At 52.5% G+C, this 138,635-nt stretch overlaps 4 protein-coding genes and 3 long non-coding RNA genes across 14 annotated transcripts; 4 read left to right on the forward strand and 3 right to left on the reverse strand.

Moving 5' to 3' along the window:
• Positions 1 to 3,865: 3,865 nt before the first annotated feature.
• Positions 3,866 to 17,389, reverse strand: FADS3 (fatty acid desaturase 3). Of its 2 annotated transcripts, XM_059144273.1 has the most exons (12): positions 17,002 to 17,388; positions 9,331 to 9,441; positions 8,617 to 8,814; positions 8,166 to 8,267; positions 7,908 to 8,030; positions 7,583 to 7,643; positions 6,986 to 7,062; positions 6,504 to 6,601; positions 6,004 to 6,100; positions 5,816 to 5,895; positions 5,484 to 5,609; positions 3,866 to 4,191 (listed from the first exon to the last, which is right to left on the reverse strand). In XM_059144273.1, the coding sequence occupies exons 1-12, from the start codon at positions 17,206 to 17,208 to the stop codon at positions 4,140 to 4,142; spliced, it is 1,332 nt and encodes a 443-aa protein (XP_059000256.1). In that variant the 5' UTR covers positions 17,209 to 17,388; the 3' UTR covers positions 3,866 to 4,139. The 2 variants fall into 2 exon arrangements, with proteins under 2 accessions (XP_059000256.1, XP_059000262.1); XM_059144279.1 differs by lacking the exon at positions 8,617 to 8,814 and having other exon boundaries at positions 17,002 to 17,389.
• Positions 17,390 to 22,409: 5,020 nt separating this feature from the next.
• Positions 22,410 to 46,457, reverse strand: RAB3IL1 (RAB3A interacting protein like 1). 6 transcript variants are annotated; one of them, XM_059144321.1, is made up of 11 exons: positions 46,437 to 46,457; positions 31,766 to 32,018; positions 31,291 to 31,386; positions 31,117 to 31,194; positions 30,650 to 30,868; positions 29,578 to 29,724; positions 28,943 to 29,071; positions 28,735 to 28,847; positions 27,090 to 27,189; positions 24,297 to 24,363; positions 22,410 to 23,476 (listed from the first exon to the last, which is right to left on the reverse strand). In XM_059144321.1, the coding sequence occupies exons 2-11, from the start codon at positions 31,823 to 31,825 to the stop codon at positions 23,394 to 23,396; spliced, it is 1,092 nt and encodes a 363-aa protein (XP_059000304.1). In that variant the 5' UTR covers positions 31,826 to 32,018; positions 46,437 to 46,457; the 3' UTR covers positions 22,410 to 23,393. The 6 variants fall into 6 exon arrangements, with proteins under 6 accessions (XP_059000304.1, XP_059000268.1, XP_059000276.1 ...); XM_059144285.1 differs by lacking the exon at positions 46,437 to 46,457 and adding an exon at positions 43,052 to 43,258; XM_059144293.1 differs by lacking the exon at positions 46,437 to 46,457 and adding an exon at positions 40,487 to 40,565.
• Positions 46,458 to 63,550: 17,093 nt separating this feature from the next.
• Positions 63,551 to 64,865, forward strand: LOC131822723 (uncharacterized). Its single transcript, XR_009350297.1, has 2 exons — positions 63,551 to 63,691; positions 64,594 to 64,865. It is a non-coding gene; the product is annotated as an uncharacterized LOC131822723 (long non-coding RNA).
• Positions 64,866 to 67,775: 2,910 nt separating this feature from the next.
• BEST1 (bestrophin 1) lies at positions 67,776 to 77,457 on the forward strand. Its single transcript, XM_059144346.1, has 10 exons — positions 67,776 to 68,170; positions 69,440 to 69,534; positions 70,018 to 70,251; positions 70,839 to 70,993; positions 71,408 to 71,485; positions 71,835 to 71,987; positions 73,313 to 73,393; positions 73,664 to 73,815; positions 75,521 to 76,171; positions 77,168 to 77,457. The coding sequence occupies exons 1-10, from the start codon at positions 68,019 to 68,021 to the stop codon at positions 77,184 to 77,186; spliced, it is 1,770 nt and encodes a 589-aa protein (XP_059000329.1). The 5' UTR covers positions 67,776 to 68,018; the 3' UTR covers positions 77,187 to 77,457.
• Positions 77,458 to 77,595: 138 nt separating this feature from the next.
• FTH1 (ferritin heavy chain 1) lies at positions 77,596 to 80,354 on the reverse strand. The gene is made up of 4 exons (XM_059144331.1): positions 80,013 to 80,354; positions 78,434 to 78,580; positions 78,015 to 78,140; positions 77,596 to 77,915 (listed from the first exon to the last, which is right to left on the reverse strand). Exons 1-4 carry the CDS (start codon positions 80,124 to 80,126, stop codon positions 77,751 to 77,753), a joined length of 552 nt encoding a protein of 183 aa, XP_059000314.1. The 5' UTR covers positions 80,127 to 80,354; the 3' UTR covers positions 77,596 to 77,750.
• Positions 80,355 to 96,747: 16,393 nt separating this feature from the next.
• On the forward strand, positions 96,748 to 102,339 carry LOC131813845 (uncharacterized). 2 transcript variants are annotated; one of them, XR_009346998.1, is made up of 2 exons: positions 96,748 to 96,894; positions 101,276 to 102,339. It is a non-coding gene; the product is annotated as an uncharacterized LOC131813845 (long non-coding RNA). The 2 variants fall into 2 exon arrangements; XR_009347001.1 differs by lacking the exon at positions 96,748 to 96,894 and adding an exon at positions 98,668 to 98,865.
• Positions 102,340 to 103,390: 1,051 nt separating this feature from the next.
• LOC131822724 (uncharacterized) lies at positions 103,391 to 105,135 on the forward strand. Its single transcript, XR_009350298.1, has 3 exons — positions 103,391 to 103,543; positions 104,030 to 104,453; positions 104,615 to 105,135. It is a non-coding gene; the product is annotated as an uncharacterized LOC131822724 (long non-coding RNA).
• Positions 105,136 to 138,635: the final 33,500 nt, after the last annotated feature.

Here is a 138,635-nt window from a genome sequence, read left to right on the forward strand (position 1 = left end):
TCCGGAGGGCTGTGCCAGGAGCCCAAATGCTGCTCTGCTCCTCTGCCTCCGGGTTGGCTCAGGCGGCAGGTCAAGCTAGGTGTGTCCGGGAAGGGTTCAGCATAGCCAGCGCCCGGCCTTGCCTCTCCTCCCAGCAGGGCTGCAGAGGGTCCCAGAGTAGACCCTTGTGGCCTTCGTGTTTTCCCTGGGACCCCAGTATCGTGCGCAGGGACAGCCAGCTGTCCCGGGTAGGGTGGAGGTGGTTCCCCAGTGGGTCCAGGGATTCGGCAGTGGGATCCAAGGTTGCAGAAGGAGCCCTGAGCCAGAAGACAGAGACCCACTGAGTGGCCTTGGGTGAGTCCTCTGGCCTGGCTCTCTGGGTGGGTCCCGCCGTTGATTCACCAAAGGCACCAGGCTAGAGTGAGGCTGTCACTCTCCCCGCCTGTGAGCCCTTGGCCCGGACCTTGCAGTAGAGAGGACTTTGAGTCTGAGAGACCATGAGATACACACCTTCCATCCTTCTTACCTGTGCCTGTGTTCCGCCTCCTGCCTGGGCTGGGCGTGGTACCCTGTCCCCCAGGATGGGACAGTACAGGCTCCCAGGGATGGGGAGGGTCGCAGGGAGGACTGATGGTCTAGGTGGACACTGTGTCTCTGAAGGCACCAGCTAAATGTGGGCTCGGGTCAGGGGGCACTGGGATCTTTCCTGTGTCTTTTTCCCACCGTGCCGTCTGTGTGCTCAAATATTATTACGCCGGTGGCATGAAGCTGGGAACACCTGTACCTGCTCTCTGCTGAATCCCTTCTGTCCACATACTCCATGGAGGGTCTTGCCCAACACGGAATCATGGGTTTCCCCACCCCCGCACCTTCCCCGCAAAGTCATGAGTCTCTGACTTGTAAGGTCCTTAGTGATCACAAGACCCGAAGCTTCCATTCTCGGGGGAGGCTGGGACCAGCAGGGAAGGGGCTGGCTGGAGGCCACGCGGTGGTGGCAGCCAGATCCCTGCTCCTCACCCAACACTCCGCCAGCCCATCTCCTTCACTCCTTCAAGGGAAGGGCTGTTTCCCAGAACCAGATGTCCCCTGACACCATCATGTCAAATGTCAGACCACTCCCAAGAGGCTCAGCAGCTGGCCAGAGGGGCGGAGGCGGTGGAGGGAGGCCTTGGGGAGCTGAGAGTCCGCTCAGCATGGTGGATGGCCCAAACATGTGCAGGGCCCTGAGGCCCAGAGGAAGGGTTGACAGAGTGGCCTGGGCTGTGTGTGGACCTGGAGCCCCCCAGCGGACCTGGCAAGTTGCTGAGGCATCCGGTGGGACACTCAGGAACTCTCTTGGTCCTTTGGGAGGAGCGAGGAGGACTTTGGTGACGAAGGGCAGGGTGGAGGTGGCTGGCAGCCCTGGACTCCCGCTGCCCTTGGGAGTCGCCAACCACTGCTCCAGAGACAGTGCCTTGCGCCAATCAGGACTCCTTCCCTGTCCCAGCTGCTCCGTCCCTGGAGAGATGTGCCCCTTTGGATGGGATGCAGCTTCTCAAAGAGACCCTGGTCTGATGCCTGGCCTGGAAACGATAAGCTGTGGGTCTCAGGGAGTGCCTACAACCTCTAAGGAAGAAACTGAGGCCCGAGGGGAAGGCATGGCCCAGGTCTAGAACTCCAGGTTTCTTTTCGCTGCATTTGGCGTTTCTTTTCATACTAGCCCAAGCCAAATCACCCTGTTCAAGAGCAAATGTCCAGGAGAATTAAGGTCAGGTCCTGAGAGCTTGGAAAGGGCCAAGCGGAAGAGGCAGCCAGGCACTCTCAGACCTGCCGGGGCAGTGTGTGTGTGTGTGTGTGTGTGTGTGAGCCCCGTGAAAGGTCTGTGATCTGGCCTATCACATACGAGTTCCTTCATAACCCAGACGAGCCATTCACCATTACAGGCAGGGCTGGCTCTTGTGAATCTGCTTTCCCACCACCTGCTGGGGATGCCCACGGGAGACTCTGTCCGTGCTGGTTGACGGAAGGAATAAATCAGCAAGTCCCAGCTGCCCGCAGCCTTTCTGCTTTTCCTCTGCACTCAAGACTGAGTGTACACCATCAGGAAGGGATCCCGGGTTTCTTGGAGGCTCCCCCAAGGCCCTTCCTTCCCTCCTTTCACAAAGTTGGCCCACACTGCCTAGAGTTTTTTGTTTCGGGACTCTGGAAGAGAACTCTTGATGGAGAAGGGGAGCTCAGCTCAGGAGAGGGGTGATGACCTGCGCACATGCAGGACAAAGTGGGGTAAGGGCCAAGACATCCCGCCAGTGGATTTTAGGCAGTAAGAGGAGATCCAGATCGGTTGGCTACTTGAGGCCAGGCGGCTTCCACAACGGTCCTCTGAGCAAGTCACTAGGCCACCCCTGATTTGAAGAGGGAGCGCGCGCTCCCCGAGGCCACCACTAGGGGCAGCGCGGAGCGGGGCCTGCCCCACAACGGTGCAGGTATTCCGGACGCCCCTAGGTGGCGCCCCAGGCTCAGCATCCCCTAAGGCAGGGAGGTGCTGCCCCCCCAACCAAGTACGGGGTGTTGACATTTCCCCTAAGTGCACAATCAGGGCAACTGCAGGAACCGCCCTGGCTGCTCAGGAGGTGGAAGGAATGCCAACCCAGGGCTCACAGGGCACCCGGAGTCAGCAGCGTTTCCGTAGGTGGCCACAGGAAGGGGATCTCCCAGCAGAGGGGACAGCCCGGGCAGGGACCCTGAATGTGAGGTCTGCTCTAGACATACAGAGTTTGCTTTCAAGGCAGGAAGTACCTCTCAAGAAACAAACTGGGTCAGAGACAGCCGCCGGCTTGTCCCAGGTGAGAGCAGGTGGGGCCCAGGGTGCTGGACTGCACGCATGCATTTTTTAAAATTTCTGAACCCTGTTGCCAAGTCCTATGCAAAGAACCTTCCACAGAGCATCCCCTTTTACCTTCCATCACCCTAGGTCATACTACCGCTCAGAGAGGTTGAATAACTTCCCACAAAGTCATATAGCCATGACTCCCAGCAAAGGCAGGATCCCTCCACCCCACCAGGGTTTTCCTGACCAGAGAAGTGGGGGCAGGAGTCACATGGCGGGGGGCAGGTGTCCCTGGGAAAGGACTGAATAAGACCTCCAGGACGTGTGTCCCTTGACCTCCTCAAGAGAACCCAGCCCAGGACAATGGCGGCTCTGACAATGGCGGCTCTGAACCCAGCCCAGGAGGGATGATCCTGCGGCAGATGGGGGTGGGGTCAGGGGACTCCAGCTCCCTCTCCAGAAAGGCCCTCAGAGAAATTCTAGCTTCGCATTTCATTTTCTTTAAGCTGCTGATGCCAAGCAGGCACCTGGTCCCAGGCAGGCATGCGAGAAAGCCTGTGTTCCCCCTTGGGGGCCACTGAGCGCAGTCAGGCTGCACCCCACCAGCCGGATGCCAAGTGCGGAACCAGTGGGTGGTCCTAGGAGACCCCTCAACAAGGAGGCTACGGGAGGAGGCCAGGGCATGTCTGGGCCATGCTGGCTCCCCCTTTCTGTGCTCAAGGGGCGCCTTGGACATGGCCTTCCGCCCTGAGCCCTGGTCTGCTGGACAGGCCCCGGTCCCACTGTGCAGACCCACTGTGCAGAGGAGTCAAGCGAGGGGAGCCCATCGTGACTGCCGGAGGTTGCTGGTGAGTGGGCCAAGAACACGAAGGGAGGGCCCAGGCCCACAGAGAGAGCTGAGCCTGGGGCAGCTGCCAGCTCCCCAACCCCTGGCAGAGGGGACCTCTAAAAGCCATCATTCACTGGCACCCCCCGATTGCCATCTCCCAGCACCCCAATGGCCCAAGGGCCCGATGCCTCTTAGGAAGTCTGGGGCAAACTCCAGCCCCAAGAGCCTTATAGAGTCAATACTCCATCATGTATCTGGGTTTGTTTTTATATAAAAATAACAGTTTTCCCTAAATTTTTGCTCTAGGAAAACATGCCATGCTGTGTGGCTTTATGTATCATCCCCCTAGCCCTGGTCCTGTTTGGCCAAGAGCCATGGCCTTAGGGCTGCCAAGCACACAGGTGAGGGGGCTGAGGTGAGCAGATCCAGAAGGGTGGGCAGGGCCCCCTAGGCCAGGTGGGGAGGGGGGCGGACAAGTCTGCCTAGGCCAGCTTGGTGGCAGCCGGGCCCGGGGTCCGGCTGTCCTCACTGGTGGAGGTAGGCTTCCAGCCAGACATCGCCAGACTTCTTCAGTGACCTAGGAGACAGAGATGGGGGGTGGGGGGGCTGTTGACTGCAAGATACTACCCCCAGCCCCCAGGACAGTGAGGGTGAGTGAATGGACTTGTCCCCATTCCTCTGGGACAGGCCGCTGGGGTGGGGGTGGGGCAGCCAGGTAACCGGGAGTGGAAGCTCCACTTTCATTCACTGGAGTAGAATCTAGACGTTGCCTGGGAGCAGACAGGGCACCAAGGCCAAGTCCAGACCGCAGTCAGCACGGGCCCGTCCCTCGTTCTTCCCCACTCTCTCTTTTGTCACCTTCTGCTGGGCCCTGCGATCCCAGGACCCATTTCTAAGTCAAGGAGCCTGCCGCCTGCCCACCCTCCCTACCCTGAGCCTGACGGCAGACAGAGCAGCCAGAACCAGCCACAACTCGCAGGGAAACTCTGTGCCCAGGGCAGGCGCTCAGAGCCAGGGGCCAGGAAGGGTCGTGCAGGAGAAGCCGCAGGAGGTCCAACCCCAGCATGGAAGGAAGGGCCTCGGAGTCCAGGGAACAGCGTGCGGCGGAGCACAGAGGGGGCCGAGCTCTGGCTGTGGAATCTGACCACGGTTCCCCATGGCCAAGGGTACCTGCAGGGCCAACTACCCCATCCCTCACGTGGACAGCTACAGGAACCTCTGCTCTGCTTCTTTCTGCTTCGAATCGAGCCCCCATCAGGGCATCTCTCCAGAACCCCAGTCCTGCGTGTCCCTCCTCCACTCCCGTTGGCACACTCTTGCCTCACAGCCTTGGCACGGCTGTTCCCTTGCCCCAGATAGTCACCCCGTCACACTTGACCCCATGGCCAGCCCTCCCCCCTCCTCCCCGTCCCTGCTCATGTGGCCGCTTCTCAATACCACCTTCCCTGTCACCCTATCAGAAACCCGCAAGTCCTACCTGGCACTCACGTCCCCTCACCCATCCCCATTCTTAGGTTTTATGGTTTTCTTTTGCCAAAGCGTATCTTCTCTTCCCACGTCCTCTGTACTTGACTTATTTTAACCTTCCTATGGCCCCTACTAGGACGTCACCTCCAGAAAGGTTGGGATCTCAGTCTGTTCTGCTCAGAGACAGGGATGCAGGACAGGGCCTGGGCCCACGACAGGTGCCCCCGAAACCCGGTGGTGTGAGAGAGCCCCGGGAAGGGAGGGAGGGCACAGGCTGAGGACAGAGAGGTTGATCGGAAAAGCCTCAAGTGCCAGCTCTTGAAGAGGGACCCGTGTGGGCTCTGAGAGCCAGGTGTCCGGGAAGGTGCCCGAGAGGAGCTGCCGTGCATGGGGGGTCCTTACCCAACGATGTCCACCAGGGCGGTCAGGAAGGGCTTCACCTCGTAGTTGAGGCCGTGCTTGGCACACAGTGCCTTGACCAGCGGGGCCACCCTGCGGTAGTTGTGCCTCGGCATCGTGGGGAAGAGGCTGGTGGGGAGAGCGTGGGTTGGCACCTGAAGTGGGGGGTGCCAGAGGGAGCCCCCTTCCCCACCCAACCCCTCCCAGGCCCCCAGGGAGTCCAGGGCTTATGTCTTGGTCTCCCCAGGGAAAGACTGGACACAGGGGCCCCTGGCCAGCCCCCCCAGGCTCAGGACTCACTCCCACCCCCGTGGGGCCTCCAGGGCCGCACTCACTGGTGCTCGATCTGGAAGTTGAGGTGGCCGCTGAACCAGTCAATGAAGAGCGAGGGCTCCACGTTGCAGGTGGCCGCCAGCTGCCAGAAACAGGTGGGGCACCGCTGAGAGGTGGGCACAGGGCCCTGCCCTGGGAGCCCCACCAGGGGCTAGCGGGGCCCCGGCCAGGTCACACCCCTGCAGCCCACCTGAGAGCTGGCCCAGTCCCGGTGCTTCTCGTGGCCAATCTCCTTGGGGATGTGGTTCATCTGCGTGATCCACACGAACCAGTGGCTCTCCAGGACCCTGAGAGGAGAGGCTCAGGCACTGCCCGTGTCTAGCTCACCGCTTAGATCAGGCCTGGGCCTCAGCATCCTCATCTGTGCCCCGGGACTGCTGTAACCCCTCCCCCACTGGTGTCTGAGGAAGCTGAGCGAAGCAGGGGACATGGCTCGGCGGAGCCCGGAGCAGCCCAGCGCACAAGGATGGCCGTCCATGGGGCCGCTTGTAAGCCGGGCCACGGCCTCCAGACCCGCTGCCCCTGGGACCCCGCCCCTCGTGCTTCTTAGCCACCCCAGGCAGGAAGCCCCGCTGTCCCCATACTGCAGATGGGGATGTGGAGGCTCTGAGCATGGAGGGCTGTGGCCAAGGTCCCCTGCCGCCTGCGTGTGGTCTCTCCAACTCCCGGCCCTTCCGAGTCTGGCCATACCTGACAGCAACGAAGAGGAGCAGAGCCCCAGGGAGGCCGTAGAAGGGGGCGTAGCACAGGAAGAAGCGGGAGTAGAAGCTGGCGGCCCACAGCAGGTCCTGCAGAAGAGGGGAGAGGAGCACAGAGGCCCTGAAGCAGTCGGGAGTGGGAGCTGGGGTCACCCACCCCTTCTTGCTGGCTGTGCCTCAGCAAGGTTTTCCTAGCAAGGTAGAGGGCCAGGGTCCTGGCCCTGCCAGCCTTGTGGGGCTAACTCTGGAGGAGAAGGTGTCATGGAGGGACCCCTCCCTGGGAGACACAGAACTGGCAGAGTCGGCCCAGGGGGTCCCCGCTTCCAGGTAGGGCACCCTGACCCGGACAGACCCCCAGCACGTCCTGTGCACACTTGCACGTGCACACCTCGTGCCCCCCCTCCTCCCACCACCACCAGCTTCCCTGGGAGACCCGCGCCGAGTCCCCCCCACGCCCCTACCACCCCCGCTTACCGTCCACTGCATGCACACCAGCATGTAGGCCAGATTTTCCACCTCGAAGTTCACCAGGGTGAGCAGCGGTGGGCCGACTGCAAGAGGGAACAGCGGGGTCAGGAGGAACAAGGCTGGGCTGCCAAGCAGGAGAGGCCGAGGGAGTGGGGGAGCGAGGCGCTGTTACCCCGGGAACGCCCGTGCTACCGGGTGCCGGTCCCCTCCAGGTACCCAACCCCATGTCACCCACGAGTCTTCTGCAGGCCAGGGCCAGGTTCCCAGCCTCAAGCAGGCCTCCCCACCGACTGCCCCGTGCTCTAGGGCTCCGGAGCCCCGTGCTGCGAGTGCAGGAAGGAACTCTGAATGCCCAGGCCGAGGCTGCAGCTGGCGAGGGGAGAGTCAGCCCTGGCTGCAGGTGGTGGTGGTGGGGGGGAATGGTTGAGGGGATGGGGGGGTTGGGGGGAGAGAGAGAACTGGGCAGGAGAGGCCAGCAGGGGCCGTAGGAGGGAGGCTTTAACAAGTGGGCCCCCGCCCTGGGAGGCAGCGGAAGCTGTCGAGAGGGTCGGCAGGCCTGGCCCCGCTGTGCCCCCATCTCAGGGCCAATGCACGCCCACTCACTCAGGAAGAAGTACAGGTGCTGGCGATGGTAGGGCAGGTACCGGCGCTTCTTTTTGCCGTACTGCGGAGACAGCACAGGCTGGAGGCTGGCTGGGGCCAAGGCAGCCCTAGGTTCCAGCCATTGGGCCCATCCCCCCTCCCCGGAGGGCTGGCAAGTGGGGAAGGGGGGCCCCTTGAGCAGTGGCTCAGCCTGGATTTGTTGGGGAGCTTGGTCAGGGGCCAGGCCTGGGCCACAACAAGGGACTCAGTGGCCACAGTCCCTCCTCCCAACTCCCACCACCAAGCCGCAGGGCCAGCGGGGTGAGTCCATGTTCTCCCCACGCACCTCAACGGACGACTCCCCCAGGAGGAAGACGGGTGCCACGGTGACATCTGGGTCTTTGTGGAAGATGTTGGGCTTGGCATGGTGCTGGAAGTGGCGGAAGTTCCACCAGTGGGCCGAGAAGCCCTGTAGGGGATGAGGGAGCGCTCAGGGCCGGGGCGAGGCCGGGTGCACCCCCGCCCCCGCCTGCACACTCGGGCTGCCAGGGAGACACCCCCAGCTCTGCGCGTGGCTCCCCGCCGCCTGCCCCCCCACCCTCACCTTCAGCTGCCCCATCACAAACTGCTGGGCCACGTGGTTCCACTGGGACTTCCTGAAGACCGACGTGTGGCCCAGGTCATGCTGCAGACACCAGCACTGAGCCTGGGGACCGAGGCGGGGTCAGGAGCCGGTGACCTAGGACCGGACAGCCCAGGGTTCCCTCCCAGCTCCCAGGGCACCCCCACAGTTATTGCTGCATTTTAAGACCCAGTGGGCCATCTTCCTCTGTTTGACAGATGAGGACAGCTGAGCGTCAGGAGGCCTGGGGACTTGGAAGTCTCTCACCGAGCTTGTTTAACACGCAGCTTGACCTACAGATACACGCCTCTTGGGGACTCTGCAGCTCATTCATTCATGTATTCACTCAGCAAATACATCCAGAGTGCCCTCGGGTGCCAGGCCCTGTATCTACTAGATAGCTTGGGCGGCGGCAAGACAGCGCTGGAGTCACCTGGGAGGTGGCCAGGACAAGGGCGGCAAGGGTGCTGGGCACCCAGCCCGGGCCGAAGAGGTAGACGAGAAGCCAAGCGAGCACCTCCATGGCCAGGATGTGGCCCAGCAGGAGAGCGAAGAAGGCAGGCTTGGCCTCAAACAGCTCCATGTCCTCGGCCGCCTGGCGTAGGGCGCGGAAGTCCTCCACCAGCTGGGCCTGCCACGGTGGGAGGGCTAGTGGGCTACAGCAGCGAGGCCCCAGTGATCTCTGGGAGTCCCCCCACAGCGACCCATGCCCCAGCCAGTCCCGGGGCCAGGCCCATGGGGTGCAGCCGAAGGAACGGAGGGGAGAGCTCCAGCCCGGGGTCTGAGCTGGGGAGGCAGCTGGTGGCAAGGGCTGGCCCCACAAAAGGTGTGGGGCACATGAGAAGCAGAGAAAGCCAGAGCAGGGAAGACCCTTAAAGCCCAGTGCATCCAAACCCTCGGTGTAGATGGGGATACTGGGCCCAGAGCAGGAAACACAGCAGATGCTGCAGCCCGGCCAGCCCCCCAACCCTGGGCTCCTGCAGGCGTCCTTCTGCCTCCACCGCCAGCTACCTGCCCAGGAAGGGATGGCCCACCCAGGCTTGGCCCCCGGGGGCCCCTGGGAGGAATGTGGACGGAGCTGCTACTGGCGATGCCCCCACCCCCACCCCTCCGTTGGCAGCTTGGCCTCCACCAGGGCCCCGCTCACGTCCTGGGGTCCATCCTGGCTGGGCTCCTCTGGGGCCAGCTCTCCAATCAACAGGGGCTGCAGGAACTTGCGCACAAAATTGAGGTCCTGGTGGAAGGCGCGGAAGGCATCCTGAAGGAGAGCCAACAGTCAGGGGGACAGCCAGCCCGCTGCAGCGGTCCCCAGAGGCAGCATGGGTGGGAGAACCTGGGATGGAGAGGCAGCTGGTGGATCTGCGGTCACATAAACAGGGCCACATGGGTCAGCCTTGCCCACTGGCCTGGCCGAGTCCTCCCCAGGACCTGGGTGTCCCGCTGGAAGCCAGGCTGCAGCTACTTTCCCCGGCACTGGGGGGGGGGGGGGGGGGGGCTCACCAAAAATCAGGCAAGGGCCACACAGACTGAGTTCTTAGGTTGGCAAGGAAGAGACTCAAATGGTTAAGCTCATTTGATTTTAAAAGCAGGAGGAGAAAATATCTTTTTTTTTTAAAAAAAGCAAATTAAATAAACATCACATAACTCCCATGGCTCTCTGAAACCGCTGGGGATGGGAATGGGGCGGGGCACACTATAACAGGGGTTAGAGGCCAGAACAGCAAAGCGCTAGGGACTGGGACCAGTGGGGAAGCCGGCCCAGGGGCTTCTGAAACGTTGAGCAAACCGGCCTGTACAACTGGGCTCCCTTAGTCTTGCCAATCGAGTCCTGGTGCAACGGGCTTGTCCTCGCTCTCAGCTCTTCACTGGATTTTCACCCTTGAACTCGCAGAGGCTATCTCTGAAGGAACTAGCCCTCACCGGCTTGCCCTGACCAGCTAGAACAAGCAGGGATGGGGGTGAGGGGCTGTTCCCGCGGGGCCTGGGACAGGGCCCTGCTGGCTGCCGAAGGAAACAGCTCTCAAGAACACTGAGAACGGGGCCTCCCATTGTTCTCCTGCTAACAAGCCTTCCAGCTTCTGGGGGACGTTCAGACGGAAGGCTGGGCCCCTCTACTTGCTACTGGACATCCCACACGGTCCTGCGGGGAGGAAACACTTCAGGCCCCTCCAGCTCCCACTTAGAAGCCACACCTGCAGGATCCACCCCAGGGTCCCTTTTCCTGTCCAATGCTTGCTTGCTGGCCCGGGGCAACCTAGAGACCTCTGGGGGCTGGGGGTGGGGCCCAGGAGGGTCCAGCTTCTGGAATAACCTAGGTCCTGGGGAATATGACTTGGAGCCCTTCCCTGAGCTCCTAAGCAGGGAGAGAGCTGTATCGTGTAGACCTCTCCGCTCTCCGAGATGATCTTGACTTTGGCGGGAGGAGGTGGAGAGGAGACTGGCCCCACCGGAAGCTGCCTGGCCCTGGGGCCTCCTGGGGAGCTGCGAGGGTAGACAGCTCTGGGGCTCAGCTGACCCCACCCACTGTGACCTTGAGCAAGTCTACCCTCCTGCGGGGACCAGGCCAAAGAGGGCAAGACTCCAGACTCCGGTGCCTTTCAGGCATGAAGCGCCCTCACCCGGCCGAGCCACCATGGCCAGCGTCCACCTCCACCACCTTCTCATCTCTGCCCCCATGAAACGCGGACTCCCCCTGCCCCCCAGACCCTGGCAGCCACCACTCTGCAGTCTATGAATTTGACTACTCGCGGGACCTCTGATAAGAGGGATCAAACATATTTATCTGTCCTCTCGTGGCTGACCTGCCACTCAGCATCAGGCCCTCAAGCTTCATCCCTGTTGGAGCAGGTGGCAGAATTCCCTTCCTTTCCGACGCTGATGAGCACCGACTCTGAGCCCCTCTTGCTTCCTCTGAAACTCCGCCGGCTGCACGTGGCTGCAGCCCCAGGATTTCTTCATTCCTCTTTCAGCCCCTTCTTCTCTCCCATCCTGTGTTCTGGGGTCACCCTGGTGCCCACCAGACCCCCAGATCTCCTGAGGAGCCATAGGAGCTCCCTCCTGACGCTGTCCCTGGGTCCCGATTCACCCAGGCCAGGCTTGGGGATGCACTGGGGGCAAGGGCCACCAGAGGGACTTCCAGCCTGATCTATCCCCTGGCATGACAGGGGCTGGTTAGGCCCCAAAGGGCCGGTGAGAAAATCCAGCAGCCCACAGACAAGGGTCCGTCTGATGGGGGACAGAAGGGGCAGGGTGGTAGCTGGTCCGTGGGAAGCAGGTCGGCACCACTGAGCCTGTCTTTTTTTTTTTTTTTTTTTAAGATTTTATTTATTTATTTGAGATGGGGTGAGGAGAAAGAATCTGAAGCCGACGCCACACAGTGTGGAGCGTGATGCAGGGCTCGATCCCACAAATACCAGATCACAACCTGAGCTGAAACCAAGAGTCGGACACCCAACAGACTGAGCTGCCCAGGTGCCCCGAACTGTTCTTGTGCTCAGTCCCTACAAGGTGGGTCGCTGGCCTTGGGCCAAAGCCTGATGCACCAGCAGACAGCTTTTGCTGGAATCCATGCGGGGGGCCATGTGAGCAGACCCTCCCTGGGCCACTGCTTAAGGACCCAGGAGCTGGGCAGAAGACTCAGAGAGGTCAAGCCACTCACACAGCTCCATCTGATGGAGATTGGATTCTGATTGGATCAGAATGCAAAACTATGCTTGGGGCCACTCAACAGTAGCCCCAGGGTGGCCACTCCTGGGTGGGGCTGGGGGGAGGCAGTGGATCTTGGGGGGGGGGGGCAGTGAGGTAGAAAGTGGCTCTCACCACTAAGCTGGCCACCATCCCACAGAGCCAAGGACCTGGCTGCTTGGAGGCTGGACTGTGAGGCACAGGAGGGGGGGTCCTGGCGCTTCTTGGGCTGTATTGCCTGAGTTTCAGGGCACTGTGGGGGGCCCCACCCTCCTCCACCCCTGTGCCCTGGGAAACATCCTACGATCCTCCCCCACTGGCAGAGCAGGCGCTGGATAGCAGGTGTAAGTGGACAAGAGTCCGCAAGGCAGGGATAAGAACCATTTTACTGGAACAGAGGCTTGGAGTGGTAGGGACCCCCGCCCAGGCCAGAGTCCATCACAGCCCAGTGGGGATTCCAACCCAAATAGATCTGTGATATCCATGCTCTCTGAGCTCCTGCCCTGCCCCCACAGCTCCTCGTGAGCCCCCAGTAGCAGTCGGCCAACGGGTGGGAGTGGGGGGTTCCGTGCCAGGCTGCTGGGGACCAGCCATCATGAACTGAGCTGTGAAGCCACAAACAAGATCGCACACACACACACACCCCATTTTGCATTTCCTCAACAGTACAGCAGAAACCACCAGTGCCCATCTCATGGGCCTGCCGGGAGGACGGATCTGGGCAGGTAGAAGTGCACTGAGAAGGGCCTGGCATCCAGCTCCGGCCGAGTCCTGCACTGGCCCGATGTGCCCTTCTCCTGAGCCCACTGGAATTTAGTGCCTCCCAGGGCGGGCCTGTGGGAGTGAGGCAGGGGAGTGGTGTGCACCCCAACATTCAAATCCTAGCCAGCCTGAAGCTGGACACATAGTGGGGACAGGCAAGCATTTCTGGTCACTCCCCAAAGATTTGGGAATGTTCCAGATCAGGAAGGGAATGGAGCGGGGCTGCTGGGGGCTCAAGTGGTCTGAGTCTGTCCATGCAGCCTCCTTAAGCCTCTGTTGAATTGTGACAATGGTGGGTAGGGGGGTAAGCCTGACGGGATACCCGAGGAATCCTTCCGTCCCTCCTCTCCCTGTGGGAAGATAAAGGAAGCCCTCAGGCCCAGCCTGCGTGCTCCTTCCCATGCCCCCCCACCTGCCTCATCGGGGTCAGTGGGGAAGTAGTACCAGGGTCCCCGTTTTATAGACGAGGACACATAGAGACAGAGGCCAAAGGGCACACAGCTCGTGCAACCCCCACCCATGCAGGCCAGCCTGACACAAGGACCAACCCTCCCAGAGAGCCACTCCTGGTGCCCCCAGTGACTAGCCGGCACCCAGGTTAGGGCTCCGCCCAGCACCCCAAAGGGGCCAGGCCCTCTGACATGTGGTGCTTTCTCAGCCACACACACCCCACCCCCATCCCCCCCCCCTCCACCCCCCCACCCAGCTCCCTCTGGGAGCTCTGGCTCTCCCTAGCCGCTTCATGGGAAAGCACTACGCTTGCATGCCCTCAGGAAGAAATGCACGGAGGGCCACCAGGTGGGTGGGGCCACCAGCGTCCCTCCATAGGCACTGTGTTCCTGCCCAGCATGCCCCCAGGGCAGGAGCCAGGCACTGCAACTAGCGTGGGAAGGAGCCTGAGTGGGTGGGGACCCTGCAGAAACCAAGGCAGTGCCCAGGGAGGTCACCCTTCATGCGGAGTCCCCGCAGGCGGCCAGCGTGCTGGGTGGAAGCAGTGTGGGCTCTGGAGCCAGGTCCTCTGCGTTCCTGCCCGGCCCCCTCTAAACCCACCCCTCAGAGCCTCCCCTCTGCCCACCTCCTCCCAGCTCCAACCCAGACACAAGCCCCACTCTCCAAGCCCAAGGACTCAGGCCCTGCTCTTTGAGGGTTGCAAAAAGGTCCCTGCACGTCACCCACATCCAGCCTGTCTCCTCATCTGTGAAATGGGTCAACACGCATACGTGCCTTGGATGGGTTGTTGTCCGAACACCCCTAAAGCTAACTCCTATACCAGCCACCCACCCCATTCTGGTGCTCCTGGGCCCCCAGCAGCTCCTGCCTTCTGCCCTGGCCATGCCTGCCCTTCTGAGCCCAGGTGACTGGGACCTCAGCTGGGAGAAGGTAGGTCCCCACTATCTCTTCCCTTAGCCTGCTGCCCTTCTCCTGGAGGGCTCTGCCTTCCCATCCCCATTAGGGATCCTTCTAAATGTACCTTATATTGCCCTGGCTTCCCCACTCTGGCCTCCAAGATCCCCTTAGAATAAAGCAAAGTTCTGCTTTCAGGGACCCAGACGCCCAGTGGGAGCCCACTCCCACCACCTCTGGACCTCACTGCCTGCCCTCTCCCCTCTGCTCCACTCCAGCCCCGCTGGCTTCCTTGCTTATTTCCTTGAGCACCTTCCCACTTCTGAGCCTCTGCTCTAGCTCGACCCTCTGCCAAGGAACTTTATCCTTGCGATGTTTCATTCGTGGCTGTATTTTTAGAGGTTGGAGCACAGTTTGGTGGCTGCGATATGCTCACTGAGGATCTGCGGGTGGGTTTAATGAGTCAGTAAGTGAAGAATGAATGAATGGAAAAAAACCAGTTAAGTCACAGGGCAGCATGTGGTTAAGAGGATGGGCTACGGATTCACATCTCAGACCCTGCCACTGAATATCACGTCACTTTCTCTTTTTGAACCTCAGCTTTCCCATCTGTAAAGTGGGAAAAATCACAAAGAGTACCTGCCTCACATGGGAATCCTGAGGGTTAGAAGAGTCAAATGCTGAACTTGGAGCCCAGCACACAGTAGGTACTCGGTGCCCAGCCCTGGTATGCTTCTGACCAGCAGCAGCCGGGTCTTGCCCCTCCGTGGCTGGCTCCACTAGTCTCAAGCTGCCTCTGACTCTTAGGCAAACCTGGCTCGGGGCCCAGATCACTCTCCCCAGGGTACCCAGCTTTGTATCCCAGGATGGCCACAGGCTGACTTCATGGCACAGGAACTCTGGGAATTTCCTGGCAGGAAGGCTTCTGCTGCCTGGACATGAGAACAGCTGATGGGACGGCTGGGGCTACGGAGAGGTGGCCGGGGGAGCACAGCCCTAGCAGGACAGCTATGCCACCCCTACCTGTGCTCCAGGGCCTGGAATGGGGTGCCCAGGGCCTGGACTTGACCACACACAGCACTGGGCTGCTCACATCTGTTATCTGTGCTGTAGGCCCCGCAGAGACCAAGGTTGGGGTCCCCCCCAGGCACCTCAGAACCTCTTTGGTCCAAACAGCCCAGGTTATTTCTGGCAACTCCGGCCTGGTGTTTGGAGCCCTGAGAAAGCTAAGATGGGCCTCAATGCAACTCCTGCCTGGTGCAGGCGTGGACAGAGCCAGACAAGGCCGAGTGGCCCAGGGGCGGCTATGCCACGGCTAGTCCCCTGCCCTGTGTGGTCTGCAGGGCGCACTCGCACTTACTGGCCACACGTACCGACCAGGAGCGACTACATGGCAGCCCTAGGGCCACAAAGTTGAGAAGGCACAGTCCTGCCCGCAGCCGGCTCACTGGCTGGCCCAGCTCTCCCCACTTTACAGATGAAGAAACTGAGGCTCAGAGGAGTAACACCTGGTTCAAGGTCAATCTGAGTCTCCGATGGGAGATCGCTTTTTGGAAATGGGAAATGGAAATTACTGGCGATTGAGCCAACGCGAAAACTGTCTGATGGAGGTCTTGGGTGGAGGGCTAACTGTCTGATGGGGTTCCCATGAGGGAGGCCCCCAGCACGGGCCCGGGCACCAAGCAGGAACAAGTAATTCAGAAATGCTCTGTGTCACCCTTCCTCTCAGCTGCCTCCATCCTGCTCCAAGGTTGGGGTGGCCTTGAGGGGGGGCCAGCACCCTGGCATTTCATCCCCACCCTCTCCCCTGGCAGAAACACACACGCATAAGACCACGCACACAAACGCGTACAGTGCTCACACGCATACAGGCCCGTGCGTGGTCACACGCTTGTCGGCCCCCAGTCAGTTTCAATGCCGTGGCCACCACCTGGCCCACGGACAAGGCTTTCTGTCACGTTCTCAACTTCCAGGAGGCTTCTGACTTTAAACCCTCAGGTTCCTGGGGTGGATGTAGCGAAGAGAGACCTTCTCCCTTACAGAGTCCATGGGGATTGTCCAAACCAGCAGCCCTGGTAAACAGGGACACTGACCTCCTGGGACAGAACAGTTTCTTCTGCCGCTTAAGAGTTCTGCCAGTTAGGGATTCATCTCCTGATATCTGGAAGATTCCTGGTACCCTGAGTGGCCAGCCAAGAATTTTAGATGGTCAAGACAGAGTATAACATGGCCTCGACTCCTCGACTTAGGATGGGGCCTGCTGGATTCCAGAAAGGGGCTGGTGAGAAAGGGGGCTCCCCACAACAGGCTGTTCTACCACTGGACTCTGGCCAGGCAGTCCGAGTGGACCGGGCCACATCCCTCCTTGGCAAGACATGTCTAGACATGGGCTGGGAAGGGGAAGTCAGGGTCCCCCAGGACCAGCCTATTCCTGGGATGATCATGCTTCCCGAGGAGGCCCACCCAGCCTGGCTGGCAAAGTTCTCCCACGTGCAGCTGCCAGCCCAGGAGAGGTGAGTCACTGCCCCTCAGAGCAGTTTACAGCGGTTCTCAGGAAAGCCACAGACCTCTGGGCCCTGCCCAGGCTTTGCTGCCCAGCCCCCAGCCTCTGATGGCACATCCTTGCAGTCCGGGAGAGGGGGGGGACCCACCCTACTCCTGGCACTCAGCAAAAGGAACCTGGCCTGGGGGACCCAGATCCCAGAGGAGAAGCTCAGGGCCCAGGGAGGGCTCCTTGACCATGACACACCCACCTCTGAGAGCCCCTCACTCCTGCACATACCCGCTGCACCCAGCCCAGCCCTGTTCCATGGCCCCGTGTGCAGGTCCTCCATGCGGGGGACGTGGCCTTCTTACTCCACATCGGGCCCTGGCTTGTCCATCCCAATTCTGGGTCCCAGAACGGGAGATCAAAGGTCAGCGAAGAGCACAAAGGATGCCAGACCCCGCAAGTGGAGAGGGTCCCAGTGCCCACCACCAGGCCCCAGCGAGCGGCAGGCTCCACCCGGCCAGCGGTGGGCTTCCTTACCGTGGCGTCCTCAGCACCGTGGTGGCCAATGAGGCGGCTGCCCCCGGGGTGCCGCTGTGCCCAGCGGCTGATGTCGTAGACACGACGCTCGATGACCAGCCACTTGTCGCCCGGCAGGTTGTGCTGGCGGATCTGCTCCCAGCGGAAGGTGGGCAGCGGCGCCCCCGGAGGCGCGGGCCCCTCGCCGGGCTCCCCGACGCCGCCCATGGCTGCGTGCGAACGCCCTCGGGCCCCCGGTACCTTGGCGACGTCTGCCGGAGACCCCGAGGGGAGCGCGTCGCGGCCCCGGGGGCGTCCTCCGCCGCCACCGGCTCCTCCGCGGCCCCGCCCTGCCGCTGCGGCCGCCGTACGAGCGTGCGCCTGCCCGGCTCCCGGCGCAGGGAACTTTTCCCTCCCTTATAACCGCGCTGACAGCGCCCGCCTCGCCTCCTCCCCTCGCCCGGCCCCGCCGGCCCACCCCGAACCCGCTCCAATCCCCGCGCGGCGCCTCGGCCTCCATTGGCTGCGCCGCGCTCCGGGCCGGCGAGGGCGGTGTCCAGGCGGGCCCACCCCGGCCGCGGGGGCCGTGGCCACCACGCCCGGCGCTGCCCCGGGGCGCCGTCCGCGGCGGGCTCCCGGCTCCCGGCGGGCGGGGCGGGGTGCACTGGAGAGGGACCGGGACTTTATACACCCTTGACCTGTGCGGCTGTGCCCTCGGGGCCCAGGTCTGTGCCGGCGGGGCTTGGAGCCACAGTCTGCGCACACGGGGCTTCCAGCCACGCGTCCCGGAACGTTCAGTCCCGAGCGCTCGGAGGTGGGAACGCCGCCTCGGGGTGACTGTAAACAGCTCTCAAACGATCGGCCCCCCAGCTCTGCGCAGCGAGGCCGCCGTCGGGGCTGAGCGACCGGCTGCACCAACCCGCCCGGCGCGGGGCGGTCTGCGGGGGGCCGTGGTCTTTCTGAGGCTGGGGCTGCAGGGTGGGGATGTGGAAGGGGAGCAGGGGCACCCGAATCCGTAGCGGGCAGCTGTCGTCCTCTGGCTGCCCTGGCGGGTGGCTTGCCTGGTACAGCACCCTCCCCCACTTTTACCTAAATAAATTCAAGTCCTTTTGAGAGTGTAAGGTGCTCCCCAAACTACTTTTTATGTGTTTTTGAGATAAAGACACCTGTTCCTAGAAGCGAAGCGTCCCCAAATGATGTGGAGTGCAGTCAGGCCAAGGTTCTGCAGCGGGGCATCAGGTGAGCCCAGCAGCATCGCCGGGGAGCCTAAGGCAGGAGCGCTGCCCTCACCCCCAGGGTGGGATTCAGCTGGGCTGGTTTGGGGGCGGAGAACTGTGCTTGGAACAGGTTCGCAGGGGAGATTGCCGCTGGGCTGGTTCTGGGAATGCACTCGGAGAACACTAAGTATGTTTCTCTGATGTGCTAACCTTTTATCTTGGTTTAACAATTTGTAGGAAATCATTAAAGCCAGTGTTTGTGGGGCAAGAGGGCTGGGGTGCCAAGAAAGGTTGAAGTGGCCTCTGGATTCCCTTGGTACCAAGAGACTTTATTTGGTTGCCAGGACAACCGGTAAGGCCTTGCTGTCACCATGGCCCTGGGCTGCCTGATCACTGAGGTGCCCTTGAACCCCCTCCCTGAGCATGTTGTGTGTGGCTGGTGGCTGAGGTGGGCGGTGACTGCAGATACCCCAGCTGCCACCATGTCCGCAGGTGAGCACAAAGATAGAGAGGGTAGGCTCTTACCAGAACTGAACCTCCTGCCCCAATCTCCAGCCCCTGCACAATGGGCGTGGCCCCCACCCCAGCTTCAGCAGCCCTCACTGTTCAGATGCTCACCCCTGCCACCTTCCCTGGGCCCCGACCTGGTTCTCAACCACGTGCAAGGCGGCTGAAGGAGTGGAGTGGGTCGGAACCTCCACCTGCCCCAGCTGATGAAGGCCTGCAAAGGGCCCCCCAGGAGGTAAAGCAAGGACAGGGCTTGGGGCCACAGAGCCATGCCTCCAGGCACTCAACCCTGGCAAGGAGACAGCGATGGCTGAGTTCTCCAGCCGTCTGTTGTTATGTTCCTGTAAGGCCTGAACTGTGTGTCTCTTTCTTGGAGTGAAACCAACAGCTGCCCACACGATTTCTCTGCAGGCCTCAGGGACTTCCATAGGTGGCTTTACCCTTCCAGGCTTCAACCCAATGGACTTGCAACTCTCCTAAAATCAGGGGCCCTGGGAGAACCTGAGACTCTATTATCCCCCTCCCCGCCCCCTCCCTGTCAGGGCACTGGGACCACTTGGAAAGGGAGAGGCTCCACTTGACATTCCTGAACTGCCATTGGGTCTCCGCCAGGCTTCAGCCTTAGGCAAGGGGAGGGGAGAGCTAACCGAAAGGCAGGAGAGGGTGGTCTGGGCAGCTGGAGCATTTTGTGGGGAGGGTGCCTGCTTGGGGTTGAGCCCCTCCAACCCGCAACTGGCCCCTGGCCCAGAGCTTCTCCCAGGACTGTGAGCTGACACGCAGGCCTCTCGTGGGACCCACTCAAGTCTCCACCCCCCGTGGAACCACTAGCCAAGGTCGTGGAGCCAAGTGATGCTTGTGCAGGCCAGCGAGGTTCAGGCAAGAGGCAGAGGTGCAGCAAGAAATAGCCCAGTTTGGGGAAGCTTGAGGGGAAAGTTCTGGGCCTACCAGAAAGAGCAGCCCTAAAGCCCAAGCCTGGGTTCTGCAAGTTTTATAACTTGACTTTGAGTGAAAGCTCACCACGTGATGGGCTTGGTTAGTAGGCCCTGGACACAGCTCTTCACCGTGTGAAGGGGCCCGGGGCACAGAATGACATTAGAGCGGTGGCCTGACCAGCCACGACAGTCCCTTCCCAGAGGCATCACTGCGGCGCGTGGCGGGCCTCCCCGAAGTGCCCCTTGGTACAAGGCAGCTGCTCGGAAGTGCCCAAGAAGCAAATGAAAGGATGCTCGAGGGCATTAGGCATCGGAAAAATGCACCTCGAAACCACGGTGAGCGATCACCCCACAGCCATTAGGATGGCCGTGATCCAGAAACACCCACGTGACACATGTGGGCGAGGATGTGGTGAAACCGGAACCAGAGTGCGCTGCTAGCAGGACCGTAAGATGGCACACCCTCCACGGAAGAGGGTCTGGAGTTTTCCTCAGAAAACTGAAGACAGAACGGTGGCCTGTCACCCGGCAAACCCACCTCTCAGTGAATATCCGAAGGGACTGAGAGCAGGGCCTCGAAGAAATCACCGCACTCCCGGGTCCGTCGTGGCATGGTCCACGCTAGGCCACAGGTGGAAGCGGTGCACGTGTCCAACAGAGGATGGGTGGTGGGTAAAGAAAGCATGGCTCATACAGACCATGGCAGGAAGTTCAGATGCTAAATTGTGCTTTTTACCCCAATAAGATAAATGAAAAAGGAGTGGGGGAGGGGCTGCAAAGGGCATGTGGTCTAATCTTCCCAACTCACAGAGGGGCAAACTGAGGCCCTGACAGGAGCCTAGCTGTTGCCCAGGTACCCAGTCCCAGCAACATCCCATCAGGATGCACTTTGCAGATGGGAAAATATGACATGGCAGGGCACAGAGGAAAGCCCTCTCGAGGGCTTGGGCTCGTGGCCGTGGTTGTTGCCCGCCTTTAAGAGGTGACCCCATATGCCGGCAGCACTTAGTTTTCTAGAAAATTCACGTAAGAGGACCAACCCCTGTCCTGCTGATGTCAGTTAACCCTGCTCTCCCAACTCCGAGAACCAAAGCCCTGAGCCCCTCCCTCCAGAGAGCGCCCCCAGTCCGCTACCCCCAGAAGCCTGAAGAATGGCGGTGAGGGCAGATGTAAGTGGGTAAAAACGTGGGGAACAGACGTGAGGAAAATCCAGCTCGGCCTCTGCCTGAGACTCGGTTTCTACATCTCTGAGAAACAGGGAGGGGCCTAATCCTATGTAAGGCCCAAGGCCAGTGTTCAGCGGAAGGGGTCCTGGATCTGAGCTCTGGAGCTGGGATCCTGCATTCCCATGCTAGCCCACGTGACCTCTCAGTGCCTCAGGGCATAGAGCTGCACAATGGAGAAACAGAATGGCTCTGAGGTTGCATTGGTTCGCTTCAAGGGCAAGGCTTGTTTAAAGGCCCCAGGGCCAATGGTGGTGCACAGATATCAGTCACCATTGGGAGGTCCTGAAGCCAGATCTTGAGTCCCTGGGTCCTGGACAAGCACCTCACCCGAGTATCTCCGTATCTCCACTGTTGTGTGCCCACCACAGCCCCACGGGCCTGACGAGCAATCCTTTCCCGGGGGCAGGGCGAACAAGTCTGGGCTGTGGGACGCTCTGTCCTGGCTCCTGAAACATGGCCTGCTGTCTCCTTGGCCCTGGGGGTGGCTCATCCAGAGGCAGGGAAGATTCGAGGCCCACGCCTTCATGCTCTTTCTCCCCCAGCTGACCCAGGACTGACAAAGGGAAGGGCAGAAAGAGGCAGGTACGTAGGAGAGGGTGTTGGGGTAACCCTGTGTAACGTGGCCACACACGTCCTCCCCTGACCCCCCTCACTGATTTCTGTGCTCCACACAGCACCCGGGGGATGAGGGTGGACGTCCGTCAGAGACCTGACCAGTGGGTATCTGAGAGGCGGGGGAGGGCGGGAATTCAAGTCACGGATGGGAGGGGGAGCGGGGAGGAGAGGCAGTGGGGGAAGAGAGGGGAAATCTGTGAGGCAGTAGACAAAAGCAAAAAGGCTACTGGCTGGAGAGAGGGATAGGGTTGGGTGGCCTTGACAGAGGCCCTGCGGCTCACAGTTAGCCTGAGGCCTCAGGCCAGTAGGGACCCCCTCACCAGCCCCAGGACACATTGACTCAGAAGTTGCTCTGCTCCCCTCCTCCCCGAGACCCCCACGGGCTTTGGCCACAGCCCTACAGGTGGTGGTGGGGGATCTGGCATCACAAGATACCACCCCAGGTCCACCCCGGGACTCCTGGCCCTTGCTAAGAATCTGTCGGTGAGCAGGCCAGAGCCACCACATCTATCCCTGCCCGTGCCGCTGGCAGACATCGCCAGTAAATCCTGCCACCGTCCGGCACTCGCTAGGCAGCCTCCTGGTTTTGACTCTGAACTCCAACCTCCCGTTAGATGGACACAGGGAGACCAGCAGGGGATCTGCCCAAGGTGCCCCCAAGACAGCATGAGAGGCAGGCTCAGCACCGCTGCTCCCCCCTCAGCGGGCCCCTCCGCAGGGGAGAGGAAGCCAGGCTCGGCCCTGCTAACCCACATCCCTGAGGACCGCCAGAGAGGCCTCAAGGGGTGCTCCCCACAGCAATCCCTCCAGGATTTGGGCCTAATCCCAAGCACGAGGGCTGGCTGGGGAAGGATTTGGTTTCATTCCTTCAGCTGCCCAAGCCTTGGCCCGAACCCCAGGGCGCAGGAGTGAAGGCGCGTGGCTGCCCAGCCTCGACCAACAAAGCCTTCCTTTATTAAATAGAGATCGTGTTACATTCCATTCAAAGGAGGAAATCAGCTGTGGTGAGGGATGTGTCCAGGTTGGATCCCGGTCCCCAGTGGGCTTTGAGGGGTGAGGAAGGAGGCCTGGGTCCTGCCTACCCTATCCTGGTCCTGTGTGCAGGGCTTGGCAGCCGCGGCCCCCGTTGTCTAGATGGCCACCCACGGCCAAACAAGACACGGGTATCCTGAGGCCCTGCATGAGTTTTACTTTGGGAGAAAAGTATCCTAATCCTTCCAGTGGTGGTGGGGGCAGGGCCTCCTGGAGCACGGGGCTCAGATGGGGGGAGGAGGGGGTCAAGTGCAAGGAGGAGGGACCCTGATCCATCTTAAGAACAGTTTGGGGACAGTTCTCAAGCAGATACAGGTTGGTGTGCAAGTCCCTGACAGCCCCTTGGGGCCCCACCACCCCCATAGATGCTGGAGGCAGAGGGCCCTCTGGGGCCAGTCCAGGGAGGCTGCTTGGGAATAGGTGAGGGGTGGCCACCAGGGGGTGCTGGTGGCCCAGAGCTTGGGACCAGAGGTGGGTTTGGGGGGGGGGGGGGTTGTTGGGCAGGAATACCCTGGAGGTCAGGCCACCCAGGTGGGTGTTAGGCCCCTTTCTGAGGATGTGGCAGCAACAAGGCACCTGCAAGCAGCAGCTCCCAGGCCTGCCCCAGGTATCCCCTCCCAAGGGCTGAGCCCAAGTATAGGTCCAAGCTCCTTGGTCTTTGGTGCTTTCTTGAAAGTCTCCTGGTATCTGTGAAGACAAGGGTCTGCTCACAAGGTCCTGTCTGTCCCAGGATGAAGGTCTGGGACCAGCTCAGCAAGGCGTCTACGGCCTGGCCATTCGTCCATCTGGTTCAGCTTCTGGCTCAGGGCCGGCTCCAGCACCCTGTCTTCCCGGGCAGGTGTTGGCTGCTGCTCAGAGCCCCCCTCTAGGCCCCGGACCATGCCCTAGGCCTCCTGGGGGAAGAAGCCAAGCTTGGCCAGCGACATCTCCTTCCGCAGCCTCGTGATCTCCCAAAACATCGGCTCGGCTGCAGGTGGACAGAAGATGGACAGCTCAGGGACAGGGTCCCCTCGAACAGATGGCCTGGCCCCTCTCCCATGGCTTTGGGCAGGGCAGCTGGCCGGCACCCAGGGCTCCCCAGTCCCCCAGCAGAGATGACCTCAGTGGTGCCCTGACCTCTCTAAAGCTCCACATGGAAGCCTTGCACACTTGAGTACTGAACACACCCTACCCTGCCACGCTGGGGGCCACGGCCCGACACCGATGTGCACAAACACACCGCCACACATTTTCTGGGCTCCATACGCTTCCCAACCCTGTCTCCCCAGGGGCTCAGAGACCCTGAGTGGTCAGCAGAGCCACGGGGTCAGTCCAAGGTCCCCTCCAAGGCCTTGACGCCTGAACTGGGGAAGAGAGGCTCAGACTCCAAATGGGCAAGTCTGGTGAAGAAGCGGGACGCTAGGCCTTGCAGGACAGGGGCAGAGGGGACAACAGGTGGATGGAGGACCTGCCGGGCAGGCAAGGGTGAAGTGGGGGACAGCAGCTGGTGTCAAATGACTGAGGTGTACCCCCAGTGGGGAGGAGGAGATCTACAAGGGACAGCCACCCCATCGTGGAGGGCTTCCAATGCCAGGCCGGTAACAGGGAGCAGTCCCCTCGAGCCCCGGGGCCTGGGAGAAGTTTCTGGGTGGGAGAAGGCAGCGGGGCCGGGAAGAGGCTGGCAGAGTCCTCCTCTCTGTCCTCTGTCTGGGCCACAAAGCACCTAGATCCACCCCCAACACCGCTGCAGCCGCCCCCCCACCCCCGCCGCCGCGGGCCAGCACCGCCGGCCACCAGGGGGCGCTCACCTTCCTGCCGCACCAGGCCTTGCTGGATATAGCGGATATAAGTGAAGAAGTTGCACACCGCGGTGATCTGGGGGCAGAAGCAGGGAGGTGTGACCCGCCAGCCTTCACAAAAGGGGTTCCCCCCGCCAAGCCAGGGCAGACCAGAAACCAGATCGGGAAACCCCACATCCCATCAGAGCCAGATAATGCTCTCTGAGCTGAACAGGGCTGGGCTCTAAAATTTTACTACTGGGTGGCTCTGTCAGTTAAGCACCTGCCTTCAGCTCACTCATAGCCTCGGGGTCCCGGGATCGAGCCCCACATCTGGCTCCCTGCTCAGCAGGAGAGTCTGTTCTCCCCTTCCGTCTGCCCCTCCCCCCGCTGCTGTGCTCTCTTTCTCTCTCTTCCTCTTTCAAGTAAGTCAATCAAATCTTTTAAAAAATACATAAATAAAATTTAATTACAAACAGCGTTATTAGAACTCCTCCCAATAAAAAAAAAAAAAAAAAAAAAAAAAAAAACCAGCAGCAACTAACATTTCACCCAGCACAAGCATCCCGTGAGGCAGACATGCTTATCGTCCCCAGTTTACACACGGGGAAAACAGAGACTAAGAACTAAGCTACTGGACCACAATTACAGAGGCCACGAAGACGGTAAGTGGCTGAACTGGAAGGTGAAACCAGGAGGCCTGTGGAAGAATTCACGCTCATCCTGAGGGACCTGCCTGCTCCAGGGACTCAAGGACCTGGCTGCCAGGCCTTGGCCTGGTGCTCCTGATAATGCCAGGATAGACAGGGGGATCAGAAGCTGCTCACGGGGGCTGCCCTGCATCCCCAGGCCTGAAGCCCCTCGCCTGGCCTGAGGCCTGCTCCATGCCAGGCCCTGTACTGGGTACCGCAGACCCTAAGTTGGCTCAGATGTGGGCCCTTTCACAAAGACTCTCCTACTGTAAGAAAGGGTGCTGCTGGTGCCCTTCTCCCCATGGCTGAGAGTGTCGGCCACTAAGAGCTCATGGGTGCCCCTATGTACCCCCTAAGCTGGCACACCACAGCCAATGACTGGTGTAAAAAAGGCCAGCTCCCTTGCCTCCAGGCAGAACTCCCTCTGGGCTGCAGAGGTCCCACGGATCAGGCTGCAGTCAGACTCCAGCCGAGGCCATGCCCTCTTCTGCTTCCTCAGGCCCACATTCTGCTTCCCTCACTCCTCCTAAGAATGGTGTAAAATCTTCATCTCAGGCTCAGCTTTTAGGGAACCCAACCGGAGACAGAAAGTGGCCAGCAGCTGTGGCCAAAACTGTACCTACTCAATGCCCAGGGTTCCAGGGGAGGGACGCCAAGTGTGTGGGGGCCCGGGGGTCCAGAGTTACAGGGAGGGGACCCTCAAACACACAGAAATACCTGCCAGGAGGACAAAGCATGTGCAGAAGCTTGGTGGCCCAGGCCAGTGTGAGAGAGGGCCGCCCCAGTCAGGGGACCAAGCCCATGTGGCTCAGGAGGGGCTATGAGGAGGTGGGGCAGAGATTGGTGCTGGAGAGGCCTGTGTGCCAGGCCACGGAGTTTCCCAGCAGCCAGTGGGCCCCCACCGCAGGCTGGTGAGTGAGGAGGGGCCGGGAGCAGTGGGGTTCTCTCCCCAGGGCTATGCTTCGGGGATGGAAAGCTCTTCTCCCTACGGATGCCATATGCCTTGGTCTCTTCGAGGCGGGGACTCCTTCCTAAGATTTCACACCGTTTCAAGCTCCCATCCAAGCTCTGCCCAAGGCAGAGACACACAGGCCTGGCAGAAACAAAATTCTACAGTGTTTTTTTAGTTTTTACATCTACGGATATGGTTTTGCCAGGCACAGAATGGCTGGCGAGCCTCCTTCTATGGAGTCCTGATGGAGATCCAAAAAAAAGGCCCCTGGAAAGGGCTCTGTGCACAGAGATGCGGGGCGGAGGCTGCAGGGAAGGCGGACCGGGCTCAGAATGGGGAGGCCCCAGGTCTAGGTCATGCCCCTCCTTTCTACGGCACAGACTCCCATCAGCAAACGGAGCTCTGCTCGCTGCTGTGGGATGCACTTGGACCACACGCTGGGCACCCTGCGGAAGCTCGCTGGGCCCAGACAAGCTGCCCAGCAACGGGGCCATCTGCCCACTTCGATCCCTTTGAACAGCCTCTAATAGGTCAAGGACAGGAGACGGTTTTCTCCCTTTTCCCCCAGCTCGGTGAGGTCCCCTGACCCAGCCTGGGTCACTTGGCAGGATTCCCAGAGGACTTGTGGCACCCTCCACTACAGGCAGGCTCGAGTAACAGAGAGACCTCAGCACCTTCTCAAAAGTCTAGGGCCAGAGCCTGAGCTGGGAGGTGGGAGCCTGGAATTTAAACCTGAATCCTAATGTCACTCCCATGATTAGGTTTCGGCAAGCAAAGAGGCACCGCAGTCCACCCTGCCCCCAGCCTGAGGGACTGGGTCCTGCCAACAGCCATGGGACCTCGGAAGAGGACCACTATTTCCAGAAAGGAGGCAGCCAGCCTATTCCTTGACTGCAGCCCCTGCGCCAGACACCCAGCTAAGCTGTGCTGACTCTTGCCCCAGGGAGACCATAATAATAAAAGGAGGTGGTTTTAAGCCACTAAGTTTATGGTAATTGGTTCTGTAGTAATGACAAACTAATTCACCAGTCTTGGCTGTGTGGCCTGAGTCGGTCTCCATACCTCTCTGAGCCCTGTGTCCTGCTCTGCAGATCAAGGTTGGGCTCCTAGGCCTGGGGCACTGAGTCCCAGCCCAGGGTGCCCCTAAAAAGCCCAAGACCCTCCCCCTGGATGACTCACCCTGGCCCGGGAGGATGGCGAGATGTAGTAGTGGCTCTCAGAGTCCCCAAGCCGGATTCGGTGGCGACAGGCACGAGCCAGCCCGCTCAGGGCACAGGTTCTAGGGGAAAGCAGAGGGGGCTGTGGGGGCTGGCGGGGGCTTGCCCACCCAGCTCACGCAGGGAGGATGGCAGGCAGAAGGATGCACCAAGGGAGGGAGAGGCAAGCGGACCTGGGGGGCGGGGCCTGGCATCCTCTCCCTGAACCCCAGCTTTCCCAGGAGCCAGGGAAGGAGGCAGCAGCCTCAGAAGTCCCTGGGAGAGACCTTTGACCTATGTTGGATCTCACCCCTGAACCCCTCACCTTGCCCCTAGGGGGCAGGAGAGCTCAATGCACCTCATGTAAGGTATACCAAAGCTCCACTCGCTGTAGCCCCTCAAAACACCCCCTACTTTACTGGGGCCCTCAGACTCAGTCCCGCCCTCCCCAACTAAACAGGAGTCCACTGTCTCCTCCACTTGGTCACCAGGTCCTCAAGCTAGGTCGTGCCAGCAGGGCTTTTGGCTTGAATCCCCTCAGCTCCTCCAACCAGCCCCTTGCCTCCCCTCTCCCCTTCTCCACCTTACAGCCAGGGTCTCCTCCAAAGCCCAGATCAAGCCCATCATCTTTCCCCACTCCTTTCCTACTGCCAGGAAACCATTGGAGACTCTGGAGCAGAGGAAGGTCAAGTAGGCACTTGGGTTGCGGGACTTATCAGTGCCTTTGTTGCCTCCATGTTCACTGTGACTCTGATTGGACCCGATAGCCCTCTTTTTAGGAAACATCTATTGATGACTATGAAATGCTGGCCTAGTGAGTCAAAGCCTAAACTTCATCCAAGACCCTTTATACTCCGACCTCAAACACTCTGCAGTCTCAGCCCTATCTCCCTCCCCACCCCATTGCTCTGCTCATAAACTCAGTGATGTTTCTATTAACACCCTGGCTTCTCATATCTTCACTCCTTTTGTTCCCTCTGCCTGAAGGGCCCTTCCCTACTCGGCAAACTGCTGTTCGTCCTTCAAAACCTGACTCAAAGGTGCCCCTGTGTGACAAGGCTCGCCCCGTGGGGCTTCCCTGGCAGGTCGAACCCTGGGCTGCCGAGGGCAAGGGCTCCCTGCCTCTGCCCCCGCTCTACCCTGGCTATCTGGTTCTGCTGCGAGCCCTGCTCGATGGCAGCTGAGCCGCAGGAAGGACGCGAAGCCAAGGGCAGCCTGGTTATTTATCAGCACAAGGAGAGTGAAGAGCTGACATCACTTACATGGCAGTTGGGGCCCAGAACCCACTGGGGGAGAGAGGGTGGGGGTGGGAGAGGGATGGTGGTCAGGCCAGCCAGGAAGAGGGAGACACCCGGGAGGTCCTGGAGGTGCAGGACAGGGATCTATGACTAGAAGCAGGAATTTGTGCCAACGTGGCCTCCTTGCCCTGCCAGAGGTTAGCCGGCGTGCCCCTGCGCTCCTCCCTAGCCAGGCCTGTGAGCCACACTCCCACCCGCCTCCCTGGGTCCCACCGCAGGACCCCCCGCACAAGGGCTGAGGCTCAGTCCCTGGTTACCCCGTGGGCAGGGCATGAGGCGAGGCGTGGCCTTCTCAAGCAGGCAGCAGAGGGTGAAGGGCACTAAGCTTACTTGGTGCTGCCACACTCAACCGCGGCCACCTTCACCGTGGGCGGTGTCTGCGCAGCCACGGGCTCGATGGTGAGCGTGTTGTCCTCCACAGCGGCCCGGACCAGCGCGGAGAGCTGCGACAAATCAGGGTGGCAGGCCAGGCCATGAGCTGCTGGCCTCGGGCTGCAGGGCTGGGCCCCGGGGCCGGCCACCCTCCGCCCCACCGCACCTCCTGCATGGTGAAGTCCAGACAGGGGCCCACGTCCTCCCGGTACACCCTTTCGAGGAAGGGGCAGGTCTTGTCCAGGGTGGGTGATTCCCGCCAGGCCTGGAACTCTGCGAACAGGGTGGTGTCCACCTGTGGGGGAGGGTGAGCCAGAGGGGGCCAGTCAAGGCGCTGGAGGGGGCCCCACTCGCCCCCCCCCGTGGCAGGGACAGGTGGAGCCAAAGCAGGTGGGGACCAGGGAGGTTGAAGGGCAGGCCTGCCAGAGGGGCTGTCCCCAGGGGCCCAAGCAGGGCAGCAGAGCTCCAAGGAAGAAGTGCCTTCTTCCCTTTGCCCCCAGGGGCTCAGAACCCAAACTTCCGTAGCTAGCTGTGCTTTTAGCTTCCTGGCTCTACAAGGTCACAGACGGGTCCAGGGCCTCGTCCAGAAGACCCTCTGCCTCCTGTAGGAGGAAAAGCTGAAGATGGGCCCCGCGGGTCCCCCCCGCACACAGACACATGCACACAGAGAGAACACACATGGGGCCACTAACTGCGGGGGGAGGGGGTGGAGACCACAGACTGGTCACCCTGGGCGCATGCGCTGTGAGTGAGGCCGGGCGTGGTGGGGGCAGAGGGGCGGCCCCTCTCCCCAGCCATTACCTGTCGGGAAAAGGAGAGAGAGGTAGTGGAGGTGGGGGCCGCGGGCGGCTCCCCAGGCAGGAGCTGCCAGGCCGGCTCGTAGGTGAGGTGAACAGCTTTGCTGGGGACCACGCAGAGGAGCAGGGAGAGGAGGGGGGGCAGCCCGGGCTGGGAGGGGCGGGGCAGACAGACAGACAGGTGCACAGAGACAGACGGGAGGAAGGAGAGGTTAGTGTTATGGTCAGAAGCTGAGAACTCGGAAGTGGGGGTGAGGCCTCCTTGGCATCCCCTCCCTGGAAACCCCAGACAGGGGGCAGGATGGAGCTGGGGGCTGCCTTGGTGTCAGAGACCACAGGACCCCGAGTCCCACGTGGCCCTGGTAGGGCATGCTGGGTGCAGCCTGGAGCTGAGCCCCTGACACCTGGGCTTGTCAGTCCCCATGGCCCCAGGAGGCCATACTTATGTGAGGAGAGGTGAGGCTAGAGCAGGGCCCTTCACGTGTCCAGGAACCCATGGCCAAGGACACCACTGCCTAGCCTGGACCAAAGACCCCAGCTGAGGCTGGGGGTCACAGGGACAGGTTCCAAAGGCTCTGCCTGTCTAGGTACCCTCGCCAGAAGGTGCTGAGGACCCTCGAGTCCAGGGATGTCACAAACTAGACCTCAGGGCTGCGGACATGTAGGGCCCAAGCAGCCTGTCCCCAGAGGCCCAGCAGCGGCCTCCCTAGGTCCAGGGAAGGTGCCTTCCCAAAGAACTCCCCAATCTTCCCCCAGCCCAGGCAATGCTCTCGGGCCCCAGGCCAGCCTCAGGTGCCCAGAACACCACCTACAGCTTGGCTGGGTGTGGACGGGCTAGCAGGCCCTCCTGAGAGATGTGAGGGGTACCACACTGCACTCAGAGCCTGAAGGCCAAACCTCGTATCACAAAAAGGCTGCCCAGCCCTCCCAGACAGAGGACACCAAGGCCCAGAGATGGCAGCACAGGCTCCCGGTCACACTGCAAGGCGTCAAGTCTCCCTATGGGGCCCCATGGCGTGCTGACGCCGGACACCGCCTCTGTCTCCTGTGTCCGCTAGCCGCCTGTGACCCCTCACCTCTTTGCCCTCCTTGTCCGGGGTGAGGGTGTGTCCAGCCGTGGGGCACACAGCGGGGCAGAGGGTGCTGCTGGTGCTCTTATGACGTAAGTGGCCCTTGCGGGGTCCAGCCTTGCTGGGGCTGAGCAGCTGCGGGTGGAGCTCGCGGTTGGGGGAGGCTGGTGTGGACGTGAGGACCAGCGTCTTCAAGGCGGTCACCTCCGCCTGCAGCATGTCGATCTGGCCGGGAAGAGGTGGCCGTCAAGCCCAGTCCAGGGCTAATGTCACTGCGGCTGCCAGCCGCTGGCCACCCCAGCTCAGGACGGCCTGTCCCAGAGGTGACTAGGACCGAACCCCCTGCCCCCTTACCCCTGAAACAGCCTTTGAGGTGGGGACTGAGAAACCCATCTTACAGGTGGGGAAACTGAGGCTTGCCGTATGCCAGGGCTCTGTGAGATGCACCTGTCTGGGAGCTGGCCGGGCCTCACCTTGCCCCGCGCCTCCTTCAGCTGCTTTTCCGACGCCGCCTGCTTCATGTTGGCTTCCCGCACCATCTTGTGGGCTTCCTGGGAAGAAGGCAGGCTGTGCGTGAGCGGTGACTGGCCAGCGCGCAGCCGGCGACCCATTCCCCGACCCATCCCCCGGCGGGCCAGCCGCGGTACCTCGAACAGGCTGGCCGTCAGCTCCTCCAGCTCCCGTTCCAGCTGCTCCCGCACCTTGGACAGCCGCTCGCACTCCTCATCCTTCAGCTTCAGCTCCTGCGGGGTCCAGGGCGGGTGGCCATCAGCCTGGCATGCGGGGTGGGAGAGGACCCAAGCCCACCAATCGGGCTCCACTGCCAGGGTCCTCTTCCACGGGCCTCTGAGCCCCAGCCTCCCTTCCTCTGTCGCCCTACAACTTAGGATGCGTTTCCCACTTGGCTGCCGCGCGATGTCGAAACCCCAACCGTCAGCCTCTCTGAGCGCTCAGAACGGGCCGTCAGAGCAGTCCAACGGCTGGAAATCCTTCAGAAGGCACCAGAACTGGTTTCTCCTCTGTGCTGCCCTCATGCTCGGCACGGCCTCCGTGCGGGTGCTCAGGGAGAGCCCACGGCCCCCTGCGGGGGGGCCCCTTAACCCGCCACCCTCGGAGCCCCACCTTCTGGGCTTTGTGCAGCTCGTCCTTCAGGAACTCGGAGCCCTTCTCCCGGATCTCCATGGAAGAGCTTCGCAGGCGCAACACGTCCAGCTGGGCGGCCGCGGGGCCCTCCTCACCTTGGGCCTCCTCCCCTCCAGGGCTCTCCGCCAGGCCTCCTGGGGACTCCCTGTGGCTTCTGCAGGGGCCCACGCTCTTCCAGGGGACTGGGACAGCTTCGAGGGGCGGCAGGTGGCCCTCGTCTGGGTGGGGCTGGCTGCGGGGCAAACAGCAAGTCCAAGGTGGGGGCCCTGAGACCCAGAACTGAGCCGAGGGACCGACCCTGAGCCATCGCCTGCCACTCGGGGCTTGGTCTGGGCCCATCTGTAAAACATGTACGCTACCCTCGAGGCTGTCACTCTGCTGTCCCACAGACAGAGGGACCAAACGCGGGGTCTCCTGGGGGCCAGGTCAGGGCGCCCTCGTCGCTGACAACCACCCTCTCAGGCCTAGAGCCAAGGGCTGAGCCTGGTATACAGCAGGCGCTCAGTTTGGGTTTGAAAATGCGTCAGTGCTGAGAATCTGAGTCTCCATTTCTACAAAGTGGGCACAGTCCTCTGGGCCCTACCTCTGGAGTCACCCAGTGGATCTGATGTGCATAAAACCTTAGCACACAGGGGACTCCTGGGTGGCTCAGTCATTAAGCATCTGCCATTGGCTCAGACCCTGATCCCGCGGTCTAGGGATCTAACCCCCAGTCTAGCTCCCTGCTCAGTGGGGTGACTTGCTTCTCTCTCTCCTTTGGCCCCTCCCCTCACTTGTGCTCTTAGCAGGGGACTCTTTCTCAAATAAATAAAATCTTAAAACAAAAACCTCCGCACTGGGTGATTGGGTTATGGACATTGCGGAGGGTATGTGCTATGGTGAGTGCTGTGAAGTGTATAAACCTGACGATTCACAGACCTGTACCCCTGGGGCCAATAATACATTATATGTTAATAAAAAATAAAATTTAAAGAAAAAAACCCTCTGCACACAGGAGGCACTTAAATGGGAACAGCCTTCTTGGCTACTGTTCATGCAAATTTTATGCAAATTATGTCCCACTCCCGGTGGGCAGGAGAGGAAGGACCCAGCCAGGGCCCACAGAGCTGAGGAAGGAAGATTCTGCCACACAGCCCAGGCAAGGCAGACGGTCTTCCTGCTCCCTGAGCCTTGTGGGGAACAGGCCCGGCTCTCCGCTGCTCTGCCCTGTGACGACCTCAGGCAAACACCCGTCTCTGGGCCTCAGGACCCTTCTCTCCCTGAAGTCAAAGACCCTAGAGGCAGTGCTGTGGCCAGCAGCCTCCGTGCCCCCCCATCCATCCACACCCCCCACCCTGCAAGAGACCCTGCGGAGGGAGGCAGGCAAGAAGGGAGAGGGCTCGGGGCCCAGCAGCGGTTTGTGCCAAGACAGCACCTCCGGACTCGCTCACTCAGCAGAAGCTGGCGGGCCCCTGAGCCAGCAGCTTCGGGGCGTGATGAGGGGGTGGGGACGCGGAGGGGAGGGGGCTCCCGGGGCCCACACAGGAGGGAGGAAAGCCAGGGCCAAGGGGTCATGGGACTCAGGCTAACTCAGGCACAAGCGTGAAAGGCAAGACTGGGGATCGGTCCCTCCTCCCTGTCATCTGGACTCTGAGACAGTCATCAAGCAGCCCCTGAGCTCCGGCTCCTTCCAGGTAGCACAAAGTTGCTGGGGACCCAGGGGACCCCTCGCAACGAACCAATTCCCAACCCTTCTTCACGTGACCCCGTGCCTGCGCCCAGCCCGGCCTGCCTTCTGCTTTGGGACCGGCACAGTGTGTGGCCTCATGGTTGCTTGGCTGGGTCCTGCCTGGCAGGGACCCGGGGCTCTGACAGATAAAGTGGGAAAACACATCTACCACTCCATCAACAGTGACTATGCCGGACAGGGATCCTTCCTAACACCTTTGTGTGGGGGGTGGGGTGGGGGTGGTCCTCGTTGGCAAGGGTTCCCCAAGGCATGAGCAGGGGCTGTGGCAGTGCTATGGCAGCCCTGGGCTGGGGTCTGCACCTGGGGGTCTCACCCTGGGCCATAAGCCCCCTGGGCTGCTGTGTGCCTGTCTCCTCATTTACGGCTCTCAGCAGCATTCATGGGACAGTCCCCGTCCTACAGACAAGGGATGGAGTCTCAGAGAAGAGTAGAACAGGCCCAGGCTCACAGGGCTGCTCAGAGGCGCTGGCCAGACAGCAGGGACTTCTACAGTCCAGGCCCAAAGTGCCTCCCCGGCCAGTAGGGGGCGGTGTGAGGGCACAGTCAAGGCATCTGCTTCAGGACCCAGGGCTGTGAGGCTCAGGCGGGCTCCGGAGACTCCTCCTTGGCGGCAGCAGGGAAATCTGACCCAATTCTGGCCCGACTGACTTCTCAGATTCTGCTCCGGCCCAGAAACTGCCTCCCAGGAGGGCAGGCCGGGGCTGGGGGAGCGGAGGCTGAGAGCAGAGGCCAGAGTCGGGCCGGGCCAGGGTCCACACCAGGCTCTGAGCTGGGGTCCACACCAGACCCTGGGAATGTCACTGCAATTCTCTGAAGCCACCTGTGGGACAGGAGTAAAAGCCTGGAGGAGGTGGACTAAGAACCAGGTGAAGAAGTCACGGGATCCAGCACCCAGGAAAGACGGGGCCTTCTGCAGCCACACTGCCGTGCCTGCCCAGACTCTGGGTCCCACAGCCCAAACCGCAGGCCCAGGGAGGTCTTCTGGCTGAGACTCTGGAGGCCTGGGGCCCAGGGCCATTTCCTCAGGTAAGAGAGGATGGCCCTCGTCACTTGGGCTGGCCAGGGGCAGCAGACCCCAGCTCAGGGACTGCCTGCTTCAACAGGACGAGCAAGAACTGAGGGCCAAGGAGGGGGGCCACCAGCAGGGATGGCACGGGACACAGGGCAGGATCCCAGCTTTTAGACAACCAGCCCTGGTGTCTTTTCCTCTGTAAGGACCACCCCAGACATCACCCACGCCCCCGCTGAGGAGAAAAAGACCTCCAGCCCCTCCCACAAAGACCACCAGAGTGGTCACTGACTCTCCTGTTGGTCCCAAGGTCATGGCTGGGGGTACGGCCAGACCGTCCTCCATCATTTTCCCAACAGGCTCTCACTTCAGCCCACTGCTGGGAAGGATGAGCCCAATTTTGCAGCCAGAAGAAATGATGGCCTCCCCACATGCCCCCTCCCCAGTGTAAAATCCCAACTTGAAAATCCTGATGGCAGAAAGCGTGGGAAGAGAAGGACTGCACAGACATTACCAACTGCCCAACGCCTGGGCCAGGGGTTCAGGAAAGATGGGGTCTCCCTGTACTGGGAGGGAAGCTCGAATCTGTAGGCCCTCCCCTCACACTTCAGAGCTGAGAGGCAACTCAAAAATTTCGGAGAAAGGAGGGACCCCAGGCCCCATAGGTCCAGCCCAAGCCAGAACCCTCTATTTTCACATACTCAGCATCCCAGATCAGGGGCTGGAAAACCTCGATGGGAATGCCCACGGGGCTGCGGAACTCCCTCCTTGGACAAGCATGGACTACTACTTCAGTTCTTCTGCCCTGCACCCCCTCCCCACTCCTCAGTCCAGGTCCACAGCCCTCAGCCCGAGCCTTTTCAGACCCCATTCCCTGCAGAAACAGAGTCCAGAGTCCAGAATATGCTCCAGGGAGGGCCCGTTACAGGACCCACGGCCACTGGGAAGAGATTAGAGGCAGGAGACAGTAAGAGTCAAGGTCAGAGGAAAGTGGGAGCACCCAACATCCCCCATCCTGAAGCAGGCTCTGCTGTCTAGAGCCCACGACAGTTTAGACAGGAAAGGCCCCACTGGGTCACTTCCCCAGGAAACACACATGGGGGGCGGGGAGCAGCAACCACAATGCTCACCCCCCAATCCTGCCCTAGAAGGGCCAGCAGGGCTTTTGTCCCCATCCACAAAAAGAGGCAAGCTGAGAATGAGGACCCCTGGATCCAATGGTCCCAGTAATCCCCACTGGACCAGAAGGGCCTGACCAGGATCCGGCATACTCTTTCCATCTCCAGCCCACCACCTGCCATGAGTCTCTCTGCCCTTGAATCTCTCCCCACTGGTCCGCTGGCCAGCACCCAGGTCACCTCTTTGAACTAAAGATCCCTGTGTTAATGGGCATGATGGGTTCATTAGAGAAGACGGAAGGAACTAGTTAGGGAAGCTCTGAAATGGGGTGGAGTGGGGGGAGGCTGCGAGGGCACACTGGGAGCGCTCACCCTCTGCCTGGGGCCAAGAGGGTGGCTGTCACTGATCTGGTCTATGGGGCGGTGCCACGGCACAGGAGCCCCATTCAGACTTATGGCCCTGCACGCACAGGCATTCTGGTAAGCCCTGAGGCTGACAGCCGAGGGACTCCTCCTATCCAGGGGCCCCGAGGAGTACCAGCAAAGGTTTCACACATCAGCTTGTCCTGCAAGCCGGGCGAAGAGGACAGAGAGGGGCTACGTCTTCACCTCTGAACCCTCACAATGTCGCTGCAGGGATATGCTTCCCCGAGCAGGTCTGGACAATGAGGCGCCTGGTGTTCAGAGAGGGATGGTGACCTGACCAGAACACGCAGCCAAGAAGAGGCAGGGTGGGAACAGAACCCAGAGTCCCAGCACTACTGCATCATGTGACCTGTCACCCGGAGAAATCCTGACGGGAGGAAAGGGATGAATGGTGGTTTTGGAGAAGTGAGGCAGGACGCAGATGGGGTTTGAGGAAGTTTGAGCCAGTGCCTGGGGGGGGGGGGGGGGGAGCGGAGGGGGGATGGTGGGGGTTCCATCCAAGGCTGTTGCATAAGCCAGGCAGGTCTTGGGCTCAGGAGGGATGTGCAGAGGCGACAGACACACAAAAGACTCTGGCGGGGGAATCGAGGGAATCATGGCAGGAACTGGGGGCTGGAGAGGGTGATAGGGAAAAAAAAAAAAAAAAGGCAACAAAACTACAGTAATTAACTAACATAATGAAATGGTGCCTGCCATGGGAACAGGGAACTGGGAGGGAGGCATGTCCTATACAGGTCTCTAGGTGGCTGGAGGGAGGTACCGGGCCGGAGGGAGCAGCTGCAGTCTGAGGGAGCACTGGGGGAGGAGTAACAGAGGAGCCTAGGACCACAGAGCCAGCTGGAGGACCAAGGAGCAGCCACCCCAGGGCTGGGAAGGAGAGTTCTAGAATGGAACAATGGTGTCCTATTTGTCACACATGGGAACAGAACATCAGGCTAGTGAGCAGAGCAGGACCCTGGGGTTGGGCGGTGCGGTGGAAGCAGGTAAATCTGGACCACTCCAGCAAGGGGGACCTGGCTGCAGGATGGAAGGCAGGGAGGCTAGAACACCTGAATCAGGTGGACGGGGCTGAGCAAGCCTCTCCTTGTGGGAGCCCCAGCCCAGCCCAGCCCAGCCCTGGGTCTCCACGGAGAGCCAGCACCAGGCCTGGGAGCGTAGGAGCTCACTCTGCACACATAGTACCTGCCTCACAGCCACCTGCTCAGTCCTAGAAGGGCCCGACCTCTCGAAAATCCAGCACATACAGAGCAAGCATCTCTCATGTGCTAGACACCCCATCAGCCCCGACCCACCCAATCTGCATGACCACACAGATTTGAGTTGCACTGCCCCTGAGCCCCCTGCGGACCACCACCCTGTTGGGCACAAATCTGGGGCAGAGGTGGGGAGAGTCGAGGACAAGCAGGATTCTCATGAGGGTCTGATAGATAGTTAGGGTAGGATAGATAGTTAGATCAAGGAGGGCTTCCAGGAAGAGAGGTGCGCAAATGCTGGGAGAGGTACGCAAATGTTTCCCAGGCAGGAGACCCACCTTCCTTCCATACTCCAGATCAAGTCTGAGCCTATGAGCCCCTGTGACTTAGGCCCGACAGGCAGGAGCTTGAAAATCCAAGTCCCTCAGAACCCAGAACAGTTAAGTGACCTGCTCAAGATCACACAGCCCATCTGCAGCCCCAGGGCTCCCCAGCATCCCGCTCATTCCAAAGATGCAGTCCTCCATCCCTGGGAGGGTAGGGGAATCTCATTTCATTCCTGAGCAGTCCATCCAGCCTGGATCTCTCTAGAGATAGGTAATGATTAGCTTCATCTATCAGAGAGGGAAATGGAGACCAGGGGAGCAAACTAGCCCAGAACTCAATTTCTGGCTTTTGCTGACCAAGTCCCAAGTACCTAGCACTGTGTTAGCTGTAGAGATGCAAGAAGTGCGTCTCAGAGCAGGCCTGGCATCCGAGACTACGGGCATGAGAAGCTCTGGGTGATAGGGAGGGGAGCATCCCAATTTGGGGGGAACTGCCTCTGAGTTCAGCCTTCAGGGCTCCTGAGCAGGAAGTCCCAAGGAAGAGGGCCCACTTGAGCTCCTGCAGAGTCCTACCACTGCTACCCACCCCAGGGGAGCAGCCTTGGGTCCACGGCCAAGGTGGGGTGAACCGGCACCAGGGCCTAACCATTAGCGGCAACCATCCCTCACCTACAGATAAGGAAGGAAAGTGAGGAAGGAAGCCCCAGAGACACTGACCGCTTAGCCAGGGCCACGGACCCCTGATCCCAGACTCCTCATACTCTAGAATGAAGGACCAAATATGCACCTACCCAGACTGACTGAGCCCCTTGGGGGCCAGAAGCCTAAGCAGCTCAGTTAGACTTACATGGACAAGTAGGACCCCAAGCAGGGTCCCTTCTGGCTCCTGCTGGAGTCTGGGTGAGCTCCTAGGACTTGAGGCGCCCAGTGGATGTTGGTAGCTTGGCCCCTGATCCTTCAATCCCTGCCTCTAATATCCGATTAGGGGAAATCCACAAAAATGCAGAGCTCAGAGTAACCCCAAAAGTCGGCCTCTCACTCCCAGGTGTCCAGCTCCTCCTTCCGCCCCTCGTGCTTTCCATCTGCATTTATAAAGCTCCTACTAGGTGCTCTATACCTGGCTAGGCCCTGGGGTTAGGCTAGGGCCCAGGGATCTAAATGTACATACAGGAAGTGAGTTATAGGGGCGCCTCGGTGGGTGAGTCGGTTAAGTGTCTGCCGTTGGCTCAGGTCATGGTCCCAGGGTCCCCTGGGATCATCATGGGAGTCTCGCATCCAGGTCCCTGCCCAGCAGGAAGTCTGCTTCTCTCTCTCTCCCTCTGCCCCTCCCCACTGCTTATGCTAGCTCTCTCTCTCAAATAAAAAAATAAAATCCTTAAAAAAGAAAAAAAAAAGAAATGAGTCATACTAAGGATCATGTGGGGGTCAGCTTGGCTGGTTCATCCAGAAGGTTCTTGAGAATATGGCCGGGAGGCTGGACTGGGGTGGAGGGAGGGGGTCTTCTCCAGGACCCTGAGTCTTTTTGACCCTGTTCTTAAAGAGGACCTACTGGGCTCCCAGCTCTGTTTGTCTGGCCCCAACCTGGATGCCTGCAGGGAAGGGAACTCGGGGCATGGAACAGCTCCCAACCCCTCCTACCCCAACCTACTCATTTCACCCAGAGACCCAGAGAAGTGAGAACATACTCTCAAGATCACACAGCAACTCAGTGACTGTTTCACCTGGGTGACCCCCAACACATGGGGTCACAAGCTTCTTCCAGACTGGGCTGCCCGTTACACAGTCAACCCCACGCAAGACTGTGCTAACCCCATCAGGTCCCACACAACCACTTTCTCCCTGAACTGTCTTCTTCAGGGGTGGGGGAGGACTTCTTCAAAGAACAGGCTCTGCTTCACCTTTCACCCTTTAAGGGGCATGCCTCTTCACACCTCACCCCTACCTGGAGCCCTTTCTTTCAGCACCCCCTGCTGGGGACAAAGCCCACTATTCCCTAGCATCTCAGCCCAAGCTTTGCTAGGGGCCATGGAGTCCAGAGGATCCAGCAGGCATCAGAAACCTCTCCTGCCAGCCGGCACCACCTCCTCCCTCCAGCAGGCCTGCCCTTGCTCCCCAACTCTGGCTGGGAAAGAGCCCCATCCTGGGACTCCCCCCAACCCCCAGCTGGCCCAGTTCTTTACAGGAACACAACCCACCCCACTCTGGCCACAGCTCTTCCAGGACCTGGCCTTTCCAGGCCATGGGGAAGAGGAAGTGTTTGCCCAAGTCCCTGAGAAGACCACAGCCTTCCTGCACGAACAGGGCAGGGGACCCACACCACGGCCAAGGAACGGGGATCACCCCTGAGAGCCAATAATCGGTAATAGGGACTGAGGCCACTAAACCAGGACCTGGGGCGGTGCTTCAGACTGCAGGGAGGTCCTACCGCACACCTCTGAGCCAGCGGATCCACAAGCCCCAGATGGAGGTTCATCAACTAACTAGCGACCTTGGCAGAGACCCAGACCCCTTTTCCAATTGCACTGCTTTCCAAAGGTTCATCCAGGCTGGGGCTGGGCGGGGGGAGGGGGGCTCCTCCAGGTGCACACCCCACACTTACTCCGGCTTGCAAGCCACCCCCACTCCGCCCGCCCCCTTCTCACTCGCGCTCCAGATGAGCCAGGAGTTGGCGCCCGCACGCCGAGAAGGTCCGCCGCCCACCCCTTCACACTCCGCACCCAAGACAGCACCCCCGACCCCTCCCCGCGGGGCGTCCTTCCACCTCCGCAGCGAGTTAGCTCGCGCGTCCCGGTGCTGCAGGGCGCCCCTCCGCCGCCGGCCGGGTGCACACGCCGCGGGGACACCCCCCACCCTCCAGCCCCGGAGGCCGCCGCGGTGCGGGGACCGCGCGCGGACCTACCCGCTCCACATCCCGGCGCCGCCGCGAGCTCCCTGCGCCGCCCCGCGCCGCGTCCCCGCCCGCCGCCTGTCAGGCCCGCCCGCAGCCCCCACCGGCCCCAGCCCGCCCCGGCCCCCTCCCTTCCCGGCGGGTCACGTGGCCGAGGGGGTGGCCCGAGGACACGTGCCCGGCCCCGCCCCTCCGCCCCGGGACGGTGCGGCGGCGGGAGCGGGGGAGGAGCCCGCGGCCCGCGCGCCCTGCGGCTGACTCCTCTCTGGTCCCCAGGCGCCCCGGCGCGGCGACTCCCGAGCCCTCGGCCACGGCTGTTCAGGAACCTTGGCCGAGTGCTCGGAGCCCGCCGACAGCCCCCGGCGCCCACAGCCGGCCACCGGCCCGCACGCCCCTGCCCTGGGCTCCCCGGGCTCTCTGCCGGTTCCTGGAGGGTGGGAAAGGGGCCAGACCCCAAAACAAGTTTTCTTGGGTTTACTCTTGAGCGCTCATCCCAAAGGAAGACCCACCTTTGGTCCGAGTCTTCAACCCCAACCCTCCCCCACCCGCAGCCCAGTCCCCACCTGGCAAAGGGCCTTCCCCTCTTGTTGGGAACACTCCCTGCGCATCCCTTCCAGCATCTACTGGCGGGGGGAGGGGGGGGATATGCACCCCGACCAGGCACACCTGTCCGGATTTAGGTCCTCTGGAAAACCTAATCCCAGACCACTGGTCTTCCTGTCCCTCCATCCCTCCGCCCCTTTGTCACTGTTCCTCAGCCCTGACTGCTGGCCTCGACTTCAGCCTGCGGTGGGATCCTGTGAGAGTATAGCTCTTCTCTCTTGCCAGGGTCGGGGGCTCCCACCCTCTGTCTCTAGAGAGGCCTAAGAGGCGGAAAGGAAGGAGGTGGTTCCCTTCCAGATGGTACCAGAACTCAGGATACCACTCTTCCAGACCCACAGAGCTGGACCCAGGCTTGAATGGGTCAGGTCTTCCCTGGGGACACACATTTCTCCCATTCAGTTATCCATTCAGCCTTCCATCCTGTGTGAGCACAAACTATGGATCACATAAGGGCTGGGAATCCAAACTGCACAGACACATGCTCTGTCATCCCAGGGGACCAATATGGTAGGGAGACAGCAGGATGGGAGACATACTCTCACAAGGACCTCCACTTCTAGGGCCAGTACTCAGAGTACACTCATACTAAGTGCACAGTGTCTTTGTCACAAATAGAAAATGGCACTACCTTCCTAGAGGGGCGCGGTCCATGCCAAGGTACGGAACTTGGTGAGTGGAGAACAGGCTGGATTTCATGCCTGCTCGCTCACTCCCTTGACTGGTATGTTGTGCAGTGAACAACCTAGGCAGCCCACTGTGACGTCCCTTCTGACTTACCAGAATCATTCTGCCCAGTCCTCCAATGCCCTTCACTCTGCAGGGCAACGGTTTCTAAGACTGTGGTTTCCCAAGGGCAGAAACCATCTCCTTCTCCATGCAGTGTTTCTCTGCCTGCCCCAGCCTAGTCCAGGGTCTGGCCCAAAGCAGATGTCCCCACCCTGTTTGTTGACTTGAGTCCTACACCAAATAAGTCTCGAGCAACTGCTGTCTTCCTGGCCCTTGCTCTGTTCATTATTTAGGAGTAGGGGGAGAAGACACAAAAGGAGCTCAGGACAGGGGCCTTACCCTCCAAGACTTCACAAGCCTGGGCAGGAGATAAGACTGGTCCAAGCTGTGGTAACCCAGACTGGTGGGAGATAAGGCACAAAGGTGGTATCAGCCCAGGCTAAGGCCCCAGAGGAAGAGTCCTTAGCAGGACAGGGGAGGGCCAGTGGACTTAAGCAAGGCCTCCAAGGATAAATGTGGGGTTACCATTCTGGAAGCACTGACACCCAAATTACTACCCAAAAATACCACATCATCAATCCATCCGATGACCATCGACAGCCAGGCCTCACTAGCTCCTTCCACAGCCCAGTGCGCTCTGCTCCCCAGCTGAAAGGATTGGTCTCAGAGAAGTTCAGGAACCTACTTGATGTCACACAGCCAGGGGTGGTGGGCCTGTGACGTCTTACACCAGCTTTCTGAAAAGACAGCCCGGAAACTAGAGAACTCACTAGAAACTGCAGCTGCGTGCAGTCAGGCAAAAAGAGGAGCCTGCTGGGGCCTGGCCAGCCGGTGAGGAGGGACTCAAACGAGTCCCCTTCGCCCCTCTCCACACCATCCCCGTCCCCACCTGGCAGCCCAGACCACAGAGTCTTGGCTGGAAGCAGATGAGGAACAGGAAATTGCAAGCCCGGATGACCCAGGCCCCAATTCTGACTTCACTCTCTCTCTGCACACCATGTGACCCAGGATGTCTGTTTTGCCCTCTCTGAGCCTTAGACTCTGTGTCTGTCCAACCACCAAGAAAGACAATCAGAGTCACCCCATGGCGCTGACCTTGTAGGAGGCTCATGAAATTCCTCCAAGTTCCATGCCAGTCCCCTGTCAGGAGCCTGGGCTCTTCCTCCCTCCTCCCCCAGGGCCCCTACAAAATGGCAAGCTCTTCCCCCCTCCTCCCCTCCGTGACCATGACCGAGGTCACTGGCTCACCTGTCTGTGTCCCAGGGCTCCTCTCCCAAGTTCCCGTCAAGTGCGGGGCCCAGAACTGATGGGGCGTAGCGGACAGCCCCCGAGCTCAGTGCCAGGAACACGGGGCATGTTCCTCGGGCAGGACACCTGGTGCGCTCCTTGGAGTCATCCATGCCAAGGCCAGCTTGAGGGTCCCTCTGGAGACTGCCAGGAAGGCAGTGGCAAGAGCCTTCTCCCCCTCCACCTCCCCCCAGCCCCGCCCCAGGCTAAGCCTCATGCTAACCTTTGCTATCTCTGAGGAGCAGTGGCCTGGGAAAAAGGCTCCTCCCAGCAGGCCTCTATCTCCTGAAACCCCGTAATTATTAACTCCTGTGGCTCAGCGGGCAGCAGAAGACACCAGGGGCCCTCCTTCCTGGGCTCCAAGCCGGGGAAAGGTAAGACCCGCTGAAGGGTCATGGGAGATTTCCTCTGCATGCCCAAGGCCGCAGCTTCCACTAGGCCCAAAGGAGGAGCTGCCTGTCCTCTCCCAGCCCAGGTCAGCAAGGTGGAAAGCCTCGTCCAGCCCAGACTCTGTCACCAACTGGTTGTGTGGCTTTGGTCAAGGACCTCCACCTGCCGCCTCCCCATCCCAAGCTTGGCCTCAATATCCCCTTAAAACTTGGAACCACTAACAAAAAGGCACAATTCGGTGTAGCAGTTAAGCACAAAGGCCCGATGTCAGACAAGCTGGCTGCAACCCCATTCCAGACTGAATGGAATGAGGCTTTGGGCATGTTAGTCTCTGTGCCTCAGTTGCCCTGACCCGTAATAGGGAATCTCACCCTCTAAGGCCCCCCCAGGCCAGCTGCTACTGCCCGGACATGCCGGATACCCCCCCCTTTCCTCCCACAATGCCCTCTGCAGCACATCCTACCCTCTGCTGATAAATTTCTTCTTTGCTTATAACCCCTCCACCAGGAAGCCTTCCCCTGTAGATTTCTTTCCTGAGGGTGAAGCCCTCAGGCATGTGACCACCTTGTGTCATGATGAGTAGAACTGTGGGACACCCCCACAATAACCGAGGGACTGTGTGGGCAGAGGCTGGCCCGCACGCACTCCCAAATCCTCAGTACCCCCTTGTCTGGGCCATGGTCAGCCTCAGCCCACCCAGATGGTTTGAAGATTCCACCCCGTCTCATTTGGCTTGAAATCTATTCCTAGTTCTGCTGTTCCTTGGCTGTGTGACCTTAGGCAAGTCACTTTGCCTCTCTGGGACTCAGTTCCTTCATCTGCAAAATGGGAACAGTTGCCCCAGTGAAGCTGGGAAAGTCACAGCAGGTGACATTGGTAAAGGGACTGCCACACTCAAAATGAGAGTGTCCTCTGCCTTTCTCCCTCGGCTTCCCTCTTCTTTCCTGTCTGCCTCTGACTTCCCGTGGGGGAGAAGCTGCCAGTTCCTGACTTGAAGTCACACCCCACCAGCTCTGCCCCGCGGATAACAATATCTCCCACTCAGGCTTTGGGCTCCAAAGCTCTCAGCCTAATGCAAACCAGATGCTGGCCTGGCCCTTCCTGGCAGTGAATTTTTCATGGCTTGCTCCCACCCCCTTCCTGTTTTTGCTCCTCACTGATACCCTGCTAAATTCTCCCGTGCCCCTACCTTCCTCTGCAGGGCAACCTCTGGGCCCACCTGGAAACAATTAATGGAAAACAGGAAGTGTGAAAAGGGGGGAGGGTCTCCCCATCACCCCGATATGGCAGGAGGGGAAGGACCTCAGCGGGGGCTGATGACAGAGTGTATGAGAGTGAGTCCTACCCTCCAAGTCCCCAACCCCCCTGCCCCCTGCTGCCAGGCACCAGCCTGCCTCCTCAGGGAGGAAATGGAGTCAGAGTTGCTCTGGGGAGGGCATAGAAAAAAACTGCTCCTTTCTGGACGTTTAGGCAGAGCTGGGACTTCACGGGGAGCTTATAAGGGCCTTGTCCTTGGCTGTGACTTAGAAAAATCGGAGCCAGAAGAGGCCCAAGTCCCTCCTGCTGCAAATGAAGAAACTAAGCCTTGGAGGCTCAGTCTGGGGTCACCCGGTGAGTCAGAGCCAAGAGGCAGCCCAGCCCGGGACTGCTCGCCTGTAGCCTGTAACAGCGGCTCCCCAAGTCACTTCCCGGGCTTGCTGTCTCAGCGGCATTCCCACAGCCCCTCCCCCGCCGCCAGAGCGCTGGGCCCAAGTCTGTCACGAGGATGCTCACAAGGCCACCGGCAGCACCTGGCCAGGCAGACCTGGATCTTCCCCATCAGGGGCAGACACTGGAAGGGAGGCCTGGGGCGAGCCCAGGAGTGGGTCTTAGTCCTCAGCCCCATGAACCTCTTAGGGATCCAGGGCTGGCCCTCCTTGGGAGGACTCCACCATTCCCCCATTCCCATGCAAACAACAGCTCAAGGGCTCCCCGAGAGCTGGGCTCTGGCTGCCCCTCCCTCCGCCAGCTGTGCAGAGTGTTTGGACAACTGGATGGAATGTTTTGCAGCTACAATCCTCCCTGGATCCCGGAGCTCAGATTTCAAGAGGGGCGGGGTAAGGATGCTGGCTCCAGGGAGAGGGCAAGAGACTCAGGAGGTCAAATAGGAGTCTGGAGCTCACTTCCCCATCCCAGCCCACCCCACCCCCCACAACTCTCTGCTCAGGCCTGAGCAAGACCACCGGTTGTCCAGCCCCAGGGTAGTGGGGAGCTGGAATCAGGCTCCGGCCCCTGGGAGGACAGGACGGCAGATGGATACAGCCAAATGGTGTCAGAGATTTGGTGGGGCCAACCTGGTGAGGTCAGGCCCCGGAGACAGTCTGGGCTCCGGGAGGGGCAGGGCCCAGGACAGCACTCTGAGAACATTAAGACTGCTAGCTAAGATTCCGCAACATAGATGGGTCCGTTCACTACCATCTCCATTTTACAGATAGAACAGTTGGGGTCCAGAGGGAGTAGGAGATCACCCCAGGTGACACAGCGTGCTAGGGGCAGAGCTGGGCTAGAACCCAGAGCTCCAGATCCTAAGCTCATTCTTCTCAATATTCAGGCTCCTTCCCCTTCACCCCCAGACCCAGACTCATGTACACCAGCCAATGAGCCAACACCCTTGGTCTTCCTCAGAGGACACAGACAAAATAATCTACCTAAGTGGGGTACTCCAGCTTCACAAAGAGAAGGCACAGACGCTAAACTCGCTGCCAGCCTCTGGGAGCACCAACCCACTTGTGGACGGGGTAGAGGCCCCAGTCGCCAGGCTTTGGGCCCCATTTCTCTCTGATTCTGGGGCCAGAGCTCACCCAGATTCCCCAACACAGCTGCTCAGGTGTCCCAGAGCCCCTTGAATAAGGCTGAGAAGACATACATGTTCTAGACCCAACTATATGGAAGATACTTTGAGCCTCAGTTTACCCACCTTAAAATTGAGAGGGTTGTCTTTGCTCTACTTGACTCACCACCATATTGTGGGTGCTGAAGGCAGGGAGTGGAAGGTTCCAGTGGACGCCTTTGGAGACTTAACTAGTTCCCAGCAAGAAAACCATTGGAGCTCACTTGTAAAGGAAGGAGGGAGGGATTCCTTTGAGCCCAGATGGGAGCAGGAATCCCATCAAGGTGCCTGGGGGCCTGGATTCCGGGAGGTGGAACCTGTTTGACCACTCCCAGCTCCTGAGGAGGAAAGCGCAGAAACCTAAGGGAATTTGAGAATCAGGAAAACCTTCAGAGGCAGATACGACAAGAGGGAGGGGTGGTGGGTGTCCCCCACCCCACAGCTGGTGGTGACCCCCTTCCAAAATGGCAGGGTGAGACAGGGACCATGATGGGATCTTTTTTAAAGTTTTATTTATTTATTTTTTTAGTAATCTCTACACCCACCATGGGACTCAAACTCACAAACCAAGAGGCACATCCTCCTCTCTCTGAGCCAGCCAGGTGCCCCTGCGCTAGGATGTTTACATTTGGTTGATTTCATTCACCCTCAAACCACCCAATGTGGTCCCTTCGTTGCTTTCTGTTCCCATTTTGATGATGAAAGAATGGAAACTAGGAAAAGGTGAAAGGATTTGGCAACAGGAACAAGTGAAGGAATTAGGATTTTAATCCACACTCTCTGACTCCGAAAGCTCATGTTATTATCCGTTCACCGTTCACCCTCTCAAAGGGTAAAGTGAGATAGAATGGAAGATGGGCATTTTATGCCAAGGGACACGAGGACCAAAGCCTTGGAGGTGGGACAGAGCAGGACATACAGAGAGAAGCAAACTCTTCACTTCGGAGGGAGCATAAAGCTGATTCGGGGGGACCCTAGAGAAAAGACTAGACAGGCAGGCTTGGGATGAATCATGAAGAGCCTTAGAGGCCAACTTCAAGAGTTTGGACTTTATTCTGAAGGCTCCAAGGAGATAGTTAAACATTTTTGAGCGGGAGAGTGACGTGATCAGAGCTCTGCTATGGGAAGATGAAACCAACAGCAGTGTGCAGAGAAAATAGAAATGAGCACTTATCAAATATCGAGAGGTAAAGGGCTTTCTAAACTTAGATGCATTTGAAGAGACCTCAAAAGAAAAAAAATCAATAGATCTGTTTACACTAAAATTTAAGACTTCTCCATCTTCTTCCTTGCACCAAAAAATAACCAAAATTAAAAGGCAAATAGCCCAGGGAAAATGTTCCCAGCTAATGGCAAAGTGTTGACATCTTTTATATAGAAAGAATTTACAAAAATCAATATGGGCCAAAAAAAAAGGAGCCCAATAATCATGTTTCTTCCTTCCCTCATTCATTTATTCAAGCAACATGTAATGAGCCAGGTTCTAAGAAGGTATTTGTGGACAAGACATACTTAGGAATCTGAGAATAAAAGGGAATTTCATTAAACTGATAGAGTATCCACCAACACCGTGCAGCAAATGTCATTCTTTTTTTTTTTTTGTTAAAGTTTATTTATTTATTTGACAGACAGAGATCACAAGTAGGCAGAGAAGCAGGCAGAGAGAGGAAGAGAAGCAGGCTCCCTGCTGAGCAAAGAGCCCGCGATATACAGCTCGATTCCAGGACCCTGGGATCATGACCTGAGCCGAAAGCAGAGGCTTTAACCCACTGAGCCACCCAGCGCCCCAGTAAATGTCATTCTTAATGGTGAAATGCTAGAAACATTATTTTAAAATCAGGAATGAGACAGGCATGGCTGCTATCATTGCTCTATACTGTATTGGTGATTGTAGCCAGGGCAATAAGACTAGAAAAAGAAATTTAAGATATAGGGGCCCCTGAGTCGCTCAGACAGTTAAGTATCATGACCTTCAGCTCAGGTTATGGTCCCGGGATCCTGGGATTGAGCCCCACTTTGGGCTCTCTGCTCAGTGGGGATTCTGCTTCTCCCTCTCCCTTTCTCTCAAATAAAATCTTTTTAAAAAAGAAAAAAAAAGAAATATAAGACGTAAAGATTGGAAAAGAAAAGCCAGAACTGTAATTTTTCACAGATGATGGTCTACATTTCAAATCTAAAGGACTCTTTTTTTAAAAAAATATTTTATTTATTTATTTGTCAGAGAGAGAGAGAGAGAACGCGAGCACAAGCAGGCAGAGTGGCAGGCAGAGGTCAACAGAGAAGCCGGCTCCCTGCTGAGCAAGGAGCCCGACATAGGACTCGATCCCAGGACCCCAGGATCATGACCCAAGCCGAAGGCAGTGGCTTAACTGACTGGGCCACCCAGGCATCCCTCAAATCCAAAGGATTCTATAGATAAGTTATTATAATAAGAAGGTTTGGAAAAAAGGTTGGCTTTAATATCAATATAAAAATTATTTGCAGTTCTGTACACTGGTAAAAATTAACAAAATGGAATATATGTATTTAGATAGAATAATGTGTTTAAAAAATACATTGTTTATTATAGCAATAATGACAAGCATCTGTAATAAATCCAAAAAAATATGTACAAGATTTATTATCAAGTTTTTATTTTGGATACAAATCTAAAAATCATAATCATTATAGTATGACTGATTATATAAACAAAATTATTTAAATACCAAAATGATACAAATTATAAGACTAAATCTTTCCCCAAAATGTCCATTTTCTCCCATTTGATCTATGGATTCAATGCAATTGCAATAAAAATTCTAACAGGGATTTTCTTAACTATGACATACAGATTTTAAAATTTGTGTAGAAAAGTAAAAATATCTAAGACATCTCTGAAGAGGAAGAATGAGACAGTTGCTTACTCCCTAGCTATTAGGACTTATAAAACTCTAGTAATACAAACAGCCTGATGTTAGCTAAAGAATGAGCATATATAGACTCATGAAATCAAATAGAGAAATCAGGAAAAGACCCACACATATCTGTTGCTCTGATGTTCAGATAGAGTCTTGCTGATCAGTGGAGAAAGGAAGGGACCAATTAATATATTGTGTAGGAACAAGTGATCAAACCTATGTGGATAAAATAATTGGAATCCTATCTCAAACCTATGCAGCAAAATTAATCCCAGATAGATTTAACAATTTAAATATGGAAGGCAAAAGTCTTAGAAGAAATGGTAGAATACCTTTTCTACTTCACAGAAAGGAAGGATCTTTTAAAAAGATTTTATTTATTTACTTATTTGAGAGAGAGAGAGGGAGAGCATGAGAGGGGAGAAGATCAGAGGGAGACGCAGACTCCCCATGGAGCTGGGATCCCAATGCGGGACTCGATCCCAGGACTTGATCCCGGGATTCTGGGATCATGACCTGAGCTGAAGGCAGTTGACTAACCAGCTGAGCCACCCAAGCGCCCCCCAAAAAAGGATTTTTAAGTAACCTGTACACCCAATGTGGAGCTCAAACCCACAACCCCGAGATCAAGAGTCACATGTTCTACTGACTGAGCCAGCCAGATGCCCCATGAAAGGAAGGATTAAAGAAGACAAGACACAAAAAGTGGTAACCATAAGAGAAAGGACTGATGCATCCAACTACATTCCAATTAAGGACTTCTCATCAGCTGAGACCATAAAACCAAGTCAAAATATGAGTGATAACCAACAAAGTTTTAGGGTCTAGAACATAAAAGGGACTCCTATACGTCAATACAAATATATAAAATACTTAGAAAAATGGGCAAGAGACAGGAACATGCATTTCATGGAATCAACCAACAAGAGTTGGAAAAGATGCTCAAACTTATCATGCTGGTTATCAGGAAATTCAAACAAAATCACAATGAGATTCCATCTTACATTTGCCAGGATTGGCAAAAGTTAAGAAATCTGATAATACCAAGTGACGAACAGAAAGTGTACCCCCAGGAACTATAGTGTTGGTAGAAGTGTAAATTGGTAACCACTTTGGCAAACAATTTGGCATTACCGTGTAGAAACAAACATTTGCATATGCTATGACCAAGCCAATGGCACTCTCAGGTCTCTGTGCTAGAGCAAGTCTAGCCCTTTTGCAACAGGAAACATGTACAAGGCTTTTCATAATAGCCAGATGTCTAATGAGCAGGGACTGGATAAATGCATCGTGTTATTGTATGAGTTTCCTATGGAGCAGGTGTCCAATTATCATAAACTAGGAGGCTTAAAACAACAGAAATTTATTTTCCCATCATTCTGTAGGCCGGAAGTCCAAAATGAGGACCTAAATGAAGATGTCGGTTGGTCCATGTGCTAGGGGAGAGTTTGTTCCTTGCCTCTTCTGGTGTCTGGTGGTAGCGGGTATTCCTTGGCTTGTAGCCATACCACTTCTCCATTATATTCCCATCGCCTTCTCCTTTAGCTCCCTCTTATAAGAACATCTGTGACTGCATTTACAGCCCACCCTGAAAATCCAGGATGGTCACATGTCAAGATGCTTAACTTAATCACATTTGCAAATACCCTGTTTTTTTTTTTTTTAAAGATTTTATTTATTTATTTGACAGAGAGAGATCACAAGTAGACAGAGAGGCAGGCAGAGAGAGAAAGAGAGGAGGAAGCAGGCCCCCTGCTGAGCAGAGAGCCCGATGCGGGGCTCGATCCCAGGACCCTGAGATCATGACCTGAGCCAAAGGCAGCGGCTTAATCCACTGAGCCACCCAGGCGCCCCAACAAATACCCTGTTTTTATATAAGGCAAGATTTACAGGATTTGTATAAGATCAGGGATCAGAATTTGATATTTTGGTGTGGGGGGAAAGGGTATTTTTTCCCCCACTTTTCTACCACCTGCCGTCAGTCTGTTACACACACAAAATACATTCATCCCATCTCACATCTCCAAAAGTCTTAACCCATTGTAATATGAACTCAAGCCCAAAAATCTCATTTGATATAATCAAATCAAAACTCCAAATCTTATCATCTAAACCAGGCTTGGTAAGACGCAGGATATGATCCATTCTTGGGGAAAAATTCTACTCTGTCTCTGGAAATATGAAGCTAACAAGTTATCTGGTTCCCCAAATACAGTGGAGGGATAGGCATCGTGTAACATTTATAGACATTCCCACTCCAAAACAGAGAAAATGCAAGAGAGAAAGCTGTCATGGGTCCCAAGTAATTTCAAAATCTGGCAGGACAGATTCCTTTACTTTTCAAGGTCTGGGGCTAATCCTCTGTCACCCACGGTTTCAGCCTCCACATCTGTGATTTTGACTTCCAGGTCCAAGGCTCTGGCCTCTGGCCTAAGGCCATTCCCTTTTGTTATGCTTCCTTTTTCTTAACAGTACGCACATGGTTGAAGTTGAGTCATTTTATAAGCCTATATCCTGCCTCTTGGATGGTGGGGGTCCAACAGCCTTCCTTCATTCCATTCTGTCTCTGTCTCTTTCTATTTAAGATGGCAGTGCTTCTGCCGGTATATATAACTCTGGAAAGTCTTGTGGGTCTCCTGTGTATGACACAGAGATTCACACCGTCCTCCACAGATCTTTCCTGGATAATTGTATCCCTTGCTGGTTTCTGCTGAGATGGTTGAGTGGGTTCATGAGTCACACACCTAATATTCTCAACATTAGCAAAAGGCTATTCAACCACACCCATGGCCTTCTCTCCAGAACACATTTTTCTAACAGTAAATCGCCTAATTTTAGTATATTTCACAATCTGGATAGGCTGCAAATTTCCCCCGTTATCATGTGTTCGTTCCCTTTGGTGTGACAGTTCTTTCCCTGGTATATCTTTTTCCTCTCCCATTTTACAATAATCAACAAGAAGAAACCAGGGCACATCTTTAACATTTTGCTAGGAAATGACCTCAGCTAAAATCCAAGTTCATCACCTACAAGTGCTTCTACTGTGCTGCTCAAAATTCTTCCAGCATTTACCCAATTCCACATTTTGGGGGGTTTGTTACAGCAGCACACCACTCTTGGTTCCAAAATTTGTGTTAGTTTGCTATGGTAACTGTAACAAATTAACATAATCTAGATGGTTTTAAGCAACAGCAACTTATTTCATGCCATTCTGGATGCTGCAAGTCCAAAATTGCTACCATTGTGCCCAAATCAAGATGTGGGGAGATCTGGGGCACCTGGGTGGCTCAGTCGGTTGAGCATCTGCCTTTGGCTCACGTCATGATCTTAGGGTCCTGGGATCAAGCCCCATGTTGTCAGGTTCCCTGCTCAGCAGGGACCCTGTTTCTCCCTCTCCTTCTGTCCTTCCCTGCAGCTTGTGCTCTCCCTCTCAAATAAATAAAATCTTAAAAAAAAAGATGTTCACAGGTCCATGTTCTCCCAGAGGCTCTAGGGGAGACTCTATTCCTTACTTCTTCCAGCTTTGGGCAGCTCCTAGCATTCCTTAGCTCCTCTCTGATTTCTGCTTCCATTGTCACGTTGCCTTTTTCTCTTCTGTCCATGTCAAAAATCCTTCTTCTTCTCTCTTATATGGAGGCATGTGATTGAACCTGGGGCCCACCCTGATAATCCAGGATAATATCCACACATCTCAAGATCCTTAACTTAATTACAGCTGCATGCAAACTATTGTCACATAACTGTAACATCTACAGGTTTCCACGATTAGGATCTGATATCTTTGGGGGGCCAGTTTTCATCCTATCATAGTGATGTCCTTATTATGGAACATTAAATAGCAGTAACAATGAATGAATATTTATATGTTCCTTATTTCTCTCCCTACTCCAATATAATCTCCATGAGGATAGGGCCTTGTTTCACTCATTATTGTATACTCGGTCTGTGGAAGAGTGACCACCAGGTAATAAATATTTGTTGAATGAACTACCAAAATGGATAGTTATAAGAAGAATAACACCAGTAAATAGAACATGTTATGGTATAACATCAAATGAGAAAAAGAGTGTATAAGTTTTTAATATCAAATCATTGTGAGGGAGCCTGGGTGGCTCAGTCGATGAAGCATCTAACTCTTGATCTCAGCTCAGGTGTTGATCTCAGAGTTGTGGGTTCAAGCACCACATTGGGCTCCATGTTGGGTGTGGAGCCTCCTTTAAAAATTTTTTAATAAAAAATTTAATAATAAAAAATTTATTTTAATAAAAAATTTTAATAAAAAATTTAAGTATCAAATAATAATTTTTACATTAAAAATTTTATGCCAAAAAAAAAAAAGAACTGGAGATGAAAATGAAAATGGAGTAGGGAACTCCAAGAGTCTACCTCATCCCAAAAGCAGCTTGTAAACTGGCAAAACTGTCAGAATCAGTTATATCAGAACTCTGGAAACAACTCAAAGTTTACATCAACCAGGTGAACACTTAATCAAGAAATAAACCACTGAATCTCAGTAATAAAACTTCATGATAATTTCCCTTATCTTGGCCATTCCCACTGTCCAGCTCTGTGGCTGCCTTGAAGACAATGTTCTTAGTATAAGCTCCTAGCACCAGAGAGAGCAGAACACATCTGCTACTGAAAGCATTGTGGTTGTTTGTTTTGACCTGTCTGGTGGCTCTCTGAATGTCTGGCTCAATGGTCTAGCCTTTATTTTGCCTAATTCAGAACCCTCCCAAGGATGAGGTGGCTACTTCGGGGACATTTGTTGAAACACATAAAAGCAATTTTAGCTTTATTATATTATATTATATTATATTATATTATATTATATTATTATTATTATAATATAATTATATTAGCTGCTGCCATCTAGGACAAGGGATCACATCTGGAGAAAACAAAAGCTTAGGAAGAAAAGCTGGGAAATGAAACAGTTTAGGAAACAAGGACTTTGAAAAGTTCCCACATATTCCTGGAATGGAGGTCCACATGCATGCCCAGAGCTGGATACATGCTCAGAAAAGATCTGAGAAGGCCCTAAAATCTTACCTCTACTGATCACCAGGCTCTGGGGGAGCAGGAAATGAGGTCTAAAGCAGAGTTGTCAATTACATGACTGAGTGTTTAAGGAATTTCCCAACACACATACAGAGCTCATCTGCAAAGAATGGGAGGTTTTTGTTGTTGTTGTTTTAAGTATTTAATGAAATCTCTGTCAAATGACTAGCTGATCACCAAGCAAATGAAACAGAGACTTGAGTGACCACAGACTACAAAAAGATAGACTATAAAATTAGTTCCAGAAAAGTCACTAAACTGACAAACAATTTCTACTACACACAGCAACAAGTCAAAACGTGGTAGAAAATACTATTTCCAGAGTTGTTATAATACCCAAAATGTCCAGTTTAGAAAAAAACATTATGGAGTGCTGGGTGCCTCACTGGGTTAAAGCCTCTGCCTTTGGCTTGGGCCATGATGCCAGGGTCCTGGGATCAAGCCATATATTGGGCTCTTTGCTCAGCAGGGAGCCTGCTTTCCCCTCTCTCTTTCTGCCTGCCTCTCTGTCTGCTTGTGATCTCTGTCTGTCCAATAAATAAATAAAATCTTAAAAAAAAAAAGAAAAAAACATTATGATGCATACAAAGGGAACATGGCCTATACATGGGGAAAAAAACTGTCTTTGAGGAAGCACAGATATTGCATATAGTAGACAAGACTTTAATCCACAATTTAAAATATACTCAAAGACCAAAAGGAAACTATGCACACAATACTAAAGGAAAACATGATAATTGTATCTCACTAGACAGAAGCTCTCAATTAGGAGGCAGAAGCTATAATGCAGAAACAGATAGAAATTCTGGATTTGAAGAGAATTTAATGAAATGAAAAATCCACTAGAGGAGTTCAACAGCAGGTTTGAGGAGGCAGAAAGAATCAGCACACATGAAGATAAGTCTATGGAGATTACCCAGTCTGTGGAGCAGAAAGAAAAAAAAGGATGAAGGAAAATAAACAGAACCTCGGGGATTTATAAGATACCATCATGAATACTAACATGTATAGTAGAAGTCCCAGCAGGAGAGGTGGGAGAGAAATAAGAAAGAATAGTTGAATATAATGGCTGAAAACTTCAAAATTTGATGCAAGACTAATTTACACATCTAGGAAGCAGGTAAGGAAAAATCAAAGAGATCCATATCAAACATGATCACACTGCAGTAGGCCAAAAATAAAAAGAATCCTTAAAGCAGGAAGAGAAAAGTGACTAATCACTTACAAGTGGACCTCAATGAGATTAACAGCTGATTACTCATCAGAAAACTTGGGGGTCAGAAGGATATAAATTTGAACAAGATTGTCATAAATTAAGATGCTAATTGTAATGCCCAGGACAACAAATAAGAAAAATGAAATATATCCAGTAATAGAAACAAGAAGGGAATCAAAATGGCACATTAGAAAACACCTAACACAAAAGAAGAGCTGAGAAACAACAAGATACAAGACATAGAGCAAACAAATAACATGGCAGAAGTAAGTTCATATTAGTAATTGCAATTAAATATAAATAGGTTAAATTCTCTAATTTAAAGACAGAGATTGGGGGTGCCTGGCTGGTTCAGTGGGTTAAAGCCTCTGCCTTCGGCTCAGGTCATGATCCCAGAGTCCTGGAATCGAGTCCCGCATAGGGCTCTCTGCTTGGCAGGGAGCCTGCCTCCACCTGTCTCTGCGCCTGCCTCTCTGCCTACTTGTGATCTCTCTCTCAAATAAATAAATAAATAAAATCTTAAAAAAAAAAAAAAAGAGATTGATACAACGGATTAAGAAGGATGCCTAATGCACTATATGCTGTTTACATGAGTCTTTCTTAGGCTCAAAAACTCAAATAGTATAATAGTTTAATAGTTTAACAGTGAAAGGATGGAAAAGATAATCCATGCCAAAAATCAACCAAAAAAAAAAAAAAAGAGAGAGAGATCAAGTGGCCATACTAATATTTAAAAAATAGACTTTAAGGCAAAAAATCATTTTAAAAAAGTGAGGCATTATATAATGATAAAAGGCTCGATTTGTCAAGAAGCTATAACAATAGTAAACATATATTGAAGGGAGAAATAAACAGTTCAACAATAATAAAGACCTTTTTAAAAAAGAAGATTTTATTTATTTATTTTACAGAGATTGAGATCACAAGTAGACAGAGAGGCAAGCAGAGAGAGAGGGAGAAGCAGGCTCCCTGCTGAGCAGAGAGCCCAATGTGGGCTCAATCCCAGGACCCTGAGATCATGACCTGAGCCGAAGGCAGAGGCTCAACCCACTGAGTCACACAGGTGCCCTAATAATAAGGACTTTAATCCTTTACTTTTAGTAATGGAGATAATTACTGCATAAAAGATAAACAAAGAAATAGAAGCACTGAAGGACACTATAAACTAACTAGCCCTAACTCCACTCAACAACAGAATACACATTCTTCTCAAGGGAGCATGGAATATTCCTCAGGATAGACCACGTTTATACTGCAAAAACAGTCTCAATACATTTAAAAATACTGAATGCATATGAGGTCTTTTCTCTGACCACAATGACATGAAACTAGAAATTAATAAAAGATGGAAAACTGAAAATTTTGCATATATGTGAAAACTGAACAACAGATTTTTATGTGCCCAGTGGATTAAAAAGAATTCACAAGGGAAATTAGATGAGTTGGGATGCCTGGGTGGCTGAGTCATTAAGCGTCTGCCTTTGGCTGGGTCATGATCCCAGGATCGTGGAATCGAGTCCCACATTGGGCTCCCTGCTTGGGGGGAAGCCAGCTTCTCCCTCTTCCACTCCCCCTCCTTGTGTTCCTCCTCTCACTGTCTCTCTCTCTGTCAAATAAATAAAAATCTTGGGGCGCCTGGGTGGCTCAGTGGGTTAAGCCTCTGCCTTTGCATGGGATCAAGCCCCCCATCAAGATCTCTGCTCGGTGGGGAGCCTTCTTCCTTCTCTCTATCTCTCTGCCTGCCTCTCTGCCTACTTGTGATAAATAAATAAAATCTTTTTTAAAAAATCTTTAAAAAATTAGGTGAGATGAATGAAAATAGAAACTCAGAATACTAAAACTTACAGAATGCAGTAAAAGCAATTAACAGAGGGAAATTTATAGCTGTAAGCACCTGTATTAAATAGAAAAAGGATTTCAAATCAATAATTGAACTTCCAATTTTTTTTTTTTTAATGGGCCCAAAGAAAATGTACTGAGTCATGTAACTGAATGCCCAAAAGCAGGACTTGTTGTAGACATGGATTATTTCAGGGGCTTGAGCACTGTCCTCAAGATCCCGTGTCTCTCTTGTTCTCTTCCTGGTTTGACTGTATTCTTGGACTGGTGCTCCCTTTTGATAGCAAGATAGTTACAGTCTCCAACCTCATACTGTCATTCAAGACCAGCCCTAAACTTCAACATAAAGAACTTAGAAAAAGAAGAACAAATTAAACTGAAAGTGAGAAGGAAGGAAATTAATAAAGATTAGAGTGGAAATAAATAAAATACAGAATTGAAAAACAACAAAGAGAATCAATGAAAACAAAAGTTGCTTCTTTGAAAAAAGTAACAAAATTGATGAATTTTTAGTTACAATGACAAAAGAGAGAGAGAAAGAAAAGACTCAATTTACTGAAATCAGGATGAAAGTAAGGACATTACTACCAACCTTATAGATACAAAAAGAGAATTATAAGAGAATATGATGAATAATTGTAGATCAACAAACCAGACAACCTAGATGAAAAGAAAATTTCCTAGAAACACACAAACCACCAAGAGTGACTCAAGAAGAAACAGAAACCTGAATAGACCCATAACAAGAAATTAAATAACTAAAAAATTTCCCGTAAAGAAAAGGCTAGGACCAGATTGCTTCGCTGGTCAATTCTCTCAAATATTTATTTATTTATTTATTTTAAAATATTTTATTTATTGGGGCATCCTGGGTGGCTCAGTCTTAAGCGTCTGCCTTTGGCTTAGGTCATGATCCCAGGGTTTTAGGATTGAGCCCCTCATCGGGCTTCCTGCTCAGCAGGAAGCCTGCTTCTCCCTCTCTTACTGCCCCTGCTTGTGTTCCCTCTCTCGTTGTTTATTTATCAAATAAATAAGTAAAATCTTAAAAAGAAAAAAAAGAGAAAGAAAGAAAGAAAAGAAAAAGAAACCACCAAACTGTTTAAAAGAAAGAAAAGATTTTGGAGGAGGTGGAGATGAGAATTATTGTTTGATGTATATAGAGCTTCAGCTTTACAAGATGAAAGCGTTATGGGGATAGAAGGTGGTGATAGTTGTACATCATGAATACATTTCATACCACTGAACTTACACTCAGAAATGGTCAAAATGGTCAACTTTATGCTATGTATATTTTATCCTAATAAAAAACGTTGGGGAAGAAACCCACCTAATACCCTGGGATGCTTGAGTGGCTCAGTGGGTTAAGCTTCTGCCTTCAGCTGAGGTCATGATCTCAGGGTCCTGGGATCGAGCCCCACATTGGGCTCTCTGCTCAGCAAGGAGCCTGCTTCCCCCTCCACCTCTGCCTGCCTCTCTGCTTGCTTGTGATATCTCTCTCTCTGTGTCAAATAAATAAAATCTTAAAAAAAAAACCCACCTAACACCCTTTCATGATTAAAGATTCCTTAGCTTGATAAAGGAGATCTGTGAAAGTCCACAGTTGGAGCACCTGGGTGGCTCAGTTGGTTAAGCATCTGCCATGATCCCAGAGTAGTGAGATTAAGCCTCATGTTGGGCCCCTGCTCAGTGGGGAACCTGCTTCCCTCTCTCTTTCTGCCCCCTCCCTGCTCATGCTCTCTCATTCTCTTTCAAAAGAAAATAAATAAAATCTTCAAAAAAAGAAAAAGAAAATCCACTGTTAATATCATAGTCAATGGCAAAATACTGAAAGCTTTCCTCCTAAGATCAGAAACAATACAAAAATGTCTGGTCTTGTCACTTTTTTTTTTTTTTTTAAGATTTTATTTATTTATTTAACAGAGAGAGAGAGAGAGAGAGAGATTGCAAGCATGAGCAGTATGTATAAGACTTGTACACTGAAAACTACAAAACATTGTTGAAAGAAATTGAAACAGACCTAAGTAAATGAAAAGATATCCTATGTTTGTGGACTGTAAAGAAAGTAAAGTGATCTACAGAGTCAATGCAATCTCCATCAAAATTCGCACTGCCTTGTCTGCAGAAAGGAGCAAGCTGATCCCCAAATTCATATGGAATTGTAATGGAGCATACATAGCCAAAACAATCTTGAAAGGGAAGAGCAAAATTGGAGAACACTTTCTGATTTCAAAACTTGTTAAAAGCTACACAGTTCAAACTGTGGTACTGGCATAAGGATAGACATATAGATTAATGGACAAAAATTTAAAGTCCAGAAATAAACCCATACATCTATTGTCAATTGATTTCCAATAATAGCGCCAAGACCATTCAATGGGGAAAGAATCATCTTTTCAAGTAATAGTGCTTGGAAAGTTAGGTATCTTCATGCAAAAGAACGAAGTTGGGCTTTTACCTCACACCACATACAAAAATTAATTCAAAATAGGTCAAAGACCTACCTATAAGACCTGGAGCTATAAAACTATAGAATACTTAACAGTAAATCTTTATGACCTTGGATTTGGTAATGATTTCTTAGATAGGACATCAAAGAACAAACAACAAAAGAAAAAATAAACTGAAATTCATCAAAATGGAAAAAAAAAACCAACTTTTGTGCATCAAGGACATTCTCAAGGTGAAAAGATGACTCAAAGAATGAGAAAAAACATTTTTTAAGTCCTATCTTTCTAATACATCTAGGGTCCAGAATATATAAAGAACTCTTATAACTCAAGAAAAAGAATATATGGGCAAAGGATCATGGGTAAAAGACTTGGATAGACATTGCTCCAACGAAGACATGCAAATAACCAATAGGCATATGACAGGTTCAACATCATTTGTCATTAAGGAAATGCAAATCAAAACCACCGTGGGATACCACCGCACACACACTAGGATGGTTTTTTGCGGGGTGGGGGTATAGCAAGCATTGGAGAGGAAGTGGAGGAGCAAATCCCTCATGCATTGGTGCAAATGCACTGGAGCAAATCCCAACACCTCATGTGTTGGTGGGAGTATAAATTGTACAGCCCCTGTGGAAAACAGGTAGGTCCCCGAAAAGTTAACCACAGAATGACCCTATGACCCAGGAACTCCACTGCTAGGTCTATACCCGAAAGAACGGAAGACCCGTTTAAAGATAACCTTGTCCATATATGTACACAGTAGATTTTTAAAAAATGGGAACAATCCAGATGTCCATCAACGGAGGAATGAATAAACAAACTGGGGCCTATCCATACAACGGAATATCATTCAACCCAGAAAGGAAAGCAACACTGTCGCCTTGCTATGACGTGGATGACCCTTGGAAACGAGATGATGCCAAGTGAATGCAGTCAGACGTAACAGGACCAGTATCATAGGATCCATTTATAAGAAATGTCAAGAGAAGGCAGATCCATAGGGATAGAAGAACAGACTGATGATGACCTAGGCTAGGAGACAACGTTGAACAGGGAGAGACTGCATGGTGGGTACTGAGTTTCCACTCGAGAGACAAGAAAGTTCTGGAATGAGTGGTGATAGATAGTTGAATGAAGTAAAAGTCACTGAGTTGTACACTCAAAATGGTTAAAATTTACGGTATATGAATTTTGCCTCAATGTTTTAAAATAAAAGACAGGAAGGAAATACATCAAAATGATAACCTCTGGTGATGCCATTTTTTTCAAGGCTCTGTATTTTCCCACCTATCTACAATGCACTGAAATCTCTCTTGCCGCCGCGTGAAGCCAGCCTCTCAAAGCTCCGCGTGCACACAGATCTCCCCGGGGGCTTGTGCAAGCGCCGATTCTGATTGAGTGATACCAGGTGGGACCCGAGAGGCTGCATTGCCTACAAGCCTCCCCAGATCTCCCTTGGAGCAGCCGAAATCCGAAAGCCAGCAGCCCAGGGCGCTGGACAGATGGAGTTCGCCAAATCTGCGGGGTTGACACAGAAAAGACACGTGCTTCTCCTTGTCCTCCTCCAGGGGCCTAAGTGGCGTAGGGCAGACTTAACCTAGAATAAGTATTTATTATCTGAAATTCAGATTTCCCTAACTGCCTGCTATTTTTTTTTAAAGATTTTATTTATTTGAGAGAGAGAGAGCGTGAGAGAGGGAGAAGCAGACTCCCTGTGGAGCTGGGAGCCCGATGAGGGACTCGATCCCGGGAGTCCGGGATCATGACCTGAGCCAAAGGCAGTCTTTTAACCAACTGAGCCCCCCAGGTACCCCCCCCCCTTTCTTCTTCTTCTTCTTCTTCTTTTTTTTTTTTAAAAGCTTTCCTCTATTTCTGTTTGCTAACTCTGAAACCCCAGCCTGGGGTGGGGAAGGATTGGAACTGTGGTTGTTCCGGCAACCTGTGCCCAGCTGGCTTGCTGGTCTTGTGGACCTAAAGGAGAGTGACCAACATAGCCTACTCCTCAGCTGGCTTCCCCCACTGCCCTTGGGCCTGGGTCGCTGAGCTGGCCACCTCCTGGGGAAGGTGACTCTCACCCACCAAGCAGAAAAATCCCCTTTAGGACATAGCTGCCGGGCAACCTTCCCAGCTGACCAATCCATGGTCAGGAACGAAGGGCCAGGGGCCAGTGTGCAAAGTCTCGACTGCAAGGAATTTGCACCAGGCAGATTTAGATTTGAGTGGAGGCTTGGGTGAGTTTACTTAGCTTCTTTCTGGGCCCGGACACTTACTTGTCACAGGTAGCTTCCCTTCCTATTCCCCAGTTCTTTTTTTTTTTTTTTCTCTTCTTTTTTGAAGGTTTTATTCATTTATTTGACAGAGATCACAAGTAGGCAGAGAGGCAGACAGCGAGAGAGAGTGGAGGAAGCAGGCTCCCCACTGAGCAGAGCGCCCAATGCGGGGCTCCATCCCAGGACGCTGGGATCATGACCTGAGCCAAAGGCAGAGGCTTTAACCCACTGAACCACCCAGGTGCCCTCCTCTTCCCTGGTTCTGATGATGAGATGAAATCCTATCGAGAAAGTGCTCAGAGCCCTGCTTGGCACCCAGTAAATGCTCAGGATATTGGGGAAACCATTGTTCCTTATCTTTCCCTCCCATGGTGCTAAGCACAGCGGGCATCTGCACGTGCTTGTGGAGTTGAACAGCAGGAACATTCTGGAATAGTGAAGACTCACATGCTCTGATCGAGACAGGGGACCTACTTACACCTTCCAGCTCTGGCTCTTAATTCTTTGTGACTTGAGGTTAAGTCCGTTTCTTTCTCTAGGCCCTCATATCTTTGTCTGCAAGATAAGCATCGGGAGAGCAACAATCTGGATCATCTATCACAGTGTGTCAGGCTGTTAACCTACCCATTCCACAGATGAAGAAGCCCTAGGCTTCTAACTTGTAGTGAAGGTACGTCAGCACTTAGGCCTTCTTAAACCTAGTGCAATTCTCCAGGAGAAGCCTGGCCTGTGATCAGCTTCTCCCCCTCCTCGCCTGCCCGTTAGCCCTAGTTCTGAGCTGGTGGGGTAGGGGGCTTGTGGATGGGGTCTGCGCCTCACCTGGCTGGGCTCGGGAGGGCAGAGTCCATGGGGACAGGGCAGCTCGGAGATGCCAGTGTTCTCGCCAAGGCTATGGTGAATCTTCTTGCCTACTGTCTCTGGTTGGGCTGGCTCTGGCTTAGTCCATGCTATTCCATTGTCAGCAGCAGGACTGGGCGTGGTGAAGCTGGACCCGCTGTGTCCCAGCCCCTCCCAGTCCCTGTTGTCTTTTTGCAGGAGCCAAAGCTTATGCGTTCATCTCTTGGGATGTTGAGTCTATCCAGCCTTTTAGGGATCAGGGCCACTGGCCCCAGTGGAGAGATGCTATTGTCTGTGTGGCTTCCAGGTCCCAGGCTGGCAGTGTCCCCTCCCTTGACCTGATATGCCAAGCCCCTTCCTTTTCTCTCTTGGCTTCTGCCCTGTTCTTCTTGTGATTGGCCCAAGAGGGGGCTGTAGGCTGGCAGGTACCCTACACAGAGCCCGGAGACAACATCCAGGGCTCGTTGTCCCACCAGAGAGCTCTCTGCCCACCTTCCCCAGCCAAGCTAGCTCCTCTTCTTTCTGCCCAGCTGAGGCAGGGCCTGGAAGGGCACAGTAGCACCCTCTGTGATGCTCCTGTTGCCACGGTGATCCCAGATGAGAAGGCTGTAGCATTCTGTCCCTGGAACCTCCACCCGTCTTCCCAGCTCTGTTTTCCCTGTCTCTAGAGATGGCTCTCCACTGGTGGCCTCAAGAGCAATGTGTCTTCTATGTACCCCCTATCCCTTGGACCTCCCTCTAACCCCAACAGAAACCACTGCCCTGACTGGTAAGCCTCCAGCCCCCAGAAACTGACCTCACCAGAGAGGTGACAGTGTGAGTCGTGGAAAAGCCACAGGAATTAAAATGAGAAGACCCAGATTTTAGTCCCATCCTGGCCTTTTGGAGCTCTGTGACCTTGGACAAGAGAGGCCTTGAGCTTCAGCGTCCTCCTGTATAAAATATAGATGAGAAAACCCTACTTCACTCACCCTCAGGAATGCCTCTGTGACTTTGCGTGGGCTTTCCCTTCTAAGTAACACCCTTCCATCCTTCTCAGCACAGGCAAACTCCTACCCATGCCTCAAGACCCAGCCCAAATGCTCCCTCCTCTGTAAATGTTTCTCTGAGTTCTGTGGCCTTGACACACACTTGCCATTTTGTGTTAAAGTTGTTTGTTTCCTTCATTTTTATTTGACTAGGAATTTTTGGACACAGGAATCAGATTAGGCTTAGTTCTGGCATCAGAAATGGTTTATTGGATGACTGCTTTGTGGATCAGAAAGCAGAAGAGGCGGACCCTGACCGGGTTGGAGGGTTGGACCCCATTTTTGCAGGGATCAATCCTGGGGCCCTTTGTCCAAGCATGGCTCGGATCAGTCAGTGCCTGTTGCGGCCCTTCTGTGTGCCTGAGACGCACCTGGCTGGCTAGGGACATATGCATGGCCGGGACCAAGTGGAAGAGACCCTGGCTTATACCTGGGGTCTACCTGTCTTAGCACTTGGGTGTGGCCAGGAACAGCTGCTTATGGGGTGCCCTGGGGCATCTGGGAGGGGAAGGGGACTGGTAGAGCACCATCCGCCAGTCCTCCTGGGACTTTCCGGATATTGACAAAACCCCTGCAGTTCAGGGAAGAGAGGGAGGACTTCAGTTGCCACTGTGTCTTCCAACTCCCTCTCATGGTTCTACAGCTGCTGGTCAGGGTCAAGGAGATGAAGGAGACATCCAGTGTCCGCTCCCGGTTTCCTACAGATTCGGACCTCCTAACAGGACTTCCAGGTCCAGAGCCGGCTAGTCAAGGGCGCCCTCCAGTGGTCACCATCGGAGAGGCAGGAACCTGATCGCGCAAAAAGAGACGTCTCCTCTATTCCTACAACTAACACGGAGTCAGCATCCCGGTGCCAGGCGTGGGGCCAGGCACATGTTTCATTTTTAGTTAAAAAACATATTGATCATCTGCTAAGTGGGAAGCTCTCTCTTGAGTGTTGCTATGATTTGGTGGGGCGGGGGCAAGGGAATACAAGGTTGGGAATTATTCCTCACAACAGTGATAATCGACCCACACTGGCTGTCCTTTCCCTGGGGAATTTGAGAAAACATCTACGTCTGGCACCAGCTAGCCCAACGGAATCTGGAGGGGTGAGGCAGAGGTGCCAGGGGCAAACAGCCAGGTATGAGAACCACTGGTATGGAAAATTGACTAAATTGTTACCCACCATTCTCATTACTGAGGTACTTGTTATTGTCCCATTCTCTGGATGAGGAGACTGAGGCTCAAGGTAAGGACAAGCAATGGGAAAAATGTTTCCCACAGCACAGGCACAGGGTGTAGCCAACAGTCCTAAAAGGCTGTTGCTGATCTCTGAAAAGATTCCCTCATAACTGGGATGGCATTATTTTAGCTGTGATTAGAAAAGTAATCAGGGTTGTTGTGAAATAATCTTTTCCCCCAGGCAGTGAATTATAACAGCAGAAGTGGAGTGCACAAAAGTCACCTGCAGGGGTGCCTGAGTGGCTCAGCGGGTCAGGAGTCTGCCTTTGACTCGGGTCATGATCCCAGGGTCCTGCGATGGAGCCCCTCATTGGGTTCCCTGCTCAGCCGGGGGCTTGCTTCTCCCTCCCCCTCTGCCTGCTGCTCCCCCTCCTCGTGCTCTCTCTCTGTCAAATAAATAGGTGAAAAATCTTTAAAAAAAAAGTCACCTGCAATCTCAGCATTGTTAACACTTCGGAGTATGCCAGGGAGAGTCAGAAAGAGAGAGGGAGGGAGGAGGAATTGGAGAGAGGGAGGAGGAGGAACGGATTTATTTTAAGGCTCGAGGTCATATTGAAAACCAGGGTTTCAGACAGTCGGATCTGAAGACCACTGGCATCCCAATGCCCGCCCTGCTCATTAGACATGCAGCACCCCTCCCCCACCCTCCCCCTGGGTGGCAGAATCAGACTCTGGAGAAAGATCCCAAGCTGCACGTTTCATATATATTCCAGACCATTCTCATGGCCACTCACTGAAGACTAACAGCCACTGCGGCTTGGAGCTTCCCCAAGAGGAGCCCGTCCTGGATACCCATCGCTTCCAGTGGCTTAGGAGGCCCTCCTGTGTGGACTGATGTATTAAAATACTTGGATCCCGGCTGCCCTTGGGGACCCGGGTACATACTCCCATTTTGCATGGGTTGGCTCCACGCTAGCAGCATCAACAACCGGGATGCTGTGTCATCCCGCACCAGGCCCCAGCCCCCACACGGCAGCCTCCTGCCCCCGCACCCCACCCCCTTCTTCCATAGCAGTGAACCAACCTACTAACTGGATTCCGCAAGCCAATCACAGCCTGAATCACCTATGATGTCACCATCAGCCAATCAGAGCTCCTCACCAGCATAGGCAGACGGCCTTCACTCTTAGAAAGGTGATAAGGTGTAAAGCAATACCATCCTTTAGGAAAAGAGACGCTGAGGCCTAGGAAGGAGCAGAGGCCCACTAGGGTCACGGCACACAGGTGGCAGAGCCAAGATTAGAAGCCAGGACTCCCAGTGTTCTTCCATACTACCAAGGCCCCATAGGGCCTGGCCCTTGGCTTCCTCAACCTGGGTAGCTTCCTGGCACAGGAGGCAAAGACCAGGGCCGTGGCCCTAGTCCCCACAGCTCTCCCTGCAAGACCTCAGCGGTCAGAAGGAGATCCTTCGATCTCTGTATTTAAGGGCCTGGAGAAAATGGCAGGGTTGGGCCCATGGGAGAGGGGAGCTGCCCCAGATTCTAGCTCTGTCTCAGTGCCCAGTCCCCAGCACCGGCAGGAATTAGGGGGTGCCCCGGCCAGGCCATACTGGCTCCGGCTAATATGCGGATTATGGAAAGGTACCCAAACAAGGCTCCTTTGTGGAAGCCCTGCCTTAGGGAGTCAAGTGACCGCTTAATTCAAGCATGGGCAGGGCCAGCCCCGAGGTGTGGGCTGGGGCACTGGCCATAAGACCCCTAGGAGTCCCCCCGGTCCAGTGGCCAGAACTGTTGTGGGATAGTCTGAGAAGACTGGAGCCCCTCCCGTGAGTAAGGGTCTGCCCAGGCAGGCTGGCTGGGGGGGCTTGGAGGGCCTATGGGGTGGACGGCAGTCCCTGCACTGGTGCGTGAGATGTACACCCATGGGCCACACGTGTGCATGTGTAGGGGCACCTGTGCGTGTGTGCCGAGTCTCTGAGGTGGGCGTGAGCTTGGTGTGAGGGGGCACAAAGACAGCCAGAGCAAGCGGGGAGAGGCTGGGTGTCAACGCAATTGACAAGCAGTGTCAGTACATTGCTTGCAGAAGTTTTACTTGAGCACTTCCTATGAGAGCACAGCGGGAGCCTCCATTCTCAGGAGGGAATGGTCAGTAAACAAGCAGACATCCTGCAGAATGGAATTTCAAGTAGGACAAGATAAACGCTGTGTAGAGAAATCGACAAGATGAGGGGACAGAGAGTACCAGGGGCACTGGGATGCTATTTACAGGGACAGTGGTTGGGAACAGCCTTTCTGGACAGGTGACCTAAGGTGGGGATGAGCCGTACAGTTAGATGAGAAAGAGCTTCCTCCAGGCAGAAGGATTAGCAAGTGGAAAGGCCTTGGGGGTCACTGTTCAATAGACGTTATTTGAGCATCCCTACCAGCCAGTGTTCTGGGCACTGGGGACAAGGCAGTGGACAAGACCCACCAGGCCCCTTACCAGTCTTGCTCCAATTGGTGATTGCGGGTGCTTGGGGGAACTGAGGAACAAGGTGGGGTCAGGACACCACCTGGCTCAGGGGACCAAGTCCATTATGAGGACTTTGCTATTGCTGCTGTCATTGCATTTGTCATACAACTTGAGGGCACGGAGCTGTGCCAAGGCTGTGGGCAGCTCTGGGCTTACTTCCCTGGTTTCCCATGTCCCACAGGCAGGAGGAGCCAAACGGGCCTTTGAGGCCACCTCCTTCCCCTCCTGGTGTGCAGACAGGAAAAGTGAGGCCCAGAGCAGGGAAGAGTCTAGGCTAAGATCATTATGAGGCCCAGACAAGCCCCATCCAAGCCGCCACCCCACCCCTGGCAGTGTCCCTCCCTATCTGCCTACTAGGACCCAAACCCACTTGCTGCAGCCCAGTGCCCGGCCATGACCGTCACGTACTCAAGCCAAGTGGCTAATGCCCGCTTAGGCTCCTTCTCCCGCCTGCTGCTGTGCTGGCGAGGCAGCATCTACAAACTGCTCTATGGAGAGTTCCTCATCTTCCTGCTCAGCTACTACGCCATCCGTTTCATTTACAGGTGCAGAGGGACAGGCTGGGGCGGGGACCCGGGAGGGCCGAGGCCCAGGAGGGCCGCAGTGGGGCTTGGGACAACCAGTCAGCCAGTCAGTGGGCTAATATACTAGTAGACCTTGAAGGCTGATCTGAGCTCCTGGCCAAGCCTGGGTAGAGGGTAGGGGGATTGGGGGCTGAGGGTTGGGGTCCAGAGAGGAGGTAAAAGAAGGCAGCCTGGGAGGCAGCTCTGTGCAGGCTGGGAGTATCTTTCCTCCAACCCAGGGAGAGGCTTCTGGAACCCAGGCCTTAGCTGGTCCCAGCCAGCCAGCCTATTTTCCTGAGTCCCACAAGCTCACAGGCCCAAACTGTATTCCCCATCCCCATAAAAATGTTTACTTAAATAAAATAGAGGACAGATATGATCACAGAATATATGAAAGCATTCTGAATGGAAAAAGCACTAATGACTGAAATGGACTGAAAAACTATCAAATACAGAAAATTCTTAATTTCATAATTACAATACCAGTAACAAAGCACATTGGTTTTCTTTGGTTGTTGCGCAGGCACCAACATATGTTGATTTAAAAAAAAAAAATACTTTATTTTTTAGAGTTTTAAGTTGATAGAATTGAGCAGAAGGTAGAGAGTGTCCGTGTATCCCCTCAAGCACACACAGTCGCCTCCACTACCAACATGCCACAGCCAAGTGGCACATTTGTCACACTAGCTGAACCCACACGGACACTCCACCACCACCCAAAGCCCACAGTTTACACTAGGGTCCACTCTTGTTGTACATTCTATGGGTTTGGACAAATGACATTTATCTACCATGACAGTATCATACAGAGTAGGTTCACGGTCCTAAAAATCCTCTGCGCTTAACCTACTCATTCACCTCACCTCACCGTGTTTTTTTAAAAGACCAAACCCTCTTTGTTTGAACCTGCTTTCAAGCTATCTTTTGGATCCCTTAAAAGGGTCAGTGGTGCCTAAAAGTGACTCCTTCGGCAGGACCTTCCTTCCTATAGATCACAGAAAACCTCCTGAGGGTGCCTCTTCCAGCCATGGAGCCCAGGTCTCCTTGGGGTTTGGGACACCAGAGGAGTGGGACCTAGCTCAGGCCAGAGGAGGGGCCCCAGGCAGGGCCAGTGAAAGGGACCGGGAAGTGGTGGGGGTAGCAAAGAGGCAGTCACACTCCTACCCTTGGCCTGGCTGGAGCCAGTACGGGTCTCAGCCGCGTCTTCGCAGGGTCTACACATCCCACACCACCCCCTTCGCCCCTCCCCAGGATGGCCCTCACGGAGGAACAGCAGGTGATGTTTGAGAAACTGACCCTGTATTGTGACAGCTACATCCAGCTCATCCCCATTTCCTTCGTGCTGGGTGAGCTCCCCCTCTGGCGTGTCGGGATCCCAGTGGCTGCTCCAGGCTCCACACAGCTGGACTACAAGGAACTAGCTGGGGGAAGGCCAGTGGTGCGTCGGTGCCTTTCGGCTGTTCAGGAATATGAGGAGACTGCAGCCAGACGGACTTAAGTTAGACATTAGGAAGGACGTTAGCACCCAAGACCCCAGTTTCTGAGGGCAGTGCTGACATAGTCCCTGGAGCCTCTGAGCAGGAGTGGGGGGAGGGGAGGATCTAGCAGGGTCCTGGAAGAGGCAGGGGACCCCCAGGAGAGAGAACTGGAGGCTCCTAGGCCTTCATGCGGGGCTCCGATGGTCTTCCCCTCCTGAGCGTCTTTCAGAAGGATCGGGGCTGGGCCCGCTCCCATCAGAAAGATGGAGAAACCGAGGCATCGCCCTCGCTTGGCTCTGGCCGCAGCCTGGGCCCTCGCCCCCCGCCCCCTCCCCCGCCTCTCCTGCCCAGGCTTCTACGTGACGCTGGTCGTGACCCGCTGGTGGAACCAGTACGAGAACCTGCCGTGGCCCGACCGCCTTATGAACCTGGTGTCGGGCTTGGTGGAGGGCAAGGACGAGCAAGGGCGGCTGCTGCGGCGCACGCTCATCCGCTACGCCAACCTGGGCAACGTGCTCATCCTGCGCAGCGTCAGCGCCGCGGTCTACAAGCGCTTTCCCAGCCCCCAGCACCTGGTGAAAGCAGGTGGGCGGACCCCGGGGCGGGGCCCGGGCGGGAACAGGGGGCGGGGCCGGAGCAGATGGGTGGAGCCAGTGCCTCCGGACCGAAGATTGGGTGGGGCCAGGAGCGGGGTGGGATCGAGACCTCGTCTAATTGGGCGGGGCGGAGTCGGGCGCGAGAAGATGGGTGGGAGCGGGGCGGGGAACCGCCTGTGAGGATGGGGTCTGAGATAGGGTTAAGGACCGTTGAGGGATGAGGGAAGAGTGGGGACTGAGGGCGGGGGGCGGGGCGCTGGGAACTGGCGAGAAAGTACCGGTCGGCCTCCCTCTGCCCTTTCCTGCCCAGTTCCCGCGGTTTTCAGTCTGCATTTCTGCGACCTCCGTCCGTGAGACAGACCCTTCTCACGTACGGAGGCCAGAACAGCGCGTAGTGGGCACTCAGTAATTATTTGTTGAAAGAAGATGGCAAAGGAGTTCCGTGGTCCCAATGAACTTGGGCCTAAATCCTGGGCCTCTGCAAGGCCTGGCCAGCACCCAACCCCCAACCCCCAACCCCGCGCCATCTGATCTATGGCTTCTCCTACCCACTGCCTTCTTCACTCCACTCCGCAGGCTTTATGACCCCCGCGGAACGCAAGCACTTGGAAAAGCTGAGCTTGCCGCACAACACGTTCTGGGTGCCCTGGGTGTGGTTTGCCAACTTGTCGATGAAGGCGTGGCTTGCAGGTCGAATCCGGGACCCTGTCCTGCTCCAGAGCCTGCTGGACGTGAGCTCACCACACTGCTGGGGCTGATGCGGAGTGGGGGTGGGTTGTACCCCAGGTGGAACAGCTTCCTTCAAAGACAAGGCTTGAGGCTCTTTCTAGAACCTGCCTTGGTATTGTAGGACTTTGACCAACAAGGATTCCACAGCTCACTGTAACCCCTCTCCCCAATTCCCCTCCCAATTCGTCTCTAAAGTGAGCCTCTTCTCAGAGGCTCCTTTTTGATAGATGTGGAGGCTGATGTCCTGGCTCCTTTTTGATAGATGTGGAAGTTGAGGCACAGAGAGATTAAGTGAGTGACCACATAGCCAGGGCTGGGCCATGAGTGCCAGTCCCTGGCCCCTGGGGGAAGAGCTGGGGTTGAGCCTAGGAGAGCAAAGAGCAGTCAGAACCCCAACCCTCCCTCCTGCTCCCCAGGAAATGAACATCTTGCGCACTCAGTGTGGACATCTGTTCGCCTACGACTGGATCAGTATCCCGCTGGTGTACACGCAGGTGAGGACGAGGGCAGTGAAGCTGTCCCTTAGGGAAACAGGGACTGGGAGGACTCAGGAAACAGCCTGTGACGAGAAGGGCTCACTTAGGGGCTAAGAGGCTCATCCTGGGAGTTAGGTGTGGACTTTGCAGCTTCTGACAAGTTTGAAGAGTCCAGACTCCTGTCTGGTTCAGCCCAGTGGAGGGAATGTGATTATCCCCATTTTAAAGTGATCGCGGAGACCCAAAGTCACAGGAGTGTGCAAATCAGAGTAAGGACTTGTCCTCCCAGGCTGGGGAGCTTCCTGACTCCAGGTTCCCAGCCAGCCCATTTCTGCTGCCACCTACCCACCACCCCCCGCCCACCCAGGTGGTGACCGTGGCTGTGTACAGCTTCTTCCTGGCTTGCCTGATTGGGCGGCAGTTCCTGAACCCAGCCAAGGCCTACCCTGGCCACGAGCTGGACCTCGTTGTACCTGTCTTCACGTTCCTGCAGTTTTTCTTTTACGCCGGCTGGCTGAAGGTGAGAGTCTGCGATGAGAGAGAGAGAGATGGGCTGTGGTCGTGGCTGGAAGGGTCATGGCTGGCCAGGAAAGGAGAGTTTCAAATGTGGAAAGCAGAGTGCTGGGCCTCCACCACAGCCCTCTGGTCTGCTCCTTCCCTGTGTCTTTACATATGAAGACCTTGAGACCCAGAGAGGAGTGGGACCTGCTTGAGGCCAGTCTGATCCCAGAGCTTCACCTGAGGCCTTGAACTTAGCAGGCTGGACCGACACAGGGAAAGCTCACTTGTCAAACTATGGGCTATGTCCCCTCGAGAGAATGTTCCCCAGATGTTTGTCCGGAACAAGGGAAATGCACAGAAGAAGAACAGCAGTCGCAGGCCCTGCTGGCGAGGCAGCCCCTTTGGGCCCGGCGATGAGGCTCTGGTTCCAAATTTGTTCCCTCGGCTTAGTAAAACAGAAGTCCTGATGCTGACTACTCCAGCCCCCATCCTTCCAAGGCAGATTAACACCACCTCTTCTCCCTCAAGATATCCATCTGTGATGGGGGTGGTGGCGGCGGTGGCGGGGGGGGGGGGGCTCCCATCCCTGTCCCAAGTGGCTTTTCCAAGTATTCCTCCCACTACATCCAGGGCTCCTCCTAATAGGAGTTCTGAAGAACACAGTTTTCTCCGCATCCCTATTTTTCCTCTGTTTCTCCCACACTCTCTGTCTCTTCCTCTTTTCCTTCACTTTTTGGTAGTGGTGGTGATGGTAGGTGGCCCCCTCCCTCCCTCTCATCCACATTTCACATGTGTGTGAAACACACACACACACACACACACACACACACACACACACACACAGATATTTCCTCATCCCTGCAGTCATCTTTGGTTTCTAAAGCACAAACCAGATCACACCGTTTTTCTGCTCGAAATTCCCTAGTGGCTTACAGGATGTCTCTTGAACCCTTAATGCAGCCCCTCCCTGCTGTGGAGATTTGTTCAGGGGGCCTAATGCAGAGATTTGTGGAGTTCCAGGGAAGGTACAGGAAGGGGAGGTTACGGGGGTGACTCTACTAAGTGACAGGCTCAAGGACAGCTCTGGGTGTTGAGGGAGCAGCGGGCATAGGAGAGGGGCTCAGGCTCGATGACCTGAAGGGAGGGGGACTGTGTGCGGGGGCCTATGAGCGTGGGTGGCTGGAGCCCTCACATACTGGCTTTGAAGATGGTGGGCAGGCAGGAGGGGCATCGTGGCGGGGAGGGGGGTGTGTGGAAAGGGCAAGAGCCGAAGTTTAAGGGCGCGGAGCAAGGCTGCAGGGAGTCTGCCTGAGGACTTCCAGAGCCCCCTCCCCTCTCTCCAAGGTGGCAGAGCAGCTCATCAACCCATTTGGAGAGGATGATGATGACTTTGAGACCAACTGGATTGTCGACAGGAGCTTGCAGGTTTTTGGGGAGAGAGGGAGCCTGTCCTGTGGACCTTCCCTGAACTGAACTCAAGGAGGGGGCCGCACGGCTCTGCAGGGAGGCCTCCTGGTGAATTGCTCTCCCCCCTCCCCAGCCAACCATTCACCCCAGCTTTTGAGGCTGCATATAGACATCAGTCTGTCCATTTCACAAGTGAGGAAACTGAGGCCCAGAGAGAGGGAAGTGATCTCTCTCTGACCTTGGGCTGACCTTGCTTTTTGGGCTTCTCCTTCTGTGCCTGGGAACCAGGTGTCCCTGTTGGCTGTGGATGAGATGCACCAGGACCTGCCTCCGATGGAGCGGGATATGTACTGGAATGAGCCGGAACCACAACCCCCCTACACAGCTGCTTCTGCCCAGTCTTGTCGAGCCTCCTTTTTAGGCTCCACCTTCAACATCAGGTGAGCAGTGCCAGGGAACCACGTTGGTGGGTAGGAAAGCCTACGCACGAGAACTTGGAAAAGCTCTAGTTAATATGTATTGGATGCATGCTGAGTGCTGGGAACTCCACTAAGCTCTTTATATAAACTAGTTTTTTCTTCCCCATAATCCTGGTTTGGTATCTTGAGTTTTCAGATGATTAAGTCCAAGTTCAGAGAGGTTAAATAGGTTGCCCAGCCCAAGGTCACATAGTTAGCAAGTGGAGCACTGGGACCCGGTGTGTCTGCTTCTACCTCCACACCTGCAATCCTTACCCTGTACTGCTTAGTAATTCCTAATCTATAACCTATAAGTAACCTAGTAACCTATAAGGGCTTTCAGATGCCTCCAGCCTAAGCCTCCCATGCCCAGACTTGGAAATTGAGGCCCAGAGAAAGAAGGGACTTACTCAAGGCCTGACAGTGATCAGTGATGCAGTTGGAATGGCAGAGCCTGGTTCCTGACTCTGGTCCAAAGCTACACTTTCTGATAAGCCAGGATGTTTAGATGGGGAGTGAAGGGGCAGGGGGCGGTCCCCTAGGATGGGGGTGGGGCAAGCATGTACCAGCAAGAGGCTAATTCATCACAGGTACCTTCTGGGTAGTGTCTGTGCTACAGTACAGGCCTTGGGTCACCCACAGCAGCCGAACTTTCCTGCACCTGGGTCCCGTTTCTCTGATTCGGTCTGATTCCCTTGTGAGCTGCAGCTGGGCCACATTGTCCTCTCTGCTGTAGGACAGTGGAGAGGACTGTTCGGAGAATCCTCTGTGTGTCAGGGTCCTTTCCATCCAGGTTTTCTTCCACAGCATTGAGTATATTATCTTTTAAAAATCAAATACCCTACTAAGCCATAATTTGAATTAGCTAGAGTTCTTCGTGGGTGTGAGGCAGTTTCAAAAAAGTGATGAAATGAAGGGTGGAGGCTTGCTTAGGTCAGAAACATTTCTGGAAGTTGCTTTTGAATTCCATATGATCTGTGCTCTAATGGCTGAGGGTTGGGTGGGGAACAAAGAATATTATACATAGACCTTGTCTCCAAGGAACACACAATTTAGTGAGGAGGCTCACACCCAAGGCCCAGACTCTGGACACAAGGTACACGGTAGTGGATGCCTGGGAGAGACAGGACATAGGAGAGAGACCACCTTTGGCCTGGGAGGGGGCCCTCCAGCTGGACCTGGAGCTGGGCCTCGAAGCATGGAGAGAATGTGGACCCCGGCGACAGGCCACGTTCTGGGATAGTGGGCTTTCTCCTGCAGAGTAAAGGCTTTGGGCTCCCAGGGGGCCACACTTCTCTTTGTGGATGATGTTCCCCAGCCTACCCAGAGTCACTCCTGGGCCTGATCTCACCCACCACACCTGGGGTCCAGTAGTTCGGGTCGCTTGGAGGGAGGGATGTCGGAGAAGATGGAGACGAGGAGAGAGCCCTTCACGAGCCAGGCTAGGGAGCTTCGCGATTGTGGGCAAGAGGGGGCCCCAGAACAGTGAGGTGAGCTGGGCTGGGAAGGAGTAAGAGGGCAGTGCAGTACAGGACGGGTCAGGAGAGAGGGGAGTCCAGGCATTGTGACGAACACTGTGTGTTCTTGGCTTTGGGTCAAAAGGAGGGAAAAGAGGGGTAAAAAGAAGTCGGGTTTGGCTTTGGTCCTTTGTGCCCTACTCAACCCCGAGTCTTACACTTCTTTCCAGTCTGCACAAGGAGGACATGGAGTTTTGGTCCAACCCACAGGAAGAGGAGGAGGAGGGCACACACACTGGTATCATTGGCCGCTTCCTAGGGCTACAGTCCCACGACTACCATCCCCCCAGGACAAACTCAAAGACCAAACTACTGTGGCCCAAGAAAGGAGGCCTTCTCCATGAGGGCCAGCTCAAGAAACTCGGGGGTACCAGGCAGAACTCTAGGGACCAGGAAAGCAGCAAGGCCTGGAGGATTAAGGAGGAGGATGCTTTTGAGACTGCTGCACTGTACGGGAGGTCAGGCTACCACAGTGCCCCACAGACACCCCTCAGCCACACACCTATGGTCTTCCCACCTGGACAGTCAGCACCCTCAAGCCTTCGCAGAGTCTCAGGTACAGACAGTGCTGTCAAAGACCAAAGCCTACAATCCCTGACTCCTGGGACAAAGACCAGTTTCGAACTGCTTCCAGACAGTGCTGGGTTCTCAGCAGAGCCCCCAGAATCGGGTCACCTGAAGAGGAAAACTGTCGAGTTTAACCTGACAGACATGTCGGAGACCCCTGAACATCATTTCAAAGAATCACATTCGGACCAATCAACTAACCTACACACTATACTGAAAGGTCATGAAGATCCCTATTGGGCCTTGGAAAACAGGTGTGTCCTCTCTACCTTTAAGGGTCACTTCACCTCCCCCCACTGCCATGGGTGGGAAGGCCCACCTGACCTTCCCTTGCTTTGACTGTACCCTTCTACCTTCCTGGGAGCCCATTTTCCTATGGTGCCCTCACCACCAGAGCATGCTGTACTTACCAGCACTGGCTTGGGGCACACACCTGGCCACTTCAGCAAGAGCCCTAGAAGATGAGAGCTTTTGACATCACTAGGGAAGAGCTCTCTGGGTCCAGGGTGAAGGGAAGGGGAGGTTGCATGGACAGGACAGATGGCCGGTGGCCACCAAGCCAGGCTTAAGCGCTCAGATGTTGTGCCTGGACCCAGCTTTTGAGTAGCAGATGCAAAACCATGAGGCAGAGCGGGGGGGGGGGGGGGGGTTGTGGGGTGTTTCTGGGCTGTAGCACAATGACTCCACTCACTGCCCAGGGATCGTATATGAAGACTCCCCCATAACCTTAGTGATCCTGAATTACTTCCAGAAAGTGTTACACCCCCGGAAGCTGGCAGATGGTTAAGGTAAGGGTATCCAGGTCCCTTGGGATACCTCACTGCTTTGGGGTACCCAAGACTTCTGAACATAAATGTGCTTTGTGTCTCCTTGCGGGCAACCCACTGGGGTCACAAAACCATTTCCCCCCATTCTGGATCTCACCGTTAGATCCACTCTACCCACTACACACCTATCATGTGAGAACTGAACTTCCTGTTTTCTGGATTTCCAAGCAGTCACTGCTGTGGTTGAAGTAGTTATGAAAAACCTGAAAGAGCTAGTCTTAGATCTAGCTCAACAAACTTCTACCCATCACTGCAGTTTGTCTGGGAAAGGATGTGAACACAGTCGTTAGCAAGAAGAGTTGGCTCCGCGGGTCCCAGACACTCCTCCTTCTGTATTTGAGGGGTCCTAACCTTTGCTGTTAACTCTCCACTTAGCATTATCTTCCAGACTCACATTGTAAACCCTTCTCCCATTCTCTCTAGGGATGAAGCACATTCTTAGCCTGCTTCCCAACAGGGGACGCTTCACTGGCCTGGTCCTACCTGCACGTACAACAGCGGGACACTGATCCAGTCACAGCCATACAGCCGTCCACACTGAAGATTGTGTTCATAGGACAGCCTGAACTAAATGGTTAGCTTAATGGGTAACAAAATCCAGTTTCATGACTTAAGCTTTTAAATGACTTTTGTACATAAAAATCATGAAAACCTGGAATGAACCATTATACATGGAATCAGGAGTCCTTAAGTCCTGTCTGAATTTAACACACTCAGCCTTCTTATCTTTTCCAAACTTAGGATTTTCCTCCCAGGCATTTCATGTTGGTCACTGTGATTCAACTTCCAGCACTTGAACAGATATTCTTCGCAAGGACGATCTAGATACATTTCCAGCCCAAGAACTCAAATGACAGTAACTGGGTACCAAATTACTTTATTTGAAGGAATGGTACAAATGAAAGAGTTAAGTAGATGTTTTGGTACAACTTATAGAAAAGGTAAGGTAACCCCAACATGCATGCATGGCCTCAGGGACCAGGTGGCTCGGGAGACAGCCTAAGGCTTAGCTCTCACTATCACTGTTTCCCAAGGTGTGCTTGTCAAAGAGATACTCTGCCATGCCAGATTCGGGGGCCCCCATCTTGCGCAGGTTGGTTACGTGGTCACCCAATTCTTTGATGGATTTCACCTGCTCATTCAAGTAGTGAGTCTCAATGAAGTCACACAACTAGAAAACAGAATGGGGAAGAAAGTTAATGGTTAAGCTTTCCCAGCCCCCAAGGGGCAAATGACTCCTTCCAGTCCATCTCCAATTGCTAATACTCACATGGGGGTCATTTTTATCAGTGGCCAGTTTGTGCAGTTCCAGTAGTGACTGATTCACACTCTTTTCCAAATGTAATGCACACTCCATTGCATTCAGCCCATTCTCCCAATCATCACGGTCTGGTTTCTGAAAGAGGAGGTCACATCAATGCATCTGTAGCTTCTACCGATTAATCCACTAGTCAGCAAGCACCTAACATGTCAGCAAAAGGGACATTCAAGTTTCTCCAACAGTTTCCAACTTAACATCCTTGCCCATTACCCTTCACCTCGTTTAGCTGAAATGAAAGGCCTAAAAAAAAGCACAGAACCCAAAAGTGACCCCATTTTGTAAGGCCAACTGCTACCTTGGTCATTTCTGACACCTGACGACTGCTAGATAAATCACGAAGCAGGGGATTTCTAGGAGCTTTTGTTCACCTTGATATCCTGAAGGAAGATTCGGCCACCTCGTTGGTTCTGCAGCTTCATCAATTTCTCAGCATGTTCCCTCTCCTCATGAGATTGGTGGAGAAAATATTTGGCGAAGTTCTTCAAAGCCACATCATCACGGTCAAAGTAGTAAGACTGAATGGGGTTCATGAACATGTTTGTTAGGAACACCCAAGAAAGGCACTCTGCCACCTCGCCCCTCTCAAAGCTCAGCAAGAAAGGGGGCTGCACTGAAGGACACCAGGCGGGGGTGGGGGATAGGGGGCAGCTGGCTGTGTTCCCGAACTGAACACAACACTAAAATTAGTCTGACTAAAATAAAACTTGGGTCCTTGAAAGGAAGTTTACTACAAGGAACTTTAGGAGTATCATAGGGCATTGTCCCCAGCGTGGAATTTAAGACTGTTATTAATGTGTTCTTCTCGCCAGTGTCAAATTTGATCGGAGACGGTGTGGGTGCTATTTACCCTGCACAAATAGTGCCTTCTCTCCCCACTCCCTGATTAACCCGTGTAAGAATAGCTTGCCAGCTTAGAGCAGACCATGGATTTCTAAAATTAACCCATTAGTCAAGGTGACAACTGTTGCCAATGCTGGGATCTACCAAAAAAAAATCGCCAGCAGAAAGCAAAAAAAATGTTTCAGTTTTAGATAGTTGCTCTATTCACCTGCTCCTGAAATGCAACGGCAGTCGGGGAAATCCAGGCCTGTTTTCAAACCCATCTAAAACTTGTCTATTCTCGGACGATTTGCAAAATCGTAAGACAATTCTAAGCAAAACTCCCACCACCCCGCCTAATAACAGAATTTTGGAAAACGGATCCCACTGATCAGTGCGTGGAGAAATTCTTTGCCCAGTAACCGTTGGTGTAGTTTATCTAAAAACCAAGGGTTCGATTAGCAGGCGATAACTCTCAGGCACAAAAAGGACCAAGCGCGTGCGTGCCCGGGCCAAAGGACAGATGACTAAGACAGCTGTGTCCGCAGAAAAGATTTCCACGCTTCAATTCAAGTGGGACTCAGAGATAAGCACAACAGAGGGGTGGCGACGGCTGCTCAGAGAGTGGTCGGCCCACGAGAGATAAGGCACTTAGCACCAGCTCCCCACCCCCCTCAGCCACCTCGGTTGCCATTCGATACCATTTCCCAGCAGGCTCCGCCATAGGGGGTGGGAGGGGGAGACGGGGGCTGGACCACTTCGCCCCCATTACCCAAGCAAACGATGGCCCCGGATCACGTGATCGACGCAGGCGGGATGAAAACACAAAAAACCACTTTCCTAACTGCGGGATTGTACAGGTTGCAACGGCTCCAACTCTGGGATTCCAGGAGACCAGGCTCTTTAAGTACAGAGCGATGCGCAGAGGCGGCCCTCGCCAGAGAGGGAGCCCTCCCACGGGGCAGTGGGAAAGGGCGGGCTGGAGAACTTCTGCGCAAATGCTGGGAGGCCTCGAGCACCGTCCATTTTCCAGCAGGACGCGCGGAGGCGGGACGGCCAGCGCCTTGGCCACACCCGCCCCGCCCCGCCGCCCGGGGACACCGCCCCCGCCCGCGGGAGAGCGCTCACCATGGACAGGTAGACGTAAGAGGCGTAGAGCTCCAGGTTGATCTGGCGGTTGATGGCGGCCTCCGAGTCCTGGTGGTAGTTCTGGCGCACCTGCGAAGGGGACGCGGTCGTCATGGCGGCGGCTGAGGAGAGGCGGCGGCGGGCAGCGGCTGCGCGGCGCTGGAGCGGCGACGGGGGGCCTTGGAGCGGTCCGAGGACGCTGTGAGGAGATGGCGGAGGGCTGGCTCTGAGCGGCCGGCCGGGGCGAGGGGACGAGCGCCGGGTTCCGTCCAAGCACTGTTGAAGCAGGAACCCGCGGCGACTCTCGGCGGAGATGTGGCGCAGTCGGCGGCGGCCCCTACTTATAGCGGGATCGGGCGTCAGGCTCATCCGGCCAATCAAGCTGCCCCCCGCCGTGCGGAGCCCCGCCTTTTCCGGTGGGCGCGCGGCCCCGCCTCAGAGCCATGGGGGAGGGGCGGCCCCGCCGCGGGAGGCTTTGCGTGTCCCGCTGCGCGTGGGGCTCGGCGGGTGTCCTTTCGAGCCCTGACGTCGTCTGTGGGGCCGCAGGGAAGACGTGGGGACCAACGCGAAGCCCAGCCCCGAGCCCTGGGCCCAGGGCGTCCTGGGTCGCGGAACCGACGGAAAGTGCCCTTGGCCCTGGGGGCGTCGGGGCGAGTCTGAGCCCGTCTTGTCCAAGGGCATGTTAGGAATCCGAGCGGTAGGGCAGCAGTTACCGCACCCGAGGTGATTTCCTCGTCTTGTAAATTACAAAGTGGAAACCTGGGCCCTACGAGGTCGTGTGAGTCATAGGTGGAGCTGGGAAAGGGTTCACTTTCTCTTCCTCAAGGTCTAGCTGGGAGCAAAACGCGGGCGGACAGTCCCCCGCCCCTCCGATTCCCGCGACCCTGTCCGCCCTCGGCTGAAAGCAAATATGGCTCCTTGTGCTGCTTATACAACAAAGGCTGGGCGGGCGTGTGTCCCGGAGACACGAAGAGCGCCTTCCCGGAGGGAGCCGCGGGGGTGAGCCCCTGGGCTTCTGAGAAAATCGGGAGAGCGGGGGTTAGAATTGAAAGGAGAAGCCACTTGGATCGGGAGACAAGTCATGAGGCCTTTCTGCAACGGCCGCCATAGCCGGCCCCAGTCACGGGAGACTCAGCTGAGGGGCCTTGGAGGGAGCCCCCTCCTAGGGTTACCCTTGGAGAGAAGCTGATGGGGCTGAATGTGCCACAGGCTTCCCAGGTGCAAGAAGCCCAGGAAGGGCAAGGCCACCGAGCCTGGCTTGCAGCTGCGTACCAGGCACGGAGTGGGTGTGAATTCGAGGGTGGCAGAATTGCTGCTAGGCCCGGGCTCCTTTCTTCCAGTTCCCCCCAGTCGGCTGGCTTCCAGGCTCCCTCATTACCAGGCCCTTCCACACAGGGGGGCGACCTGTCCAAGACCCTTTCCACGGTGTTCTCAATCATGAAACTGGAAACAACTTCCCAACCTTAAAAAAGGAAGGAACGCTACTAAAATACTAAAAGAAGTTTCTGATGGAATAGTGGTGATTTCTCTTTCTTGGGTCTTTGCTATATCATTTCAAAATGAACATATGTTGCTCTCAGGGGAAAAAAAAATTAGTGGGGCTTGAGCTACAAAAAAATAAGCAGAAGGCTGCTGGGAGAGTGTAGACAGGGGGTACCTTAGTCTGAGATAGAACGTCAGGAAGGCTTTCCTAGGAAAGTGACAGTTGAGCCAAGTTTGAAGAAAAAGCTGGAAGGGAGGTAGAATGGAGTAGGAGATAGGGGAATTCCAAGTAGAGAGAACAGCATGTACAAAGGTAAAGGTATGGAAATGCATGGCCTGCCCAAGGTACCTTTAAGAAAATGTGTTGGCCTGGTGAATGCTGGAAAGATGATACAGGATTGTGTACCATAAAAAGGGTTTACATTTTATTCTGGGGAGCCTGGAGACACTAAGGGATTTCTAACCAGGGAGATACCACATTTGTTTTATTTCTAGAAATCGTGCACTCTTAAGGTAAGAGTACAGAGTCATCCGACGCAGAGCTCTTCTATATAACCATGAGCACCAGTTAGAAAATGTAATGAAAGAAAAATATTTTTAATTTACACTGGCAATAAAAGCTTCAAATACCTAAGAATGAAGTGATCAAGAAATAGATGAATATAAGAACTATAAATGTTTGCTGCTGGACAGAAAAGACTTGCATAAAGGAAGAAATGCCAGGTTTCTAGATAGCCAACCTCAGTTTTGTAAAGATGTCAAAGAAACTCATACATTCAATGAGATTTCTGTAAAACCTCATGGTGTTTTTTGGAACTTGACAAAATGATCCTTAATTTTTTTTTTGGAAGAGTGCGTGTGTGGAATAGCTGACAAGCATCTGGGGGTTGGGGGGGAGAAAAGGTTATGAGGGTAGATCTACCTTCCCTGAGATTAAAAAAAAAAGTAGCATAAAGTACTCTAGGCAGTTGGTACCAGCATGGGAAGTGTTAACAATCCTACCCACAAACTTTCAGGAACTTGGTGGATGCTAAAGTGACATTTTGAATTTGGGGAGAAAAAGTGGATTCAACACGATGTTGAAACAATTGATAGTCATGTGGGCAAAAAATGACTCACTGAATTTCAAAACATATTCCAGACAGTTTAAAAATTCAAGCCTTAAAAAAACAAAGCAAAACACCTATGAATTTACTAGAAGAATGTGTAGAAGATTATCCTTTAGAATTCTGGGGTAGGGAGTGTTCTTTTGAGGTTGTCAAAAGGCATAATTGGGCGGTTGGCAGATTTGACTACCTATAAAAAATGAAAAGTTGGATGACCAGGAGGTTCAGCGACACAGAAGATGGGAAAGAGACTGTGGGCCACACAGGAGCCTGAGTGGTACCTGGCCACCCTGGGATGATGGCAGAGGACGACCAACTGTAGGATTGTGCCAAAGAAAAAAGCCAGAGTCTTCGAAGAGAGAGAATCTGCCAAATAAGAGAAAATCAATGACACTACAATTTCTGAAAGAGTTCCAAATCGTAACAAGTTTGCAGAACTGAATTACCAGATCACCTTGGTGACTGGCTGTACTTGATTACCGGAAGGAGGTTAATTTAGAACAGAATCGGGCTGTTGGCAAGAGGAAAATAAAGAATCCAGAATTTCTGGTATTGAAGATAGAACTGTTTGTCTTTTTCAACTGGTAAAAAATAAAATTGAATAATACTTTGAGTAACAAAGGCTTATTATCGTGAATCCTCAAGACAATGACCAAATGAAGGATATGGCTGTCACACAGTTTGTGAAAATGAATTAAATTATTCCTAGTAAGTCCTTTCAGTTGGACAAAGCGCTTAGACAAAAGAACAGGGGGTATGGTTCTACAAAAACTTGATAAGCCCAAGATACATGTCGTTAAATCTTTGAGGGAAGCATACCTAGAAGAAAAATTGTAAGTATAACTATAGGAATATGGAGCAGACTTGAATGAAGTAGGTAAAAAGCCAAAAAAATTGTTTTCTTTGCAAAAATGCATGATTTTTTCAAAATGAATTACAACAAAATGCACAGAATCTTAGATGAGTTTTGACCCTTGAGTACAGCTGAAATAAGATACAGAACATTTCCATTATCCTAGAAAGTTCTTTGGTATCCCTTTTTAGGAGATTTCCCCTGTACCCTCACCCAAGACCACCACTCTTCTTTTTCGCTATTGATTAACTTTGCGTGTTCTAGAATTTCATATAAATGGAATCCTACAACAACAAGCTATAGGACAAAGATACCATAAAGCAAGTTAAAATACAGATGATAAACAGACTTGGTATTTGTGGCTCCGTAAGTAGCGAAGATGCGTAACTACGCCAGATAATATTTATTTCTATGGGTAATTATATTTTCTATACACACAGGTCAGTCTTTGATTGTCCTTCCTGCTACCAGATACCATAAGCTCCCGGAGGGCAGGCGTGTTTCCATGTTCATCATCTTGTACTTTCTGCATTTTTCAAGACGCTTGTTACTGGGGCTCTGTATTCACTGCGTCAACAGATGGCTTCAGGATTGAATGTAAAGAATGGATTACAGTCAGGCCACAGGCTGGGTACCTGTTGGGAGGCAGCAGCCTTGGTTCTCCACAGAAGAGACAGCACAGACAGGATGCAGTGGCAGATGGGCTAACATGAAGCATGGAAGTGAGGGGTGAGAGGTGGGCGAGAGAGCCCCCCGAGTTTCTGGCCTGGGAACTGGATAGCTGCTGCCATTCACTGAGAAATGCAGGACAAAATGCAGGTTGGGGTGAAGGTGAGCTTGCTTTTGCACCAGATATGCTGAGTTTCAGAGCCTCCAGAATATCCAGGTGGACAGATCCTGCAGGGAGTTGGACCCATCCGAAGGTGGTCAGTTGCCAAAAGTCGGTTTCATGAATCAGTATTGGCTCCGTGCTTGGATAGAACATACACAGTGGCAGTGACCCTCAAGGCAACACTGAGGGACAGCTCTGGCTGTAGTTGGCCATTGGAGGAGGCTGACTGGGGAGAATGAAAGAGAAATCTTGTGCTGGGATATGTGTGTGTCTGTGTGTGTGTGTGTATCTGTTTGCTTGGACCATTCCCCACTTTCTGGGACCCCTGGGTGTTAGAACTGCCATTTCCAAGCTTCTAGATTCTTCCAAAGCTGTGACCTGCTCTTTGGACCTTTGCTGACCAGTAATTGGCCTCCTTCCTCTCTAGCCCCAAGCTCCTCGTGACTTCGAGGAGGCGGGGAGTTTGGCTGGCCTCCGGGGAAAGCCACCTCCTGGGGCTGGGAGCAGTGCCACGGGAGGGACGGCAGGCCAGAGAAAAGCCAGGCTAGGTGGTTTTTTTTGTTTGTTTTTTGGGGTTTCCCCACCCTTTTTTTTTTTCTTTCTGGAGGACACTGGCTCTTAGAGCTGAAGGGGGAAGAGGCGGGGTGGGGGGGGGAGGCTGTGGTAGGCAGCCACCATGACTCAGCAGTCTTCTGAGGGGGAGGGTTTTGAGCTTAGACTCCAAAAGTGCTTTGTCATCAAGGGGCAGGAAAGACTGCAAGTCTTGGAGGGCTGTGGTTCCCTGTGAAGGGCGAGTGGGCCAGCACCCCCATTTCCTAATGTGGTGGCTGCCTAGGTTAGACTGAGAACAAGGGGGTCCGGATCACCCATCCCATTTTTGCTGGAAGGGGGTGAGTGATTATCACTTCTCCTACCTGTTTCTTCCTCAGTGTCTTCCCGCCTCACGGTGAGGTCTCTCCCTCCCAGGGACTGTTACCCCAAGGTTACAATGTAGGATTGCACAGCTGGAAAATTATAGACACTTGCAACACTAAGGCTTGGAAATGAGTTTCCACGTCACTATGTTTTACAAATAAAGAGGTGAGAGAACTGTAGAAGGCCAGGCTGGCCCAAGGCCATCGTCACGGGCAGAGACGCAGGCTGAAATGTTGAACAAGGCGCCAGCTGGAATACAGCATGGTTGTTAGAAACAACGACAAAGTTGTTGCTAGAACGAGGATGTCAAATGATGTTATGTGAAAAAGCAGAGCTTGAAATAAGTTCGTGCAAAGCTGAAGACAGTGAAGACACAGTCCAGGGCTAGAAACATCTAAGGTCTGGGAGAGGCTGCGTTGATGTTTTAACTGAACAGCTCGTGTTCTAAGTGTCTGGGATTCGCCCTGAGGTTTGGGAACGTGAAGCGTGCAAGAAGTTAGAGTTCAGAAAATTCTAAACTGGAAAAAATGACCCTGAAACAGATTCAGGTCCATATTTGGATGATACAGCCGTGATTCAGAGAACCTGTCCTTAAGCCACTTTTTGAAAACATAGGAGGCAATGTAGACTCAAAGGTAGGGACTCGGGAAACCCCCTTCCCAGGAGATTAAGGTCGGGAAACCCCCTTCCCAGGAGATTAAGGTCAAGAGCCATGATCCTGGATATTGAGGATGATTGACAGCGGAAAGCCCCCATGCTTAAGGCAACACAGGCTCTCCCGTTTCTGTGGGAGTTCTGGCTGGGAGAGCCCAACACGCTACTCCTCTCATCCCTCGGGCCTGGCTGTTGTTTGCTTGTCTGCTTTCCCAACGGACTTTGAGCTCTGTGTTGCACTGTGTCCCCAGACCCCAGTACAGCCCAGGGGCCCTTCCAGTTCTAGCAGCTTGCGGCCCTGGAGCTTTCTTCTGGAATCATCATGCCCAGCAGACAGCTGGCCTCTGTCTTTGGACTAGAGGCCCTTGGAGGTCAAGGATCTGGCCTTCAATGATGTCTTTCCACACGATTCCCTGGGTATCTGCCCCCAAACTAGGCACTTTGGAGAGGTCACCTGGCCTTTCTGAAATTTACTGCCTATATTTATCGACAGTATTTGGAGCCAGCCGTCCTGCATACCACCCTGACTGTCCCTCCCCTCCCTTGGGATCCCCTTATCACCACAACTCATGTTGCACCCCATGACCTGGTACCCAGCTGCATGGGTGCCCCTGTTACCCAATCCCGGTCCAGCCATGCATACCCCCGTCAAGCCAGGAGAGGCCGTGCTGAGCAGAGGTAGGAGGGAGCAGCACCAGCAGCCTCAGAAAGAGGCACAGAGAAGGGGGAGGCCCTTGCTTTGGTAGGAGCCAAGCAGCCTCGTGGAAGTGGACATTTGCGCTGGCCTTGGCATTGGCCTTGGCCTTTCATGGTGTCCACATTTTGCTGACCCCTGGAGGAGGCTGTCTTGCAGTGACCGTTGAGGAGTTGAGGCCTCAGTCTTTCCTGCCTGGGGCTCCATATTTCCTGCCTGAGATCCCACCTGTAGCCTCGCTCTATCTCTTATCTGCTCTTCCCAGCTTTATGAAAGGGAAGCCCCTTTATGCAGGGAAGCGCCTCTCGCCTCCCCTTATCTCTCCAAGGGCTCTCTACTGCCCTAGGGATAAAAGTGTGACCCTTTCATCTAAAACTAATACAACAACTATACTTCAATTAAAAAAAAGAAAGAAACGGGAGACTCTGCTGTGTGGCTCCCACTGGCTCTCCCACTGCCTGACACTGTCCTTCTCTGGGAATCCTCTCCAGTTTTTCCCCATGGCCCCATGGCAGTGCCCTCACACCTGGAGCGCTTGGCATTTCTGCCTGAAAAACAATCCAGTGTCCAGAAGCCAGCTCACATTCGCTCTAAGAGTCTTCCCTCACTCTTAGTGCTTCCCTTGCTCTATAGTGCTCCCCATGGGCCTGAAGACTTCTGCCCCTGCCTTGTGCCCTCCTGCGGCTGAACGTTCCCCCAGGACCATGCTGCACCGCAGCGACCCGCTCTCTCCCTGCCTCTCGCACCTGAGGGGAGCCCCTGCCCTGTTTCTCCTGGTGATGTTTCTCCCTTGCCCACCTCGGTACTTGGCAAAGCGCCAGGCTCACAGAACCCCCCGGAGCACTGGCTGCTGGAGGTCACAAGAGGCCCAGGTAGACAGGTGGAAGGATCGGTTCTCTCCCCTAGAAAATGTGCTTGTGCTTCCTGGAAATGGGTCTAGAGCATTCTTGGCATTGTCATCCTGTGACCAGAACATGCCAGAGAGCTTACAGAGACTAAGTGGACACCTTATTGTGGCTGAAACGGCAACACCTCAGAGGAGGAGGAAGGGGAGGCGGCCTGGCTAGAAGCAGAGACACAGAGGGCAGGGCAGGGATGGTCAGGGCTGCTCGCCAAGGGTAGCACCGCTGGTCAGAGACAGGGCTGGGGCTGGAACCCGGAGTCTGACTGTGGGATGGTTTTCCCAATCTGGGGCCCTGATGCATCCCTTGAAATTCTGAACATCAGTCCGTGACCCTTAGTCCCAGGGCGTGGAGGAAGAAGATCCATGAAATTGCAGTGGTCTGGGGCCCGAGATACCCCTGGAGGGGGAGAACAGCTCCCGCAGCCCCAGATCCCAGGCAAAGGCAAGGCAGCCCCCGCCTGTGACCAGCTTCAGCGCTTCCACATGGACAGTTGGCACTTTCAAGGGAGTTCCCATGATTTCACCAGCAGCAAACTGGTGATTTTCAAAATCAATAGTTTGTTTAATACCTGGAGTCTGTTTGCTTGGTGGGAGTTTGTGGTTGTTTTTTTTAAGTAGGCCACACCCCTAGCATGGTGTCCAACACATGCTCTGAACTCACAACCCTGAGATCAAGACCTGAGCCGAGATCAAGATCAACCCACTGAGCCACCCTGGTGCCATGGGTGTTTGTGATTCCTTAGAAGACACAAGTGGGGATCCTGTCGCAGGGGTCAGGCCGTGGACTTGGTCTTGAGTTCTCTCCTGAGCTTGGCGATAGTGGCTTCCAGGCATAGGAGACGGGAAGCCTGGAGACCCTTGGCTATTCAGCAGAATCCCTGAGCAGGGCAGCTGGGTCCAGCCCTACTCCTGAGACCTGAGGGTACTTCTAGAGCGTACTATTAATAGGGACCAAGGCTGGGTCCTCAGACCTATAATGCTCCCCATGGGCCTGAAGACCTGTGCTTAGCACTGGTGGACACACCGGGATTGGAATTTGTGGGTAATGTCTCCTTCAAAGGCTCATCACTCCTTATTCCAATGTATGATGTGAGCATCAGGCTAACTTTCCTAAAAGAGCCTCTGGGTGCCTGGAGCTAAAGCTGACCACTCATTAGGGCACATAAAATGCCCCCCTTCCCAATCTGGGCAATCCTCCAACCTCACCAGATCCCTGAGCCCACCCTTAGCTTTCTCAGTTGAGGACTTGCCTACCTTTCTAACAGAGCTTGTGAGCTCTGGGCCAGCTGCTTAGAAGTCAGACCCAGGAAAGCCCCCCCAGAGGAAGGCAGCTCACCTGCCCTTTTTCCTTCCCTATGTCTTTGGTTCTAACTGCATATCTGATATTTCAATGCCCTGTCAAACATCCCTGCCTTTTATAGTTCTCTGGAATAATTGGTTGGAATTAAGTATCTAATTTGCTTCCTACCTGTCTACCGGTCTAGCTGTTCTTTCCATCCTGTGGGTATCTATGTGGTACCAGTGGCAGGAATCCAGATTCTCTGCTTTTCTCTGGAATTGGTGATTCTTCCAAGATTTACACCTACTTCCTGACATTCACCACCTCCCCTTCTGGATAGACTACATCCAGATTCTCCTCTGGGGAGCCATTTCTTCCTTTCCTGCCCCAACTTCTGTGCCATGATTAGAAAGGCCTTTAGCCCCAGATTCAGAAATAGACCTGTTTTCTGGAAATTGCAATACATTTTCCAATCAGTTTGCCTTTACCATCTTCTCAATGGGAACAGATTCCTTCATGGGTTGCAGAGTTTTCACGCCCGCCATGTGTCCCCTTGAGATGGTCTCATCTAATACTTTCATTCAGTCACTCAGCTAACAAAGCTTCGTTCGTAACTGGTCAGGACACATTCCAAGCGCCTTACGTTTCTAACGAGGAGTCAGACAGAAGGAAGCAAGAGTTGGAATCAAAGGAATGAGGAAACCTGTTGAGGGGCCATCCAGGATCCTTACCCTTCTCCCGGCTCCCCCTTGTCTTTCTGAGTGACATCCACCTTTGAGGGCCAGTGCCACCAGCAGCCGCTCCTGTGTGCCGGGCACAGTGGCCTGACAGGTGGTGGAGCGGGCTGGGGCTGCGTGAGGTCTCACTCCCTCCTGTTGTCGCTCCTGCGGGTCCATTTAGCTCTGTGTCATGTGAGGGTCCCAGCCCCGTCCCCTTGCATAAGTCTTTCATTCCCAGAGCTGTCCCCTGCCACATAGCAAAGACCTACGCTTCATGCAAACTCCAGTCCAAATTCTGCCTGTGCCAGGAGTCTTCCAGGATTGGAACTAATCTCTTTCCTCCTCTCAGAGTGGTCCCTTCAGCCTTTACTGAGAGATGGTGGGCACTCCTGTGTCATCATTCCTCCACTGCCACGGGGAGACTGACGGCTCAGAGGACATTTGAACCTGATTGTCATCTCTGCTCCCAGTACGCAGGCCCAGGTCCTGGCCTGTGATAGGGCCACCAAGCAAACTCTGGGTGGCTGAACTGAGTTGTGGAGAGGAGGACTCCTTGCCCCCAAAGGGTCTTCCTTACACTTAACTAGGGGTAGGGAAGGGCCCCTCCTCCAGCTTCTTCCTAGGACCCCTGAATGGGAGCCTCAGGAGTCAGACTTGGTCTCTGGAGGGGAACCTGGGTGGTTCAGAGAGTTAAGTGTCTGCCTTCAGCTCAGGTCATGATCCTGGGGTCCTGGACTGAGTCCCACATTGAGCTCCCTGCTCAGTGGGGAGTCTCCTTCTTCCTCTGCCCTTCCCTGTGCTTGTGCTCTCTCTCTCTCTTGCTTGCACTGTCTCTCAAATAAGTAAAATTAAAAAAAAAAAATTTAAAGGGGTGCCTTGGTGGCTCAGTGGGTAAAGCCTCTGCCTACAACTCAGGTCTTGATCTCAGGGTCCTGGGATCGAGCCCCACATGGGGCTCTCTGCTCAGCAGGGAGCCTGCTTCCCTCTCTCCCTCTGCCTGCCTCTCTGCCTACTTGCGATTTCTCTGTCGACTAAATAAAATCTTTTAAAAATTTTTTAAAAAAGAAAAGAATTGGAAAAAAGAAAAAAAGAAAAGAATCTGCCTTATGCCCAGTCAGCCTAGTCACCCCTTCAGCCCTGAACTTCTGCATCCCAAGGGAAGGGGTCCCCAGGCCCAACCTCCATTCAGCTGAGTGGGTTATATTAGTCCTTTCCTTAAAAAAAGAACCCAATAGTAATAGAAATGAATGCTTAATAATAAAAGCTAATGCTTTTTTGAGCCTTTACTAAATATATGCCCAACATGCCACTTGACAGATGAGGAAACTGAGGCACGGGATCACATAATAACCTGCCAAGGACGCCCATGGTTTGAATTCAGAGCCCAGAGTCCTAACCATTCCTTGGCCCCTGCCCGGCTCCAGCTCGCGCTCGGCTCCTCACCCCACTTTGTTCACCCAGATTCCCCTCATGAGGCAGCCCACACAGAGGCAGGAAATGCTTATGCAACAGATGAGTGGAATCTGGGAATTCTGCTTACCAGGTTATCCCTAGGAGGGCATGGAAGGCATGAGAGGAGCAGCAAAAATGCTGAAAGCCCAGCTTCCAGGACATTCTGTCACTGTCTACCACATCTAGGGGAGGGATGTTTCTGGAAAGGCCCCAGATTTCTGACTGACTCTCTTGGTTGTCCATGTAAGATCGGAGGGCAGGCGTGTGGTTGCCTCTGGACCAGACCCTGCGAGAGGGAGTGCACCCCAGGGAAAACTACGGGGGAGGGCAATGTTCTGAGTTTGTGCTCCAAGTAGCAGGATGACAGAGCCGGGAGGTCTGCATCCATCAGGATGACTTTGATTTCAAGCAACCAATCCCCACCCACACTAGCTTAGCAACGAAGGAGATTTATTGGCTCATGTAGCTGAGACATCCGGAAGTGAACTTCAGGCATGGTTTCATTAGGGCTCTGGCCCCATTTCTCTGCAATTGCCTTGCTGATCCGGTCCCATGCCCTGTGGATCCTCATCCTCAGGCTCTCTTCCAGCAGCATGGAGGGCTGCAGGCCTCCTTCTTCCGGGGAATGGGGGGGAGGGGAAGGAATGAGAGACACCGCCCCACCCCCACTCACAAGCATTATCTGAAGGAGTCTCGCTTGACCCAGAACTGCCTCTCTGAGGGTCTGATTCTGCACGGCTGCTTAAGCAAACCAAAAGGATGGAGTCAAAGGGTGTTTCTAAGCGGCATTGGGGCCCCAGGGCTCCTTGGAGACAGGAGGAATTTCTGCGGAGCACCCTCTGGTCTGACTTGCTGGTGTCTGATTTGACCAAATACTACCATTATCTCGGCGGCAGGACAGTGGAACTGGGGCACCCGGCCCGTGCCCTTCAGCACTCCATGCTGTATGTGGGTCTGCTGAAGACCCACGAGGGGCCCAGCGCTCGCATCCGGGAGGCTCCCTGGTACATCGTGGCAAACATGGAAGCACGCTTACATCCCATAGTCAACAACATCGAAAGATGATCTCCAAAGAGTTGAGTTCCATTGCGGCTGAGTAGGCGACAGTGCTAGAACTTGTAAACATTCACTTTTATTGATTTCGCTGTTAAGTTTTTTTACATTTAGGAGCAAGCATGTTTTCTTGGGCCTTTGCAAAGCTCGTGGGTCAGAGGCCGAGGCCAGTTGTGCATAATAATAAAGGATAATAATAAAGGATCGGGCTGGTTAAGGATTTGTACGCGAGTGACCTTGGGCAAGCTGCCAACCTCTCTTGGCCTCTGTGCGGTCAATTGTCCATTTGTTGAGAATAATCGTCTGTTGACATTTCTTCCCTGGGTAGTGCCCCAAGAACGGCTCTTCCAGCTGGAGGAGCAGAGGGGGTAAGCGGAGTGTTGCTGTAGAGCCAAGTAAACCCGGTTCCTTTGGGGTCTGCTCAACACTTACCAAACTATAGAGTAGTCTAGTGAAGTTCCATATACCCGTTGCTCGGTTCCAACAATTAGCCCATAGCCCATGACTACTCCTTGTTCTGTCTCTATGTCCACCTCCTCCCCTCCTTTTGACCTAGACATGATATGATTTCATTTCTTAATATTCCAGAATGTGTCTCTAAGAGGAAATGGTTGCCCTTGTGAAACACAACCCCAGACTACTGTCATTCCTTAATATCATCAACTCTCCAGCCTTTCTTCATGTTTCCCTACGGTCCTACAAACGCCCTTAAAAACAAAACAAAACAAAACAACTAACTTGTGGGGCACCTGGGGGGCTCAGTCCGTTAAGCATCTGACTCTTGATCTCAGCTCAGGTCTTGATCTCAGGGTTGTGAGTTCAAGCCCTACATTGGGCCCCACACTGGGATCCATGCTGGGCGTGGACCCTATTAAAAAAAAAAAAAAAAAGCAAAAACCCCTGATTTGTTTATTTAACTCAGAACCCAAACAAGAAATGTGACTGGCTGGTATGTCTCTTCAGACTCGTTTCATTGCTTTTCCCTCCATTTCCTTCCCCCAACTCCAACGCCGCCACAGGCTGGGTCTCACTGACAGTATCTTTGTGGGGTTATTTAACATGTTCCCTTGTCCCCTAAATTTCCTGTGAACTGAAAGTTAAATCCAGAGGCTTAATCAGATTTTTGGGGACATATCTTCTGGCAAAACTGCTTTACGGGTGGTATTTTGTTCTTCCATCAGCAGGCACATAAGAGCTGTTTTCCTGGTTGTTACGAGCTGTTGATTTATTCATTTATTAGGATTTGCAAAATGGTGATATTGAAATTTATCACTCTTTCTTTGGACTTATGTGGACTGTTTCTATAGAGAGCAACTTCCCCTTATCAACTATTTGGCTACCCTGAGGTATAGTACTTAAAGAGAAGATAGAATAAATGCTTGGTTCTCTTCCCCACACCCCCTTTTTTTTAAGATTTAAAAAAAATATTTATTTATTAGACAGACAGAGATCACAAGTAGGCAGAGAGGCGGGGGGGCGGGGGGAGGGGGCTCCCCACTGAGCAGAGAGCCCGATGCGGGGCTCGATCCCAGGACCCTGAGATCATGACCTGAGCTGAAGGCAGAGGCTTTAACCCACTGAGCCACCCAGGGGCCCCTCTCTCCCTCCTTTATATGCTAGTTTTGCAAATCACAAGTGAACTCTTTAGTGTCCACCAAAAGTGATCAAAGAGGTTTTTTTTGAAGGTATTTATTTATTTATATTTATAATATCTATTTATTTATTTATTATGATTTATTTTGTTAACTATTGGTAGGCTCCACACCCAGCATGGAGCCCAATGTGGGGCTCGAATTCAGGACCCCAAGATCAAGAGTTGCCCGCTCCATCTGTTAAGCCAGCCGGGTGCCCCTCAATGAGTCTTTTTATTTTTATTTTTATTTTTTAAAAAGTTTTTATTTATTTATTTGACAGAGATCGCAGATAGGCAGAGAGGCAGTTAGAGAGAGAGGAGGAAGCAGGCTCCCTGCTGAGCAGAGAGCCCAGATGTGGGGCTCGATCCCAGGACCCCAGGATCATGACCTGAGCCAAAGGCAGAGGCTTTAACCAACTGAGCCACCCGGGCACCCCTCAATGAGTCTTTTTTAAAAAATCATTATGATCTCGTGGATTTAAATGTGTTTGACATATTTCAATGAACTGCAATTCTTATGCTTATAGACTTTCAAATGGGCTCTTTGGGCGCAGGGACAGCCCGTCTCTCTCACCCTCAAACCCCATGGACAGCTTCTGTTTCAGAGGTCTTGGATACATTTACTGTTTTCTGGTGTAATGAGCTGTTCCAAGTTCAAGCGCACACTGTACTTTCGTTCACCCAGTTCCCAGTTTTGCAATCTGCCATGTCCCCATGGCTCCTTGGTTCCTCTCATTTGAACATTGTATTAGGGGCCACCACCTGGGTACTGGATGTGCTTGCATTTTCTAATAACGCTAGGTCTTTTCAGAGATCAGACACAGGGTTTTTTTTTTTTTTTTTTTTTTTTTTTTTTTTTTAAGAAAAGCTATGAGTTTGGGGTGCCAGGTGGCTCAGTTGGTTGGGCATCTGGCTCTTGAGTTCCGTTCAGGTCATGATCTCAGGGTCATGAGATCCAGCTCTGTGGCAGGCTCTGTACTCAGCATGGAGCCTGCTTAAAGTTCTCTCCCTCCCTCTCCCTCTGGCAACCCCCCCAACCCGCTTGTATGCGTTCTCTCTAAAAAAAAAAAAAGATATGAGTTCATACTGATACTTTCCATTCAAATTCAGAATTCCAAGGTTTTTGCTTCATCTGATAGTTTTTATATCTGAATTGCCTTTCTCCGCACTTCAAATCTCAGACCTCAAGGACGCTGACATAAATTTAGTTACATTTTCCCACCACATACACAATAGTCTTAAAGATCTCAACACTACCACCAAACAATCATTATTGAAAATAGCTCAGTATTTTGTCTTGTTTTTTTCAGTTTTCTTCTTAGAGTAAACCCCACTAGGACTATATAGTCACATTAATGCATTTTAGTTTTTAAATTTTTTATTTTATTTTGTTTTTTTAAAGATTTATTTGTGAGAGAGAGAGAGAGAGAGCAGGGCAGGAGCTGAGGGAGAGGGAAAGAGAGAGAGAGAGAGCTCCTAAGAAGACTCCCCTCTGAGCAAGGAGCGAGACATGGGGCTCAATCCCAGGACCCTGAGATCATGACCTGAGCTGAAATCAGGAATCAGACATCCAATTGACTGAGCCATCAGGGTACCCAATATCTCTCTTTCTGTGCCTGGCTTACTTCACTTAGTGTAATGTTTTGCGATTCATTCCTATTGTAGCAAATTGTAGATTTTCCTTCCTTTTTAAAGCTGAATAATGTTGATCTTGTGTATAGACCACATTTGGTGCATCCGTTCAACCACCGGCAAATGGCACAGATTGCTCCGTGTTTAAACTACAATGAATAACGTTGCTATAAACATGGGCGTACATATATCTTTTGAGAACTTGCTTCTGATTCTTTTTAGTAAATACTCAGAAGGGGAATTGCTGGGTCAAATGACAATTCTGTTGTTAATCTTTTGAAGAAACTTCCTCATTCTTTTTATGGCTACAAAGTACTCCTTGTGGGGACGTATTATTGTTTGTTCTGCCAGGTCTTATTTATGGACATTTGTTGTTTTCCAGGTGATGGTTTTTTAAAAAAACAGAGCTGCAATGAATAGCCTTATCCCTCCATCTTTTTGTATCATATGCCAGGTATCTTTAGGTAGATTCTTAGAGCAGGATGGCAGGATCAAACGGCACACTCCCTTCCAGGCGGACTGCCCCATTTTGCATTCCCAACCGTGAAGTGTGAGAATGTTTGTTTTCTCACAGCCTGGACAAGAGAGTATTTTGTTAAATTTTGGATTTTGGCCATTCTGATCAGCAAGAAATAGCTCCCCGGGGCAATTTGCCTTTCTATAACTGTGAGATTGAGCATCTTTTCGTATATTTTGGAAACATTAGCCTTGCTTTTTCTGTAAACTGTTCCTATTTTTGGTGCATTTTTCTCACTGGGTGTTGGTCTTTTAATTTACATCAGCAGATTTTTTATACTCAGAATACTAGCACTTTGTCTGTGATGTAAGTTGTAAATCTTTTTTTTAAGGTTTTAACCTTATATCGCTTGTCTTTTTAATTTTACTTATTTAAAATTTCTTGGGGGTACCTGGGTGGCTCAGTTGGTTAAACATCTGCCTTTGGCTCAGTTCACAGTCGCCGAGTCCTGTGATCAAGTCCCACATCTGGCTCCCTGCTTGTCGGGAAGTCTGTTTCTCCCTCTCCCTCTGCCTGCTGGTCTGCCTACTTGTGCACTCTAATCTGTCTGTCAAATAAATAAATAAAATCTTTTAAAAATTTTCTTTTTACTTATTTAAAAGTAATTTAACTTTTTTTTTTTTTCCTTACAAAACTTCAATCTCTTGAAACTTATGCTAATCTTTCCTCTTACTGTCTTTGGGTGTAGGGTCAGAGTTGAGAAAGCTTTCCCCACTCCCAAATTATAGAACTCCCCAGCTGCCCCCTTTCCCTATAGTACTTGCACGGTTTCATGTTTGCCCTTAAATAGCCAGTGCCTTTGGCATGTACCTTGCTATAGGAGAGGAATGAAAGGAACACGAGATGAGCGCCTCCAGTTGTTCCTGATTGCACAGGGCTCTCTGGTTACTGGAACACGGACTGTGGAATCAGATCCATTCTTCCGCCACGACCTATGAGGCTGCCTTTATCAAACACAAGCTCTCCGTAGGCAATGGTGGGGGGGCAGGTCTGTTTCCGGATTGCGTGTTCTGTTCTCCAGAGAAATCACTTCATCTCACTCACCACAGCTCAGGAACCCCTCTACTGAGGCAATGGCTGGGGAAGGCGGAAAGCTCGTAAAAAAAACCCCAACACATCTGCTTCGGGGAATCAGGTCTCTTGTCGGAGCTCTACTGGTGAGAGTTACACACTCTGGGAGGAGGAGCAGGTTGGGGAGCGGAATGGTGGGGACAAACCTTTAATGACAGGGGAAGCTATCACTCTTTAAAGTATCCAAATGGAGGGGCCCCTGGGTGGCTCAGTTGCTTAAGTGCCTGCCTTCAGCTCCTGTCGTATCTCAGGTGCTGGGATGGAGCCGCCTGAGCCCCGCTCAGCGGGGAGTCTGCTGCTCCCTCTGACCCTCCCCCCTGCTTGTGATCTCTCTCATGCTGTCTCTCTCTCAAACGAGTAAAATTAAAAAAAAAAAATCCAAGTGAAGCAACAACAACAACAAAATGCTTCTTAAAAGACAGGCTTGACGTTTCGAGGGGAGAGATCATCTCTAGAGTCGGGGGGGCGTCTCGGGGCAATGTGTTGAATTGATTTTTCTATGAAGCAAAAGTAAATATTTTTTTAAAAGATTTTATTTATTTGACAGAGAGGGATCACAAGCAGGCAGAGAGTCAGGCAGAGAGAGGGGGGATGCAGGCTCCCTGCTGAGCAGAGACCCCGATTCGGGGCTCGATCCCAGGACCCTGAGATCATGACCCGAGCCGAAGGCAGAGGCTCAACCCATTAAGCCACCCAGATACCCTCAGCAGAAGTAAATATTGATGGGGGGGTGACAAATCAATTCAATTTGCCAATCCGTCTGCAAGTTGATTTTTGGTGGGTTGGTTTTCAAGGACTTGGTGGGCCTCCACCATGTGCTGTGAGAATGGGAGGGTCCTTTGGGAGGGTGGGTGCTCTCACTTCCCTCCAGCACCTGGGAGGCAGACCCTGAAGGTCCAGAGCCAGGTGGGGCCACCGGAAGTGGAGAGCCCCTCTCACTCGTCTTTCCGGAGGGATACCTGTGTGATGTCAGACCTGCTCTACTCACCTCATGGTGTCACTATGGCGACCGACACTGTAGAAATTGACTTAGAGTCAAGGACCCCACGATATTTTTGTTCATATAGCCTGGATTTCGTACCCATTCCCTACCCCCCAATAGCCATTCACAGCTTAGCAACCCTGCCCCAGTCTCCTAGAATCGGACATTGTTTGAGTTAAAGGGGCCCTAGAAGCCGTGGTGTCCCTCTTGGTGTTGGCACTCTTGGTTTAGGTAAAGAACAGTGGCGGGTGTGTGGACCCCCAGCACCATGAAGACTTCCTTTCCCGGAAAGCCTGGGATCCTAAGGGAGCCGTCTTGCCCCCAGCTACGTGCAGAGGGAGGAGGCACCCAGCTTGTCTGGTTCTCATAGAGCCTGCCCGCAGCACAGGCCTCTTCCAGATCCAGGATCGGCTCTTCTGGACTGAGCTCAGCGTGGCTGGGGTCGGCTGCTCACCACCTTAGCCCCTTTCTCTGCCAGGCTGCAGGGGAATTAAGCTGTTCTTAGAACAAAGTGACCTCTGCCCATTCCTCAAACCCGGGGGAGTCACACCCAAGTCCTCTGAGAGGGAGACACTATCAAGAACCTCCCTGAAATGATAAAGCCGAGTAGACACCACCCTGTGTCTTGGGAGGGGGCTAAAGGCTTCTCCCCCCTGTCCCCCTTGTAAGCACGATGATTATTTTCATAGAGAAAACCAAGTCTGTGGGATCGGATCTCACAGTCTCGGTGTCTGGAGTTAACTGGGTGTGTCAGCTGGAGGAATGGTAGGGTGACACTGGGGCTCAGTGTTCCTAAACGCGTCTGACCTACCCCTGAGGCCCTCGGGCATCTTGTTGCCCGAGTAAGTGAAATAGACCGTTGCGAACCATACCAGCGTCCTGGCAGCTCAGAGGTGGGAGGAAGGAGGCCAGCGTTGGGGCTGAGCCTTGGCAGGGAGCCTACTGGAAGGTTAACCCTCACCTTGCCGGGCTCTACGGCTCCTGGGAGAAGAGATCGAGGCCTCCCTGGGGGCCTACCTTGCCAAACGGATTTTTTTGGTTTATAAGTTTCCGAGGCATTTGTGTCCAGAGAGCGGTAAGTGGAAGCGTGTGCACACGGACAGGAAGTTTGGTCAACCTTACCCCTGGCCTGTGGGAGTTGGCAGTCTGTACCAGTGCTCCATGAGGCCCTAACATAAGAACACAAGGCTGTCCTCTGTCCTTCTGAAAGCTTCAGGTGACTGTTGAAACAGCACGCTGTGTAGAGGAGAAGCTAGCCTAGTAGGAGCTCTGCCTTGTCAGGCTGGCCCTCAGTGTAAATGTGTATAAATCTCATGCAGTTATAGAAGATTTCTTGCTTCCATTGTGATCCCTGCGAGGAACCAGATGGAAGGAAAAATAACCCCAAGAGCCTCCCCCAAGATCTCCCTGGATCTCCCAGCCTGGGTATATTCCGTGCCCCCGAGCCCTCGCGCATATGCTGTGCCCTCCGCCTGCATGCTTTCGATCTCACTGGGCTGGCCTCTTGGTGCTGATCAAGACCAGCTCCTAGACGCCTTCCCTGACCCTTATCCAAAGTGGCCCAGCCGCCTAGGACTCCATCTCTCCCTATGCCACTACTGTTTCTTCTTTATAGTTGTTAGTATTATTTCTGTTTAATATGCTGACTCCCTTCTCCAGCGTCCACTCACAGGAACGTGAGAGCCAGCCTGCTCCATGGCCATCACTGCCATATCCCGGTGCCTGGAACAGCGCCTGGACCGGTGCCTGGAACAGCACCTGGCACCTGGCAGTGCTCACTCCGGAGCTGCAGAAGCAGTGGGTGGTACTTGGGTTGAGGGAGAAAGGAAATGCAGAGAGGTGATGCCTTTTGCTTTCCATCGGCTTTCTTCTTCGTGTGCCTCTTAAGGGGCTGATCATTTGAAGAAAGAGGCATCCCACGGGCACCTGTCCCTTTGAGTGCCCTCACCAATGGGGAGGCTGGGGACAGGCTGAGGGATTGTCCCCCGATAGTCTGGGGGAGCAGGATCCGTACCTGCTACTGCTTTCTGTCTAAACAAAAACACATGTAGCCCTGGGAGCAAAGCCACTGGAAATTTTTTCTCTGTGTGATGCTGGAACCGGGAGCCCCGTGCTGGAAGAAATGGAGTGTGCCCCCCTGACTTGCTGAACTTTAGAAGTAAAATGACGCAGATGGGAACGGGTGGAAAGAACCAGGTTTCCACAGGCTCCAAGCTCTTCCAGCAAGAGCGGGGTCCCCTTAAGGCTGCCTCATGCTGGCCCCACCTGCTGCTTGGGTTGAATTCCTTAGAGGCGGAATCCAGAATCCAGAATCCGAGCTGGAGGTTCTGTGTGAGGGGGAGCCCTCGGGATGACCGCTGGTGCGGGAGGGAAGCAGGATGGGGCAGGTGAAGAAACCAAGCAAGGCTTTTTTCAGCTCAGGTCTGACGGCCGCTTGATCCTCCTGAGTTGTGGGCTGGGAGCGGCGCTGCAGAGCTGACCCACCTTGACACAATGTGACAAGGGGACGGGCCCCCATAGTCCTGTGCCACACCGTCCTCGCCGCAGGTGGCCCCCAGCGGGGTATCATGACTCAGTGGCTCCTGTCCACCGTGGCAACTCTCTGGAGAGGCTACGGCTATGGGCCAGCAGCTGACAGCGTTCACGGCTGGGATTAGAACCCATGACACCCCTCGAACTCCCCCCTTGCCAAGTGCAGGCACAGGAGATGGTATGTATTTTCTAATGTGCTCGCCTGGAGTCTGTGTTTTTGTGTTTCTCCGGGTTGCTTAGCCTTGTTGCTCTCCGTGGTTGGAAAGCTCTCACTTTGTTGACCCGCTGCTCAGAAAACCCATGAACCGAAACTCCCTGGGGAAACACACAGACACCCATGGCAGCAGCCTCAGAGGTCAGGTGCGTGGGACTTCCCGAGGAAGTGAAAGCCAGCCACCCGCGCCCGCTGGCCAGAGCCCACCCCTGCCACTTGCTTTGCCCTGGGACCCAGAGCGAGCCTCTTTGCCCTGAGCCAGTGCTCACAAGCCCCACAGTGGAGGGCAAAGCTAAGCCCCTTATGAATGCCACTGCCACCATGTGTCCCCTCAGGGCCCAAGAAGTGTTGGAAAGACCCGGCCACAGACTTCGCACTTAAAAGCAAGGAGGGTCCGACTCTCTCCTTCTCTCCCTCCCTGTCTTTCTCTAATGGGCCGCTGCCTGAGGACCCAGCCCCAGGATACCCAGGAGTGGACAGAAGGACAGACAAAAGGGAAAAAAGACATTCCTAGGACAACTGGGAGGCCAGCATCGCTGCCGCCCTCTAACGATACCGAGAAAGGACGTGCCCGTAGATGCCAAGTCTGAACGTGAGCCAAGGCAGCAGCGGGGCCGTGCCTGCAAACCCATCTGGAGGAAGAAAATAGTACAAAAAAGATGTTATTCAGGCCGCAAACGGTCTGTCTCTCCTGCTCAATGTCTGCCTCGCCCTCTGAAATTTTTCTTCCTACTCACAGGCTCCAGCCTATTTTGTCCTGTGACTGGTACTTGCGGGGGAACAGGAGAACGGCGGGGGCCAAACTCTGCAGGCCAGATGGTGGACACCGCAGGTCCTGGAGTACACAGGGGTCCGGGCTCAGTGCCACGCCCCGGACACCAGCTGCCAGCCCCTTGGTGTCTTCTGTTTGCTGCCACCGAGGGGACCAAAGGAATCTTCTCTTCCTCAAACTCTACGGTTGGACTCAGAGCCTTTACGTCCAAGCGGGCTTATGGGAGGCCTGATGGGAAGGGCCGCTGATGCAGAGTATGGGGGCCACCAGCTTCCCCAGGGAGAGTGACTTCTAGGCCAACACCTTATAGTGTCCATTTGCATGTGCCTGGCGTGGACAGTTGGTTGGGGTGAAAAATAAGGACACAGTTTTGAGCACGTGTCTACTCCTGGGTGACAGAGGAAGGAGCTATTGGATAAATCACAGAGGCCTCACACTGAGTGAAAACAGCCCATCTCCAGAGCTTACAGACCGTCCGATTCCATTTCACTGACGCTGTGAATGGGTGGGGGAGGTGGGGGAGGGGCAGAGGGAGAGCAAGAATCTTAAGGCTCCGTGGCTAGCAAGGAGCCCGATGCAGGACTCGATCTCATGAGCCTGGGATCATGACCTGAGCTGAAATCAAGAGTCGGACACTTAACCGACTGAGCTGCCACACACCCTTATATGATATTCTTGAGAGGAAAGCCAGTGGTTGCCAGAGGTCATAAGTGGGGAAGGGAAAGGCCTGGCAGGAAGGAGTTTTGCGGGGGAGGCATGATGGAACTGTTGTGTAATCTGCTTTTGGGGACAGTTACATGAATCTGTCCATGTGCTCAAATTTAAACAGTACACCCAGAGAAAAAGTCCATTTTAAGGGGTGCCGGGGTGGCTCAGTCCGTTAAGCGTCTGCCTTCAGCTCAAGTCATGACCCCAGGGTCCTGGGATCGATTCCCCGCATCGGGCTTTCCTCTCAGTGGCGAGTCTGCTTCTCCCTCACCCTCTGCGATCTCTCTCACTTTCACTTTCTCAAATAAAGAAATAAAATCTTTTTTTTTTTAAAAGTCACTTTTCCTGCAGTAACATTTTTTCAAATTAGAAAAAGTTAACGGTGCTAATAATTCCTGACGTTGGGTTCCTACGGCCCCAGCTCTGAGCTGCGTGCGGTACCTCCCCTCTCTCGATTCCTCTCGAGGAGCCCATTTGGTGCTTAGGTGGCACAACTTGCTCGAGGTCGTGTAGTATGTGTGGCAGAGCAGAAACGTGAACCCATGTCCGTCTGACTCAAGAACATGAGCTCTAATTGATGTGCGAAACAAAGGCAGAAGAAACATATGTGGACCTACACTATTCAAACCTGGGTTGCTGAAGGATCAACTATTGTATATTATCTACATTTATATGTAATATAATGAATATGTAGATATGTATATGCTTGTGCCTGTGTATACATATTCATTATACCAAGTGCTTTACATATATATGTAAAGCACTTGGTATAGGTCTACATATTGAAAGTATTCATTTAGTAGTAGTTGTTATTAAGCAGATCAAAGAAACGAAGTTGCTTCATTTAAAAAAAAAAATACATTATTAAATGTCCTTGCTACCTGTAGCCCATTGACGAGTCCTTGAGGCGGCGGACTGACATTCTTCTTGGGACTCAATTGCTGGAATGTTGACACTTTCCTAAGGGCAAAAGGCAATCTTCTTCGCCCACCCCCAGGATCCTACTTTAACAACATAAAAATTCCTTTGGAAACTTCCTTTATCTCTACAACTCCCACCCTGCAAATACTTGGCAATCATCCTCCAAGGATGTGACCTGTTGATATACATCTAAAGGGTCTCATGGAGTCAGGTAAGGGCTAGGTAGGGAGATGGAGGTAGGAGGCTTTGGGATCCAGCTCCCAGAAATCCCAGAAATGCTGAGGCAGCAGGAAACCAGAGATATGGGAACAAAACAGACCATCCTGCCCTGGGTAGTAGAGGTGGGGTTTTTTAATGGCAGTCACGGTAGTCACATTGCGACCAGACCCCAAAGAAATAAGTCAGTAAAGATGTTTTCCACCAGTCCTTCCTCAAACCAAGACATCATGTGAATGTTAAGGTCACAGGCTCTGCGGTCTATCCTGAACCAAAGACCGGAGGCGAACTGGTCAGAACCCCTCTCACTCCTGAGAGCTTTATCTGTATCCCTGCGTAACAAAAACTCTCGCTTTACCCTCTCCTTGGTCTGCAAGATTCTTCAAGTCGGTGAGAGAAGAGCCTTGCTCTCCTGTGTCATAACCATTGTGCCTCATTTGAGCGGGAGGGCAGCAGTGGGAAGTGATCACAGTCGGACAGGGGTGAAGACCGGGCTTGGAGAGGGTTCTCTTCTAGTGACGGAAACTATCAGGGAGGTGAGGGAGGGCTGGTCCTGGTTAGGGAAGGGGGTCCCAGGGTTGAATTTGCACCTAGCTGCTTAAGATAACTCTTTGGGAGTCCACCCCATTTTGCCAGGTATCCCCCAGTGTCGGGGGCTGGGTAGCTGAGTGCAACCACAGTGCCCTTGAAGCCTCCCTCGCGCTGAAGGGAGAAGTGGCAGGACTGGTTAGAGCCTTCGGCCCAGGGCCAGGGGTGGGATAATGGTGACTGGGAGATAGGGGGTCCTTGTCCAATTTCCCCCCCTATTTATATGTCCCATAAATTAACTTCTTTTCCTGTTTTGCTAAGGAATCTTTCATCTGTTGGTTGGTACAGGAAGGGAGGGACGACTCAGAGCCTGCCATCAGATCACTGAGGTGCCACCGAAGTCAGTGGACCTACTGAGCCCTCCATCCTGTGGGGTGAGCGGGGGTGACTCAGGGCAGGCTGGACCCAGAGACACCAGAAGCCAAAGCCCGAGGCTGGGGAGGAGCAGCACCTACTCAGCAAACTGAAGATGTCCGTGATCTCAGGACGGCTGAGCGTTAAGCTCTAGGAACAGCATGTGGGAGCTGAGCCTGGGGGAGGGGGCCAGAGCCCATCGGGATGCTGAGCTGAGGGCAGTGGGAAGGCAGGGGTGGGGCTGGAGACCCTTAGAAGAAGCTCACTGGAGACTGGCAGACGGCGTGGCTTCCATTCCAGGTGTGATCCAGATGTGCGACTGAGTGGCCTGGAGTCTGCTTGTGGATAGGTTTGGAAGGTATTTAGCAGGGACAGATGGGGCTTGGGAAGGGGGAGGAAGACGGGGGAGGGAGAACTCATAGAGGTCCGACTCAATACGGATGCTTGTTCTTGAGACAGGGATGCAGGAAGAGGTGGGGCTGTGAGCACGACTTTGCTTGTGGAAACTTTCTATTTCAGGAGCTCCTGGGTGGTCCGAGCCAAGGTGTCTCGTTGGTGGTTAATTGCAACATTCCGGAGCTCAGGGGGGCTGCCCTGCAGTGTGGACTTGGGGCCCACCAGCATATGAAGGGGTCTAAGAAGCCTTCGAAGTACACAGCCTGACCAGGAAAAACTGGCAAGAGAGACAAGGAGGACCAAGGCAGGAGCCCAGGAGGGCCCCACGTCCAAAGTCATTGACGTATCACCCTCACTGTATGGGCCCTGTCCGCACACTTCTGTAGTCTTAAAGTTCTTTACTTCTCTCATTTTCAACATCATAGATTTATCTCAAAGGAAAATTTACATAATGGGTGAAAAATCAACAGCGTAACCATGAATAACATTGATGATAAATAAAATACAATGGAAACAGCGCCATGCTTCAAGGATGCTAGCTAGAGAGAGGAAATTCGGAAATGTTCATCCTGGGTTCGAGACCCCGCTGCCCCAACTGAGACGTGGTCCCTGGAAGAAACCAGGATTGGGAGAGACTCAGAAAAGGAAATAACTTTCTTAGCAGAAAAAGTTCACTGCTATCAGCTCTTGTGACCCCAGCACGAGGCACGCCCTTCGTTCAGGGAGGGGCCGTCCACCTTGTTCTGTAAAGGACCAAAGAGTCAATATTTAGGACTCGGAGGGGCGCTTACCTCCCTGCCCGTAGCCCCTCCCCTTCCCAGCCTTTGCTAGCCATCGTTCCCAACCGTTCTTAGCACAGGCTGGGTAAGACAGGCCCAGGGCTGGGTTTGGCCCGTGGGCTGTGGTTTGCCACCCCCTGATTTAAAGGACGGAGAGAAGAAGGGCAGCACCCCAAAAGAGACAGGGTGCTACAAGGGGGTTCCTAGGCACTCAATTCCTGACCACCAATCAGAGTCGCGGCCCCAGCCACACATGACTCTGCTTGGCCTCCTTTTTTTAGGCTCCCATACAGGGTAATTTCTTATCCCCCACGAGTCTAGTGGGAGATGTGGCCACTCCCTCCTTTGCTGATGGTTGCACAGGACCGGAGACTCTCAGGACCCCTCCTTCAGGAGCCACTCCGGGGCTCGGTCAGCATTTTAGCATCAACACCTCCATCTTCTGAGGTCACTGCTTGCTTACTTCCCTTTCAGGGCCTCTCGGCACCTCCAATGAAGGCCCCACTGTTCCTCCCTCCCTCACTGAAGATTAGCCACCCTGAGGTCACCTCCAATGACCTCTGATCACCGTGGCTGCCCGCAAGCCCTTCCCTTCCTCAAGGAAGAGAAAGAGTTCAGTGACCCCTTCCCTATCTTGGGTCTCCCTTCTAGTCATGGTCTAGGTCTATCAGGGAAGGCCTAAGAAGCTCAGTACATTCTCCTGGAAACTGTATTTGGACATTTGTTTAGGGGGATGCCAGCTGCCTTGAGAGAAGTTTGATGATCCTAAGACCGCCATGTTGTAAGGATGCCCAAGCAAGTCACGCAGAGAGAACTCGGGGAAAGAGGGATGCTTGACACCCCAGCTGTCCCAGCTCAGGAGCCAGATGTTTAAGCAGAAAAATGTGCAGATGGGCTCCAGCCTGCAGTTAGCCTCATGAGACCCCAAGTAAGAGCTGTCCCACTGAGCCCAGTTGACTCCTAGTACCTGAGAGATAACAAATTATCCTTTTTAAGCCACTACATTTTGGGGTGGGTTTTTTACACAGCAATAAATTTCCGGGACACCACCGGAAAGTGAGGGCTTATCCAAGAAGTTTTCTGTCACACTGAGGCACAAGATTTAAACTCTCTTCGCCAGTCCAAACCAGAAGAATTTTCCTCAGCTTTGCAAGTCAGTGTCTGGTGCCCTCATCAGAAAGTCGTATAAATTTTGCACCCAAGTGAAGTTGCTCACTCTTGAGCAACAGGAGCTGGTCAGTTGGGACAGGTATTTTTGGTCAGCTGACTGAGTCATACCCCAATCCTTTCTTCCTGTCTTCCTCTCACTGCAAAGCCCGGGATGGCCAGATGCACACTTTCTGGCTTTCCTGCAGAAGGCTTTATAAGCCCTGTGGTGGCCAATGTTGTGAAGAAAGTTCAGCTGTTGGGTTCTTGAAAACAGTCTGTTTGCTCGTAAGGAAAAACTCTGCCTGGTATCACCTCCCATTTCCTGCTTCTGAGCATGGTGTGTAAAAATGTGGTATATGGAGCTGCTGCAACCATCTTGACACCATGAGGAGAAAGCTCAGAGAACCAGAAAGACCATGGTCCAGAGCCCTGTCATATTATATGAAAAAAATAAACAACTATTTCTATAAGACATTGTTGGTCAGGGTTTATTATTATTATTATTTGTGGCTGAATACTTTTCTAACTATGGCATCAGTCACGTCCACTTTAGGGACACCTGGGTGGCTCAGCTGGTTAAGCATCTGTTTTCAGCTCAGGTATGATCCTGGGGTTCTGGGATCAAATCCCACTTTGGACTCCTTGCTCAGCAGGGAGCCTGCCTCTTTCTCTACCTGCTGCTCCCCCTGCTTTGTGCTCTCTCTCTCTAATAAATAAATAAAATCTTAGGGAAAAAAAATCATGTCTACTCTAGAGACAAAAGGTCTCATTCATTCTTCCCTATAAAGAGGTCTGTCTTTCCAGTCTTTCTACTGAGTCAAATTTTGGTCTCCAGCATCCAGACACTCAGGTGGAGGGAGAAGGAAGGTCCCTTTACCTGGGGCTTGAGCTGGGGATTGGTGGGGAAGTTTCTGGCAGTGAAGTCTTGGGGTACAGTTGTGTGCTCTCCCCACTCTAGAGCCTAGGGACCTCCCCTAGCTTCAGCCTGGAGTTCTGGGTATTGGAGGAATCAAAGATGCCACCCTCCGACCTGAGCACCAGGAAGCTCCCCCCGATCCTGGTGATGGGCTGGGGTGGGGGCAGGCTCTGGATGCAGCCATGGATCAAATAAAGGGCCTGGGCTGCTGTCCCAGCTCTGCCCCTAACCATCTGTGTTTCCCTGTATCTCACCCAACTCCTTGAGGGCAAGTGCTCTGAGCCTTCATCCGTGAATAGGATACTCTGTGCTTACAGGGAACTGGTGAGCTTCAGGTCCCTGGTCTCTGAACCTCTTCCCAGAAACAGGTCATCCTGGGCAGTGAGAGGCCCACGGCTAGCTGTTAGCAATGCCATTCCGGGAGCCTCCATCTTCATGGGTCCTTGGAAATGGGAACCTGAGACCCATGAGGGTTGAGAGCAGCTCAGAGTCCCGAGGTTTCTGCAGCACCAGGTGCGGTGGGGAGCCATGGGCAGGAGGGAGGTGGAAATCTCACCTGAGCAATGCAGAATAGGGAAAGGATCCAAGTTCCTAAGCTCCCTGATCTGCCATCAGCCCCCCTCGGGCTTGCTTCCTGGTGCAAGGACAGAGAGATGGGTGGGCGCCAAGCTACGCAGTGGTACAGAAGATCCCAGAAACCTGGGAGTCTGGCCTCTGGAAAGTTTGGGTTTTTTCCCCCCTGGTTCCCTGGGAGGTTGAGCTGCAGGGGAAGTTCGCACCATAGGCTGTTCCTCTGGTTTTCCTGGAACCTTCTGGAAAGCCAGCCAAGAAAGAGTTCTGCCCACAGGGCCCTGGAGCTACAGATCCTCTCTTCCCTGCACGCAGGGAAGGCTGTTCTAGCTCTCCCTGGGGGAACGCCCTCAATGATAATAATAACAGAAGTACCGTCGTCGTGGCCTGTGGGAGTGTTTTCATGCTCTGGGCAATTTCTTCATATCTTATCTCATCCAGTTCTCCCAACAAGTCGAACAAGTGTTCTGTTGGTCTTACAGATTAGGAAACAGGAGCAAAGAGGCCATCCTACCAGCCCTCCAGAAACCCGCTCAGCCCGCGCTCCCTCCAGCATTGCAACCGAGCGCCCCCTCTCTATTGAGCATCAAGGAAGGGGGTTCCGGACATTTAGGGGGCCATCAGCTACCTCCGCCTCCCCACTGGCCCTGATGCTCTCTGAGCAGGATGGTGGCCTGTGTTGGAGGCGTGGGGTCACAGAAGCGTCCTGCAGCGGTTCCCGTGGTGTCACACCATCTGGGCATGCAACTGTTTTGATTTCAGTGATTCGAGCTCAGCAAAAAAGACACTACAAAGAGAAAGCTATGAATGCAGATGCTCAGGCCAAATTTAGAAAAATGCTTGCATTCTCTTGAAGAGAGGAGATGCGTGGGCAAGAGCGATGCTGGGGCTTCTACCGAATGTGCAAGTTTTTGTTCTGATATTGTACTTGAAAAATGAGAGCCACATATGGTATGACGATGAGGCTGGTGGTAGGTCCACCAGTTTCTAGCACATCATTACCTGTCCTTTTCCGTAAGATTGAAATATTTCACAATTAATACTGTTTGTCATGTTTGTCCTTCTGTGGGACGTTGGGGTAGGGTGAATAAGGACCCCCAGAGATACTCAGATCCTTATCCCAGGACCTGGGGGTATGTTAGCTTACCCAGCAAAAGGGACCTTGCAGGTATGATTATGTTGAGGAGTTTGAGACAGAGGGTTATCTGGGTGGGTCCGACGTAGTCATAAAGGTCATTAGAAGAGAGGGCCAGTTGGAGGAGACCAAGAGTCTGGAGAGGTGAAGACAGAAACATAAATCGGAGGGATGTGGCTACAGGTCCAGGAACATGAGCAGACCCTACAAACCAGAAAAGTCAAAGAACTGATTTTCCTTGGGGATTTCCAGAAGGAACATGGCCCTATTGACATCTTCCTAGCTCCTGCAGGACTCATTTTAGACTTGACCTCCAGAGCTGTGAGATAACAAACTTGTGTTGTTTGAAGCCACTTGAGTTTATGGCAGTTTGTCACAACAACATGCACTTGGAAGGTCAACAATTCCACCAGTGGGTGGCAGTGGGATTTCTCGAAGGGGGAACAAGACAGCTGGGAGAGGCACGCCTCCCACCCAGGATGGTACTGCTGGGATTCCTGAGTCCTGAGTCCCCAGCCCTGTGCTTTTGCTAGAGTCCCATCAACTCTAACTTCAGCAGGAGAGCAAGGATGCCTATGGTTTGTGGAACGAACATCAACACTCTTTTTTTTGAACATCAACACTCTTATCATGGCCTCAAATACCTAGTTCCTCCTGAGTGAGGTTCCGGTGCCAAGTTACAAAATACTTGGTCCAAGGTTTAACTGCCTACGGCTTCTCTTCTGGGTCTTAACAAACAAACAAAAAGACTGAATTTCCAGCAGGTGGACACCCAAGTTCTAGTCCCTCACCCCACGCCCTCAACTTCCTTGTTCTGCGGCTGCTCTGGAGGTCACTGGGCAGGTGGCTTCCGACCTCCAAGCCAATTCAGTAATTTGTGAGCGCCCCGTCTGCAATGGTGATGAGTTCTGGGGGTAGGAGGGAAGGGGTCCTTTTGGAGATGTCCTGCTCCACTGACCTTAGTCGTTCACAGTCTTTTAGGGGAAACTGTGACACATACCTGGACAGTCGCAGAACAAGGCACATGTGACCGGTAGGAGGGAGGGCTCCAAGATCCCCCATGTCCTGACTGACCTAATGGTTAGGACTCCAAACTCACTGCCCATTGCCCTCCCAGACTTGAAACTCTGCAAATGGGGTCCTTTGTCCTGAAGGGGCTCAGAATCTTACTAGAGAGACAAAAACACAGAGAAATAAAAAAATCACTCGCAGTACCCAATAGTATTGGTAAGGAGGTGCGTGCCTTCTTAGCATCAGGACAGCTCTGGGGACTCTGAAAGGAGTAGTGAAGGCTTTTCCGGGGAGGTGGGATTCCACTTGGGTCCTAAAGGTCCTCAGAACTTGTGGTGGGAAAGGCAAGGAGGCATTTGCTGCTGTTGGGGGGTGCGGTTAAAAATGTGAAGGGAGGGACACCTGGGTGGGTGGCTCAGTTGGTTGAACATCTTCGGTGCAGGTCATGATCCCAGTGTCCTGGGATCGAGTCCCACATTGGATTCCTGGCTCAGCAGAAAGCCTGCTTCTCTCTCTGCCTGCCATTCCCCTTGTTTGTGGGCTCTCTCTTTCTCTCTCTGACAAATAAACTGGGGAGGGGGGGAAGGACTCTGAAGGGAAAGGGACAGAATGAGCGAAGATGTGAAGGTGCTGACAACAAAAGTTCCCAGTTGTGAGTTGGACAGGAGGGTCTGGCGTCAGCTGCTGGGAAGGTTGGGTTTGGGGGAGGGAGGGGGGTATAATCTATGCTCATTCAATGAACCCCACGTCAAACCCAAGTGCGCCTTTAGTGACGCCATCAGTGCCTCCCTAGTACCTTCCCTGGTGAATCCGTCCCCGAGCGTGGAGGGAACCCAGGTATTCCTGAGCTTTGGCCGGAGCAAACAGGATAAGGAGGAAATCTCTGAGAGGGAGGGACAGTCTTGTAACTCAAGGTGCTCAATGTGTTGCGTAATGTGTTGAAGTGATAAGCGTTAACGGCAAGAACTCAGTAAAGGAGATTATTCCCGGGAATAATGAGAGACACTGACTAGGGTTCAGGGCCAGTCACCTTCCCTAAAAATCCATCAGAAGTGCAGCAGGAAGCAGACGGGCTGTTCTGTAGCTCACATGCAGATCTGGCCAAAGGACGAGGGAAAGCCACTGCTGCCCAGCCAGACCGGACGGTCGGTAGAAACAAGGTAAAGCAGAGGGGCTCCCCACAAGTGGCTGAGTCCACATGGGGGACGGGGGACTCTGGAGCCGGTGGGGACCAGGAGGGAGGGAGGTGATGTGACATTTCTCCCCCTAGAGAAAAAACAAGGGGGAAGAAAAGACCTGCGGATACAATGATGCCTGCCGCTGGAACGTGAGAGGAAATGGGTTGGAGAGAAGCGGTGAGAGCTGCAGGCCGGGAGGTTGGGGGAGCCGTGAGGATAATGCATGAGGATAATGCACGGTAGCCAAGATGGGGTAAAAACAAGATGATTATGCAGAAGGCAAAGGCTCTGAGAACAATAGGTCATGGGAAAGAGGAACAAAGACCCCAGAGCAGTCCTGCTGTAGTCCCCAGGATTCGGTTACACAAAGGGGACTAAGAGTCTTTGCCAGACACAGTGACAAGCACCCTGCTGTCTGGCTGGGCTGGGAAGCCGGGCTCCATGGAAAGTGTGGACATACAGCGAGCCTTCGTGGATCGGATGGGCTTTCTTTGTGGAGTGAGACATGTGGGGTCTTGCAGTTCAGCAGAATGACTATAAGCCCTCATCCGGGCCATTCGGGGCGCTGGAATGTTCCATGGCAGCATTGCTATGACAACGCTTAAAAAAAAAAAAAAATTAGAGCCTAGCTCAGTGGCCAGCATTTTAATTGTGTCTGATAGTTCTCCGTGATCTGGATGGTAGGGGTAGGGTACCTCATGGGGGACAGTATGACACAGTGCTTGAAGTATAGTATTTTGGGCTTGTGAGCCCTAATAAATCCTACTTACAAACATGGGGCACCTGGGTGACTCCGTGGGTTAAGCCTCTGTCTTGGACTCAGGTCATGATCTCAGGGTCCTGGAATCAAGGCCCGCATCCGACTCTGCTCAGCGGGGAGCTTGCTTCCTCCTCTCTCTGTCTGCCTCTCTGCCTACTTGTGATCTCTGTCTGTCAAATAAATAATTAAAATCTTAACAAACAAACAAATGTCAATAAATTGAAGAGGCCCTAAAATGAGGGAGGAAAGCTGCTTTTGGGTAGGCTGCGGCTGTGGCTTACCTAGTAGAGGGAGGGTCAGAGAAATGGGAAGGGGCTTCCTACTGGGGGTCTGGGTGTGACCTGTCCTGGGTTCACTGGCATTTCCTGTTGAACCAAATCTAAGAGACAGAGCCAAAGGCTTCATCTGTTCTCTAGGTGACCCATAGTGCTTGCCCTGGCAGAGTTGTGTGCGGAGCACTGGGCTTTATTGCTCTGGGCCCTGGAGACCCATAACATGATCCGGCTATTCGACACCTGAAGAAACAAAATCAGAGATTGGGCTTCTGCCACTTGCTAGCATTTTGACCTTCTTTGCCTTGGGTTTCCCCTCTACCCCCCCACCCCCGAGAACCGTTGTAAAGATCTCTAAAAAGTGAAGTCAGCAGAGACCAACAAAACCAGGTCCCTCTTGAGCACTGTTGACAAAGCTCGTGTGCGGATAGACTGGAGCCCTAACTAAAATAGAAACTATGAAATTATGATAGAGACTCTCTGTAAGATAATATCCTTACAGACTTGTTTCCAAAACTTCAAAAGCACAAAGGACTCAACATTCATGTGATCCCTTTACAAATAAAGGATTTCTGTAAAACGAAAGACACAACGGCCAAAGATAACGAACAGATAACAGACTGGGCCAGGAGAGTGCAGGAACACCATCTCTAAACCAAGAGGAGACTCAGATCTAGAACAAACAGGACCTCCTGCTCATCCACAAGACAGAAGAACTGAATGGAAACACCAGCAAAGCATAATGGGTAATTTTCCGGATAAGAGACTAAAGATCTGAACAAACACATGGAGAGAAGTTTACTGGGTACAGCGTAATGGCAGGTTGAACTAAGGAGATCTCCCTTTCCACCTGTTGGGCAAAATTTTAAAAGCTGAGCGACACCTCCCGAATCAGGGATGTGAAGCCCTAAGTTCCCTACATGACCGAGAGTGAGGTGTAGGGGGTGTAGCTTCTGTGCAGAGCAATCTGCCCTATTTAGCCAGACTATCTCCACCTACCAACCAATAACCCATAATCTGCTCCTGGGACTGTGTGTGTGTATCCTGAACCCTCTCGTGCAGGGGACACGTGCATGTGATGCTCATCATAGCCGAGGGCTCTTGTGGGGGCAAAGAACTGGGTACAGTCCAGGCTGCTTCAGGGCGGGCATGGACAGGTGTAGACCTGGTGGTGGCATTCTAGGGATCATCACCAGCCGCAAGGTGGGAGGGTAGGTGGGTCACACCAACACAGTGCCACGGGAAGAAAGCGCGCATGCGTCCTGATTTACAGGGACATAGCCAGCAGGACTAAAAATGCAAATACATGTGTAGAAAACAAACAGATTCCAAAACACAAACAGGGGCAAACAGGAAACATGTCAGGGTGGTTGTTTGTGGGGGAAGGGAGAATGGGAATTGCGCTAAAAGGAAGACGTTATTTAGAAAGAGGGTTTAGCCCAGAAACTGGCGCTCCCGGAGGGTTCATGATTATTGGCTCACCAAATAAGAGCAGTGCAGTGTGTCGACTGTATCTTAATAAAACTGGAGGGAAGACAAGGAAAAGTCCAGACAGTGAGTGCTATTCCCCAAGCGCATATTTTGGTAATAAGCTCCAGGAGGAGACAGGGTTCGATGAAAATGCACAACTTCAACAATGGTGCAGGCGCTTTGGAAGATAGTTTGGAAGTTTCTCACACAGCGAAACATCCTCTTACCATACGATCCAGCAGTATGCTCCTTGGTACTGACCCAGGGGAGATGAAAACACGTTTCTAAAAACCTTGCACACGATGTTTCTAGCCCTCTGATTCATAATGACCCCAACTTGGGAGCAGTCTGGATGTCGGTCAGCAGGTGACCAGATGAATAACCTGGTCCACCTGGACAACAGGATATTGCTGGTGCTCTCTAGCCATGGAAAGAAGTGGAAGAAATTTCAGAGCATGATACTAAGTGAGAGAAACCCACCTGGAAAGGCCGCATCCTGTAATAATTTCAACGAGGTGACATTTTGGAAAAGGCAAAGCTGTGGAGATAATAGAAAAGACAGCGGTCGCCAGGAGTTGAAGTGGCGGCGTAAACCTACAGGGCGCAGAGGGTTATGAGGGCAGTGAAGATACTCGGTATGCATGTCCATATACATTCGTCCAAACCCATAGAATGTACAACATCAAGGGTGACCCCTATAGTAAACCGTGGATGTTGGATGATCGCGATGTGTCAATTAAGGTTCCTCCTTGTTTTTTTTTTTGTTTTTTTTTGTTTTTTTTTTTTTTTTACAGTACCATTCTGGTGAGTGAGATGGGTAATGGGGAAGGCTGTGCATGGGGCGGGGCCTGGGGTGTGAGGGGACATCCCCATACCTTCCTCTCAGTCTGTTTGTAAACTTAAAACTGCTTTGCAAAAATGAGGTCTTAAAAAAAAAAGAAAAAAGAGACAATGCGGTCCACACCTGTCTTGTGTGTGCCATTTTTCAGGGGCCTTGAACAGTGTCTGGCAATGAATATGTCTTGAATGATGGAGCAGAAGCGGGTGAGTGTCTCAGCAGAATGCTTGAGTCTTCTACACCACCCGGAGGAACATTCTGGCCCTGTCCTCAAAGGGCTGAGTTAGAGCTGACCACGTTTTTGTATTTCTTTCTTTTCTTTTTTTTTTTTTTAAGATTTTATTTATTTATTTGACAGAGAGAAATCACAAGTGGGTAGAGAGGCAGGCAGAGAGAGAGAGAGAGGGAAGCAGGCTCCCTGCTGAGCAGAGAGCCCGATGTGGGACTCGATCCCAGGATCCTGAGATCATGACCTGAGCTGAAGGCAGCGGCTTAACCCACTGAGCAGGCGCCCCACGCTTTTGTATTTCTACATCTCATCCGCCAAGATCTCAAAGCCTGCACCTGTCAGCCAGCTGTCCCTACAATGCCACCTCCCTTGAGTTAGACCTCAAGACCCTTGCTGGGAGCTCTGGAGGCTTCCACAACTTTCCATGAACCCTGCTGGAGGAGCCATCCCCTGGGTCTGTAGATCCAGGAAGCACTAGCATTTGGTTGGCTCAGGGAAATGAGTCAGCCTTTTGCCACACGTGGATCCAGACGGAAGGGACAGCAGACTTCAGGGCGTGAAGAAACACATCTGACAACTTTGTTATTACATCAAGAAAGCTGGAGTCAGCAGGGGCACTTGGCGGTCAGCAGACCAACAGGATGTGACAGGGTCTGTTCTGACCGCACCCTTCCCAGCACTTACAGGACAAGCCAAAGGGGAAAGCCCAGGCAGCATGACTGGCAGAAAAGTGGCCGTTTGGGCATCTGTTTGCTATTTTACAAAACCACGTCTTGAACAGATAAGGCAGGGCCTTCTTGGTGTTACCGTGTGTGCGCAGACCAAACGGCTTCAGGAGAGTGGCTCCTGACCGTGAAAACACCTGTTCTGTGACCCTCACACTTGACACCATCACCTCCTGGTGGCTAGGCTTCCTTAGCAACCTTTCCTTTTTTAAAAAAGATTTTATTTATTTGACAAAGAGAGACACAGCGACAGAGGGAACACAAGCAGGGGGAGTAGGAGAGGGAGAAGCAGGCTTCCCGTGGAGTAGGGAACCTGATGCAGGGGCCGGGATCGCAACCTGAGCGGAAGGCAGACCCTTCACCAACTGAGCCCCTCAGGCGCCCCTCCTTAGCAGCTTTTAAGGGACATTTGCTTCTGCTCCCATTTTGCTCACAGAGGCCATGGGCTTCCTCTAGGAACGTCAGGGCAGCGGTGTCAAATGTTGGTATCATGTTAGAATGAGGCAGAGAGCTTTCTAAAATCCCAGGACCCAGACTGCACCCAGATCAATTAAACTAGAACCTGTGGGAGTCGGGGGGTGGGCATCACTGCTCCCTAAACTCCCCACGGTGGTCCCCGTGTGCTGCCAAGGCTGAGCAGCACCGTTGTTGTAAAGATCTGTTCAAGTGTGAAACGATCCCATCAGTGAAGGCTGGTGCCCCCACTTTCGTCCTGGGCATCTCCTGGGCCAGACTGTAAGTAAGAATCCTCTGTCCAAAGCCCATGGTCTGCTGGCCCTCCCTCTGTGGGTCCCAGGGGACGTGGCTTTGCCGAGGGCCTTCAAGCCCTACCAGCCATCAGAGCCTCAGTATCTCTCCTCCTAGATCTGCCATTTGCCTGGTGCTGATTGGAGGGGACTCTGAGACCCATACTTTTTCCTCCAGCTCTCCTCAACTCTGCCTCAAGACGGTCTGTCCCATAGTTCTCCTGCCATGGAAGGGTGGGACTAGATTTAAATGGGCAAGATAACAGATGTAACTGAGAGGGTGTGAGAAGATTTGACCCTATCTGCCAGAGTTAGGGTCGGCACAGATCCTGGCAACCATTTGGGCTCTCCTCCTAAGAGAAACTCTCCAGATAGCTAAGACTAGAAAGGACAATAGCTAATACTTTCCTTCCTGTCTGTCTTTCTTCCTTCCTCCCCTCCCTCTCTTTCTCCCTCTCTCCCTTCCTTCCTTCTTATTATTCGAGAGAGAGAAAGAGGGGGAGAGAGGGCATGTGTGAGAGAGAGGGGAGGGGCGGAGGGAGAGGGAGAGAAGCAGACTCCCCGCGGATCATGGAGCCTGCTGTGGGACTTGATCCCACAACCCATGAGATCACGACGTGAGCCAAGAGTTGGACGCCCAACTGAGCCACCCAGGCACCCCAACACTTTCTTTTTAAGTGGTGGTAAAATAGACGTGGCCCAAATTTTACAGTTTTCACCATTTTTAAGGGCACAGTTCAGTGGCATTAAGTACATCACACTGGTATGCCAGCGTCACCACCATCCTTCTCCAGAACTTCTCCATCTTGTGGAACTGAAACTCGGTCTCCATTCAACAAAAATCCCTACTTCCCCTCCCCCCCACCCCCCAGCCCCTGGCAACCACCATTTTGTTTTCAGTCTGTGAATCTGACAATGCTAGGTACCTCATAGATGCAGAATCCTAGAGTATTCATCCTTTTGTGACTGATTTATTTTCCTTAACATCACTTCCTGGAGGTTCCTCCATACTGAGTGATACTCCTCCGCCTGAATAGACCACATTTCATCCATTCCTTCATCAGAGAAGGACGCGTGGGTTGCTACTACCTTCGGGTTACACGAGAACCGAGCACTCTCCACGTGCCAAGCGCTCTGTGAAGTTGTGCGCTCATTTTCACATTCACCTGTGTAATCCTCCCGACATGTGAGTTAGGTTCTATTATCTTTGCCATGTTTCAGACGAGGGAACTAAGACACAGAGACGTAAAGTAGCTTGCCTGGGTAGCCAAGCAAGTCAGGACTCCAGCCCGGCTTGTGAGGGCAGCAGATTTCGCTGGGTCGCCTACCTGGGCCAGTTGTCTGTGATACGACAACAGGAGGGCACTGTGGCCACCATGTGTTCAAATTATTTGACAGGTAGGAAAACTGAGGATGTAAGGTGTGAAGTGACTTGTCCTGTAGCTATGGTGACCATATTATCTGAACCCACACACCAAGATGCATGGCTTCTTTTTTTTTTTTTTTTTTTTTTTTTTTAAGATTTTACTTACTTATTTGACAGAGAGAGACACAGCAAGAGAAGGAACACAAGCAGGGAGTGGTGAGGGAGAAGGAGACTTCCTGCCGAGCAGGGAGCCCAGTGTGGGGCTGGTTCTCAGGACCCTGGGATCATGACCTGAGCCAAAGGCAGACGCGTAATGACTGAGCCACCCAGGCACCCTGGGTTTGATATTTTTAATACATCTTGGTTTAAAAAAAAAAAAAAAGTCAAGGGAGGTGGGAGGAGTAATTTGAATGAACCCTAAACTATCAGTGGTGCTGAATCATCTTGAAGGTTTATAATGGGCTCACCTAGGCAGAACATTCTGGATCAGCGCTGTTCTGGAGGACTTACGCCCCTCCCACTGCAGTCCGAGTTCCGTCTTCATTTAGAGATCACCAGACATGGCTGAGGGAGCCCTGAGTGTGACTCCTCCTGGTGGACGTGGGTCATATCAGGAAGAGCTGATTTCTGCTCTTGCACAACATGGCCCGGGGTTTAATCCCGCCAGGTCGCAGCCTGGCTCACAGGACACGGAGTCTCACAGGGAGACCAGGGAGGACAGAGGAAGTTAGATTAGCCCAGTCCATGGGAAGGACGCACAGCAGGGTCTTAGGCCAGAGAGGACAAGGAGACTCTGCTTCCAAGGACTCCTGAGTCACACTTTCCACCTTCAGATTTCATCACGTTCACGGTTCTCAACAGCCCCCTGGTAATCCCCCCCTCAGGTCCCAATGAGCAACTCATTTTCACATCGCTACCACATAGATCTTCTAAGACGGGAGGTTACTGTCCTCCTCAGAAACCCACAGTGGCTCCCCATTGCCTGCAAAGTATAATTAGCGTGACCCCACCCGGCTTAGGATGTTCTCCATTCCTGAGCCCCAGACTTCCTCCCCAGCCTCATCTGCGACCTACTTCCTCCCCATGCATATGCTCTAAGACACTCTGTGAGCTGCCATGCCTCCCCTGGATGCCTTTTCCTGCTCATCCCACACCCTCGGTGCCTCCTCCTCTGCAGACCTGCCCCTCCGCTCCTTCCTCAATGCCATCACTGCAGATAGCAGGTGGGTCTACTCAGCCCTCGTGGGGTCCTGTCTTGCCTTCCCGTAAGGTGTTTGCAAGCATTTCCCCATAAACACAGTAAGTTCCTTGAGGGCATTGACCATGAACTCACCTTTGTGAGGGCAGAAACCCGAACTCTGCTAGTTCTCGGCAATATGATATCCTCTCTGGGTACAGCATCCTTTCCCAACCACCACCTCTCTGTCCTTTTTTGTGTTACAGCAATTCTTCAAATGGAATTGGAGGAAGGTGATGAGTGTTGAAAAGCGGTCATGGTGAACATTGTTCCTGCCTAGAGTCCAAGGCACTGATGACCTAGGGCAGGACAGAGTCTCGAAAGGAGGGCCACTCAAGCAGGCAGCTGCGCAAAAGAACAGCCCTGTTTTGTCTCCTGTTGCCTCGACCCATTGCAGATGGAATGTGGTCCCCAAGGGGTCACCAAAATTCCTTTCTCTAAGCAGATCCCCTGGAGCAAAAGCCCAGCACATTCTACTCTAGGCCTCCAGTAGCATTTGCCTCATTCAGCATCAGCCTCCTTCCTTAGTCCTCTCCTCTTGTCCTCAGGCTGGTCCTTGCCTAAATCCCCCAAACTGGATTGTCCTCTTGGGATCAACTCACGTCAGTGATGCTCTATCTTCATTTGGGTGTGCTGTCCCCAGACCCCTCGGCCCCTCACAGGAGGTTGTTTGCTACAATAATGCAGAAGAACTAGGCCTTGGTCTACATTGGAGATCTTTCTGAGCTCCAGATCAGGATTGCTGACTCCTAACTGAGTCATCCCAGCTGGGTATCCTAAACAGCCACGATGTCCCTCCTAACTCACTGAGGCTCTTACTGGGAGGCATAAACTTACATTATTGGCCCCAATTCCTTACCCCTCTGTCACCATGCAGGCAGAGTAGATTCCTCCAGCCCTTGATTTTGGGCTTGGCCATATGATGTCCTTCAGTCAAGGGAAAAACACTGCCCCAGATGAGCTTCTCACTACTGCCATGAGAGGAGCTTCTTCTGGGTAGCTCCTGCCTCCTGAGTCAAGCTCAGAATGAACACACCTGATAGGGCTTCGGTGGCCGATGTTCAAACCTCGTGTGAGGGCCCTGCTGACCCCCAGAGCTGTGAGAACAAAGGACCCTGGTTTTAAGCCCCTGAATATTGGGCTGGTTTGTTACACGGCATTTTTGTAGCAATAGCTGACCCATACAGTCTTCCATACAGGTGAATGTATAAAATAGAGGCACACAAATTAAGATTAGTTTCACAGGGAAAACCCACGACACTGCCACCGAGGTCAGGAAGTGAAACATGGCTCGTTGTACCTCCATGTGCCTCTCCCTGATCACCAGCCCCCATTTCTCCCTCAGCCCTTGAAGGAATCACAGTTTTGACTTCTTAAAAAATACAAGTTTTTACTTTTCTTCATACCTTAGGGTCCAGATATGCCTCCCTCACTTAGATAGTTGGCTTTTGATTGTCTTTGTTCTTGATATAAGAGAAATCTTCTGGTTTGTGCATTCTGTCCCCATTTTATTGGCTCGATACGCTTCATCATAATCACCCTTATTGCTACACAGAGCTACGTGTGTTCATTTCCATCACTGTGTGATGTTCGTTATGGGAACAAGCTATACTTTATTTATTCTGTTGATGAGTAGTTCAGATGTTTCCTGTTTTTGTTATTACAAGTAATCCTGTGGGAGCGTTCCTATGGATCAGGGGTTGGCAAACATTTTCTGTAAAGGACTAGATAGTAAACCTTAGAGGCATTGTGGCCACATATGGTCTCTGTTGCATGTTCATCTTTGTCTTAAAATACATTGAAAAGGCGAGGTCTGGATGTAAGAAAACCATTGGAGGAGGTGAAGCAGGGCAGTGACAGGGCTGAGCTCTGCTTTAAAAGGATCACTTTGTGTATTTGGGGAGGACAAGAAAGGAGCTGGGGAGACATAACAGAAGGTTACTGTTGGGGTCTCACGACAGTAGTAGGAGCTCAGGCCAAGCTGCCTAAGTTGCCGGGCCTCAACCTCCTTCTCCAGCATTAGCCTCTGCTTCTCCCCCTTAGGTGCCCACAGCTCCAGCCACCCTGACCTGAGCCAGTGTCTGGGTCAGCCTGCTCTCTTCCCTCAAATCCCCACACGCCATTTCTGCAATCCCTCTCTGCTAACCCAACAAGCACTGTTCAGATAGCCTGTGGATCCTTCCAGGGCGGATCCCTATCCCACTAGACTCCTCCAGCTGCCAGTGAGGTCATCCCACACCATAAGATGTAATGATAAATGTGATACAGACCCTAAATCTGAACTTTAGACACCTCTTATCTTTGGGTTTTATCTTTATAATTATGCCTACCACAGGCCATTGAGTAGGCACTGTAGACAAGAACATGGAGCTCATCCATTATCTGGTAACCCGGTTGGAGATCAGCAGGGGAGATACAAGGCTGACTATGGCAATTAGGAAACAGGACCACGCAATGAGCCAGGAGGCTGGGTCACAAGGGAAGAGACAGTTTGGTAAAGGGGTCAAACCACTGGAACTTACAGGGTATGTGGACTTCTTGAAAGAATTGAGGAAGGTAGGGATGTCTAAGCTTGGCTTCCAGAGCAATGGGCCCCCACACGATGCTGGAGAGAGTAAAGCTAGAGGTGTCCAGGGCTGGAACTTCTCTAAAGAGGAAGCTAGGAGCATACCTAATTGTGGTTTAACAGATACATCTCTCTTATCTCTTGTCTTGCCAGTTAGCAAGTGGTTTACAGCCGCCCCCGTTGTAAGGTGTGACCACAGGCACCGTTCCTGTTCCGTGGGAGTTCCTGGCTCTGTTCCCACCTGTTCTCCAGAGAAGTTGCAACACAGGGCTAAATTCGTGCATTAAAAAAAAGGAAAGTCAAACCCTCCAGTTAGTTGGCTATTGAGATTCTAGATAAAGAAAATGGAAGGACAGAGGGAGGAAGAGAGGAAGAAGGAGGTGGAGTTGAGCCAAGGCGAGGGACAGAGAATACTGGAGAAGGAGAAGTACATTATTTTGCCTTTTTTTTGTTGTTTGTTAAATAAACTTTTACATTACTTATAATAGTATAAGAAAGAATGTGTTTTACTGAAGCACAGAAAATTATTTCAAGATGGGGTTGACCATTGTTTCCCAAACTTTCAGGAACAGGGACCGATCCATGTATTACCAGTTCAAGAAGAAGTAAGTATAAGAGTGAGGAGGAATTTTCTAGAATGTTTCATAGCAATCTGAGAGAATGATTTTTCTTCCTTTCTCCCTCCCTCCTTCTTCCCTTCTTTTCTTTTCTCTCTCTCTCCCTTTCTTTCTTTCTCTTTCTCTTTCTTTCTTCATCCTTTTTAAAAGATTCTTTATTTTTAAATAATCTTTACACTCAACACAGGGCTCAAATTCACAACCCTGAGATCAAGAATTGCTTGCAATCTGAGGGTTTTGAAGGGGCGGGGGGTGAGAGGTCAGGGTGCCAGGTGGTGGGTATTATAGAGGGCACGGATTGCATGGAGCACTGGGTGTGGTGCAAAAATAATGAATACTGTTATGCTGAAAATAAAAAATAAATTTAGAAAATTTTTTTAAAAAAGGAAAAAAAAAAAAAAAGGAATTGCATGCTTTACCAACTGACCCAACTGGATGTTCTAGAGAGTGATTTTCTCATTGTTGAGTCTAATAATGACAAGAGAATTTATGTTTTGTTCTTTTTAAAATTTCATTTTCTTAATGCAGGGCAAACAAATTCCTTCTCTAGGTTTTTCAGCTATCCTGTGGGTTACACTGGTTTAATATGGAATAACAGGAGAAAAGTATGCACATTTATTTAATATAAGTTTTCTGCAACCTGGGAGCCCTGATAAGGGTTCCATAGTAATGAAGACCCAGAGAAGTGACAAAACCTACATGTTTTGACACCAGGTTGAACAAAGAGAGGCAACTGTAGATAAGTCACTAAAACATAGGGGAGGCTAAGGGAAGAGAATTATTTTAATAATGTCTGTACAGAACTTTCTCAACTTCAAATTCCTGCCCTTGATGATAAGAAATATTAAAAGTCTTAGGAACCAAAATGCAACTCTCTGAATGGGTTTTCCCCAGGACCACATCTGCCCTCCAGGTGACTGTCAAGATCTCCACGGGTGTCAGAGCTGTTGAAGGCAGTTCAGAATGTCCTGGATCCTGCTGAGAAATGTCTGCCACCTTAAGTTTCTATCTCAACATTTGAGGCAGGAGGCTATAAACCAAAACTCATTCTTCTTCTTCTTTTTTAATATTAGGTACAATGTCTTGCATATATCAGACATTTAGTATTGTTTTTAAAGATTTTATTTATTTGAGAGAGAGCGCAAGAGGGGGGAAGTTCAGCAGGAGAAGCAGACTCCCCGCTGGGCAGGGAGCTTGATGTGGGACTTGATCCCGGGACTCAGGATCATGACCTGAGCTAAAGGCAGATACTTAACCAACTGAGCCACTCAGGCATCCCAAAAGAAGCGCTTCTGAAGGAATCCATAAAGTCCACACATCTACTTCTGTCAGGGAGGCCAAGAAGCAAGTCTTCAAGGAACTCTGAGTCCAGCTGGGAAGATGACATAGCACTGAACGTGCCAAATGATAACTTGGTGACGGGTACAAATATGGTATAATACATTTGTCAAAGCAGCACGTATGCATGTGGAGTTCAAATTAATGAGAAAAATTACTGTGTGAAGAGAAGCTTCTTTGAAGACGGTGAGCTGGGTCTGAAAGGCTGGTAGAAGTTTAATGGAGAGGGAGTGATTTGTTGTTTTGCTTTTTGGCTAGAAGGCGAAGGAGAGATGGCAGTAGAGTCATGCTGGCTGGAAGTCACCTGCAAGTGACTCAGGTCTGTATCTTGGGGTTATTTGCACGCCAAGGAGTTATAAAACCAGACTCAGAGAGCACCCGTGGTGTTGCCTATAATTGCATGAATTGTGATAAGGAAGAGGTACTCTGGAATTAGGGTTGGCCAACCGGGGTGATGACATCTCTGGTCATATATAGTGGAGGAGAAGTAGGAAGCTTGGCATTTCCAAGGAGAACGGTCAGTGTCATCTAAACATAAAATAAATGTGAGCGTGACTGTTTGGAATATGCAGAGGGACCTGTCCCCATCCCAGCCCCTCTATAGTCAGCGTGATCTGTGGGTATCTCTCCCATCCTGAACCTTGTGCTCTAGGTAAGTTCCCAGACACACGACGCAGAGAGAGGGTGGGGGGCTGCGAGGTAGAGCGGAATTCTTTGCCCAGGCCCCTGGAACACAGCCTGGGTAGCTTCTGGCAGGGTGGGACCATTAGCCATGTTACACCACCTGGTCTCTTTCCAGAACATTCTCTCACACCCTTCAGTTCATAAGTTAAACCTCTTTCTTTCTGGGAAAAAGGTGAGGTGGTTATTTTTCACTTTCAGAAATCCTCAAGAGACAAAACCAACATTTAAGGACCAGAGGGGAAACAGAACAGATGGTCTGCCAGCTCTCTCTTGCTTAGCACTCAGAGTGGGCCAGTCCTGCAGGAGGCTTGCGAGCCCTTGCTGGACCCCACTATCCAGGATCCTTTGCCTATTCATGTAGTAGATACCAGTGTAGGGAACTGAGAGGTAGGGAGCAAACAGTACAGCCCCCACAGCCCAGAGAGCCTCTGCTCTCCGAGCTCATCATGTTCCTCCACTCTGGCTCAGCTCCTGAGTTCTTGCTACCCAAAGTGGTCAGAGGCCTAGGATCATCTAGATTCTTCCTTCTCTTTTGCACTCCTTCCCCTCATCACCCTCCTCTCTCCCTCATCATCTAACTCCTCTCACACTCTCCATCTCACATACGCACGGGTGCTGGGTATGGTGGCTCTCCTTGTGTGCGAGTCTGGATGTCTCCAGAGTGTTAAATTTAACAAAAGATAAATAAAATTTCTCAAATTGGTCCCATCAGCTCTGTTTGGAACCCAGAAGCTCCCTGCATCTTTACTGTCTCGGTGCCTCCTGCCCTTGCCCTGCTCAGCCCCCAGCCTCTGTCTCCCCCTACCAGCCAACCTTTGAATGACCAATGTTTTTCCCTCCATACTGAATGTACATGTGGTGGTGGGGGGGGTCCCCTCCTTCTACACAATGATTTAAACTGCTTTCAACTCAAGTTGCTGTGAGATGTAGGGCAAGGTTAAGCCCTCTGCCAGGCATGAGTTCTCCTGGGGACCAGGGCTTGGGACCCCGGCTCTGGTCCAAGTCCAATGGCCCCAAGGTGTAAAGAGGAGCCATACCTGTGCTCCAGGTCCTTCAGAATGACAGGCATAAACATGCCACCGATCCTCGCCAGTGCTTTCGCTTTCAAAGGGCTCTGAAGACTATTACCATCTTGTTTGAACCTCAAAACAGACCCATGGGGAAGTCAGGGCATGTTTTTGGTTCTTTCCCTCTGCGTGTTCTTGGTAAGGCATGAAATGCACGCTTCCCCCGGAGGAAGGCTGACACATGTCGGCCTCCAGCAAATTAACCACCTCCTCTCAACTGACTGACTTGTCTGAAACACGGTTCCAGTGCCAAAGGAAATAGAAAAGAGAAGCCTTGTAGGAAAAAGGAAATCAGACACAAATTTCAGCTCACTAGGATGTATTTTTTTAATGTGTTTTTTATTTTTTGTTTCTTTGAGATTTTATTTATTTATTTGACAGAGAGAGACAGCCAGAGCTGGAACACAAGCCGGGGGTGGGGTTGCGAGAGGAAGAAGCAGGCTCTCTGCGGAGTAGGGAGCCCGATGCAGGGCTCCATCCCAGGACCCTGGGATCATGACCTTAGCTGAAGACAGATGCCCAATGACTGAGCCACCCAGGCGCCCTAGGATGTATTTTTAAAGGCATGTTATTTTTATGCAACAACAACAACAACAAAACACTGATTCTTTGGGTGACCAGCCCGAAATCCCGAGGTAAGCTAATGGGCCCCGAGGTAAGCTAATGGGCCCAGAGTGATTTTAGTGGTAAAGAGTGAGGTATAATAGCAGCAGCAGACTTATCTCCTGATTCTCTTGTACCAGGAGCGGCAAGAAGAGGTTTTCTCGTTGAATGCACAAAGACCTTGACATATGAATTGCTCACCCTGCACATAGATGAGGAAACAGAGAATCCCAAGTCCTGGAATCAGAAATGGGTTACCTGATCCTCCGACTCCGTGGCCCATGTCTCTTAACGGCTGCACTAGAGGTCCCCTGGCTACACCAAATGGTTTCCTGGTTAGGGTCAGAGCTGGGATGACACTCGGGCCTGGGATCTCTCCATCATACCCATTGTCCTCTCAAATAGTAGCCAAGGGCTCTCCTGGACACATGGGGGTGTAGCCGGCAACATCCAGATGGTGGGAAACTCTTCATGTCTGCTACAAAGAAATGGTAGTGAAGGGAAGAATCCAGTAGGAAGTTCAGAAATTTAAGAGACTGAAAAGACACATGTCATTAAAGATGCGCAAGCCTAAATAAAATATACGAGGCACACCTGGGTAAGAAACTGCCAAAAGCTGAAGTCTTGATTGCTCTACAAGGCAGGAGGAGAGCTCCCGTTGGGGGAGGGGTGTGGTTGGCGCGGGGGGGCCCTCAGAAGGGACCCGGGGAGTGGCTGGGAAATCTCTCTTGACCTGGGTAGCGGCTACCGCCCCATGTTCACCTTCCACTGATCTGTTAACCCGTATGTTTGCTTTGTGTGGTTTGTTTTATTTTAAAATTCATTTTATTGTTGTGTGTACTTGGGTTTTATTTGACAGCAAAATGAGTTTAAAAATTTTCCCCAGGGCTAGTCCCAGGGCTGCCCCACGAAGGCCCCTCCTTCTGGTGTCTGTCCTTACATCCTGCCTCGGCCATAATCTTGATCCATTCAGAACTTTTCTAGGGCAGGCAAGGTCCAGACAGGCTTATTGCAAGCCCATCTGTGTGTGCGTGTGTGTGTGTGTGCGCGTGCGCGCGTGTGCGTGTCCCCCTCCTCCATCGCAGATGTCCCTGCCTCACTTCTCAGATACACTTTTCTGGGTAGAAGCCTCTCTGTTCACAAGTCCATTTGCCTCAATGGCCACTTTCAATCTTCACAACTCAGGCGTGAGAAGATCCCCCGGGGGGAGGAGTCTGACCAGAGTCTCTGCTCTCTGGGAGGTCCTTAGTGCTCCCAAATTGCTTCCTGAATGGAACTTCCCGACGTGGCTTGCAGAGACCTTCTCTCTCAGTTGCTCATATTGGTTTCACTGCCCACCTGGTTGTCAGGGAGGCTTCCTGTTTTTTGGGGGGGTGTTTTATTATTTTTTTTTAGATTTGTTTATGAGAGAGAGAGTGCACCTGTAGGCACACACACACAAGCAGGGGGAGGGGCAGAGGGAGAGGGAGACGCAAACTCCCTGCTGAGCAGGAGTTGGGGCTCAGTTCCAGGACCCCGGGATCCTGACCTGGGTGTAAGGCAGATGCTTAACCGACTGAGCCACTCAGGTGCCCCAGACCTCCTGTTTTTCCCACAGAAAGATCACCTGCCCATCTGCATCTGCTCGTTTCCTCTCTTTCTCTTCGCTCTGGTTTCACACTAATTTTTGCTTTTTTTTTCTGCTTTTGGGGAAAAAAATGAAAGGAAAAAAAGGGAGCAAGAGAAACAGAAAATAAACAGACCTCCACTGGCTCCGTCCCGGATGCTGTCCGCTTGGCCACACGTGCCCTCCACTGCCCCAGGGTAAGGAAGTCACCCCTCCCTGCCCCCATCCCTCACACAGGCCCTGGTGGGAGCGGGCGCTGGTGTCCTGCTGCCGTCTGTGGGGGGGGGTGTCCTGTGTACCTCATGGGGCATTTGTACTGTCTCTTCTCTCCAACAAGGCGAGAAGAAGCCCCCTGCAGAGGAGCTCAAGGGTCCCCAGAGAGGCCTGGGCAGAAAAGATAAAGTGGAAAAACCCACAGTCAAAAAGGAAAGAAAAACAGAGGTGTGGCCTTAGAAAAGGACAAATGTCTGTGTTTCCCAAACATGGCTGCCAGACGCTAATGACACACACAGGAATTCTGTCTGCCTTTGGTGTCCAGGGGGTCATCATCTTTTCTTTTTTTGGTCCAGAACCAGTTTTTACTGGCTAACCACCTCTGAGGTCCTTGCGTTTTCCTTGGGTCTGTTGCCTTATGGGCTATTTTGTCCTCTCTGTTTTCTCTCCTGCTGCCCCGTCCTCCTTGGCCTGGAAAGATCCCAGTGAACGCCATCGGACTGGGTGTGCACCAAGAGATGGAGCGAATGAGGGACTGGGAACAGAGTCCCTTCACTTTCCGCCATCTTAGCGGTTCCCCTTCCTGCATTCCGTCATTTTGACAATCCTAGAAGTACCAGTTGGAGAACAAGCCTTAATAATAAGTCTTTGCACTGTAGTGAGGCTCAGGGGGACCAAAGTAGCAGGAGCTAAAGGTGGAGTTTGAGGGATTGCAGACGAGGTATGGACAAGGTCCAAATGATACCCAGACCTGTATGAACTCAGGGTTTCCGCACGCAGCAAAGCTTCCTGGATCCACAATGACACCTGAGCCGTGGCTTTGTAACCCCTCCCTGTGCAGCGGATGTGCAGATACTCCCCACTGGGGATCAGTACCCCCTGCTGGTGCCTGCTCCGACCCCAGCCCCCTGTGTGGGTGGCACTGAGAACTGGGCCAGGAACAGTCTTCCTTCAGCTCGCCACTGGTGGAATCTGATGGGTTTGTGGATGGAAATCACGTCCTGACTCATACGGGTAATTCAGCCTCAACATGAACACACGGCATGCCAGAAAAATCCAAAAGAAAGTAAATTTGGGGAGTGCATTCGTGTCGTAAGGCAGCTGTAACAAATTACCGCAAACTGGGTGATTCTGAACGACAGAAATGCACCGTGTCCCAATCCTGGAGGCCAGGAGTCTGGAATCAAGGTGTTGGCGAGGCTGTCCTCCCTCCTAAGGCTCTAATGGGGGAGGATCTTTGCTTCTTCCAGATCCTGGGGTCTTCAGATGTTCTTTGGATTGTGGCAACATCATTCTGCCTCCGCGCCTGTCTTCACATGGCTATCTCCTCTGTGTCTGTGTCTTCTAGGGACATTCGTCATTGGCTATCGGGCCCACCTGGGTAATCCTGGCTGATCTTACCATGAGACCTTTAACTTAATTATATCTGCAAAGATCATGTTTCCAAGGGCATGGACATATCTCTTTGGGTTCCACCACTCAAGCCTCTGTCAGTGATATTCCCAGGGTTTGGTAAATGCCCTCGACTCCTTCATGGTGTCATGCCTGTTGTGCACCTACTGTGTGCCCGGCACCGTTCTGGATGCTGGGGACACAGGAGAGCAGGTTTCTGCTCTTCATGGAGCTTCCATCCTAGGGGGAAGCGACAGGCCATATCTCATTAGATAAATAAACAAAAAATATTAGGGAACGGCGAGGGCCCTATGGGAAATGCAACGAGGCCCCATAATGGAGCAGCAGGGTGGCCTGCTCCAGACTCAAAGGAGGGGTTTTTGCTGCAGAGGTGATGTGAAGCTGGTGTCCAAGTGCCAGAAGGCGCCACCGTGCGAAGACGTGGCAGAGAAGCCGCACGAGCAGGGGCCCTGAGGTGGGAGTGAGCTGAGTACTTTCGAGAAGCAGAAAGACAGCCAGTGAGGCTGGAGCTCGGTGATCAGGAAAGCAAGTGACACACGATGGGGCTAGAGAAGCAGACGGAGTCCGATCACAGGGGCCAGGAGGCCAGGTTGGAAGCTTGGCTTTTATTCCCAGAGCCAGGGGAATTCGTTAGGTTTCAAATAGGGGGACACTGTGAGCTAACCTAGGATCTGGCTGTTCAGTAGGGAATGAACCAAGGAAGGGGCAGGTCTACAGAAGAGGCAAATTACAAGTTAGGAGGTTCCTTCTGTGACAGCCAGAGCAGGGGGACAGGAGTTTGGACCAGGGTCTGGTTATAGGGGTGGAGGGGAAGATTCCAGAAGCCTCCTGGAGGTACAGGTGAGCAGACTTCCCACAGATTGGTCCTATGGGGTTAGAAAAAGAGATACTCAAGAATACATCTTAGGTTTTAGAAGCAAGCAATTGAGTTTCCTTCCCCCCGCAAAAAAACTATAGTGAAATATGTATAACATAAATGTTACCACTTAATCCATTTATAAGTGTACAGTCAGTGGTATTAAGTACTACCATGATGTTTTGCAAACCATTGCCACTACCCACTTCCAGAATTTTCCTGGGTTTATTTTTGTGGACCGAATGATCTGGTACTCACTGGATTCCATGGAAAGCAGAGACCGGGGATTTTCTTGGCAGTTGCTGCTACTACATGCAAGGACCTGTCTCTGATGTTTCCTCCAATTGTTTCCAGTGGGCTCCTGGGCACTGGGAACATGATGTCATCTTCTATTTTTCTCTTGATTTTGCCTCAGCAAATCCTAGGAACAACCCTGGGCATGGTGCTGAACAGTGAGCTCCTCTTCACCTTGCTGAAGACCAAGCCCTGGGGCTCCATCCTCCCTGCCTCCCTCCCACGATGTGCGCACGGGAGTGTTCTGAGCAGAGCCGGGGTTCAAGTCCCTTTGACATTAACCTGAAGTCTTGCTCTCTCTTGCCCACAGCAGGGAATCGGTTACAGAAAGGTAGGCCGAAGGACAAAGAGGGCAGATGTCTCCAACTGAAACCCTAGAGGAGGGAAAACAGGGCTGCAGAGCCCTGCAGAGAGGGTGGGGAGCGTGGGGAGCCGGAGGGCCTGGTTTGCAAAGACACCTTGGCCTCTAAGAGCTGGCTCTAGAGAAGTCTCTAACTATTAAAAAAAGCAAAGGCCACCTGTGGAGAACTCTCACTTGGGAATGCTGACTAAGGTTGTATGCGCCCTTCCTTCCCACTCCCATCTTTGGGACAGAGCTCCATGGAGTTATGTGTGTGAAGCAGTAACATTTTCTTCTAGGGTTTAGCTCAGGATTAGGACAGTGCAGATCTCTTATTTTTGAAATGGTTGCATTTTGATAGCTATCTGGAAAGATGCTTAGTGGGGTATCCTGTAGATACTCCCGGAGAAGAACTGTCATAGGGTACGTTGGCAAACTAGTTCAGAGACTGGCACAGGGGAAAACCAACTCATCTTACCATCCTACTGCTCTAAGGAACTTACATAATTTAATCTCCGGATCAGGTTTCACCCAGCCTTTCAAGTAGAAGCAGAATTTATACTGTGTTCACAATGGTCACCAGTTACAGAAATTCAGGTTTGGTTTGTGTTTCAGATCAATTATAAGAGCAAGCGAGGCCAGGCCAGGGTCTTACAACTCCTGCTCCCATCACCGCATGTGAGCTTGGTGAGGGTCGTCCTTCATTCTCGGGCACGTCTGTCCTGAGCACTCTCTATGTGCATACTCCTGGTAAAGACTTATGCAAAAAAGAAGGTAGCTTCTGCTTTGAAAGGTGGACAAAGACGCAGACATCATGTTCAGTGTAGGATCTCATCTCCCACAATAATTAGAAAGGTAAACGCCCGGAGACAAATGCAGGGAGAGGGGAGGACCTCAGAGCCAGGTGCGCCCAGAGGGGCTTTTCACAAGCCCTCTCAGAAGACCCTCCTCTTAGAGAAGTCTTTCCTACCTCTGCAAACCACTGACTCCCATCTTCATCCGGCATCAAACCATCTACCTCTAATTCACTTTATAATATTTGGGCAACAACTTCGATCATCCTTTTTTTTCTTTCAAATTATTTTTGGACACATGACGGATGAAAACAAGCATGTTCCTCAACAGCCTTATTTCATGCTAATGAGGATCCCTGGGTGTCAGAAAGAGCAACAGCTCAGCGAGAGTAGGTTTCTATCATCCCAGCTATGGGGAGAACCACTACACCCCAGACTCAGTTCTCAAAGCTCTAAGCATTCAGATGGAAAACAGGCTGCATTTCAGGGGCTCCGCAAACCATTACTATATCAAGCCAAGGGCAGTAAAGACACCATGTGCTATTCCTCCCAAGTCACCCCAGGGGCAAGAACCCACTACTGGTTTACTTGTTAACCAGTGTGGAGCAGGTAAGCCTAGCCCAGCCCGTTCCCCTGGGAGAACTGGGGCTCGGTGGCTTGTCCTGTCCTCTGGCATCACCAGATGGGTATTTAGGGTTAATCGCATATAGGAAGTTAAAACCACGCTTAACACTTTGGATGAACTAAAGACTTTCTGCCTCAGTTTCTCTACTATTTCATTTGCCTTCTCTTTATTTTTTTTAAGATTTTATTTATTTGACAGAAAGAGACACAGCAAGAGAGGGAACACAAGCAGGGGGAGTGGGAGAGGGAGGAGCAGGCTTCCCGCAGAGCAAGGAGCCTGGTAGGGTCTTGATCCCAGGACTCTGGATCATGACCTGAGCTGAAGGCAGACACCTAATGACTGAGCCACCCAGGTACTACATTCACTAGCATCACTGGACTGGGACCCCGGTGATATTTTTGGTTCCATGTACCCCCAACTGGTCAGACTCTAAATTCAGCCTCACCTGGAAGAGAGTCACCAGACAATTGAGCTCTCCCTAAATTCTGGGGTCAGCCACTCCCCAAAGCCCAGGCTTTCAACACACATGGAAACAACAAATGAGGGGAAGCTGGTTATTGACCAATGAGTTAATCTTCAAATGGCCGTCAACAGCTAGGTATTTGTCATGTCTACAAAAATGTATGCATTGCTAACTATGGGTCAAGGAGCAGGCAACATGTGCTGAGGGTTTCAGAAGTAGGAGGCACGTTCTGCTCTTTGGAGATACTGAGACTCTAATGTAAATGAGGCAAGGTTTACAGAACTCTGTTCTAAATTATCAGTAGAGGGGTGCCTGGCTGGCTCAGTTGGTTAAGCGTCTGACTCTTGATCACAGTTCAGGGCTTGACCACAAGGTTGTGATGAGGTCAAGCCCAGAGTTGGACTCTTCACTGGGCATGGAGCCTACTTAATTTTTAGAAAGTGATTCACATGAACTAGATGCTTGGACTAATTGATCTTGGATTTTGCTTCCCACTCTGCATCTTTAGGGATTTATGAGATAAGGAAGGCTTTGTGGCTGAAGACAAAACACAACCTTCTCTCTGGTGGCGGTAGCCAGTCTCCAAAATAGTCCCCAGTGACCCTTGTCCTCTGGTATTCATGCCCACGTGTAGTCTGCTCCACACCGAATAGGGCTGACCTGTGTATCCAGTTGGATGTTGTGGACAAGATGGGATGTGACTTCTGAATTTAGGTCATAAAGGACATCAAGGCTTCTGCCTGCTCTCTCGTGAGCTGCTTGCTCTGTGGGAAGCCAGCTGCCATGCTGTAGGGACACTCAAGCAGCCCTATGGGGAGGGCCCTGTGGGAAGCAGTGAGACTTCCTGCCAACTATCAGCGCTAACTTGCCAACCTTGTGCACAAACCACCTGGGGAGCAGATCCCCAGCCCTATCCGGACTTCAGATGGACCCTACCCATGGTTGACATCTGACCACAGCCCCATGAGAGACTTGGGGACAGATCTACCCAGCTAACCAGCTCGCCAATTCCTGACCTACAGAAATTACATAAGATAATAAAAATTTTTAAAAGATTTTATTTGTTTATTTGAGAGAGAAGGAGAGAGTGAGAGAGCAGGGGGAGGAGCAGAGAGCGAGGGATAAGCAGACTCTGCACTGAGCGTGGAGCCCAATGTGGGGCTCGATCCCACCACCCATGAGATCATGACCTGAGCTGAAATCATGAGTCAGGCGCTTAGCTGACTGAGTCACCCAGGCGTCCTAAGTTTTTGTTTGTTTGTTTGTTTTGTTTTGTTGTTTTTTTTTTAGCTCTGGTGTAATCTGTTGTGTGACAAGAGACAACGAATACAATGGCTTTCATATAGATGCCTCAAAAACTTAAAAACGAGAGAGCAATTCTAATTACTTGAAAAGCATTTAAATGTTTTTATTATTCCTACAAACAGTGAAAGAGACAGAGGGTGAAATGAAAGTCTTAGAGAAAATGAATTATTTCTTTAAGTATTATGGGGATTAGGTCACAGAGATAAAAAGATGACCCAGATTTCAATGCATTGTGTCCTGTGCTTGTGCTATCGGGTAGATTATAACTATTTCAAAAACAGTCTGGCATGTCATATGTGGCTTCATAGTGTTAGGATGGAGGAGCAAACAGAGCATATGTGTGAGTTAGAAAGAAGCCTTGCACCATTTTAAAGGACTGGAAGTACACTCACTAGCATGTTCTATGCATTCCCATCATTGCCAGTCTGTGTTTCCAGCTTTATTTTTTTTTTTTAAGATTTTATTTATTTGATAGAGAAAGGAGAGAGAGAGAGAGCACAAGCAGGGGAAGAAACAAAGGGAGAGGGAGAAGCAGGCTCCCCACTGAGCAGGGAGCCCAATGTGAGGCTCAATCCCAGTATCTGGGGTCATGACCTGAGCTAAAGGCAGACGCTTAACGACTGAGCCACTCAGGCGCCCCTGTTTCCCATTTAATAAACTGTCAAGATTGATTCCTAGAGAAAGGGTCAATATGTGGGCAAATTCCTGTTTGATAGGCCTCCTCAGCTCCAAATACAGAAAAGGAGGAGTGAGTTTAAAATAATAGAAGAGAAAATAAAATGACAACAAAAAACCCTCCAAAGATGGTTTCCTATGACTGCTTTAACAAATTACTGAAAACCTTGTGGCTTAGAGTGACACGAATTTATGATCTTGTAGTTCTGGAGGTCAGAAGTCCAAAATCAGTGTTACTGAGCTAAAAATCAAGGTGCCATCTGGCCCGTAACCATTCTGAAGACTCGAGGGGAGACTGCTTCCTTAAAACTTCTAGACGCTGCCTGGCTTGACTTACAGCCCCTCTGTTCTCCAAGCCAGATTTCTGTCTCTGCTGTTTCCAAGGTCACATCTCCTTCTCCGACTCTCTTGTCTCTCCCTCCACCACCACATGATCACATCAGCCCACCTAGAGAATCCAAGAAAATCTCCCCATCTCAAAATCCTGAACCCATCCCATCAGCAAACTCCCTTTTGCTGAGTCAGGTAACTAGAATATGGACATCCATCTCTAGGGGCCCATATTATGCTGACCCCAGGTGGCCTCAGAACCACAATGAAAAACGGAATGGAAATGCACTGTGGTTAAGTGGGATCCCAGAGCTCCAGGCCCAGAGGGTCCATAGAAGCCCACATTTTCATTCCTGGGTGGTCACAGGGACTGAACTTCTCAAATTAAACAGAGCCAGACCTCTGCACGAGGTTGTGGGCTGGGCCAGGCCAGACCAGGCCAGGAGCAAAACTTCATTGCTGCCAAACACTATCTAGGCTAAGATGTATAACAAGCTCCAAGTCCAGAGAAGTGGGAGGACCACTGGCTCAGTGCTTGGATTTGCTTCATCCTTAGCAAATGGGGGGGAGAGAGGTGGGGGGGCAGAATTTCCCAACTGTCATAATGGCAGCCTGTTCTGGCCTGAAGCCATTGAGGTTGGGAGCGAGGCAAGTGCAAAATCGTAAGACTGGGAGAGGTGAGCACTGAGCGAGAGAGAGATGAGAAGAAACAAACATACAATAAACTCTGAACCTAGTCCCTAAACATAAACTTAATAAAACCCTGACAGAATGCAATAGTAAGTCCATCAACAGAATCAGTCACTAGAATTCGAGTTTATTCTGGTGAAATGGATCTAATAAGTTAATCAGACAAAGAGTTTATGGTAAGTATATTTAATTTGCCTGAAGAGATAGACAAAGTGGTTCTGGGTGGTTCTGGGTTGTAGTGTTGCTGAGGTGTTGCCTGTGTTTGGGAGAAGACCAACACTACAATTTGTACTTTGTGAAAGGAGTGTGTTCCTACTGTGGAGGCCTTTTGTGAGGATCTCGCAAATGGGATATTAAGGCCCATGCTTGAGAAGGTGGTTCCTTTGTCAAGTGTATTGAAACATCGTGGGAGGCCATGAAGACCCAGAGGTGTCAAGTTCAGATGGGGAAACAGTTCTGAGACCACAAGACTGACATCTCCCACTACATATTTTATCCACAGCCTATTGGCTATTTTGTAATAAAAGAGTCTTTCAGAGCAGCAATTCTAATGTCATTCAGGTCATTCCAAAGATTTTTAAAGTGCTTTAATCCACTATACCCGCAATGTTCAGCTAAGCGAGCTTATAGTTTGTAGGCAGGCAGAGAAATGGCCTCATTTGGAGACATAAAATCTTTTGCATGAGTAACCCCCTTTATGGTCAGTGGGTTTCTAATAAGCAACTACTGTATACAAATGTTAGGCCATCTTGCCTGACATTTAGGAATAGAGTGCTTTTATTCATAGCCTCTAGGGTTAAACTGCAGGTTGGTAGAGACATACTGTGGTTGCTCTGGAATCAGAAGGATGAGAGTTCACATCCATGTTGCTCCCTGGGGGCCTCTTCTGGGTCCAGAGCAAGCTGGCTTTTGTCTTTGGGACTCAATATCCACATTTGTAAAATGGGGAGTACAGTAACTTCCAGATAGAGTGCTTATAACACTGTATCACAGCACCAACCTTCACTGAGTAATGCCCATAACATATCCAACAGGTGTTAGTGACATAAACCAAACATAACTGATCTGCAAAAGAATTTACAGTGCCAATAACTGAAAAGATGCAAAGAAAAGGGACCATGTGGCAAAACAGTAAAACCAGTCAGACACCTTCCAGTTGGAGGTGGGACATTTCAACAGTGGTAGGAAAGGACCTAAGCTTTCACATTTGGAGTCTCTGGATATGTGAATCCTTTATTCTAAGGGACCCTTGATTAATCACGTTGTATGCAGCTGCTTTCTGATCTTCACTTACTAGAGGAGGAGTTAGACAAGGAGATATACCGAATGTCAAATACATACGCTGAACCAAATTACAACTATCCTCAGAACGAAGAAGGAGAAGTTCTAGTCTTCTGTTTTTAGATGACATTTCATTTACTTATAATTATATTTTTGTAGAGTATTTGATCATCACAATGGAGTATTTTGCCCCTCTCACATTCTCTGCAGAATGCTCCCCCTTTGAATAGTTCCTGCTCATCTCTGAATAGTCATGGGTGGGAAACATCATTCTAACTGGTTCGGCCCGAAGGACTTAACCAGGATGTCACCAAAACAGAAGGTAGAATGAAAGGTTGGGGAGAAGTGTTTAATTTCACTGTAGACAAAAGAAATAGATCTAAAGATGAGCTGCTGTTTGTATCTGTTCAATTAATAAGGATTTTGAAACATAACGATGGCCAACATAGGCAAGGCCTTGGCAAAACGGACACATTTTGTAGATTTCTAGGCGGTAACGACAAAACAAAAACCTCATTGTCCTCAAACTCATCAAAGGGAATATTTAAGTAAAACATGTTGCCCACAAGAAGGGATTCCATAGCCCATAAAAGGGAGACTTGTGAAGTGGTAGCATGATAAGACACACATGCATTAAAGTAACAAAAGAACACAAGGTTGTTGGGACACCCTGATTACGGCTGTGTTTGAAAGAAAGACACAGAGCCACAGGAAAAAAATATAGCCACAGTGCCATCAGGTGGTGAGAGTCTGGTGATCACCATCTAGTTCTATTATTTCTCATTTCTTTAATAAGGATATATTGTTTTGACATTTTCTTTTATTTCGAAGTTTATTTATTTATTTATTTATTTTAAGTGATCTCTACACCCTATGCATGACTTGAACTCATGACCCCGAGATCGGCAGTTGCACACTCCTCTGACTGAGCCCGGCAGCAGCCCCTATCTTATTTTGAAAACTGGATGTTTATGATGTAAACATCCAGAAGGGATGTTTAGGGAGCTCTCACGGTGATGAAAACCTAAACCGCAGGGACGGTGGAAGTCTCCACAGCAGTTTCCTGAAGGATTCTAGAACATCCCTAAGAGCCTCAGAGCATAAACCCTAGTGAAAAAGCCTTTGCCAGTGATCCACACTGAAATAACCAGGGCTTTATTTTCTATAAGATACCAAATAATCACTTTGATGGGATTCTTTTCAGCCACTTGTTCTGGTGCCACTTGAACCCAGCATTTTCTGTTCTGTTGCCCGACTTGTGTGAAGCCACAGAGCCTAGACTCCCAAGCTCCTGCCTCTTGAGGACAAAGAATAACCACTGGTGGACAGTTTTGGAGAAAACTGTGTGAACCCACAGTTTAATAGCACATAAAGTCCTTAAACTTTTCTTTGTATTTTACCTTCTTCCCCTCGTTCAGCCCATCTCCAGCCAAACCCAAGTTCGTCCACCTGATGCACCGCAAGCAAACAAAAACCGACACCAACCTTTTGCAGTGAGGAAGGTAGGCTGTTTTGTTGCTGTTGTTGTTGTTTTAAAGATTTATTTATTTATTTGAGAAAGAGAGAGAGAGAGATTGAGAGCACAGAAGGAGAAGCAGACTTCACTAGTGCAGAGAGCCCGATACGGGACTCGATCCCAGGACCCCAGGATCATGAGCTGAGGCAAAGGTAGACATTCAACTGACTGAGCCACCCAGGTGCCGTGAAATAAGCTATTTACTGGTATGGTACCAACCAGGAGAATGGGAAGCTCATACTCAAAAGTCCCAAAGGCCCCGATGGCTTACAAGCAGGGGTGCAAATTCATGGTGAGGGTCTTGGATCATGCTGATGGGTTAGGGACTGAGTCAGCGGTAGTATTTCCTTTCTCGAGGCCCTGGTGCCTGGCAACTTCTTGCTGGTTTCAGTGTGATTGCAGTGAGGAGGCCTTTCAACTTAGGGACCTGGGGACCGCTAACCCTCCTGGGCTGTTTGCATTCATGACGTCATCTCTAAGCGTACAA

The sequence above is a fragment of the Mustela lutreola genome, chromosome 1 (assembly GCF_030435805.1).
Source record: "Mustela lutreola isolate mMusLut2 chromosome 1, mMusLut2.pri, whole genome shotgun sequence".
NCBI lineage: Eukaryota > Metazoa > Chordata > Mammalia > Carnivora > Mustelidae > Mustela > Mustela lutreola.

What these genes read in the sequence shown, in the direction of transcription:
- FTH1 (XM_059144331.1), bottom strand. Translation starts at nt 80,126, where the DNA reads ATGACGACCGCGTCCCCTTCGCAGGTGCGCCAGAACTACCACCAGGAC. An exon ending in TCTTCCTTCAGGATATCAAG is followed by an intron (nt 78,141 to 78,433) that starts GTGAACAAAAGC and finishes CTCCTCTTTCAG; the next exon opens with AAACCAGACCGTGATGATTG. An exon ending in CTGATAAAAATGACCCCCAT is followed by an intron (nt 77,916 to 78,014) that starts GTGAGTATTAGC and finishes TCTGTTTTCTAG; the next exon opens with TTGTGTGACTTCATTGAGAC.
- FADS3 (XM_059144273.1), bottom strand. Translation starts at nt 17,208, where the DNA reads ATGGGCGGCGTCGGGGAGCCCGGCGAGGGGCCCGCGCCTCCGGGGGCG. An exon ending in TTGTGATGGGGCAGCTGAAG is followed by an intron (nt 8,031 to 8,165) that starts GTGAGGGTGGGG and finishes CATCCCCTACAG; the next exon opens with GGCTTCTCGGCCCACTGGTG. An exon ending in AACTTCCAGATCGAGCACCA is followed by an intron (nt 5,610 to 5,815) that starts GTGAGTGCGGCC and finishes TCTCCCCACCAG; the next exon opens with CCTCTTCCCCACGATGCCGA.
- BEST1 (XM_059144346.1), top strand. Translation starts at nt 68,019, where the DNA reads ATGACCGTCACGTACTCAAGCCAAGTGGCTAATGCCCGCTTAGGCTCC. An exon ending in TGCTCCAGAGCCTGCTGGAC is followed by an intron (nt 70,994 to 71,407) that starts GTGAGCTCACCA and finishes CCTGCTCCCCAG; the next exon opens with GAAATGAACATCTTGCGCAC. An exon ending in TTTACGCCGGCTGGCTGAAG is followed by an intron (nt 71,988 to 73,312) that starts GTGAGAGTCTGC and finishes CCTCTCTCCAAG; the next exon opens with GTGGCAGAGCAGCTCATCAA.
- RAB3IL1 (XM_059144285.1), bottom strand. Translation starts at nt 43,203, where the DNA reads ATGGATGACTCCAAGGAGCGCACCAGGTGTCCTGCCCGAGGAACATGC. An exon ending in TGAAGGAGGCGCGGGGCAAG is followed by an intron (nt 30,869 to 31,116) that starts GTGAGGCCCGGC and finishes CTTCCCGGCCAG; the next exon opens with ATCGACATGCTGCAGGCGGA. An exon ending in TGGACTTCACCATGCAGGAG is followed by an intron (nt 28,848 to 28,942) that starts GTGCGGTGGGGC and finishes GATTTGTCGCAG; the next exon opens with CTCTCCGCGCTGGTCCGGGC.